This window comes from Myiozetetes cayanensis, unplaced genomic scaffold, assembly GCF_022539395.1.
Source record: "Myiozetetes cayanensis isolate MyiCay16 unplaced genomic scaffold, myiCay2020 scf6-25, whole genome shotgun sequence".
In the NCBI taxonomy this organism is placed as follows: Eukaryota; Metazoa; Chordata; class Aves; order Passeriformes; family Tyrannidae; genus Myiozetetes; species Myiozetetes cayanensis.
In genome coordinates, this window is record NW_026087853.1 from 60,509,327 (window position 1) to 60,618,166 (window position 108,840).

Consider the following 108,840-nt stretch of genomic DNA (forward strand, 5'->3'; position numbering starts at 1 on the left):
TGCATGGCATGCACCCACACCTTGGAGATGCCACTGCCACAGGCAGCCAGCACCCTGCTGTCCCCTCCCAGCCCAGGGCCTGAGAAGACCCAACACCGAAAATGAGCATGTTTTTGATCTGGAGGAGAGCCAAAGCTTGGCCCCTGTGGGAGGAGGAGGAGGAGGATGGGCTACCCAGACCATCTGCAGCAGGCTGGCTGTGCCAGGTGGGTGCTGTGCTGTGTCAAACCCCATGGGAACACATTTGCCTTGGAGTCCACACTGCTCAACAGCTACTGCAGGTCTGCCTTCAGGCACAGAGATTTTCGATACTGACTTCCTAAAATCTTATGTCATCAAACCCATACAAACCATCCTGAGCCCAGAAAATGTGCATGGGGAGCCTCTGTGAGCTGAATGGGTGCAGAGCTACACCAGCATCACACACCTTGGTGATGGGGTGGCACCTGCCCATGTCAGGCTGGCATAGATGTCCTGTGCCTTGTCCCAGTCCACCCCAAAAGCCATGACCCCAGAGACGTCCATCTAACCATGAAATTTTAACTCTTTGTCTCCCATCCCACCTTTGCACACCAAGAGGTAACTCCCCTAATGCTCTGCATCCTCAGCATCACAACAAACCCTGTGCTGCAGGGTGGGGTGCCTGCACATCTGGCTTTGTAGGAAGTGTTCAAAAATGTGTAGATTTGGGAACTGGGGACATGGTGTCACTCCTGGGGATCGTCCTGTGCAGGGTTTAGGGTTGGACTCAATGATCCTTGTGTGTCCCTTCCAACTCAGCATATTCTGTAATGGTTTAGTGGTGGACCTGGCAATGTTAGGTTAGTGGTCTCTATGATCATCTCTAATGATCTTAAAGGTCTTTTCCAACATTAACAATTCTATAATTCATCCCATTGTTCAGCTGTTGGGACTGAGAGCCCAGGAAGCAGCCCTGCAAATCTAGTAAATCTGTGTCATGGTGGAAGTTTTAATTGTCTGTCCTTCTGAAGTCTCGGGGGGGGGAAAATTCATAATGATGTTTTGGAGAACTTCTTCCATTCTAGTGGCTACCAAATGTTTTGAAGCCCTCTGTGGCTTGGCTTCCCTACAGAAACAGATTTCTGTGAGTTTAGATAAGCATTGCTGGGGTGTCTGCCCATGTGGATGGAAATGGACTCTGCTGACCGTGAATATTTGAAAACAAACCAACACAAAACAAAACACGAACAGAAAATATTTCCTGCCAAAGCTGTGATTGCTGTGAGTAGTAAACTGGGGAATTACAAGAACTTGTATTCAAAACACAAAGTTTGAGCGGAAGAGATGAAACTCTGCCTCCTCACACAGCAGGAACACTGATCTGTCTTCTGGGTCAGATTGGTCTATAAGGCACCAAACCCAGTGTTATTCCTTATCAGATCTATTCTATTAAAAAGAGGGAGAAGAATTTGGGCCAATGAGACCATTTGGGTTGGGAAGTATAACAGGATTTGACTAAACATCAATTTGATTAGGAAAATTATTTCTTTCAGCAGCTATCCCCATACTTCTGATCTAAAGCTTGCTTTCTTTTGAGATGTGAAATACACATGGAGCCAAAAACTTTTTTAAATTTTGAGAGACGTATTTATGAAGACTTCAGCACGTCACAGGATGCAAAAACTCTATCCTTTTTTACAAATACGTATTGCAAAATACCTGTCCATTGATGTTACAATATCTACAATGCAAATATTTGCTAATTTAAAGATAACTTTACATTTAATAACTAAACGAGGCCCTTGACAGGCTGTGTGAGTCACTAGTGCAGATAAATGCTGTATTGATTGCCGATGCAAAGGTTCACACTGTAGGCTGATTTTATTTATCAGAATACACGCACCACTCCAAAACTGGAAATACTCCTACCCGCAAAGTATTTAAAGGATGTTCAAAATAAAATCCCCCTCTGCAAGCACAAAACTCTGTCAAAGACTTCAGACTCCTCAAGTACACTTGATGTTCAAACGATGGAAAATATGGGCTCCAGACTTTTTTTTTTTTTTTTTGTCCTGGCAAGCAAATGTTGTGACATCTCTGGTTGAGGTCCCTGGATCAATCCCGCCTCTGCACAGAGCCAGGCACACACAGCAAGGCAGCTCTTGCACTTGGTGTTTGGACAGGTCCAGCTCAGCCAGGATCCACCACTTTCTGTGCTCACTTCCCACAGATACTCTAATCCAAAGCACAGGAGGGTCCAGGTGTCTGACTCTCATCAGCCTAGGTAACTGGGAAAAATACGAGGAGTTGGTGTTAGCTGTCTAAAAACCCCTATGGATAATTAACTGCTGCTTCTTTGTGAAAAACACCATCACTGGTCTCATTCCTTTGGTCCTGCTTCCCTTCTGTTGACTGTCTGACTCCACAGCCAGGGCCACCCCATAAACCTGCTCCCAGGGATGGACCATCTCAGGGCAAAGCCACTCTCCTTCCACAAGAAACCCCTGGAGAACCTGTCCCCATGGACAAAGCAGCTGTGGGACAGCTCACAGGACATTTGGGGGAGGCGAGGGGCTTGTGCAGGTCTGTACTCCACCAAGGGAGTGAGACTGGTTAACAGATTCCCACGAATTAAAAAAGGGGACAAATCCATTTCTGGCAGAGGGTTTGGCCACAGGGTATGTATGCCCCAGGAAGGAGCAACAGGAAAACTGGATGGGAAATAGTGTTCCTGGCTTTTTACAGCCTTGGGAAGAAAAGGCTGAGATGCAGCTTGTGGAGGCAACTGGAAAGAAAAGACGGAGAAAAATGCTGGTACCTGAGTGGGTGTGTTTGCAGCAAGGAGAAAAAGAAACGTGAGCAATGCAGGCAGCCGTGGGGGGGAAATCCCCTCAAAACTGACCTGCAGACCAGGGGCCACTGAAGAGCAGTGAGTTAGCGAGAGGCTGGAGGGTCAGGGTGGCCAAACACTGAGGCTTGACGTGGGGGTTTAGATGAGGGAGCAGCCTCCACTCGGGGCTTGTCGGTGCTTGCGTGCTCTCGGCGTCTGAAACGGAGCAGCCTGGCTGATGAGCAGATGTTCTCTTCTTGTGGCTGTTACGACATCCGCCGGGGTTCCTGCCGGAGATGTGTAACCAGCCCCTCCCCACCCACGCCCCAGCTCTGACTGCAAGCTGCAATGCACAGTTGTGCAAAGGCATTTGCTTCGTGCCGCCCCTGGCAGCCCAAGGTACGCGCAGAAAGCGGAGCTTTAAAAACCAAAATAATCCCGCTGCCGCAATCTGCCTTACCCAGGAACTCAAATTCGGGGTTCCCAAGTGCCAGCCACCCGTGCCGCTGGCTTTGCAGTCGGACCTGGCTCTGGAGCTGCTTTGTAACCTCTCCCTGCTTCATACCTGAGGTGAGAAGAGGACACGTGGGGTGCTGGAGCTGCAGTCCCACCTGTCCCCTCCAAACTGGCCAGCGTTCAGCATCACACTCCAGGCAGCTCTGCCGAGGGGATGCAAAGGGTGTAAAAAAACCCACTGGGTTAATGTAGAGTAATAACCAAAATGTTACTCGCGTCGGCCACGAGCACTTGCTGCTTCCCTCAGTGCTGTAATGAGATAGCAAAAACTTTTCAGAGGGAACCCCCAGCCACCTGCATGCACCTAATCAATGCAGTGATCAATTAAACCACTGGCAGAGATGTACAAAGGACGTTGTTCATGCTGCATCCAGCTGTAAAGCAAAAACCCAAGCCATGTGAGTTTTAGATAGTACAGACCGTAATTTCTGGTGTAATTAAAGCATAACTGAGGCATACGTTCAATCTCTTCTGTTTTTCTGGAAAAGTCTCATTTGGTTTATCATTTATAACCCGAGAATTAATGTCTCACATAGACACCAAGGAAGGTGGAAGAATAAGGATCTCTTTGGGGCTAAAAACATTTTCATGAAAATGGAATTAAATAATAACAATAAGTGTTTCTTTGTTTTTCCTAGTGGAGTAGCAGGCCTTTTAAGAAAGATTCCTTTCCTTTACTAACCTTATCTTATTTGAATATGCAGTCGTGTGCTTCTCATCTTTCTCTCCGTGTTTGATCAGTATTTCTGAACCTCCCTAATTGCTGCCATCATTTGTGCCTGAGCAGGGATGGGTGAGGAGGAAAATTCTGCTTTGATTTAGGCAGGTGTGTTTGCATATTGCCTAGGTTACCCATTTGCATGGAAGGCAAAGAGATCACAACTGCGGCATCCTCTGTCTTTCCTGGATGAACCGTGGTCTGGGGAAAATATTGAGACGTTAAATGCCAAAGAAATCATCACTAAATCACAATGCTCTGCCCTGTTTGAGCAGTTTACCCTGGAGAACTTGAAATTGCAGTTATTCCTGGAATACCACTGTGAGGCCTGCATGTGTCTCATGGTTGGGTAAACTCAGCACAGAGTGTTTAAGGGATTCACTAGAGATCTCACAGCAAAGTAATGGCAGAATCACCACGTCCCCTTTCTTCACCAAACTGGCCCATCATCTTTCATTTGAAAGAAAATGGGAAAATCCTTGTGCCTCCCTTCCCTGCCCCGCAGTGAGGAAACAGAGCGTTTTCAAGGTTTTGAATGAGGAGGCACCTGGCTTTGTGGTTGGGAACAGCTGACAGCAGTGCCAGCAGGCTGAGGCTGAGCCCTCTGGGCCAGCGCTGCAGGAGACAGGACACAGCTGGCACTGTCCAGGGACCTGTGGTAGCCCAAGGGCTGCCAGTGGCCACCCACCTTTTCTTCTAGTCCAGCACTGCAGGGACATGTGGAAACTGGCCCTTGTGCTGCACCCTTGCATCTGCACCCTCCATCTCTACTTACAGCTCTGCCTCAGTTTTCCGACATTCACGGTGTGCCTGCAGGATCCAGTTCTTGTCTTTGCCCCCTTTGAAAGCCCCTGTGGCCGCTGGCAGGGGAGAGGACAGCCTTGGGATGTGGGAGGCACCGGGAAGGACCAGCAGGTAACGGCAGAGCTGACGCTGGGGCAGCTCCCGGGATGCTTTCGTAGTCGCCTCTCTCCCGGTGCCAGCTCACGGTTGTCACACAAAACGTTCAGCAAAGATTATCCTTTATGCAAAGCAACAGCATCCTGTTTGCCAAGCTTGCCTTCGCTGGGGTTGCTGTTGGTGTTACCTTTTGAGGAGCTAAAGTTCAAATGAGAAACAAACCGGTTTGGAACTGGGATGGGGGAGGACCAAGGCTCAGCGAGGCGGTGATAAATGGTGGCTGTGAGGGTGCAGAGGGAAGCCAGAATCTTCTAGCAAGGTTACAGTCCTGTCTGAAACATTGGGATTAAAAGCTTATCAGGTGCACAAATATGACTGTTGGAATTAAATTCATCTTGGTTCAGTGGAGCTGAATCCCTCCCACAGGCTTCAGCAGCGCTGATGAATGGATGTCAAGGCCTGGATATGTAATGGTACCTGGAAAAGGGTTATTCCCAGGTTCAGGCAGGGATCCCAAAGGACAGCTGCTCAGGTGAAGGGGGAGGTGCCTGAATCATTTTCCTGCACTCTGTATACAGTGTGTTTTCCCACACAGTTACACTGCCTGTAACTCTCACAGTTATAGAGCTGAAACTCTGTTACTTTTTTTTTAGCCATAGATGCTTAAGTTCTTCTTACTTGCTTTAGCAGCCTTTGGAATCAACATTTTCTCAGTAGCTGTCAGGAAACCTTTATTCCTCTATTAAATAAAGTTGAGACTTCCACATAATAACATGATTTGGGTAACCAGAGCTTGAAGAAAAAAGTCAGATAACGTGGCACTTGCAATGAAAGCTCAAGATTTGACAAAGCCATATTTAGTGCATTTCCCAGCTGAATGGGGAATTGCCATTATGCATTCAGTTTAAAGAACACTTACATTTATTCCAGGAAAGCTCTAATGCAACCTTTTCCTACTAGCTAAATAAAAGATTAAGTTAATGCTGCCACATATTTTAAAATTTACTGGAATAATTATCACGGGGAAAAAGAAAAGCCAAGAGTTTTGAGATGAGTTGTAATGTTGGTAAATCTTTGCTCAGCACCATTCATTGATATTCACAGTCAGTTTCACTAATTACAGTCTGGAGCAATCTTCCTCCTTCCATTTGTTACCTTTTCCGTCATTTCACAGAATTTCTGGTGTTGTTTTGGTGTCAGCATGCACGAGCCTGTCTCCTGGAAAGAAAGGGCAGGAGAAGGAGTTGTAGGGTATGTACAGTCCAGAAAGCAAAGGTTTTGAATGGGGATGTCAGCAAGTGGGTGCTGTTGGCCTTCATCATGCTGGGGAGTTGATATGGGACAGGGCTCCTGTGGAAATTGAGTGTCCTCCCTCTTTTCATGTGGAAAAATTGCTTGGCATGGGACACTTGGCATCAGCTTTTATCCTTCCAGCAGTTCCAGCATGAGCACATAAAAAGTGTGACTACAAATAACAAGAATATAAGTTTGAGCAAGGAGCTTACCTTTTCTTTCCAGCATGGTCCAGCTCAGATTAGAAGATTTTTTTCCTTACTTTCTAGTGGATGGCAGGTTTTGTGTCCAAAGCACAGGGGGTTTGGACAGAAGACACAGGGGTTAAAATGACTGAAAAATTGTATTATTTTATTTTTATTTTAGCTAAACCATGTCCTTCGGCCCAAGAGACTTTGCAAGGAGACCTGAAACTCTTTCTTTAATGAAAAGGATTCCACCACACACTTTCTTCTTTTTTTTTTTTTTTTTTTTAGAAAAGCGGAGAAACGTGTAAAAAACAGTCAAAGATGCGCAAATATTATTCAATATTGTAAATGGGAACACGAAACAATTTATGGTCAAATTTCTTGTTTCAGGAAGGGTATTTTATTCCATTTTCCTTAATTTCACTCCCCTAAACCCAAGGTTTGATTGTTTTTCACACACCCGTGCTTGCTTCTTACCAGCAGCACCGATGTATAATGTGATTTCCCATATTCCCACCACTGTTTACTAAAATGTTTTTAAATTATTGAATCCGGTCCTGCACCGGCCTTTCACCACAGACCTCACTGCACAGGCATAGTGTGGGATCTGCTTCGGAGCCTGCTCCTTCCTTTTCGCCTGTTAATTAATCACGTCGTGCCACTGATTGGCTTTTGCCGGCTAAAGGCTGTTTTCCTGTGTTCTGCAAACACCAAGGAAGTGTTGCTGTAAAGGTCTGGCGTTCGGGTAAGGAGCGATTCCCGGCTCCAGCGAGCGTCTAGAGTAGAGTAGCATCTACTGGAAATTAAATGAAATGACAGCTCGGGAATGAAAAGCACAATAAAACCTTGGCAATCCAGAGGAGGCGGCTGCTTCAGCTCCTCGGGGACAAGCTTTCCTCAGCCCGTGGGACAGCACGATCAGATGACCTGTCTGGATAAACCCACACAGCTGAGCTGTTTGGAATATTCCTCAGGTAGGTTTTATCAAGGCTCTTAAATGGAAGAGAAGCCCTCACAGAGGACACATCTGGTCCCAGCTGCATTACCTCTCCCATCCTCTCTCCACAGGTTTGCAGGGATCGGTGTCCCAAGAGGATCAGTGGGAGGGGAAGGGATGCTGGGCAGAGCTCCCACACTCTCCCACACCGCTGCCAGCCGGTCCCTCCGCTCTTCTACATCTGGCAACCGGCATCCTCCTCTCCTGGGACAAGGTTTTACTTAAAAATCCTCCGCAGGAAAGGAGGAGGCGTTTTCCAGAGTTCAAAAGAAACCCTTCAGCTTTTTGACCCCGAGTTTCTGTAGGAGGCTTTCCCCCCGAGGTGACACACAGCCGGCACCACTCTGTCAGCGCCGCTCTGCGTAGGTAGCTCAAACCCTGCATCTGGAAGGTACTTCCACTAAGTGGGCTGCCATTGATTTTCAGATGTTCGTAGGTATTAGAGAGGAAAAAGACCTATTAAATCATCTAGTCGGTATAATCAGGGCAGAACTACTCCCTGCTGGACATTTACTGGTGGTTTGTCAACTCTAGTTCAGGAAATTGAGTTGTAGTGTTCAATATAATGGATCCTGAATTTCCATTTAATATCAGTTTTCTTTGGTTTCTGCTCTTATATTAATGCATTCATGCGCTTCACATTGATTGACTTTTCTTAGTGTAATGAGAACAAAATGCCACTTATCATTTAAGTCACTTAACTCAAACTAGCAAGCTCTCAAGCTAGCTCCTCCCAGGGGAAAACCATAACGACCAGAGCAGACAGCCACGTCCATACAGAAGTGTTGGTCAGACAGACAATCTTACAAACTTTTAAATTTATTTCAAAACAATAGTAGAGAGTTACACAGCTGAATATACCACCAAATTCTTCAAACTCACATGAAGTGAAGCAAACAGAGCATTAACCCTTGAGCCAAATCCCTGCTTGGTTATGTCCACTAAACTACCAGAGATCTGCTTGAGAAGGACTAAAGGAAGAAGAGTAAACTCATTTTGCTTTCCCTCCCCTCAGCTAATAAACCTGATGCTGCTGTAGTGGGTTATTCATAGATTTCCACGTAGCAGCAGACCCAGCATGAGAATAGATGACAGAGGAAGGTTTTGATCTTTATAAATAGGCTGTGGAAGAAATGCTGTGATTACTGTCATATACCCCTCTAGTACCAGGCTCTTAGAAACATGTTCTGAGTTTTAACACACCAACTGTTTCACAAATGCTGCCAAACTGTTTGCTGCTGGAAGAGAGCTCCAGGATTCAACATCTGTAGAGTGAAGATGCAGCGTAGGGTGAAGTGTAATCTAAAACTGCCGGAAAGCAATTAAAATCTTACCATTCTTAGTAACACATCACTGGGATTATTTAGAGCATTAATTCTGAATATTGTGTAGCAGCCTGCCCTATAAATTGGGTGAGAAATGATCAGACTGAAGATGTTGTACTCCTGTCATGCATTCTTTGTGCCAGATTTAATAACTTTGGGGTAAAGAAATAAGGCAGATGATACAAAATTTTCTCTTTGTAGAATGATGCAGTTGAATTATGAATTCATAGGAAGATACGATGAGGAAAAAAGCACCTAGTTCCTTTTTTCTCTTGCTTCTGTTTTCTATTATCATATTTACTGTATTGCAGTAAAGGTCTACACCTTCTCCAGAGCATAAAATTACTGTCAGGAGTTCAGTTTTCACACAGCATTTCCCTGAGGTGCTCCAATCCAGGCTGAAAATGCAAACCCCTTAATGAATACTTCCGACTGTCAGGAGATCTGTTCTCACTCTCTACCAAAAAAAAAAAAAAAAAAACCCAAAAAAAGTTAATTACAAATGAATTATTTCAAGAGAATCTGAAGTACACTTAGACGAAGCAGACTGCTGTCAGCAATTCTCTGCAGGAGGTGAAGAATCAGAAAATTTCCCATGACTTCAGGCTGTTTTCCTGGAAAGGTATCAAAGACTGAACGGAGGAGAAGGTGGTTGGGACTTTAGCTAAGTCACACTCCTTGTTTCCAGAACCAATTACACTATTTACATATGGCTGCTCTCCAAAGAAAACAAATCTATCCATGTTTTTTCCATCCATCTTCACTCATTCTAGAAGCTGCTTTTGAGTCATCCTCCACAATCTTATTAACAAAGTCGGAAGGCAGCATAAGGGTAGCAGGGATGAAGGTCCCTACAGTCCAGTAGCCTGAATGGTGCTAATAATGTCAAGATCACACGTTCAACCCCTGCACAGGCCATTCACTTAGCAGTTGGAATGGGTGATCCTTGTGGGTCCCTTCCAACTCAGCATATTCTGTGAATTCTGTGAGAAACATCCATTGTTTTCCCGGTGTCCACATTTACCACGGCAAGCAAGGTTTGTGCTGCGTTCTTGTCCCACAGGTGAGCCCTCCACCACCACCACAGTGAGCTGTGCTGGCTCACTGCTTCCTCCAAGGCCAGGTTTTACAATTTAGGTATTTACTGCCACTTTATGCCAAACACAGCCTGTTTGGTACTGGGACAAATTTGTTGCTTCACATGGCTGCTTGGTCAAACAGCATTTCTTATCCTGTACGGATATCCTGCTCTCCATGAAGCAACCTCTTAGCACAACCACAGATGTGCCTTGCCTAAAACACAGGTGAAGGCTGGTGGAACATGATGGGGAAACTACACAGAGATGACTTTCAAGCTAAAAACCACCTGAGAAAAATCCAGTAAGTTTATGCTCATTCCTTTTAAGCGCCTCAATCCGCTTGTTTTAAGGCCAGGACTGGTACAGGCGTCTCCAAACCTGAGCCTTTACTGAGATGCCAGTTAACCTTCTCCTGGGGCTGTGGGAGTTCCCTGATAAGATCCCAAATAACGTGCTGGAGAATGATGTGGGGCAGGCTCATTCCCCAGCCATTAAATTGAATTAGTGGCAGTTTCACAGCGTACAAGATAATTGGGAAAATATGGCAGTGGGTGTCGGGGAACAGTGTTGAGTCACTGGATATTGAGCAACGCAGAACAAGGATTACAGGCTCTTTTGGGGATGCCATGTCAAGGAACCATCTGGAGGCAAGTGGGAGCCCTCTCCTGACACGCAGGCACAGGCATCTGCCACCACAGCCACGCTCTGGCCCAGGGCAGGGGGGTAAGAAGGGAGAGATCCTGAAAGCCAGCGTGGCTAAATGGATCTCAGCTGGGTGTTGTTACTCACCTAGGGAAGGCAAAAGGAAAAGGCCAGAAAGCTGTCTCAAAGCAGAGCTAGAAGTGCAGCTGCTGATTACAACAAATCCCGATTTTTTAAAAGAGTTTTTATTGGGCTTTCTCAAATGAAGATATACGTCTTTTATTTAGTAAAATTAATATCACCCTGGTGTCCACCAGTGTGGAAATTTTTATCTGTATTTTCTAAACCTGATAATGAATACTTGCTAATTTCTAAACTTGACAATGGATAACGGATACAATAGATAATTGCTAAATTTCAGCTCAAATATTTAATCACAATTTTTAGTCCATGCTCAGCTACATATTTTATTTTTCTGTATTCTCTTCTGAAACACAAACAGATTGAGGCATGAGCAGAGGGCAGCCTTAGGTGTCCTCATCACAAAACATTAAATGCTAAAGGTATGTGGTAATTAACTTGTGCTTAGAGAACTTCCTGTGAAGCTGTTGCATAAATCCAAAACCATAGCAGACAGAATTATTTCAGAGTTTATTTCACTACATAAATATGCATCACCAGATCCTGACTTTTTACTCCTGTAGTCAGAAATGGCCAGTTTTAGCTAATATTTGTTACCTGTGGTTTTGGAATACCATAATGCTATGGATGCTGGAAACAGAAGAGGATCCTTATTTCCCACAGAATCCACACAGCAAAGAGTCTTGGGGGAAAAAAAAAAAGAGATATTCTGAGAAACTGTAAGTGCAAAATCCTTTTTCATTTCTTGCTAAACAGATATGGCAGGGTGTGGAGAAGAGGCAGTGTGTTTGCACCCCAGAGGATGAGAGCTGGCTGTACTCCCTGTGAACCTCCATAAATCACCAGGAGCACAGGGAAGAGATGAAAGCTACCTGTAGTCCTCCCTGCATAGTAGAGACATGGTTGTGTTGTATTTTATTTTTTTTATTATTTTATTTTATGTGTTTTATTTTAATATGGAGACCCAGATTTGTCATCATAAAAACTTGCTACTCTTAAGTAGAGAGGATAAAGCTTTTATCTCAGTAGGGTTTCTCCATGTATATTTGATAACACAGTCTTAGGGGTGTCTTTGGGTCTCAGATCCATTTGGGGTTCCAGGAAAGGTTCCTCTCCTGATTTCTTCTCATTTTTAGATTCCTTTGTGTTTTTTAAATGAAAGCATTTTGCTATTAATTGTGCCCTTACTTTCGAGTTTACTCAATATACAAAACCTTTATAGGTATTTTCATAAAGTTTGTTTTCTACCTGTGTGAGCCAAACCCAGACAATATGGCAAGTTAGAAAGATAAATCCACACAGATCTTTCTGAAGAGTAAAAACTCTTTTATTTCAAGATCACCTTAAAAAGAAGAGAGATAAAAGACTACTTTAAAAAAAAAAAAGGTGGGGGGTATTTATATCATATTGGCTTCTACTGATGAGATTACATGGAGAAACATGAATTGCCAAAACATTTAATATGACACATAGAATTTGCCATTGATGGTTACACTGTGGAGTGTTATAGATAGGAGCAGGTAAATGTACAACAGCGGAGTGTAAATTCTTTCCTCTTTGATGAAAAGGGCAAGACTGAATGGTTTTGTGTCCATTCTCTTGCAGATGTCCCTGCCATGATGGATGTTTCCATTCATGTTCTGCCACACTTTTTGAGGTAGCAAAGCCCAGCCACTTGCAGGTGAAGGTAGGAAAGCTGTTGGAAAGCTCCTGGAACAGCTTCTTGAAAGAAGTGATGAAAACTTGCTTGGGGACACGGGGACTGAAAGTTGTCACGGCAGCACATGAGGCCCTGAAATCATAAAAAGCAGAGATAAAATGCAAATGCCAGTCCAGATGAGGGTCCACCTGATATACCAAGTTGAATTTGGTTTCCCAGAATTGTGGTGAAGATGAAGGAAGCAAAGCATGTGATTTGTCATTACTGATGCCTTCTGCTCTGCTGATAAGGCAGGGGAAGGACTGTCACTAGTGACAGTGGGATTGCAGCTTTGGAGAGTCCAGCTGTTCTACTGTGCTACATGCAGGGGATAAAGGGGGGCAAAAAATGATGCAAAACTCAGCAGCCTTAAAAAGGCACAGTGGTCATGCATCTGGACCAGGAAATTCAGCCTCTCCGTGTTTCAGATCCACGTCATCACCCCTTTTAGAAACAAACTGATCTTCCTTCCAAAGGCATATTTGGGGTGTTTTTTGCCTGTTTTGGCTGCAAAGGTTCTTCAGAATCAGCTATCATCAATGGCAGGCAGCTGTTGATAATTCCTGACTTTACTACTGGCTGACCTCTATTTATTTATTTGTTGTCATCATCTATGTCTGTTGCCCCCCTTCAATCCCCAGCATATATTCTCCAGTGTGCTCTTCTCCCCCTTCCTTGTAAGTTAGTCTCTCCCTTCACCTAATCATCTGAGCAGCCTTTCTTCCCATCTGTTGCAAATCACTGGCTTTCATATGTTTGGCAGAAGCAAGAGAAAATAAATTTTTTTTCTTTTTATTTTTTTTAACAAAGGTCGGAGGAATCTATTTATTTTCCTTGCTCTTACAGGTACTTGCATCTCAAATTCTGGTGTTAGGGTCCAATTCTGAAGCCTTCTCGTGATGGCATTCTTGAAATGGGTGTTCCTCAGCAGGCCAGGGAAGTCATGCAGAAATGCAAGGCTAAAATCTGTGGGGTGTGCGTCACTGAAACCACAGAACAAACAGGACCTGGGGAACACAATCCCAGTCTGTAAACACTCATGCATTGTTCAGATTAAAGTATTTACGTTTTATACAGTATTATACAAGATGCATAAACTTATATTAGAACATTTCAGAAGTGCCTGAGTTGCCAAATCTCACTGTCTCGCAGCTGGACTTCGGTTCTTCCACCATTTACTCGCTTTTTGGTATTACCTGAAGTTCTAAATTTCATGAAATTACAAGCTGCCATGGAAATTCACTTTGCCATAGACTGAAAATAAGTAGCATTTGCATGTACTTTTATTGCCTTTATACACAAACTTAATTTCACTCCTTTGACTGAAACTTAAAACACAACACAAACTTATGTTTTTCAAATGTGCAAATGCAAACAAATTAATAAGTTTCAAATTTCATCTTATACTGATCACCAAAGTATGGATTGACAAATCATATTACAAATCAAATTGCTTCCTCTACCTTTTAGCAAAACCAAAAGAAGTCAAATTAGTTACAATCCTTCATTCTTTTAGCACAGAAAAGGTTTTTATCACCAAAATATCAAATATTTTCCCATGTGCATCGTGCTCCCCATATGTGTAACTACAAAACAGATCATAAGGAAGCAGGGGGAAAAAACAGATGACAAAGACTTATTTATCCCTTTAAAATACAATCCTAAAGGCAGCATCTGTAATAATCAGCAGCCTTTTACACTGAGAAACAATTTTAATATAAATGAGAACGTAACCTGGGGTCCAGGCCCGCAAGCATTAAAGAATATGAGGTTATTCTATGTATATGACTAATTTCTCCTCAGAATATTTGCAAGATTAGAAACCAGAGGAATGTATTGAAATGGTATGGAAAGAGATAGTTAGACACCAGTTAGATACCATGAATGTAGTCTATTTAATATTAGTCAAACTCACTCAAAAAACGCAGGCAATGCCTTTGGAACTCATGTGTCTTTCTGCATGAGAGGACCTTGTTATTTGGAGATGGAGAATCTGTTGGGGAACCCTAGGTGGTGGACGTGTTTTTGAAAGCATAAACAGTTTGACAGTAATTTCACTTTAATGTTACATTAGCAGTTTGTATCCATTTTGTTACAACCAGACCTCTGAGCTACAGTATATATATAAATCATTTTTGGCCAGAGATACTGGAGGAAAAAGAAAAAAAGAAAAGTCTCTTTACAAAGCCAGAAATGTGTAGCCTATCATACAGCCAAGTCCATCTGCTGCACAGTCCTAAATCCTAAATATATAACTTAATTGGATTGAAATTTTCTCACTTGCATCAGAGGAGTGCAAGAACCACTCTACTGAACTTGGATGGTCTCCTGTGGTTTAGTCCAAGTCCTGCTTGGGTCAACAGCATAAATTTAATAACTTAAGAAAAGCTTCCACAGGGTGTGGCAGACCATGAGATTCACCCTGGACTAGGCCAGGGAATCAAAGCATTGCTGAAACTGGAAATACTAATGCAACCTGTCAAAGATTTAAAGAAATTCGATTCAGTGGTATTAAAGCAATAAAATTCTACCGAGATCGTAGTCCTGAGGCAAAGAGATGTCTTAATAACCTAAAAATAGAATTGGCACTCCCTTCTCTGCCCTGAATCATAAATAAAAGTCCTATGGTGGTTAATTCAGCCTTTCAGGTTTCCCAGGCAGACACTGTTCTTCTTTAGGGACAGCAGAAATTTCTCTGCAATTTTTGTAAGCATATATTCTGATACCCTTTACTAGCCAATTTTTTTTTTTTCTTCATATTGGTGTACTGGGTTACAAGATTGCAGTTTCCTCCTTAAAGGTAACTGGACACATATATACCTTCTACAGCTGTTAGCTAGGTAATTATTTAAATAAAAATCTTTTTAGTAAAGGAATTAGTTAAGCAATAATATAAGTAAAATTCATTTTGGACTTGACATTTGCCTAAAAATGTTGAGAGCACTTCGAGATCGTTCTCGACCATATACATGTGAAAACATATACATAAATAAATGCTGCAGGTGTGCAATTTGTCTCATCCGTGTATTAAAATAGACTTGTGACTTTACACAGGGGCTATTTCTTTGATTTGAATAAATTTTCCTTTTTGAAGACAAAACGCACACTAAAATACCTCTGCCACAGAAATACCCGGCTTTGTAACTTAAGAGACCACTGTAAAAACCAGGCAGTCCTGCAAAAACAAGTTAGGGAAGCCAAATTTTATTGTGTTTTGGGGTTTTGTTTGTGTGTTTGTTTGTTTTCTTCAGGTATAAAAGAGTGCAAATTCCTGGAGCGATATGGCTTAAGCTGGACAGTGATATGAAGTAGACAGTGGAAACACGACATAAAATTTTACTTTTCAGATTTTCTTACACTTGTAATGTCATTGTCCCGTTCACTGGGTCTACAGGAAATTTAAAGCAGCTGCTCTAACTTCTGAGTCTTTAGCCTTTACTGAAGTCAGAATAATGGTACTTTAAAGATATGTTTAAACATATATTCTTATCACACGTCTTTTGGAAAAGTCTTAAGATTTATGAAATATTGCTGAACACTCATTTTTCTCCACAGGCTCATCTGTCCGAAGCCTGAGCAGGCTATTTAAAATTTCAGTCACTTCTAATAGATTGGTAGTTCCTGCACCACTGTGGCAGGAACATCTGGATTTTATTCCAGAAGCATTCTACAGTTCTGGCTGCTAAAACACTTATTCTCGCTGGAAACCAGTCTGTGTGGATTTAATTTTATTCACCTGAAAATTCCATTTGTCTGACCTTTTCATTGAAATGCACATGCAGCATCCTTCAAACTGAGGGGAGCTGATATTAAAATAAATCACAGAAGGGAGCGAGTACATCACTGTCACATTAGAGGATGCTTTGAGACCTGTTGAGAACTATTCTCTTTCAAAGGAAAAAAATACAAAATGCAGACAAAATCAAAGCCAAACATGAAGAGTTATACCCTCAGAATAAATTTAGAGCATATAAATACATGTTCTGAAGTAGTCTCTTCCTCTTTTACAGAAGAAACTCACACAGTATGTCATGCTTGTACTTACAGTGATTTAATACAGTCAATACATTAGCCCCACAAAGAGATGAAAGTGGTGCCAAACCAGAAATGTAAAGCATGTCTCACATTTCACACAGGCAGAACAACATTTATATATGTGTGTATGTGTATGTATATATATAGAAAAATGTCTCTATTATAAATACATATAAACAATTTATTATATATTATATATATTTATTTTTACTATTATTTGATTGGTTTTATTGTGTATTTTTATATATTTAGCTATATGTTAGTATATATTATTATATAATAAGATCTTATATAACACGGAATATATAGTATAATAATCACAGAATCACAGAATAGTTAGGGTTGGAAGAGACCTCTGGAGATCATTCTGTCTGAGTCCCTGCCAAGGCAGGGTCACCTAGAGAAGGTGACAGAGGAACTTGCCCAGGCGGGGTTTGAAAGTCTCCAGAGAGCGAGACCCCACGACCTCCCTGGGCAGCCTCTTCCAGTGCTCTGCCACCCTCAATGGACAGAAGTTCTTCCTCATGTTGAGCTGGAACTTCCTGTGATTTAGTTTATGGCCATTGCTCCTTGTCCTGTCTCCAGGCAGCACTGAAAAGAGTCTGGAACCATCCTCTTGACATCTGTCTTTGGGATATTTGTACATGTTGATGAGATCCCCTCAGGCCCAGGTCTCACAGTCTCTCCTCGCAAGAGAGATGCTTCGGACTCTTCATCCTCTTCACGGCATCTTCTGGATCCTCTCCAGTAGCTCCTTGTTTTTCTTGAACTGCGGACACCAGAACTGGACACAACACTCCAGATGTGGCCTCACTAGGGCCAAGCAGAGGGGGAGGATCCCCTCCCTCAGCCTGCTGGCCACGCTCTTCCCACTGCACCCCGGACACCATCGGCCCTCCTGGCCACCAGGGCACTCTGCCAGCTCACAGCCAGCTTGTCACCCACAAAATCCCAGGGCCTTCTCAGCAGAGCTGCTCTCAGCTGGCTCAGCCCCCAACCCGTACTGGTGCTTGGGGTTATTCCTCCCCAGGTGCGCGACCCTACACCTGCCTTGGTTGAACCTCATCAGGCTTTCCTCTGCCCAACTCTCCAGCCTGTCAAGGTCCCCCCAAAAACAAGCACAGCATTCAGGTGTATAAGCCACTCCCCCGGTTTTGTACCATCAGCAAACTTGCTCAGGGTGCATTCTGTCCCTTCATCCAGGCCCTGACCAAGACTGGACCCAGGACTGATCCCTGGGGATCACCCCTGACCGCAGCCCTGCGGCTGGATCCTCCTCCACGGATCACGGCCCTCTGAGCTCTGCCATTCAGCCAGTTCCTGGTCCACCTGCCCATTCTCCTAAAATCCAAATTCACCCTGAGCTGACCTCCTAAAATCCAAATTCACCCTGAGCTGAACCTCCAAGGAGGTTTCGGGAGACGGCATCAAAAGCCTTGCTGAAGTCCCAAGTAGGCAACACCCAGTGCTCTCCCTTTGCAAACCCCTAGTAGATGTATTATGTATGTGTATATATAATACATATATAGTATGTGTGTGTGTGTGTGCGAGTACATGTATGTAAATATACACATTTTTTCCACAGATATGAATACACAACACATATACACTCCATCCCCAGGGGGCACTCCCCGCACAGAAAGACGCGCCCTCCCCGTGCAGCGCTGCGTCCCCGGCCACTTCCAGGGATGAGGGAGGGAAAAACGGGGGAGAGGGAATTTCCCTGCAGGAATCTCCGCCGGGCCCACAGCGCGGGGCAGGCCCGGGCTCGGCCCGCCCTTCCGGCAGCGCCGCGTCCCTTCCGGCAGGGCCGGGCGGGCGGGGGCCATGGCGGCGCTGGGCGAGCCGGTGCGGCTGGAGCGAGGTGAGCCCTGACCGTGTCCCTGCCCTGTCCCTGCCCCTGCCCAGCTCGGCCCCTGCTCTGTCCCTGAGCCCCTGGGCCGGCCCGCGGCGGGAGCGGCGGCGATGGCCGAGCCTCTCCCGCTCCTCTGCCCTCCGCTCCCCTGCCCTCCTCTCCTCCTCCTCCTCGCCTCTCCCCTTCCCCCCTGGCTCTCTCATCGTGCCGGTGGGACTGGCCTCTCCGGGGGCTCGCTTGGCTTTACGCGGCCCCCGGAGGGTTTTTGCTGGCCGTGTTTCCAGGGCCGGGGCCTTGTGCAGCCGGCTGTGCCGAGCCCTGGCTGGTGCCGCCGGCGCTCGCCCGGCCTGTGCCGTCCCTTTGTTCCTGCTCCTCTCGTGGGAGAACTCCGTCCTGCGCTCAGCAGGGTTACTAGCTCTAAGTTCAATGCGTTGGCTGTTTGCTTTGGTTTTCCTAGTTTACTGGTTTTTGGTTTGTTTTTTTTGGTGGAAGACAACTGGCCCGTCTGCGCTTGTTGCCGGTGCTGCTGAGCTCGGCTGCGCTCTCTCGGTAGTGTGTCCGCCCCGTTTTTCCTGTGTACGGTCGTAATTTGTGACACATGGCGGTGTGTAACCGGAATTAGGAGCGAAATAGATAAAATATAAAGCTTAGGTGAGGTGTTTGTCTGTGGTGTGCCTGTGGCGTTAACCCAGGGGGCTTTTAAGGAACTGCGGTAAATTACCTTCGGTGTGATTCTTCAGCCCGCAGTAGCTCAGTGAGCACATGCTTCTACAACAACGTACGGGACGTGTTTATCGGGGTGTATTTAGGACAGATAGGGATTGGAAGATGGAATTTAAATGGGGCGATATTGCTGATAATTAGAAGTCGTGTTTCTGAAAAGGAAAACAAGTGGATGGAGTGTAGGTGATTGAACGGACTGACTGTTTTCCCACTGCGACCACCACCCTTGCTCATGCTGGTGGATGCTTTTTTGTAGGCATGTAACGTGCTGTACATACCCACTTTATTTTGTTTGGTACCATCACGTCACCAGAGAGCTCGGTTTTTCTGTTTTCGCTGGCTCTGCTTCCCGTTCCACAAGTGAACTACTTGTTATGTGTTAGAGTGGTCTGTAAATAGTGACTTATGTAAGCTCTTTGCTTCCCACTGTGCAGCTCATCTACCCTCTCTACTCCAAAGCTCGTTAATTAGGGCAGCTGCTTTGGCAGTGGATTAGTTGATCTTGAAAGGTCCACGGAGTTAAACCTCAGGCCCCATCCTTCTTCACCTCATTACCCTGCCACTACGCTCTGTCCATGAAAACAAACAAATCTGCAGAGTTACTTGGGGATCAGTGGAACAAAGGAGGTGTTTGGTCTTCTGGCATATTGGTCTTTTTATGAGAAAAGAAGAGAAATGCATATGCTTGCATTGCTTGGAGTGGTGACTTGTTGCTGTCTTTTCTTTCCCACATTCTTTTAGTTTAAATGTGTGTTTTTTCTCAGATTCCGATTTTATATGCCATGATCACAAAAAAATGATTTGTGAAGAACAGGCAACTGGTATGAAAAGGATGAAAATACTAAAAGAAAATTGATTTTTTTTTAGTTATGTATGGATTCCATTTTATAGTTGTTTGTTTGTTTGTTTGTTTGTTTTAATTTTCTACCTCTGGAGTTATTTCTACATCGATGGATCCTTGCTGAAATCCAAACACTTCTATACTGTTCATTTTGGTCTCTGGTGCTGAGAAGCTGGCTAAGCTATAGTGTTAATATTGTGAGGAAGACAGCTTCCAGCTGGTCATGTCCAGAGCAGTAACCCAGGAGGAAGCAAATTACATCAGCACAGCAGTCAGCAATCTTTTCCTGCAAAATGTGTGTTTTGCCACTTGTCCCCATCCAAACTAGTTCCTTCCCAAAGTGGTATTGTTGGGATAGATTGAACCTCTAGCTTTTAACTGGTAGTGCCTCATGCAGTTCAGCAGAAGAAAGTTATGCTCAGCTGCACTTTCAGGCTGCTATAATGGGATCCTCTAAACAAGTCAGAGCAAAACAAAGTTGGGAACAAAGTGTCCTGCCAGTGGGATCCATTGCTTGCATCTACCTGAGCGAGAAGTGTGGTGTGATAAAACATTTACTGAGTGCTGAGGATCCAACTTTCATGCTGTGTTTGACTGCTCTATAAATAAATAATTTATTTGCAAAATATGACTGTCAAAAGAGAAATTATCCCATGTAGTTCTGGAGTCTTCATTTCTACAGCGACCCCTTGGATCAGTAGATTGCTGTCACCATTTAAAGTTTCTTGCAGTATCCTAAACAAACTGATAACAGCTCCATACACCTTACAGCTTAACGTGGTTCAGGGTCTCAAGAATGTCTGTGTAGAGCTGTGCTCTTTGTGTGCATGAGATAATCACTCGTCTGCAAACATCTGCATGCATTTAGATGATAGCTGTGTTGTAGTTTATATACTTGCCAGACTTCTTGCATGAATATATGGAGTGTTGTAAGATTGGAAGTGCTGCTATTGCCACTCGATCGTTCTACTTCAAGCTGTTCAGTGGGAGACTTCACGAAATTAGGATAATTTGCACTGCTGTTGCTGAACACAGGGATTACTAAGAATGTTAGTGATTTTGCATCGTCTAGAATGTCTCTGATTTCACCAACTATTTTGGATTTAAAATGAAATACAAAATATGTGTTAGGAAATTAAAAGCTTTAGAGGCATTTAGTTTCATTTTGTCATTGTGTAAGCTGCAAATATGCATGTCTGTGTGAAATGTCTCTGTAGAACACGGAATTAGTAATTTAGCTTTTGATATTGCTTTGCTGTAGATAACTGCTGCTTGCAGAGCTTGAAAACACTTGCCAGAAAACACCAAGTTCTCATGGCACATAGCAACCTGAACTCTCATCTGAAATCATTTGAGTCTCGTGGCTGTAGTGATGATATTTGAGCGTTTTTCCGTGAAGGGAAGAAGTTTCAATTCCATGGATGGCCAGACTGTGAGGTTAAATTATACCTTGTTGAATCGACTGTACCGCCTGATCTCGGTGTAGCAGTCTGTGAGGTGTGTCTGATAGTTCATAATGGGGCAGAACATCGCTGTGGGCTGTGTCTTGCCAGTGTACTTCACCCTAATTTCAGAACATGCACCCCACTGCCTTTTCATCCTGTTATGGAAGTTCTCTCTTTTCACACTTGTTTTTTTGGGAGAAGTTCATGGCTATTGCACGTCCTCTGTGCTGATGTGATGCCACTGAGTAGACATGCATTGACATGAAAAATGAGTACCTAAAGGTTAATTACAGGAAAAAAAGAAAGTAATGCATTTGGGACTAGCTGTGTCCCAGACTTCATCCTTCTCTAAAATAATTTGTGCATTATTTATACAGTAGATTATTCACTGCTTCTTGACCTTTGTGATAATGAAGGCAATCCTTTCTGTCTGCTTTTCTGAGAGACTGTTCTACTTCTGTTCAAGAACTCGTGTGTTTCAGACTCATCACTAATGTTGCACTTCGGAAATAACAAGTGAGGGATGTGAATGTATCCAGCTATTGTAGGGCTGCCAGGAGAATGTCACATTGCATTTGATGCCTGTCCTGAGTCATAACTGGCCTGGAATGAAATCCTTCATGGAGTTCACTTTCACAAAGCAGCGTTTATGAGGATATGGACAGCATGAACTCTTAGGAACAAGTTTCAAGGAACTGAAACAAAGAGGTTTGGGCTTCGGGATTCTAGACTGCAGAGATATTGTCTCTCAGCTGAGGGTATCAAAAGGAGTTTTGTTGTTTTTATAAGCACTTCAGGGGGGAAAAAGAATAGGCCAGATAGTTCATAGCCCTCTAGTAGGGAAAGCACTGAGTTCAACTAAGTTTTGAATACAAAAGGATTGTTGGACAGAATGTTTGACAATATTCTAGCTGGTGTTAAAAAAATGCTATTGGTGCAGTAGATGAAATGCACTACCAACATATCATATCAGTGAAATATTTCAGTCCAATTCAAGCTCTGAGGGAAAATCAGATTTTCTTTGTAATACGCCTGTGGCAGTGATAGCTCCAGATATGTTACAGGGTTGGGTTGCTGTGGTTGACTTAAAATAGTCTGGAAGTACAGTATTTTGTAGCATTTTGTAAATACATAGTTTTACAGGCAGTGAAACTAATGTGTAGCTGTAAAATGTAAACAAGTGCATGCAGACAGACTACTGCATTAACTTAATTTAAAAAAAATAAACAACAAACATACCTTGAATTTCCTCAGGCATTCCTCATTACTATTGCCTTTTTTTTTTTTTTCCCAGACATCTGCAGAGCAATTGAATTGCTGGAAAAATTACAGAGAAGTGGAGAAGTGCCACCACAAAAGCTACAGGCACTGCAAAGGGTCCTTCAAAGTGAATTCTGCAATGCTGTAAGAGAGGTAAGTTAACATGAGCTATTATCTTCAGTTGAAGACCTTTTTGTGCTCAGTGCAGTAAGCTGATTTTTTGTACTTTTTAAAAGCTGAATTTGATTTACAGAGCTTAATAGATCAAGACTTATTTATTAATAAGTTCGAAAGAAAATAATTTGGGACAGCACAGGTGTATAAAATAATGGCTCAGGAGCACATCACTTCTTAAAGGTTCTTTTGAAAGTCTGTCCTTAGTGGCAGCTAACAGACTGTTATCCTATTGGAATGTGAGAACAGACAAGGTACCAATTGCCCACTTTACTTTTAAGCCAAATCCACATCATCTTTAGGTGGGGCCTCGGGCCACCTCATCTTCATTCCAGGTACTCTTTTGGAGACTTTTAGGTGTTTGAATATGCCTTGCTATTGCTGTTGGTGATGATAACACCTGGAATGACTTTAAAAAATCTGTTTGTAGACACAGATGTCGTCTTAGTGTTTGTGTTGGTTGGGAGTGCAAGTGGTTGGCAGGCAGATGTGAGGATGTGGGTTAACCTTCAGTGCAAGGGCTCCTTGTCATTAGTATTCTCATTGCCTCTGTGTTTTTGCTTCTGTCTTTTCCTGGAGTTACTCAATTATTTGCCACTGAAACTGTTTTGTCTCTAAAGGTGTATGAACACGTGTATGAAACTGTGGATATCAGCAGTAGCCCAGAAGTTAGAGCTAATGCAACAGCAAAGGTAAAAGCCAAACTATAACATGCATGAAATACACTAGTTCATTCCTTTAGAAGCAGAAGAAGACTATATAAAATTCAGAAGGATATTATCAAGATGTCTGATAAAATGGACAAGCTTGATGGGTTATTAAAAGGGTATGACAAGATCTGTTATTTTTAAATTTCTTCTCTTTTAATTTTATTCTCGGAGTTCTGAATTTTTCATGCTAGTGTTGGTATGTAGGGGATTAATCTCATTTGTCCTAACACTGAAGTACTTTGAGATAAAATACATTTCCAGCCTGCTCACTGTGTCTGGCTAAAGGGACTGTTTGTGTCTCACAGGCCACGGTGGCTGCTTTTGCTGCCAGCGAAGGTCACTCCCATCCCAGAGTGGTTGAACTACCCAAAACCGAAGAAGGTCTCGGGTTCAACATTATGGGAGGCAAAGAACAAAACTCTCCAATCTACATTTCTCGGATCATCCCTGGAGGCATAGCTGACAGGCACGGAGGCCTGAAGCGTGGAGACCAGCTGCTCTCTGTGAACGGAGTGGTAGGAGCTGCTTTTCTCTTCGTGTTGTAGCAGTAACTGCTTGTTTCCACTTGAGGGCACACGGGGAATACACATGGCACAAGCCCATTGTCTCTTGATATCATCAGAATAGTTTCTTTTTGTCCTCACAAATACGACTTGTTTAGGTTTCCATAGAGGTGTGTGCACTGAGAGTTTTAGGATTATGCTCTGGTTACCTGTCTCAGCTAGGAACTGTGCTATGTATTTCAGCATTTCAGAATCTGAGGGGTTGTATAAATGTATAAATGTAACTGGAAGTATTTTGTGAAATACAAGCTGCTATTATGGCTTCCTCTTTCATCCAAGTTTCATGATGCAGATTTTTATTAATATAGTATTTTTCCACCTTCTAAGGTAAGTAGTGCATTATGTTTTGTCGCATTAGACTGACCAGATTCTTGTTTTTCCCAATAAAAATGCTACTGCATGACGAAAGCTGTAATGAGATGGAACTACAAGGTGATGTTATCTTGTGTGGTATTTTTTTCCCTTCCACTTAAGTGTACTGATTTCAAAAGCAGGCTTTTTACTGTATTTAAGGAATATAGGAATTTTTTATTATATGTATCCTTTTCCAAAGAGCTACAAAAAGTGAAACAGGGAGGGTTGGAAAGAGGAGGTTACAGACAGGCTTTTCCTTGAGGCAGCTTTCAGTCAAATGCAAGGAAATATCTGTCTTTCAGGTGAGAGACCTTGAGTGTACTGTGAAATTTTAGGTGTTTTGATACAATTAAACATAGAACTTTACCATCTTTTTTATTACCGGTCTTAAACAGAACAGCCTACACATCCACTTGAATAACAAAAATGAAAACATTCAAATGTATGTGTTGTCTTAAGTCTGATAGAAGAGAGATAACTTGGTGGTTTTTTTAACTTTTGTCTTTCTTTCTGTAAGTAACTTTATAGTAACGGGGAAACCCTCCAATCAACAGGTACATCAGCTGCCTTCTAGCTTCTAGTAGCACCAGTGGGAGGTAGGCTTGGAGCAGTCCTGTCATTGTGTTTAATAGGTTTGGGAGAAATAAGCTTTACTGATAAAATATGTGCTGTCAAGGGAATGTATGTTTGGGTGCAGTTTTTGCGAACTCTTGCTTAAAAATCGTACTTAGATGAATCTAATACAACCCTAAGAAATCCTGAGACTTGTTTTAGGGAAAGTATTTTTATTCTGGTCTTTCTGAGTTGGGTTAGGCTGTTCCTAATCAGTTTAGGGGAAATTACCTGGAATATCTCACGTTTTGCTGAGGGATGTGGGGCTCACTGAGATAAGCACCACCCTGCATGTCGGCTGCTCCGCTGCAGGCACCCGCTGTTCTGCCTCGTCGTAGCACAGGGGGACATCAGGAAGGCAGCATCATCTTGCAGGTTGTCTGTGGCAACTCACTAAGCAAACTGAGGATTTGCCACTGAATTTAAAATGCATGCCAAAAGAAGGAAAACAGTGCTGAATTTTAAGTAAGCATTGTTGATTTCTTAAGTGTGATTTCATCACTGACTAGCGTTATCCTTGAAGAATTTAATTCTTCAGCACAAACCTAACCGAAATTTTTGCACTGTTCTTCTGTTAATGCTAATGAGTATATTTATCATCATCTCATCGGTTTGCTGCAGCATAAATCCTGAACTTGTGTGACGTGGTCCTTGTGCAGTCTTGAAACTAGAATACATATAAATAAATACATAAGTATATTTGCTTACATGAAAGTTGTACAAAAAAAGAAAAAAAATCTGTTTTCAGTGTGTCTTTACTAATAACTCTGCTTAATGGTTTATGCTTTACAGAGTGTTGAAGGAGAACACCACGAAAAGGCTGTAGAACTGCTGAAGGCAGCTCAAGGGAAGGTTAAATTAGTCGTGCGATACACGCCGAAAGTCCTGGAAGAAATGGAGTCGAGATTTGAAAAAATGAGATCGGCAAAACGCAGGCAGCAAAACTGACGTTGTATGCAATAACTTACAGAGAAAATATACTCCTTTTACATGTTATTATGGTTTCTTTGTGACTCAGTTGATCCAATGCCTGGGCTACAAAAAACCCTGTCCTTTTCATAGAATCACGGAACGATTGAGGTTGGAGGGACTCCTGGAGATCTAATCCACCACCCCCCCAGCTCAGAGGAGGGCCAGCTAGAGCAGGTTGCTCAGGACTGTGACAGGCTGGGTTTTTAAGCATCTCTAAGGATGGAGACTCCAGAAGATCTCTGGGCAGCCTGTTCTAGTGCTTTGCTCTCCCTTACGCTATGAAGGTCCATTCTTAGTTTAAACAGAGCTTCCAGTATTTCCACTTGTGCCCATTTCCTCTTGTCCAGTCACTGGATTCTACTGAGAAGAGTTTGGCTCTTTATTTACTCCTCCCTTTCAGGCATTTACACAGGTTGGTAAGATCACCCCTGAGCCTTCTCTTCTCCAGGCAAGGACAATCCCAGTTCTCTCAACCTCTCCTTGTCCGTAAGATGCTCCAATCACTTAATCACCTTTGTGGCCCTTCGTGGAACTCGCTCTTGTACACCCATTTCTGTATTGAACTGGGTAGCCCAAAACTGGACCCAGCACTTGTGTCTCACCCAGGCTGAGCAGAGAGGGAGGAATCCCTCCCTCAGCCTGCTGGCAGTGCTTTTCCCAGTGCAGACCAGGAGACTGCCGGGCTTCTTTGCCGCAGGTGGCTCACGGCTGACTGCTGCTCTCTGCAAGGCTGCTCTGCAGCTGCTCAGTCCCCCGGTCTGCACTGCTGCATGGGCTTATTTCCCCCACACCAGGTGTAGGACTTTGCACTTCGCTGAACTTCACGGGGTTCTGAGAGCGTGATCTGTCCCATCACCCCGGCTGATCGTGAAAACAGACAGCGGTGTGGACAGTACAGGCCCTGGGGTGCAGCAGCAGTGACTGACACCTGGCAGGACATTGTGCCACTGATCACAAACCCTCAGCAGTTTTAGAATGTTTTCAGTCTCCTTGCGTTTCACAGTTTAAGAGGAATGTGTACTTTCACAATGGCCTAAAATACCCTTAAAAAACATATATGGTGACACTTCTATTGATTTTTTTTTTTCTTTTTAATCTTGTGTCAGGCCTTTAAGCAAGAAAGTGAATTTACAGATTTTTCAGAGGCATTTAATAAGACATAGTGGTACAATCGGCATCCCTTTTTTCCTGTTTTCTTTTGGCATTACTTAACGTAGAATCTGCAGGGGTTTTTGCTGAATGACTTTTGGAAAAAAAAAATTCTTATGTAGCAGTATTTTGGCACTTTTCTTAAGAATATGTTGTATATCGACTGTAAAACCTAATCACAATCTACTGTGTAGCTGATAACGATACCAGATTTTGTAATGTTTTGGTGAATACATTGTTTTTACACTTCTGCTAAATTGTAATTCGTTACTCTGGAAATTGTATTACCTCTCCTGTAAATAATTTACAGTTGGTGTTCTCACATAATGATTTTGTAATAGCCAACATTTACAAATTTGCAACAATCATTCCTGTAACTTATATTATTTTGTACTAATTTTAAAGCAGTTAAGGGGAAAAAATGTGATTGTTGTATGCAGTTCTGCATTAACTCTCTCTCTCTAGATGTATTTTTATATTGAGAAACAGAAGATATATTAATGCAGTGCAGAAGAAATCCAGATGTTTCCCTGACTTTCTGCTGTTTAAAAGAATTACTCATCTTAATTGTCATACCTCTCTTGTCTTTTTCGTGTCTTCTATTGTAGTCTTTATCTACACGCTGAATGTATTGGTCCTGCAGTAGTTAGTACCTAAATTACTGATTGTTGTGTTTATAAGAGCAAAATGTTCTGAGTCTTACATGCCAGGTTACTGTGACACGTGAACTTGTCTGGGGTTTTATTACTGACTGCTTCTGGCTTGGAGGATTCCTGTTTGTGCTACAGAAGTACTGCATCACCCCTGCTGAGTGAGGAAATGTCCCTCTGTAAGCAGCTGATGTCTTATCCCGTGGTGGCACGGGGTTTGTGTGCCCTCCTGGAGCGAATTTCTGGGCAGAGATCCACTTTTTTTGGAATCTCCCAGGTTTGATGCTGTACTTGTGTAGTTTAGGTTTGGAGTTTTGGATTTGGTTTGGTTTGGGTTTTTATTTGAGCTTCACCTTTTGGTATATATATCTAGGATTAACTTCATTGTCTACTGGGTGTCTGTTCACTTGTATGGCAGCTATGAGTGCTTCCTGTTAGTAATTTGATTTTTAGAGGCTTAAACTGCAAAAAGTGCAGCTCTTGCTGTGTGTGGCTAATCCCTAGCCTTATTTCACATGGGGCAGTATGTGAAAGAAAGGAAAAAAGCCGGTGATCTGAAAACGGCAGCATGAAGCTTGTGCTCTTGTCAGGTGAGCTATTCGAAAATAAATTAAAAAAAAAAAAAAAAAGTGATTGCTACAGGCAAGTGAGGAATGTGATTGCTTTCTGCATGTTTGTAAGCATGGTAAGCCTGCAAAAAGAAATTTCGAAGATGCTGGTAATTTGAAAATTCAGTATGAGTATTTATCAGTTAGATGGCATTGAGCACTGAATTGCATGGTTCGTTATGTGTCATAGGCCCCTTTCAAAAAAGGCCTCATGTTACTGATACAACCATGTTGTTGAACTGTATATTTTTATGGAAACAACTAATGTTTAAAGTATTGAGACCAAAATCATTAGTTAGATCAGTCGTGGACGTGTTTTAATTTAATTGTAAATTAGCAGAAGTTTGTTTTAGAGCCATATATAAATATATATATAATATAGAAAGCTATGGATACAAGATAGAAATGTGCATTTTACGACCTGTATCCCTTGTGGTACTGAACAAAGAGGTGTGTTTTGTTACTCTGATGAAATACTTACTCTAGTGCAGCTAGAGCTGCGAAGTGCAGTAGCATTTTCATTCTGAATTGTGAATTGAATCCAAATGTGTAGCATTTGGGTACAGTTTGTCAACTACTACAAAACATGGGGAGGTGTGTCTGGGTGTATAAATAGTACATGTAGAATTTGATAAATTTTTTTTTTTTTTTAAAATTGCAATAACAAAAATTAATAACAGACTAATTAATAACTGTCGTCTTTTAATACTATGAAAACCCTCTAGTAATAAGGAAAGGGTGGATTAAAATAAGCCAAGAAACTTGATCTCTGTTACTACTGAGCAGTGCCTGTACTGTGTTAATATGCAGTCCCTACACACTTGGCATACTTGGGTATGCAAACAGATTAGGAAGAGGTGTCATTTCTGCAAGTAACTTCTGCATCTGTTGCTGCTGTGAGGGATCTTTGGTTTTATCAACAGAAAAATAAAAGTTAAATCTCACATGCGTTGTGATTGTGTGTTTTTCTTCCAGCTTTCCTTTCTGAGCGCAGGTTTCAGACTCCTGTAACCTCCAGGGCATAACATGAGCACCCTGCAGAAACTTCAAATCTGTGGTAGTTTGTTCTCCCAGTTGTTTGTGGATCTTCCTTTTCCTACCCCAGTGTTTTTGTGATTTGCTGGAGAAAATCAGAATGCTCTGAAGTATGTATAGTAACTTGGACTTTCTGCTTTTTTGAGACCTCCTTAGTCTCAGCTACATAAACTCGTTATTCTCAATCATATATTATCTTTTAATTGTTTGGAGCGAGTATCTGGAGTAACGAGATGCTGAATTTCCGTAAGTCCTTGTTTAAAGAACTTGTAAGACTGTTAGAAAAATGTGCCTGGAGTTAAGAACTGAGATAAAGGTAGGAGAAAATGCTTCAGTTCTGAATGTTAAATAACAGGGAGGTGTGGGCTGGTTTTTTTTTGTTGTGGGGTGTTTTTTGATTGTTTTTGTTTTTTTAATGTAAGTAGGCGGGACTGTGAAATGAAAATATATGCAGAAATATTTATGTTAATATTTGATGTAGAGGATTAGTAACAGTTGAAACGGAAATAGAAAAAAAAAAAAAAAAACCACAACATTTTTATTTTAAAATCAAATAATTTCCATGACCTGGCTTGTGCCACTGATGTCTGTCAAAAAATAAAGTGCATTGTCAAAGGAATTGCAGTGGTGCAAGGAAAGAGTGAGACTATAGTTGGTAAACATTGGAATTACAGGGAATTCCAAGATACAGAGCAGTGTGGGTTTCTGTGATTCTTTGTCTTCTAAAAGCCTGATGAGAAGTTGATTTCAGAGCAGAGTCTGGGTTGCAGTGCTCACTCTTACAGGGAAGTTGTCCTTTTCTGGGAGAGTCTTGAGAGGGCACACTCAACTCAAGACGTCTGAAATTCAGAAGTGTGCCTCAGGATAAAATTGGCAGCTAGTTCTAGTGATAAAAAACCAACCAACCAACCAACCAACGAAAAAACCAAGAAACCTACAACAAAAGTTCTAGGGAAGCCTTTTAAAATTAAGTTAGAAACAATTTGAAGTTTTGATATGCTACTGTTTCTTCTTGCTTTAGACACAGGTTTAGAGTGACAAAATCATGAAAAATGAAACAAGCTTGCATCTCTCATCTTTGTTGGCTTTTGTTTTGTGGTTCTTTGGATGGTTGGTTGGTTGGTTTAGGGGGTTTTTTGGTGTGGGGGAGATGAGTAAATTGGGTACTTTGTTGTTAGGTTTTAAATAAAATCTGCTCTGACACATGCTAATCATTTCCCCACTCCTCAAAAAAAAAAAAAAAAAAAAAAAAGAAAAAAAAGGAGCCTTGTCACACATTGCAGGGCTTAAGAAACTGGATCTATTAATTCCAAACTGAGCAGTCCTCATATCTCTGTATCAGTTTTGTATCTGTTTAGTTGTATCATTTGCTATATTGATAACTCTTGTCCATATAAAGAATGCCTCCTGTTAGTATAAAGGCTGGAGTAAGATGGATACATTCCAGGACTACTGGGCATTTGTGTTTGGTCTTTTAAAACCTTATATGGAAATTGTGTCCTGTTGAGAAACAGTGATATTTAAACAGTCGTTTTCTCCTTCTGGAGTAAGTTTCCATGTCCCCTTCCCCCCTTTTTTTTTCTAAATAGAATATTTTTCTGTCTGGTTAATCTTGTTTGGTAGTATAGAAGGCAAACACAGCTCTAAAAGTTACTCAGGGTTTTGCATGAAGTTACTCATTTTTTTTTCCCATCACATCATCTGTTTTAGACACTCAAGACATAACTTCTTTCGTGTTTCTGATTTCTCCTTGCTTTCTAGAAAATAGGTTGGGGGAGGTGGGGGAGGGAAGGGGGAAAGCCCGTGGAAACAAGCACTGCCCTCCCAACCCGACCAAAAAACTTCCAAAGGTAGGTACAGCCACCTGCACCTGGCTCTTATCTAATCACAGCTCTGCTGCTCTGCCTGAGCAGCACAGTAGCATTGTCTGAATAAAATCTAATCGTTGGTGGAGACTGGATGGCTAACAGCAGGAGAAATAAGTCATGGGGCCTTTCACCTACTTCAGGTGGCTGTGAGTGATTTATTGTGTTCCTGGCATTGCAGCAGCACCCAGAAGTTCTAGGTTTGAGTCGAGGTTTGAAAGTGGCCGCTGTTTTCTGATTGTGTGTTGCTTTCCACTCTTGTAAATAGGAGTGAAATACAGTGGCCTGCTTTGCCTTCCCTTGCTGTTACAAAAAATATAGGAAATAAAGAGCAGAGCAGCTGAGCAGTGTCAGAAAGAGGAGTTAAAATAGTAGTTAAAATACACATTTATGAAGGACCTTGAGAGACATCCGGGGCTCGGATGGTTTTAGAGTTTTAGAGACTTTTTTTTCCTTATTGCAGGATGCAAAATCAGATTGTTGTGGACAGGCACTGTGCGCCTTAGGCTCTGGTCATCCCACATAGTTAGACATACAGTGAAACTAAAGCAAATTTTAATTTTTATGAATATTGGAGAATTTTTCTCCAAAATCTTTGCAGAGGGTTTTTAGAACAGTCCACAGCCTCCTCCAATCCTCTAAGAATCGGGATTGCATTGTATTTTACAGTGTACAAAGACAGGACAAATGCTTTGGCTCCAAGAGCCCTCAATCTGTTGCTGCGAAATCGTAGTTTTTGTGGCTGGCATTGTAAGATAAATGCTTCTGAGAGGTGGAAAAAAATTACAGTAGAAGAAAATTAAGAGTTTTTGCAGTTTCCTATGTGATGTTATTTGAGGCAATTTGTAAATTTTTCTTTTTTTTCCTCTGAGGACTACAGAAGTAAGCATGAATAAACAGGTTGAGATGCAAAACTCTTGGTACATTTATTAAAACTTGTTATTTTTTTTTTTTTTTCAGGCTGCTGACTGTAACCTTGCTGAAGCTGAGAGCAATTTAAAGTCAATCCTACCAAAACTATGGCACCCACAGATTAGTTATGTTTATACCACTTCAAAATATGGGTAAAAATAATACATTTTTGTTCCACTGTAGTATTTGAGTGAAAGACAAAGAACAACATAAAATGTTGGGCAATTATGAGGAACTGTGTGCTGTAGGAAAGCAAACCCAACGCTGTACTTCCATGTACAGGAAGAAATCAGTGACCTGGTAATTTCAGAGAATGTGCCAAAGGTATCTGGCATTTGTGCAGCATGATTTAAATCAATGCATTGATTGACATAATTTGTAATTATTACATAATTTATATAAATAAACAATATATAAAAATATATACAAATAAATTATATTTATAAATAAAATACTCATAGAAAATTCAAGTCAAAACTTATGGAGTGTGTAACCCCTCAGTCTTCATCACAATATTAAAAAGAAATAATTTGTTAGCACTGCACTGAAAAGTGTTTCAATACCAAATGATGACATTATGATTAATTGTTCCCTTATAAGACCCCCGGCATTTCTCCCCATGTATTTCTTTTTCCAGATTGTTTGGGTTATTCTGTGATGATGGTAGTTAATGCACCAAATCAAGTTTTCTTTGATAAAGGACTTGAACAAAAAGATTTTGTTCACTTTTACATAGGAGCTTTAATAATATTTAACATCCTAAACATTTTAGGATCATGGGCTTGTGCTGGGAGTAATTTATCACTGAAGATAAGTTTATTCCTTTACATTACTTGGGCTCTACTCTAATTCTTCAAAATAGTGTTTAAATAGGTTTACAGCTCCATAATCCTTAAGCTGGTCCTCTGCAGGGGCAGATTTCCCCCTTAGAGCACTGCTTTGTTTAGGTTTTTAAATTCCTGCTATAATGTCTTGCCTTCAATTTTATACTGGTCAGCACTTCAGTGGCTTATAAAAAAAAAAAGTTAATAATACGTTGTCTGACTTTAAAAAATGTGATTCTTATTGTTTCCTATGGAGGATCTCAGAGAAAGGGTATGGGCAGGATGGGAGCTGCTCCTGGGTGGCTAAACCCACACCAGATGCTGCCTGAGAGCCCCTGCCTGCCTCTGCCCACCCCTCATCCAAAGTGCTCTCCCTGCTGCTTCTCAGTTGGCCACATGTGGTGAGTTGTGCCAGAATGCACGGAATACATATTGGTGGGTATGGGCATTATTGCCTTTTTTGCCTCTGGTCTTAATCTGCATGCTCTTCCACACCAACCTCCCATCAAATCCAAATGGATTCGTGTCTTTGAAGGGGGATTTTTGCCAGAAGCGGTTAACGCTGCTGGAGAGTTCTGTGGCAATAGAAGAAAAAACTCCACGTCCACACTTCTTGTTTTTTTCCCTTTGTCTCTCAAGATTTCCCAATGTCTTTCCAGCAAATGTCTGACAAAAGTTTCACAAACACCTGCCTGTACATCGGGCTCTAAATCCTGAAGAACTTACGCTGCGATACATCAGTTTATGGTGCTTTCCAGTTTCCCCAAAGAACAGGGGGTAGTTTCTCCACAGCTCAGCTAAACTGAAACTTTCATCTGTTTTTTAATTGACTGGATCCTTAGATCCTCATGTCCCTCACCTGGTTTAAAGCACGCCTTGGGATTTTTCTCTCCTTTGCAGTTATTTTTTTTTTTATTAAATAAGCTAATTGCTGCCTTGTGCTGTATTTTGAGAGGTGCTTCTTGGAATTTGTGACATTAAGGACTAGATTTTTAAACCATGATAATTTCAAAGTCCTTGGGTACAATTTTTATTTAAGTAGGCCATTTAAGTAAAATGAGCCCTTTTTTCCCTAGCTAAAAACACCTTGCAGGGTTTTGTTACATAAATAAGCCAGCTTTGCAAAAAATATTAGAGTTTTCCTTATAAAGGAGACTAAAACAAATAAATGCCTGCAAACAGGTGTCTGCAGAAGAAGAAAGCGAGAGAATTGTGGGTTGTTGATGGAGAGAGCAGTGCTCTGAGAGCACTAAGCCAGGAAGAGGCAGAGGTTGAAAAACTAAGGAAAGTACTAATTTGGCAGGATGAGTTATGGACTAACTGTAAGCAGCAAAGCAGAATTGACTGAATGGCAAGATCAAAGGGATTGCTCCTAGGACAGGAGTTTTGAATATGGAGACTTGAGAGAGCTGCACTCTGAAAGTACACCTGAAGAGATGCTGAGAAAAGAAACGGAAAGATTGAAATCAGGTAAGGATTTGAGAGTAAAATCTAAACTATTCCAGTGTTTCAAAGCATGAAGAGGAAAAAAACCAAAACAAAACAACTTTGCTATTCTGCTCTTACTAAAGATCTTTTGTCCTTTCTTTTCCAGAAAAGAAGTTCTGTTTCTGTGGGCACTGCTGGCTGCCACTGCTGCAGTACAAAGTAAGCTCCGTGCTACGATTCGTCTTCCAAACGCCAAGCAGGCACTGAGGGCCATTTCTGCTCCCATTATCTTTGCTTAGCGAAGTGAGACTGTTTGCAGAGGGAGTGTAAGTGCTTTGTTATTTTTTTCTTTGCCAATTGTAGAAGAAAAAGGTCGCTTCTTCTTATGTGGATTGGTTTGAATTTGTTTTGTCAAAGTATGTCAAGATAACTCCTCTTAGTTTTTTTTTTTTCCCCTACAATTCTGGTTGCTGCTGCTCCATCACCGTCCCTGAGCATAGGCACAGAGGGTGACACGAATGCAGTCTTTGACCCTGACATTTCTTAGAACAACATGGCTTTGATGATGCATTTCCCTGCCAAGATCAACCCAGGGAGAAGGAGAAGAGATAAACATATGTGTCTATATTTGTATGGCAAAACTTTAGCATAGATTGGTAGATTCAACTTTGAGAGCTTCATATTTCTCACAAGGTACACAGAACAAGCACATGACCTGTTATTAAAACGACCTTACTTTTGCTCTGATGATGTTCACACAAAATCAGTGTGTCAGGAACAGGATTCCCAAATGGAAGAGGATAACATTTTTAGTGACTAGGTAAAATAGTGTTAGCACTCTTAGAAGAGAGTTAGGAGCTGAAAAAACTTGAGGCCAAATGTAGGAGGTGGAGGTGGTGGTTGGAGAATCTTATATTTTTAGGGTCCTCACTGTCCTCTACTTTTTTGGGTACAGGTGATTTTAACTCTTCAGGTCTCCACTATTTACATGCTTGGCTCTTAATTTTCACAACCACTTTTAAACCAAGACTTTTCCCTTTTTCCCCCACCTCAGTCAGTGCAAGGAAGGCCATCATCAGCCCAAACATCAGCCCGGCATGGGGTGTCCTCTGGCACCTCAATGTTGATACCAGCAGTCCTTGAGAAGGTGAAGTATAAGGGATGGGTGTGAGGAACTTGACTCTTTTAATTACCTTATTCTATCTCTCTCTTTCTTTCTCTCTTTCCCCTTACACATTTTCTTAGGTGATACCTTTATGCTTTTACGTTGCATAGAAAGCATTAGAAAAAAAAAAACTTGGTTGAAGAGAAAAGCAGCACACAGAGGGTGATGAAGGGCACTAATAGTAAGGATAGATGGGTTTTCAGTTCTGTTTAGCTCCATTTCCAAGGCAGTGAGGAGAAGAGGACCCAGACTGGCACAGGTTTGGTTAGATGTACAGGTGGTATAAAAAGCCAGGTAGCACGGCGGTGCTTCGTGAAGGGAAGCAAACAGCTCTTTAAAAGCAAACCAGTTTGGAGAAGAGCTCGGGCTGCTTTGGGAACAGGAGTGTGAAATGCTTTATGTGCCGGAGGCAGAAGCACGGCATAGCCCCCTGTCCTCGCCTCCAAGGGATGGATGGGCCGTGCCAGCTGGGATCCTCTGGCACCGGACCCTGTGGGACGAGGCCCGGGGGGTCCCGGGGTATCCCAGGGTGTCCCGAAGTATCCCGGGGGATCCCGGGGTATCCCGGGGGGTCCCGTCGGTCCCGGCACCGCCCGGGCAGCGGCCCCGGGGCTCGGTAGGCGGGGCTTCCCCGCCGCCGGCCCCGCCCACCGCGCCCATTGGCTGCGGCCGAGCCCTGCTTTGCATGTCGCCGGCCCCGCCCCCGCCCCGCGCCAATGGCGGCTCGGGGGGCGTGGCCTCATTAGCATGCGCACCCCTGCGCTGGGTGCGGGGCGCCGCGGGACCGAGGTGCGGGAGGGGCGGGGGCGCCGAGCGGAGCCGCGGCCGCCGAGGGGCCGGGACCGGCCCGGGACCGCCACGGCCACGGCCGCCCCCGCGGGGCTGGGATGAGCGGCGGCGCTGCGGGCTGGGCGCGGGGCGGGCGGCGAAGGAGGGCTGGCTTCCCGCTGAGGCAGCCCTAGAGCCGCGCCGGACGGAGGAGGCGCCTCTTTATTTTCAATTTTTTTGTTTGTTTGTTGATTTTTTTTGGTCTTTTTAATTTTTATTATTTTTTCCCACGTTTTCTTTTTTTTTTTTTTTTTTATTTTGCGGCGGCCGGCGGGGCTCGGTGCGCGGAGGGCGGCGCGGAGAGCGGCGGGCCGAGCCGAGCCGGGCCGGGGCAGGGCAGGGCAGGGCAGGCTGCGCGGCCGGAGGGGCCGGCGGGGCCGGCGATGCGGTGCCTCGCTCTGCTTGGCCTCGTCGCCTGGGGCCTGGGGAGCTGGGCCGGACCCAGCGGCGGAGCGTCCCCCCCTCCCTGCCCGGCCTCCTGCAGCTGCGACGGCGACCGCGGCGTGGACTGCTCCGGGCGGGGGCTGGCGGCCGTGCCCGCGGGACTCAGCGCCTTCACACACGCCCTGTGAGTCGGGGAGGGGGCCGGGCACAGCGTGGCTGTGTGTCTGTTTCTCTGTCTGTTTCTCTGTCTGTTTCTCTGTCTGTTTCTCTGTCTGTTTCTCTGTCTGTTTCTCTGTGTGTGTGTGTGGTTGTTGTCGCCGCTGCGGGTCCGACGCGGCCGCCTCTCCGGGCCGCACGCAGGGCCCGGCCCCGCCGGGGCAGGTGAGGGCTGCGGGGGACACGGGCGGCTCCCCCGGGCCCCGGCGGGCCGGACCGAGCCGGACAAGCCTCCAGGGGGAGAGGGGAGGTCCCGGGGGGTTCGCCGTCCTGAGCCGGGGGGAGCTGCTGCCCGCACATGTGTGTGTGTGTGTGCGCAGCGTGAGGTCCTCGCCCCGAATCGCCTCTCTCCTCCTCAGTTTTCTCCAAGAACAATTTCCCTAGACAGCTTTCTCCCAGGGCGTTTTCAGTCCGAAGCATGGATAAGTCTACTTAAATAAGGTGCCTTCTCTCTTACAAAATCTCTCGCTACGGTGAAGGACAGGGGGGACCTTGAAAACAAACAAACAAACAAACAACCCAGCATAAACAAGCTTCGGAGGTTTGTCGAGTTTTTTGCTTGCAGGTGGAGAAAAATATAAACTCTTAAAACACTTTCTCCCATATTCTATGATAATATTGTAAAGCAGGCGCAGACTGGTAGATCTTGTGCTGAGTTTTGGTAACTTTATTATTAAAATTTTAATTGAGGAATGAACACTCTGTTCTGTAGAGACATGACCGAGGAGGGATTTTTCAGCTTTCAGTATGGTAGCTTTGCTAATCCACAAACTTGTTAAGTTTCACAATAAAACCTGTCAGTCTTGCCCCACTTCTCGGCGCAGATTTCGCAGGGTGGAGCGAGGTCTCGCATGGGCCAGTGGTCAAGTCTGGTATTACTAAAGCTTCGCTGCGTTTACAACACGTAACACAGCACACTACGGCAAACGATGGCGTGTGGTTTCGGATTGGTACTGAGCTGCTGTTTTGTCAGAATACAAGAGCGGTGTATGCTTTCGAAAATTGCGCTTTTTTTTTTTTCCCCTTTCTCTTTGTTTGCTTACACTTAATATGCAAAGGGAGTCTGATTCTTAGTTACTGGAGGTTTTGTTTGCTGCGGAGGTTTCCAATTTCTCCTACCTATTAGGATTGTTTCTTTCTTTTAATTGTTCAGGCTGGGTGGAGAAAGATTACTAGGCCTTTTCCTTGTGTGGCATTTGATGAATGGCAGAAGTTAGAGGTCTCTGTTTTTGCGTGTGCTTAAATATCTTGGTCCCTTTTTTGTGCTCATATGGTGTTATTGGGACTCCGCTTTGTGGTGGGTTTCTTTTCTGTCAGAAATTGTGGTTTGTGAGCGTTTTGGGGTAGGGAGCCAGGAGCTGCCATTGTGAAGCCTTGGACTTGCTGGGAAATTGTCTTTCCTCCGCAGGTAAAACAGGGAAGTTACCCAAATTCATAAAGTGTTTGAAGCTTCTTTGGTAAAAGCTGCGTTTAAGCTCAAGGTTTTATGGCTACTATGTTGTCTTGTCTTGTGAAATGGGCTCGGTAAAGACTCTCAGTTTATAAGTTCCCCTTTACTGTGCAGGTAAATTTCCCAAAGCCAACGGCAAAAATGAGAGGAGACCTCCATAGCTTCAGTGTGCTTCGGGATGAGGTTGTGGAGCTGTTGGATTGATGTTCTTTAAACTCTAAGAGAGACTTTGTAGCTAACTCATTCCATGGCGGTGAAGGGTACTCTTGATCCCCATTTGTGTTTAGTTCCTGTTTCCTTATTTACAGAGGGAAACAAAAAAGTGACTTCTTGGCACTTCAGGGCTTGATTAGTCTGTCTTGTCGCAAGGCCACTAGAAGTTTAGGATACGTAGAAGACAGTTTTGGAGGCAATAAAAGCCCCATTTCCTACCTACTAGGACGGGGCAGTGTATGGTTTTCCCAGAGATGCTGAGTTGGTTTGTGTGGAGAAAAAACACATGAAAATAAAATCACTCCCCCCAGCTGATGTGTTGGTGTCATGGCAAAGCTCCTTAGCTACATGAAGAGAAGAAAGATTTTCTATGCTCTGTGTCAGGCACCATAACGATGCCAGGAAATCCCCTTAGCATTGCTATGGTTTTGGTTTGGTTTTTTTTTTTATTATAGCCATGGCAGCAGAGAGCCCGTAACATAGAGATGGTTGCACGAGTGTCACAAGTGATGTTCTGTGATGCTAAAGCAAAGCTGTGCCTGGATTTTTGCCAGGAGAGAGCAACTGAAGAAAAGTTGCTCACAATTAAAGTTGGCAGCGAATGAGTTTTCAGACCAGTTGAGAACCATGGAAGGGGGTTGGTATTTAATTTTTACTATGTTGGTTTTCCTGCAGTCCTAATTTCTTTGTATTAGTTCTAATAATTTAACCCAGCCTCAAGGTGCTGCTGCCATGAATGGTTGGGCAGGGGGTTATGTAGAGTCTTAAAGAGTTTCAGAATCCTTTCAGATTCCCCTCCACTTTCCTCATTTCTGTTTACTCAGCCTGACTTCGCTCCCTTGGGGATTCCTTGCTTACTGTGGTGGTTGGAAAGCAGGGAGAGAGGGGCTGGGGTGATAGCAGGGGGTTATATGGGTACCAAAGTACTGACAGGTCACATGAGGGTAGTTGCATCAGACCCAGCAGCCTGGAAAGACAGAATACCTGCTCATTACTTTTGAGTCACTGGGGCACTTCAAGAGGTGGAATTTGAATAAAGAGAGTGTGAGTATGTCGTCCCAACCACAGTTACCCGGGTAAAGAGGTTTCTGGGAGACATACAAGTGCTCAGAAAGGAGAGGTGACAGCACCAGAGCCAAGCTCTCTTAAGGGGCTGGATGGGAGGGGAGGGGATGGGATGGATGGGGAGGAACACAGAGGGAATCAGGAGGACGTAACCAGAGGTAGTTGCTTGATGCTTTTACTGTAGGCAACCATTTGTTCTGTATAATTTAGGTAGGTGTTTATGTAACTCTTAATTACCATCTACCCATTTTTCTGTTTACGAAGGTTGATTTTGCTTTGTTGCAGAGTAACTGTTGTCTGTGCAAGTGATGCCTGTGCTGGAGCGTGAAAACGTTGTTTGTTTGTGTTTTTCAGTGCAGCGTGCTCCTGACCTTTGCTATCATGTTTCACGTGCCATATTCTAGAAAGCATTCCTGCTAGTGAAAGAAAGCTGTGGTAGGGTATATGTATGCTGGTATTTCTCATGATGTCAGTTCGAGAACTCAGATTCCAGTTTGGGATGTTTAATACATGTGTGAGTCTTGTTCAGGAGACGAAAAGCAGATAATTCTACATAATTACTTTGGAGACATCTTCCATGGGCCTGGCTGCTCTAGGGTCTTGCCAGACAACCATGAGGAATGTAGGCCTGTCTGAGTGCACTTGAAATAAGAAAACTGTACAGATCATGGTCTTAAGCTCTGCCAGGGGAGGTTTAGGTTATATATTAGGAAGAAATTCTTCACAGGGAGGGTAATCAGGCATTGGAATGGGCTGTCCAGGGAAGTGGTGGATTCTCTGTCCCTGGGGGTTTTTAAGGTGAGACTGGATGTGGCAGCAGTGCCATGGTCTGGTAACCACGGTGGTGTTGGATCAAGGGTTGGACTTGATGATCTTGGAGGTCCTTTCCAACCCGGCTGATTCTGTGATTCTATGATTTTCATTCTAGCTCTTGCTTGTATTTTCAGGGAATGGCAGGGTCCCCTGCTTTAATTTTACTTTCTTGGAGTTTGGAAAGGCAGGCTTGTGAGCTCTTGCTGCCCTAGACTAGAGGACAGACCTTCAGTCATCTTGGCCTTTTGGGTTTTATTACTTCCTTAACCTAACAGTGCTGTCTTTCTGTGTGCTGTGTTATGTACTAGCTTTATAAGATCAAGATATGACAGTTGAGAAGGTCCTTTTTTTCACTTATTTCATACTGCAGGTTGTTTCAGCAGTCACAGGGTCCTTTGGTATGAATGCAGTCCTCCTGAGATAGGACTTACCTAATTAGAGGCTTGAAGGTTTTTCAATTAAACCATTTAGGTTTTCACTTGCCTGTGCCACACACACACTGGTGATGAGATCACAAGTAATAATTCCATACTTCTTTTGGAAAGACACAATTGTTTCAATATGAATATTCCTGTGATTCAGCAAATGTTGGTACGTTTGTACAGGCCCCTGAAATCCCACGGGTGGGAGAAGGGCTTGAGTTTGGTGCAGCACCCAGTGGCTCCAGCAGCAGTCTCTCCAGCCGATATCACACAAGGATTGGAGTCTTTATGATTCATTTTAGACTGGCTGTTCATCTGTCAGTCTTGTAAAAAAGTAGATGCTCTTAGGTAGTGCACACAAAACTGAAGCTGTTGTTTCAGAGTTTATTAAATATTTTTACCTTTTTTATGTTCCTGTTGGTAGCAAATTTGGTGTTTTCCTCTTTTCCTTTTATCCCTCCCCTCAAAAACCCCAGTGCTCTGCCATAGCATGTAATTTCTCAGGTATTTGGCACTTATTTTTTACGTTGAGCTCATTTGTATCAGCAATATGTAATTTCTTGTTTGATGCTTACTGCCAGAGGCTTGTAAGTATGACTTTGGAGAGTAAATACTAAGATAAAGTCTACAGCATGGAAAAAAGTTGGACTTTAGTGTAAGCAAGTTTATGCTAGTAAATAATTACCTTTTCAGTTCTTGAGAGGAATTCACTAGTAACTATCTGCTTGGGAGGGGAAAATATGGAAGCTGTAATATAAGGACTGAGAAAAAAAAAAAAACCGAAACCCAAAGAAACCTCCTCTGCAGGGATCTATCTTTGTTTTGTATTCTACATCTAAGCCAGCAATTTTTGTAGAACACAAGCTCTTATTTACCCAGAGAAAATTACTGGCCTAGATTTTAGAAGGGCTGAGCACCCATATCACGCTTTAGAGAGCATGGGAGCTGTGGTGCTCCAGGAGTGTCTCTGGATGTCAGAGATCCTCTCAGCCACCCTTGTGCTTTTCCTAAAACCTTGTTCCTAAAGATGAGCCTCTTACTGGGAATGGGCAGGGAGCTGATGCTGTGTTTATGTTCTGGAGGATTTGCCAACAAACCAGGTTTGCCTGCTCCTTTTTTTTTGCAAACAAGCAAGGGTTTGAAATGGATGGGGCTCTTCAGCTGCAGCATGGCTACATGAACTTCATGGCCAGCAGTTATTCTGTTAAGAGATGAATGTGTTTCAGGTTTGGGGCTCTTTACAGAAGAAGCAGAAAGTCAAAAGTATCTTGAGGAAGAATTAGAGAGATCTGTATGACCCTAGAAATAGGAGACAAAGGTTGGAGAGGGCACATAAGAGATGAGGAGAAGCAGCCATTCCTATTTGAAGAAACCTCTAAATTGAAGCAGCAGAGATTTAAATGCTACAAGACCTTTGCTAACAGAGGTATAAACAGCATTTCATGGGTTAGAGGTCCCTGACCATCCTCTCCACGTGGTAGGACTCACCATCCGCTTCAGCAGTGACTCTGGGGTTTTGCTGCAGGAAGTGCTCTTCTGCAGTCTTTCATACCTGCTGCAGTTTTCTGATAAGATGTTCTCAAGCTTCGGTCTCAAAAGAGATTTCTGGTCGCATGATATTGGTTCTTAGTGCTCTCCCATGACCAGCTTGCCCTGCTCAACCCTTTTGGAAAACCCTTTTGCTGATGGATGGGCAACCGGTCTGGTGATGCAGAATTGCAGCAATGGGTGTCACAGGAGCTCACAGAGGGGAGAGGAAGATCTTGCTGTTACTATATAAATACTGTCCTTGCTGTAAATATGTGTGAAAGCTCTTGTTTCGGAAATGTGTAGCAGTGCCTGGAAAGTGTAATTAAATAATGAAAAAATGCACTGTGATCTACCTGGCAAAACAACTGACCTTTTTACCTTTTTATCCTTTTTTTTTTTTTTTAAAGTTCTGAGTTATTGTACCTGTCAGTGAGTTTCACTGAAGTTGAAATTTGCCAGTATTTTCAAATCGTGTGTCATTTGTTTTAAAATACATAGCTGAAATAGCAGAATCCATTTTATTTTACTGTTGAGTGATTTAACTGTTACAGGATTGTGACAAGGTCAGAACTTTTCCACTTCCCAGAAAACATATTAATGTTGCTGAAAGATCAGGGCTTCACCATGAATTTTCTATCTGCTGTTTATACTTCTTATACTATACCTTTTTTATACTATTTATACTGAGTTAGAGGAAAGTCACGTTTTTGTTTGGTGTCCTGTTTTGGAGTTAGTAAAACTTTGGCTAAGCTTTGGACATTCATTTTTTAAAAACCTATTTAAAAGCATATTATTAAATATATCTTGTTTAATTTGATGTCTTCTCAAAGGAAGAATGATCTCCATAGCATGGCAGAAATAAAGGAGTTAATTCCTTAGGTTTCCCTTTTGGTTTTTTTGCATTTCTATCTGATGAGTAAATTTCAGTAAGGACACCTGTGAAGTAATGAGTGTATGGAAGATAAGAGTGATACATTTTTTTACAATTGAAAAAAGTTTCTTGTGTTTCTCAAGTCACAGCATTTTTAAATGTATTCAGAGGTTTGTTGGTATAATGTGAGATAAATATAAAACATCTAAGGTCTGTTGCTGAAATCTGTTTTTTTGTTGATGTTGTTCAACTCTAATATTGATAAACACAAATGTAATTAAAAATCTTGCTTTATAACTTGGTTACCTGTTGGTAATTCAGACAATGGCTGGTGAGTTTTGACAACTCAGCCTCAAGATTTTGGCACAATAAAGATATAATTGAAGTAATTTCTGGGTCTGAATTTTGTTTGTTTTGTTTTTGATCTGAAAATCAAAATTAAAGTTAAAAATTATGAAAGTTATTTTTTTTTTTCTTTAGGGCTAGGGAAACTATTACAGAAATCAAAAATACTATCACTGTTTTTGGGGTTTTTTTAATGCAGTAACTCATTACTAACTCCTGTAAGCTTTTCATTAAAAATGAAGGAGGAGCCTCTAATCATTATGGTCTGGAAGATGGGATTGAATTTCCACAGAAGGTGCTGTCTTTGGGGCAGAAAAAGAGATCTTCTTTCCAGGAGAGCACGTGCTGATTATTTACCTTGAAGAAAAGGTGAAGAAGAATCCAAAGTCAGGTGAAGTTGTTGAGAGGACTCTGGAGAGCACCCTCAGAAGTCAGGCCCTCAGAAAGTAAACAGATGTCTTTGCAGCTCTCAGTTGGGCATTTTCTTACTAAAATATGAAGACCTTTTTTTTTTTTTTTCCTTTTAAAGTGGTGTACCTCCTCCTTTCTTTCTCTCTCTCTCCAGCCAGTCGTAGTTGAATGCTGGGTCTCCAGAGGACTTTTTTTTTTTTTTTCACCCTTAAAACTTTTTTTTTTTTTTTTAAGCAAATGCGTCTGGACTTTTTAAACGGCAAACGATTAGCAGTGAATCACAAATGAATGTGCAATTTCAGAGGTATGCAGGGGAGGCCTAAACCTGTTTAATTTGGCTTAACGAGGCTGCGAATGCAGTTGTGCGTTTTATAAGGCCGCTCTGCGAAGCATCTATTTATTTATTTATTTATTTATTTATTTACTTTATTTATTTATATTTGGGAGCTTTCCCATTACCTTCCTGCCATCTGCACGGCTGCAGATGAATAGGCTGACCCTGCGCCCCCAGCGGGGAGAGCGGCGTGGCCGGGGCTTTCAATAGGCGTGTCGCTGACAAAGGCAACATATGGAATATTTCATTCCCATCTTTTGCGAGCCACGTATGGGGGCTGGGAGGGGGTGGGGAACTTCCCAGCTCCACGGTGTGTGTGATGCCGAGCAGTGGTTTTTTTTCTCAGCCATTCGGGGCACTGTGGTGGTGGTATTTGGTGTTGGGGAGGTGTGAAAGGTGTGAGCGCAGATTTGGGGCTCCCTCTGGGATGTGCCTGGGGATCAGCCTCCTCCCGTGCCCCTTCCAGAGCCCAGAGTGAGACCTGCTGTTCCCTGCCACCCGAACAGGACAAGGCAGTGTAGTTAGCTTGTAAAGCGAGTTTGTTTTTCCTGCAATCGGGACTTTGGGGTTTTGGCAGGACAGTAGGACGGTTTGCTCCTGTTGCGAGTCAGGAAAGGACATTTGGGCAACCTTGTTGCTCCATGTCAGAAGGACTTGATGGTGTCTAACTTCAATCCTTTCCTTTTTACTAGAATTCAATGAAAGGGATGTCCTGACTGTCCTTTTTAAACCTTTGTCTTGTGTTATTTTAAAAATAACTGTTACTCCAGAGGTTTCTTTCACGTTTTTCTAAATGCTGATGCAGAACAGTAGCTGATGTAGTGGGTTCATCTGGAAAAGTGTGTAAAGACTGTAAACCCTGTGACTTTGGAGGGCAGGCCTCTCTGGGGCAGAGGGTTCTTTCTGTGTGGAAATGTGTCTGGTGTTCTTCTCGTGGAGGAACTGGTGGATCTGCTCTTCACTCCCTTCGTGCACATAAAAGCTGTAAAGAGGCTGTCGTCTTTTTCAGGTGCAATGGTTGGAGACCCTAGAAATGTGCTGGGTTTTTTTTAACTAGGGCAAAGCCTTTCCCAAACTGGGGTACATGCCTGTAGTGCTCTGTAGCAGCAGTTCTCTGAGCTGCTCCTGCAAATTAGGAGCCCTTGAAGCTGCTGAAGGGAGCTGTTTGAAGGTTTTGATGCCAGACTTATACATTCTTAAAGGGAATTTTGCAAAGCCACTGCCAGCAGCGGTGTGTTCGTCTCTTTTTAGTTGCAGTTTCGTTCAGAGCAGCTGCTCTCTTGAGGCATTAAATGCTCCCTGTGCTGGGGGGTCTTGGTGGCCTTCATGGAATTAGATAGGGAAAGCTGAGTTGGGGAGAGAAAAGGATATATAGTCCTGTGTAAGGAGTCCTACTCTGAGAATGCAGTTACTGATGGTTTGGGCCTACACAGGCTTTTGGTAATTTTCTATTGCTGTTGGTTTTAACACTTGGGTTAAAAAAAAAGGAAAGAAAAAAAGAAAAAAAAGTTGATGTGCCAATGTTGACCAAACTGTTAATATTTTACAGAACTAGTGTGTGTCTTGCTAGGTGTAGAAAATCCATGTCTTTTCCAAGGGCAAACCTCTGACTCTGTGCTAAGTGCTTACTAGAGGCATTATATCTCTTCAATATCCAGGTCAATCATTTATTTAGAATTGACTTGCTCTTGCTTGACATTTTTAAAAAAAATTTCAACTAGTTTGTTTATGTGTTGAGTTTTTTTGACGTGCTTACTGCAAAGACAGGTCTCTAGTTTCCAGACTAAAAACCTACAATATTTTGATGTTTAGGAGCCTTAAGAGGAATTTAATTTGTTTTTAAGATAATAAATGGCAGTTGTTTGTTTCTTCAGCAGAATCCTTTGCAATTGTGCACCAAGACCAGTTTTTCCTCCTTAAAGTTCTTCAACTCTCTTAAGTAACTGTGCCAGTAAAATAAATCTACACATTCAAAAAAGGCAAAACAATAATGTATCAGTAAATCCTGTTTAAGAGTAGGACTGCTTGCACTGTCACTGTATCTTCACTTATATAAGATAATTTTTTTTCCCTAGTAACTCACTGCATCAATGGGAGAAATTTTGTAGCATACATCAGATAAATATCCAAATACCCTGGATATTTTCTTGCTAAACACATTCCCTGTGTCCTTCAGGCAAAGTCCATCAACCAGTCTCAGTTGATTCATGGATAGAGAATAGTGGAATAATAATAATTTTTTGCCAAAGGGGTTAAGAGGCGAGTTACAAAATTTTAAAGTTTGGTGAAGGAGGCAGAAGGGTTCTTGCAGCAGAACACTGCTAGCAGATGCTTCTTTTGAGTCTGATAGCAGATCTCTTAACAGTTCATATCTGCAAAATTATTGGGAAAGCCATAAGGTCTGTCAGTGTTACAAAATGTTGCTTATCTCCTTTTGGAGCTCAAACATGCAAGTGCAGCCTTAAATAGGATTGTTTCTTAACCTGTTGTTATGAAATTTTGTCTTTGGTTTAGGGACTCCCTGAAGTGCTTAGGGTGGTAGAAATACAGAATATTGCTCCATGTTTGCTTTGTGTCCTAAAAATAGTTAACACACGGTATAATTTCAAAGAATATATACAGATCATCCAAGAAGCTTCAGCAGATAACCACCAAAAGCATGTGCAGTTAAACACACAAACCACCCCTGTTCTGCTGCCATCATGTCAGCAGCGGCAGGGAACTGCTGATCTCTTGGAAAGACTTTTCCCCAGGTATGCAACTCGGAAGGAGGAGATTCTGTTACAGCTTTTCTTCACCAGTGTTTCAGTGCAAATGACTTTCATTTAAGTTTTCACACAATAGCCCAAGGCTTTTGAGGGAGGACTGGGCTAGAAACTCATCACACATTGCCATGTGTTACAGGCATTTAGAAAAGGCCGATTCCAAAGCACCGTGGTGAATGAAATACAAGAGGACACCTCAAACACTGAAAAATCTTGGTCATACTTTAAGCATTTTTAAGTGTGAAAAAGATGAATATCTGTGGAGAGAATAATGAGCAGTAAGTAACCTCTGTTGGATCCCTACTTGCAGAATGCAGTTTAACTGCTTTGGGTTTCAGCACACTCACGTAATTACTGGGTTGCTGAAGGTTTTCTCTGCTGCAAGGGAATGTGTGTGTGTGTGTGTAGGGGAAACATGAACGTTTATACAAAGAATGTGAATGAAGTTCGGGGAGTCTGCCTTCATGTTGCCAAAACAATCCCATTTTAGATTGCCCCTACCTTAACTTCCTTCCCAGAAAATCGTAGAGAGGTCTTGCTAACACACTCGAATATTTCGGTGTTCACTTCCCCTATGTGATTTAACATGCACAAGCTTAATTATTCTTTTTTTTTGGCCTAGGAAGAGATTTCCTTCCAATAATTACCTTCACTGCCCTTTACCCTTCTGCACATTAGTTTGTTTGGAGAAACATAGTTGCTCGGTAAGCAATTCCAAACAAGGCAGTGCCCGGAGCTGTCTTGGAAATGTAAATTATACCTTTTAAATAGCATGTTAAGCTTCAGTTTGCAGAAACTCAACTACTAGATGTACTGAATTAGCAAGCTCTGAACATTTCTCCCTTAACTAAAGGCCCCTATGGCTTCAGCAGGAAAGCACCAGTTTACATTGCACTTCAATACTGTAGGGGGGCAATACAGGTAATAAGGAAAAGACAGTCAGGTTAGCAAACAACATCCATTTATTCAACCATTTCTTCCTACGAGCAGCTATTTAGTCATACAGTATTTAAATGTCAAAAGAAAATGACTCCTTATGAGATGAATGTGATGCAACGCTGCCAGACTGATTGCTCCTGTGATAGCGAAGAAATTGAATTTTAATCTTTTTAATCTTTTTTATCCTGTGGAAATTTCTCGGGGATCACATCCTTCTGTTTGCCTCCCATGCTGTCCTTCCTAATACATGGTATGGATGAAAGAGAAGAAGATACAAATAGTAAAGACCAACGGCAATAAAGTACACACATTCTTTGTTAAAACCCTTTTTATTTGAAGTCAGGGGTAGTTAGAAGAGGTATGACTGATCACTTCTTGAAACAGGATTAGTTCTAAAAGCTTTTTCTTTTGAAACTTTTATTAATCTATAAGAATTTATAAAGTACAATCTGATATGTCAAAAGGGATGGGATGCTTCCCTCTGTCATGTTTACTGTAAATAGTCCTTAGATCATTTTAGCTATTTTTGTGGTAAATATAAAGAAAAGTAGCAAAAGGTTCCATTTGTCTTGGACCTTTGAATATTTAGTGCTGTTATTAAGATGGAATAATTATATAACTGTAGTTTAATGACAGAGTGTTTGTAAAATTGACTGTCTTCATGTACATAGAAAAAATAGACTGTTTTGAACTTGAGAAAGCTATCTGTGTTTTTAAATTACACTGCCTTCTTCATTATATCCTGGTGCTTGTTCAAAAACAGCATAAAAGTGATCATATTTTACATATTTTCTCACTTTTTTTTTTCTTTAAGGTAGTCTCTTAAAGTTCTAATCTGATCTCTTGGGGGATTACCAGTCCCTCAGCTAAAGGTTAAAATAAACCACTGCGTCTGGTTTATACCTTTCAGATTTGGTAGCGAACGTAAGATGCGTTGTTATTTATTGTGGAATCTGACACCATAACTGCAGAGCACTGCTTCATTGCTGGGACCTTAAATATTGACATTAGTAGGTGTGTTGTATACTAAAAATGAAAAGAGGTTACGGATTGCCAGTTCCAGGAAAAACCTTTTCCCCCTCTTAACTTTCAGGGCGTTAATTTTTTTTTTTCATAATAATTTTGCTGGTGATAAATTGGAAAAACTGGTGTGTTAATGGTAGTAAATGATTAAATTGGTAATGAGGAAACAGGGTGTCAATAGCACTGAGTTGTCTGGATGAGGAGCAGGTTTCAAGCTGTATGGCAAGTTTTACTGGCCCCAGTTTACTGATTCAGTAAAACTCCGTAGTCTTTCAAGGCAGAAGAAACCAGACTTCTTTGAAATAAGCAAGAACAAGACAAACCAGATCTTTTTATTAATGGAGCCTGGGAAGGATATGTTTTGTCCACCTTGCTTCCATTAGAGTTGTCTTAATGTCGATTTATGTTGATCAGTGGCCTTTAGTAAGACCTACAGTGTATTTCCTTACTCTGATGAAGTCAAAATATGCCCACTTTTGTCATGTGGAGATAGCCACGGGGACAAGGGCTCACAGGCCAAGTTTTTGTCTTGGATTTCATGTGTAAAATGCATGTTGCTGGAAAGATGCATGTGCTATTTCTATCTATGAGCAGGTGAGAAATGCAGGCAGATTGCTTGATTGCCTTTAGATGTGTTTACATAAAAATTGATCCTGTGTACATGATTAAACTTGACAAGCCTTAATCTCTGCTGCAAGGAGTGTGGACTGGATAGTTAATGTGGTAGGTCTTTGTTTTTCATGTAAATACTTGTAATGTTCTGCTTGCATTAAGTATGCTGACTTTTTTTCTTGACAATTTAGTGATTAAAATCTGCTCAGTTTTAAATAGGTGTAGTCATTTAAGTACTGAGAACAAAGTTAAACTGAAGAGAGAACTTAACCTTTTCAAGGAAATTACTAGTAATAAGTGCTTCTTTGACCTCTTACTTACAATTGCAAGTGATGGCTATAGGTTCTTTTTGGCAGAGGGTTTCTGGAAAGATTTCATATGCTTGTATACCTTTTCCTTAAAAATCAGAAAATATACTCATTTTTAATTGGTTTATATTCTTGGGTCAGCAATGGTAAGTATTATTATTATTGTTTTTATTTATGTTAGGGCAGAATCCTGAAGTCCAGAGCTGTCCTACTAAATTTGGTTAGCACAGCTATCCAGTTTGGGGTGCAACTCCTAACTAACAAAGTCATGCTGGTGAGTGCCTCTGATGTCTGGATAGTTTTTGGGGGGTTGTCTGATTTCATGTTTTTTCACAGAATCACATCATTGTTAGGATTGGAAGGGACCTCTGGAGATCAACCCCCCTGCCAAGACAGGGTCACCCAGGGCTGATGACACAGGAACACATCCAGGTGGATTTGGAATGTCTCCAGAGGGGAGAGTCCATGACCCTCCTGGGCAGCCTGTTCCACTGCACCCTCAATGGAAAGAGGTTCCTCCTCGTGCTGAGGTGGAACTTCTCATGTTTTAGTTTATGGCCATATTTTCTTGTTTGCTTTGGTTTTGGGGTTGTGGGCTTTGTTTTGTTTTTTTTTCTAGACCCCTGCAGTTTAGACACTGAGCCCTGCAAGCAGTGAGAGGCAAAGCCTTACCCTTGTGTGGTCTTTAGGGTGCATGGACGGGCTGGGTCTTGCTTTGCTTTTTTACATTCTGTTACAGTGGCATATTTTTGCATTATATCACAGTTTTATCAGATATTCTTGCAACACTTTTATCAGCTTGATAGGAATTTGGATTGTAGCTTATGCATCGGGAGCACTTAGGAGGACATTTCATGCTTGTTTTTTTAGAATGCAAATTACTTTTCTTGCCCTTTGCTGCTAGAGAGGAGTCTCTCCTGGGCTACTGTGGTAAATAATCACAGAAATTGTCAAAAATGTAACAGAACTTGAGTGCAAACCTCTCCTTGATCAGTGTTGAACTCTGTCAAGGTCAGTGACACAAGATGTTCTGATAAAGGCTTTCCGAAAATGCATGCTTGGAGTTGGGCCTTCAAACCAAGTCATGAGACATTGCTGTGGTTTTTTTTTTCCCTCCTTATTTTTTAGTATAGTTACACCATATTTTCTTGTGGGAGGAAACAGGAACACCATGTAGGACAAGAGATAGTCATGTAATATTTGTCGGGGCCTTAATTCAGTGGTCTAAGGTAAGACTAGAACGAGATTTTGATGTATAATACCTAAGTAGGCAGTCTGATCTTTGACAAGCAAAATCACTGAGTACCATTAGATTACCATGCCTGAAAGGCAAGTTACTTCCTTCATTATGTGAAACAGAATTACAAGAAGTCGACTCTTTGGTGTAGTTTTAAAAAAATAAATAGATAAAGGTCTAAGCTGATTTATACTCAGTCGTGTTTTCATAAAATCATAGAATGGTCTGGGTTGGAAGGGACCTTAAAGATCATCTCGTTCCAACCCCCTGCCATGGGCAGGACACCTCCCACTAGCCCAGGTTACTCAGACCCCCATCTAACCTGGCTTTGAACAAGGGATCTTCCAGGGATGAGGCATCCACAGCTTCTCTGGGCTGTGTGCCTGTTCCAGTGCCTCACCACCCTCACGGTGCAGAGGATCTTCCTCATCTCCCATCTGAACCTACTGGCTTTCAGTTTGAAGCCGCCCCCCCTGCCCTGTCACTACATGCTCTTTTAAATAGTCTTCCTCCAAATCTTTTGTAGGCTTGCTCAGGTGCTGGAAGGCCAAAATTTGGTCACCCCAAAGCCTTCTTCTCTTTTCCAGGCTGAACACTCCCAGGTTTTGCCCAGATGCATGCAGTTATCTCTATAGCACGTGGCGCTTGTTAAAGAGTGCCTGCTGGACACATAGGTGGTGTAGAGAGGAGGACTTCAAACCACTGCTTTTTGTGTTCGTTCAGATTGGCGTCTGTAATAAAAACGCCTTTGTTCTGTTCTCTCCTGGTGTTTTGTGGGGTTTCTGTCAATCCCAAAAAGGCTATTCCAGTTTTCTTGCAGGGGAGAAAGCGTTTTGGAGATTACCAAAGCTTCAGCCTGTGGTTCTTCTACGTGAAAAATACCCTCTGCTAATGGTTTTGGCTGGGCTGGCTGGGCCGGTCCTGGGAGGACGCTGCCTTGTGTGCCGACTGTCACAGGACAAGGGCATTTACAACACAATGGCCCGAGGCTGCACACGCTGAAGGGCTGGCCGGCTGATGGCTCTGTTAGGTGCTGGTTGTACCTGGAGCTCCCCACCCACCCTCCCGTGCCCTTCACCACACGCACTGGATGCCCCACAAAGACCATCAGCCACGTTATCCTGCTCCTTGGAATGGTTTGGAGTGGGAAAGGATTCCCACTTCCCCCAACCAGAGCCTGCGTCCATGAGGATGATATTTCAACAGTATTTTCTTAAACCCGCTTTGTTTCCTCTTTGTGGCTCAAACATTTCAACTCTTTGTGGCGTTTCTGTTAAGCAGAGTCTGCCCGTGCTGCTGAAAAGCAGAGGTAGTCCTCAGATGTCCTTTTTAATGCACAGTCATCGGTTCGGTCCTCAGTCGTGGCGTGCAGATTGCCCTCATGCACGTCAAATGCAAGCAGATATTTAATTGCACACGAGGCCACTCACCCGTCAGGGTCTAACACCTCAGCCTTCACCAGCTCCGTTTTCAAACAATGACGATGTGTCATGTGCAGTCTCAGCACTGCCCGGTCCTTTCTCAGCTGTCTCTGCTCCGGGATGCCCAGGGATGCTTCATCAGCGTGCTTTGTTCCACTTGCCTTCGTTTTGGGAGCTGCTGTCTTGTGATGGATTTGAGCGAGCTGCTGCAGTTGGGCCAGTTTTATGCCTGCCTGTATTTATTTTTTTTTTCTTGACGTAGCAAGGGAGGTAGAGCAGAGAGCGGGAACGGTAAGCTGGAACTTCTTGTTATTGAGGATAATATTTAAAAGCTAAAACGTAACAGTATTTCAGTTGTGAATACATGGAAATTGTGTGTACTGCTTAATGTGTTTCAGAAATCCCTGTTACTTTTCTCTCTTAAATACAAGAAAACAGGCGTGTAATGCCTCATTGAAAGAAGCCTGTAGGGGTGCTTTGTGAGGGTCTTAATTAAGGGCTTTGAAAGACTAAACAAAAGGAAAAAGAAAATGCTACAGGGTTATTGTTATTCCAGCCCATTGGCTCGGAGAGCTGACCATCCATTGGTGCCTTCTGTCCTTTTGGGAGCTGAATGACACTTTTGTTCGTGGTTAACAGAGGTGAAAGAAGCCAATTATTGGCTGTCTTTTCCACAGGGCAGCTGCAGACGGATTTCACTGCAGGCAAATATGGACTCTTCTGCCACAAGGATGGTTGTGATGACAGTTATTTTTGTGGAATTGTATGAAAGAAAACAGATTTTTTTTTCCCCTTTCCAGTGACTTGTGTAGATGTTTATTGAGAACTACTGTGAATATGCTGGTATGGAATGGGAACGTGTAAGGGACTGGATTCCCCAGGCTAGCAGTACTCGGCTTTTTCGGTGGGTATGTGAGTGAGTGAGGTTTTTGGGTTTCTTTTTCTCCTCGTACTTTGTTTTTTCTTTGAAATTGCAGTTGATTTTAGCTGTAGGGTTTTTCAAACTGGTGTGCACTGTGCATTAACCCTCTTATGACTGCCAGCTCAGGCTGTGCTGGCTTCTTTGTGTGCCACAGGGATGGAGGGACAACCTGTGCAGGTTAGTGGGAAGTCCTGCAGCTGCAAAATACAGGTCTGCATGCCATTAAGGACCTCAAAAAGTGCCTCTGTGCCTGGAACTTGTCACCCCTTCTTCCCCACATCCCTATTGCTTGGTCCAGTACGTTATAAAAATCTTTTCCCAAAACTCTTTTCCCCCCAAGTTTTTTTGGTTTCAGCCTCTAGTTGTAGTTTAAATGTGTGAAGAGAGTTGATGAAGAACCAGGTTCACTGACTGTTTGGATTCTGGAGAAATCTCTTCCAATTTGGGGCAAATTTTGAGCAAGGATCCATATTTCAGTCAGAGTTGATCCATCTTTGTTTAACATTAGCAGCTCAGCAGGCCTGTCAGTGATTGGGGTAGGGTGCTTGTGGTGGCCTCTGCATTTAGGCAGAGTTCACAATAATAGTATTAAACAAAAGGGAAAAGGTGATGTTCCTCATCTGACTGTTCTGCTGCAGGTGAGAGGAGAGTCTGCCTTTTGTCCTCAGACCTTTTGGAGGTGGAAGTGCTTAAGAGTTCATTCCCCCTTCATCTCTTTTTGCATAAAGAGGAGTTTTTGTGCAGCTCTTCTCTGAGAGTGTCCTGGCAGATGGTTTGGGCAGCTTTCATTTCAATTTATGTCTAAGGTTTGCTGGAAGCTATGGTGGATGCTCAACCCATGTCTTCATATACATAAGGGACTTGGTCATCCATCTCAAATCAAAAAAAAAAAAAAAAAAAAGAGAAATGTAGCTGAAGCCAGAATAAAGGTCAGGAAGCTTGTACAAAGCTACTGAGGCTGTGTGAATTCTTGTATTCATCTACACTCCTTGCCAATGGGCAGCAACCCTGACTTTGCTGTTTGCTTAAGGCTTCCTGAGAGAAATACAAGGGTTTTATGTTGGCAAACATGAATGCTGCCATGAGAGGAACTCGAGGCAGGCTTTAATCCTTTAAATGTCCCAAAGTGGAAATTACTCCTATGTTCAAATGCTGTGCGATAAAATGATGACCAAGAATTTCCCAAACTCGAGTTTTACAGCTTATCAGAACCGCTCATGCTTCATCAGCTAATTTAAGATGCCTTGAAAATTGCTACACAGAAGCATGTTTGGTTCTAAAAAGGCCATTCCAGGTGCTGCTGTGCAGTCTTATTTTGGCACTAGGAAGCTGTACTATGTGCTTTTAGTTTTCCCACAGTGCATAGATAATTATAGTGCTTTTTTGCCAGAAATAATTTTTAGTTACATCCAAGTTACGTGTTATATATAATTGAAAAAAAAATTATTAAATGCTAAAGCTGTTGTATATAGGTTTGGACTGATTGAGACGTTTACATTTTGTCATCTGGCTTCATCATGTCAGTGACTGTGTTCATGCACCAGTTTTGTTTTGCTTTTTTGATTTTAGTCGTCTAAAAATGTAGCTCTTGCCCAAACTTTTGAGGCTCTGGTTGCTTTCTAAACGTTGGGTGGGACAGACTAGAAGACCAAAATAAACCAGAAGAAAATGAATAAAATTCAAAGTACTTAGAGTTACTAAAGTTGGCGTTTTTATGAAGCTGGATTTGTAGCTGTTTATGTTCTCTTTTTGCAACAGCAAAACCACACAGTGAAACTGCAGCAGAAGACTTTTATATGAATACGTGTGCAATGATAAGCAGTGCTTTTCTATCAGTAAACAGATTTAAGTGCAGGGCTCTGCCTTGACAGCTCACAAACACGGGCAGCATTAACCTCCTCCTTCCTCGTAGAGATGCAGAAAGATTATTCTCCTTTGAACCAGAGGTTTGGGAAAGGAAGGCAACCTGTCCAAACCCACGAAATGAGTCTCTGCTGGGGCAAGTCGCTGAACCTCACTAGGTCTTTGTCTGGAGCTGTTGTAAGGGGGAGCTTTCGGCGCAAAACGTTTGTTGTTAGTAAATACAGCGTTGCTGGGTGGAGAGAGATGTGTTCTTGGGAGTCCAAAGGGTCAGTGTGGCTCCCGATGCTCCCGTGGAGGCGGTTCAAGTTTTATGGAGCTGCCCTTGAAGCTGTTCGATGGAATGAAACGCGCCTCGTAGGTGTTGGTGGTTGTGCAGCAGAAACCCGAGACTGGAGCAGGGCGGGGGGGACCCAGATCTCATTAAACTGGTTAGATTACATACTTGGGTGATGTTCCTGGTGTTTCAGCAAGGGTTGTTCACGGAGGTTTTCGATAAGGAAAAAAATGCTTGAGAACTTCCTCAACCGTAATGAACCAAAACCTCGTCTTGATCACGTGTGAAGTGTCAGGTTTAGCAGGGAGTACTTAAATCAAAGCTCAGATTATGTGTTAAATTTGAGATTGACAACTCATTAAGGAAAATTCAAAGTTAGAGTCGTTTAAAAATGACATCGGTTAACCTTGGTGATTGATGGTTCAGTTCGATTCCATGACGGTAAGGATAGTTGATACAACTGGCAGTGCTGCCCTATTTTGACTTAGTTGCAGATATAGCCAAACTTTATTTACTTACAACATGAGAAACGTCTTTCCATAAAACGCCTTCACAAATAATCTCGAGGTTGTAGTGCGTGGTTTCAGATGCGTGTGTTTTGGGCTAAGACGATCTTGCTCTGTGTAAATGATTTTAAAAAAACTTTAAAGTCAGAGGGTAGCTGTGATGTAACCATGCCGAAAGCTTCCCTACCACGAGTGTGGGTGGTAGCAGGACATGCAGATTGGTTGCAGATCAGGGATGCTGATGATCCGAGTTCCCATTTGGTTTTGTCCGTGGAGCTCTTCGTGGTTTTGCACAGGTTATTTGCACTTTGTGATGAATACACGTAGGTATATGAATACTCAGCATAGGCTTGCCTTCAGACTGCTTGATTAGCGTGCCACGAATTGATTTTTTTGTACTCAAATTCCCTGGAATTACCGTTTTCCACAGAGTAAATAATTATGAAACTGTGAATAATAAGTAAATTTACTCTCCGCTGTAAATAACCTCTATGTAAATCTCTAGCTATGTAAAAGAAATGCTCTTGCACTGCAAGACATTTTATTTCCTCCTCCAGTTTACAATAAGCCTTTCCCTTAGCCTGTAATCTGCACCAAAAGTGTGGCTCTTAAAAATTAACTGAGAAGCGTGTTAATTCGCGCTATATTCCTATTCTGGGATGGGATCGCTTTCATAATAATGCAGTGGAATTTTTTTCTGGGTTAATTCCCCACCATGTGTCAACATAGGCCATTAACCGTATGTGTGATTGCTTAATGGCTGGCATGCCGTGACTCAAATACCAGTTCGAAATAGGGCTTTGCATACAAGTATTGTTCCCTCTAAGATCTCGATGATGGCTTGATTGGCACATGAATAGGGTACATTACAGCTAGTTACTGTGTCTGAAAGAAAGCTAAGACATCATGTTGGAAGGAAAAAAAAAAAAAAAGAAAAACCAAAACAACAAGTTGATGTGGCATGGGAAGGAGAAGGCTGGAGAAATAACTTGGAGATACGGTGGGGGAAAGAGGGGGACGTTGCTTCTGTTGCAGGAACAGACCTGTCTGAAATGTTGCAGCTTTTCTGTTGCTGTCTGTAAAAATGTTGTAGATCCTGCTTCATCAAAATGCTGAAAGCTTTACTGGAATCGACAGGATTTTTTTTTTCCTAATTAATAGTGAAAAAGGGCTCCGTGCACTACTGTTTCCTAAAACCTTAGATAATCAATATCCCCTTTAACAGCCAGGGGCGGTGGGTGATTTGAAGTTGGATTGTTTCCATGAAAAAGCAGGTTAAGTGCCTCATCCCCACGTGAGCTGCCACACACCTTCTGGTTAGAGCCACGGAGAAGTGGATGAAAACGTTGCATATAAGCGGCTTGCACAGCAGTTAGAGCTTAGTTTCTTCCTGCTGCTAGCAAACGGAGAGAGCCTGCACATCAAACAAACGAAAAATTGTCAGAACCATCTCCTGCCCTGCTTTCCTGTTAAAAAGAAAAAGCCGGGGCGGGGGGGAGAAGGGGAAGAGTACAGCGCCAGTCCCGCTGACATGCGGAGCAGGGCCCTTGGCTTCTGGTCGCAATGCAAACAGGAGATGGATGATAAGGTGCTGTGCTCATTAGCGAGATAGCTCGGGAAATGGCAAGTGTGTTTGCCGGGCGGGAACGCAACCTGTGTGTTTCTTAGCCGGTCACAGCAGATAGTGACTGAAGGCTTGAAGTATTTGGGTATTTCCTTTCGTGTAAGAGTGTTTCCTGGAAGAATTGAAAAATGAAATATGCTCATAGAAATATGCGTGTCTGATAGGGGGTCTGTTACTGCAGAATGGGCTGTGAGTACAGAACAGGTTTCTGTGCTTCTTAAGTTCTGGAGGTCTCTGTGATCATGTCAGGGACATACTTGAGATCGTTGGGGAGAGATGGAGTCACAAGGAGAAAAGGCTACATTAATGCAAAAATTGGTTTTAAATCTTCCATTTAATCGTGAACAGATTTGCCCGTGTTAAAAGGAACGAGTAGGTGAATATCAGGAGGAGAAGAACATGCTGGGATGTGGTAGTGAGGATTGGAAGTAAGGGATAGTAAATACTGCAGAGTTTTGGCTGTTGGCATGCTTGTTGGGCCCTTTCCACTGGGAGATGGGCACTGACAGTTGTGGAGACCTTGTCAGAAACTGAGAGAATGTAAATTTTAAATACAATACCAGTCTAACACTGGGACATGGGGGTCCTATTGCCACACAAATTTTAGTATAGGTTTTATCCTATTATACTATTTCCTTGCAGTAATAGATGTAGGCAGTATCTGAAAGGTAAGAAATCAGTTTCTTAGCATGTTATTTCAACTTTATTTTGAACACAAACATCAGTGTGAACTCAAGCACTTTCTGAGTGTAGGCTCCTCTGTAAACATCATCTCTGTCTGATATTTCCTTGCTTCCTGTTCATGATTTCTTGCTGTTGGGGTTGGCATGTCTGCATGTAATGCACATCCTTGGATTTTAGCTGCACTCACTGGATTCATAGTGCAGACAGTCCTAAGTTCTAAGCAGTAGTTTGTGAGATGGTGCTTCCAGAAGAGAATTGTTTGCTCCTTGTCATCAGGATAAAAAAAGCAAAACACTACCACCAAATTTCTTTCGTTGTAATTGAATGAATTGAACTAGAATTTTCTTGCTGATCCTCTAGGCTTTCTATGCTGTCATTACATACTGAATACAATTAAGACATGGGCACTGTTAATGCAAATTCATTTGCTCCATCCCTTCAGTGTTTTTATCTTCATCCTGAAGGAACTGGCTAAATGGGAAGGTGGATCTAAACGGGGGATGTAATTCAGCTCCTGCTCTCCCCTGGGACTGGCTGCTGAAGGGTGTGATTTGGATGAAAATGATGTTGGTTTTCATCAAGTGAACATGTTCCTACAAGGAGTTCGGCACTGAACGTATTCCTTTAGGACCACAGCACCGCAGTACAGCTTAAATTAGTCCAACCTCGAGTTTCCCTGATTTTGTGTCTCCCCTTTGCCCACTCTTGGCTCCAACTTCTCTGCTCTCCCTGCTGCCACAACACCAGGAAGTTCTCTTGGTTAACATAGATGGGACCTGGACCAAGTTGGAGGCACTGACCATTGCCATTCAGCTGCATGTGCTCCTGTCCCTTTCTTTTTGTGTGTTGGTTTGTTTGGTTTTTTGGGTTTTTTGGGTTTTTTTTTGATCATTGGCAAAGAACCATTGGCCTCTTATTCCAAGAAGAATATATGTTGCTTTGTCTTTATCTTCACCAATGTTAACATATTCAGGTCTCCACATATCAATGGCCCAAATGGTAATTTGGGTGGCTCATTGTTGCTGAGTATTTTCCAGTGTCATGTTAACATTCGTTTGCAGTATCCTGGCTTATTTAATGCAGTTTCTAAAAATATTAACAGCCTCAGCTTTTCCTAGTATTGCTGAAGCTGGATCATAGTTACTACCTGGGGAATTTTATATAAGATTAAGACCTATTACCTAATGGTTTTGTACAAGTAGGTAGGAGGGCTTTATTCAAATATAGATAGCTCTGCCTAAGTAATTTTCTAAGTGTTATAATTAAATAACTCAGTGGCAGAGGGCCCAGACCTTGGAAAAGACTGACTGGAGCCTACAGTATTACATGCTATTATCTATCAGCAAACAGGTTAAGCTTGCTCAGAGGCAGTATTTTATAGGATTTTAAAGGTGCCTTGTTGAAACATGATCTTCTTTACTTCAAGCAACACTCCTCTCTCTTTTTCTCTCCCTCCTTCCCTCTCCCCCATCCTTTCTAAACTTCACAGAGTCAAAAAGCCAAAAAGTAGATAGTTAATAACGAAGTGCAGGGAAGCACAGGGGTGTATGCTGATTTTATTTTTTAAACAGCCGATTTCAGTTTGGTTTTGTTGAGATAAAATTTCGCTTTGCCGTAGCTGGGCATTTCATGGTTTTTTCAGCCTAGGATCTTTAGGGTAGGATCTTTAGGGTGTATTTTAGCTCATTAGGATTTTCCAGGCCTGAGTGTGGTGGGAAGGTGCCCCCAGCTCGGTGCAGATCCGAGGGCTGAGAGGGGGCTGTGAGCCAGGATAGAAAGTGCAGCACCGGCATCTCCTGTGAGTTTTGGGAGACGTGGCAGCACACCAGAGCTGGGGAGTGAGGAGGGTTTCTTTGCCTAAAATGTGCACACCTTTGGCTAGGGAGAGGCAGTGAAGAGTGGCAGGTATTGTCATAAAAGAAAGGACTGTTGCAGCTAAATGTCCCTCGGTTCAGAGAGACTGACAATGTTTTCTTTTCAATGCCCACCAGTTATTGTGGGTCATTTGCTTTCATTCTCTGCTTACATCTTGGGCTAATTTACCTATCATTTTGTTGCCCTTTCTGTCCTGCAGGAAGTTCTGTACTTCCCATTTGGTGGTCCCTCTTTGTTGTTGCAGCTTTTCTTCTCATGCAAGAATTATTGTTCCCCTCCTCCCTTTCCATCACCTCTAGTCCATCGCTTTCTAGCCAGAATCATCCTCTGGCAATCGGTAGCAAAGCTGTTTAAGGTAAATCTAACAAGGATCAGGCCACTTTATGGTAGAAGCAGTACTTTAAAATGAGAGAGAAGGCTACCTGTGCCTGCAGGAGACACTGTGACATGCTGTGCATTGCATCTAATTCTCTTCTGTGTGAGGCCACTGATGAAAGCTGTGACTGAAGCCACTTTCGAAAGATAAGAGTTTCTATTTTTAAAACGTGAGAGAATTAGTAAGTTGCTATTCAAGAGACAAAGTGTTTCTGCTCATCCTGAATCCCGGGGAAGTTTGACTTTGGTTAGCAGTAAAATAAAGAATCCTTAAAAAAAAATAATCCAAACAATCAAAACTTCACATCAGGAACCTGAATTCTTGCGTAGAAGGAGTATAATAAAACATTTAAGTGCATTATTGCATTAAGTGCAAATATATGTATTTCCTAGTTCATGTTGCTGAAATCTCCACTGCTGGTTGATGTGGAAGTGATTAAATCTCTGGCTTTATGCAAGAGATGTGGTGCTCTGTGTCTTTTACTGTGTCCACCAAAGGTGCTTTCCTCTTCCAAGGAAAATGGACACCACAGGTTTTAAGTGGGGAAAACCCCCACCTTTTCATTTTCCTAAGGAAACAGAACTCTCATTTGATGCCTGTTTTCAACAGAGGGAGTAGCTTTTACTGTCCTTGCCAGTTAGTGTAAGTATTTTTTAAAGACTTTGAAGTGTTTCTGTGTTAAGTGAAAGCAGGTAACTTTGCTAAACTAAGCTGGAAATGAAGATTCAAGGAGTTGTCAGAATAACCTGAAGGGATATACCTGAGCAGGCTGGATACAGCAAATGACTGCTGCAGTACCACGGTTTGATTTTTCACCTTTTGCCTTTAAAAATTAGTCTCTGCAGTACCTGGGAGCTTCTGACACAGCGTGAGGAGCTTTATTCATCGTTCAAAACCGCAGCCAGGGCAGCAGTAGCGTTGCAGGACGGAGTGCAGCCGTGTTTGTTTTCTGATGTTACCTCTCTTCTGCCCGAGATGGCGAAACTAATCATAAATATAAGGCTGTGATTCATGTCATCCCCGAGATGCAGCCTCTTCTTGCTAAAGAGGTTACCACCTTCGGCAGTTCATCATTTTAGTGTCAGTGCCAGCCTCTTGCCCCATCATGTTTCCTGGGATGGGGCATCTACCACCTCTGCCTTGGTTAACGTAGGTTGGTGAGTGAAGAGTTAGCCTGGCTGCTTGGTACAGATAAACCCAGTTAATGGCTGCCTCCTGAAAGGTGCAGGTCTACCACAGCTTCTCCTTCATTTGCCTGATGAATCTACAGTGTAAAAACGTGGCATTACCCTCATCTTTTCCTCTCTTAGAGCTGTTGTGTCTGTTTTGTGCTTTCCGGGGAAAAGCTCCCAGATATAAGCGCGTGTCTGAACTTAAATTCAAGTCAGAGCAGTGGTTTGCTGGGGTGACAGCAAACTGGGGAGTTGTTGGAAGAATCTTAATATAAGCCCTTCAGATACTGAGTCTGAACATCAGTGCACCCCTAAAATTTAGGGCAGATGCAGGGAGGTTTCGGAGGTTTGTTTGTTGGGTGTTTTGTGTGTGTTTGTGTTGGGTGGCAATCGAAAGGTTTGGAGGTGTTGTGTTGTTTTTAGGGGGCTTATATCTGGATGTAATAACCCAGTCCATAGTTGGACTTAGGTTGGTCTTGCTGAAACAGGGCCTTAGGCAACTGCTGACACGATCCTTCTGTTGTGTGATAGCATCATTCCCACAGAATCATTCCCAGCTACTAGAGGCTGGGAATGTTAGTATTCATTTTGTTCATTCTTAGAACTTTATTTTATATATTAGGGCCTTAGGACAGCTTCTCAGTGGAGATGTCTTTGACATATCTGAGGCACATACTAATATTTATCTACATTAAATGGACAGCCTCCTTGATACTCTATAGACTGATTATTATTTCTTTCAAGTTTTAGGAATAGTAAAATGCCTATTTCCTTAAATCCATGTAGCAAGGGCTATTTTTGTTTTGTACTGTGGTTTTGGGGGATTATTTGTCATTATTTTGTCATTATTTTGTCATAATATATGCAGCTAGTCCATTTTTGATGCAGTTCTTCTATTAAACATGTGTTATTAAAAGTATCTTCCCAAATTAACCTGGTTAACTTCTTAGAGAGTAGTTGTTAAGCCATCTAACTTTAGTCACCCGGGTGTTCCTAATATTTGTAAATTGTTGCATTGAAGCTGTCACGTCAAAGGCAGGGGTATGCCTGACTCTTAGAGTGGAGAGATTTTGTCGACCCACAGAGATTTATTTGTCTGTTAGTGCCTCAAGGAAAACATTCCCATACGGGAACCCTTCTCCAAACAGATTCACAAGATCGGGGTAATTCAATTGCCCTTTTTTGGGGACTGCCAGGTAACAGCCTAAGGCACAACCCCTCAGCAGGGCTTCCCATGTGTTATTCAGCACTTTACAAGGGACTCACTCTAAAAGTTTACAGAACAACACTCGTTATTAATACGAATTGTGACAAGTTAATGAGGCTCCTGGTTGTCGGTGACAGGGTTTAGCTGCAAGAAGACACTTCAAGCAATCCAGTAATACTCCAAAGCAAGGCACAAGCACAAACTCTAACCCACAACAATCTGCTAATATATTATGGAGCAAAACACGAGCTCTTGTCCTTAAAGCAGTAATTAGAACATATAGCATAAGCTGCTCCCCCGATAGGTGTCCCTAAAGGCGGGGTGGGGAAAGACAGGTTCTGCCTGTCAGCCAATCCAGCAGTTTTGGTGGAAACCTCCCTCTGATATTTCCCCGTTTCCTTCCTTCCTTTTATACTATTTCTTTAGGTTTAGGTGGAGTTTGAGTGAATGCAGCCCTAAGTGCTTAATAGGGTAGCTGTCCTTGGCATGTGTCTTTGTTGGTGGACAGATATGGCAGGGTCAAAGTGTCACCGTGTTCCCCTTCCTGCAGGATGTTTGTGAAGGGAGGTCACCGTGCCTTCACATCGCTCCCCTCTCTGGTGCATCCTCTATAACAGGTGTTTAGCAGAGTTTGGGGAACCTTTGTGGGGCATTGTGACCATGTTTCATCCGAGAAGCAGCAGCTGAGTCTCCTTCTGTAGTTCTCCTCCTTTATAACTTTTAACCCTATCCATTACTCCACTCATGAAGCTCATGAGCTACTTAATATTTTATGACCAGTATATAATACTTATGAACTCATTCTCAGAAGATATTCTGTGGAGTGAAATGGGAAGAAAAAATATTTCATACCTATATCTAGATATCTCTGATATATATATATATCTGAAAAGCTGCTTTTACATAATGTTTTGAATTAAACGAAAATTGCTTTAAAACTTATATGGTGATGGTTAAGAAACTTAAAAGTTGGTGTTTTGATGTTCCCCAAAGTTTGTGAGTCAGTGCTATGAAGATTGGTTTCTTTACTGAGTAGGAGTTACTAGCATGTGTAATGAAGGTCAGTACAGAAACTTGGTAATAATTCCAGCTTTTTAGCAAGGCATTATGATAAGCAATCCCTAAAGATTCACATGCTAAATACAACCTCAATTTGTATTTGTGTCTGTTTTTGTTGTAAATTCAGCTTCACTGAAAAGAAATTTCCGTAGAATTTGAGGATATTGATGATGGCTTTCAGAGCCTCATTATTGAGGCGATCTCCTTCACGTTTAAATCCAAAGAATCTACTTCCCCATTAAAATTGTAGAGCTGACACTTGGAGCTACAGGCAAAAAAACCCATTCTTTGCTAATTTCAGATCCCAGAGAAAGCCAAAATTGCGTAGAATTTGGATGCCAGCCATGCTGTATGACTGCATGGTTTGCACTGACCTTGTTTAGGATTGCACATGACAGTTCTGAAATTGGGCATTTATTGCTCTGGACATTTCAAGACTGTTTCTTTCAGGTGGATGTGGTTTCTTTACCTCAGCTGTCCTCAAGAGCTGTTATGCAGTGCAACAAACGTGGCTGCAGCCAAAATCTTTGCCAAAGTGATGCGTAGGCATTCATAAGGTGCTTTCTGATGATGAGTTCTGTTGACTTATTTTTACTACTACCATTTAATACCACGTGGATGATGGTAGGGTTTTATGTCACCTGGACAGTCTTTTGAGAGAGTTGTGATTTTTCTTGCATAGGTTACTATTTTTTTAGGATTGGGGTCTCCACTCGCTTCTTACCCTCCTATCTTATTCGTAAATGCTTCCCAGTTGATCCTGGCAGGAGATTTGCAGCCCTGTGAGAAGGAGAGGATGAGCCTGGACGTGTGAAATGCGTGCATTTATGACAATTTGAAAAACGTCTACGGGGCTAGAGAGAACAGGAGTTGTAGTCTCCCATGGAGCAGACAGCTGACAATTCATATATCTGATACTTTTATTTACTTTTCCTGCACAAGAAGAAAAACGTCCCCCACAGCAACTGCAGCGTGGCGTGGTAACCGGGCTGCTGCTGAGACACAAAGCACCTCTTAAAGCATGTGGGCTGTAGAGTTCAGGGATAAATCATCTCCAGTTCAGCTCCTTCTGGACCTTAGTAAAGGAGCCCGTTGTGCCACAGTGGATTTTCTTGGGCTTCTCTCACAGTTGGGTTTGTTTTGTCTGTGCTGAACCTTATTTTGATCTCACTGCTCTTGAGTTAGGTTAGTATACTGTTAACAGCTGCCGAGGAGTAGCTCTTGGTTTACATTGGGAAATGAGGAAAGAAGTTTTGGACTACTATTTAATAAACATTTAGTTTAAAGAAACAGTTGCCTCTAGATTTAATGTGAGAGCACAGTGTTCACGTTGGTGGTGTCTGGTGACCTGTGCTGCACAGCTGGGGCAGCAGACCAGTTGCCAGTTACTTGTTCATGTCAAAATGAATTCACTGACATCAGCTGAATAATTTTTCTTCAGTAACTGGAAATTTTTTTTTTTTCGCAAACTGAATTCTGTTGTCAGTGTAAATAATTTTTTTTTTTTTTAAGAGTTATTTTAGACATTATGGTCTGGCAACAGGAGAAATAATGTGGGTACTCTGCAAAAAGTGGTTCAGTTAGCTACTGCAACATTTTTGGCAGGTTATATGGTACTGGACATGGCATTTGATTCATCATAGCATGAAAGAAGGCACAAATGTCCTGAGACAGTTTCCTCAGAAGCAGCACCAACCCCTCCATGTGCTCCTTGCTCCCCTTAGGGGCCTGACTCTGAACCTGCTGAGGCCAGCACAGAGTCCTCTCTGAGGGCCATGGAAGATACCCTGAGTGGGATTGGGTTTGCTGCCCTTCCAGGATAGCAGGAAAAGTCTCAACCCACCCTTCTCTACCTCGTCAGAAGCAGTGGTAATTCCAGTTGAGGCAGGCAGTGGTGGCTGTGGATGGGCTGAGAATGTCTATCCCAGCAATAGGCAGGGGTCGGTGCTTTGTTCCGAGGTCAGAGCATTTTAGGTGTCAACCAGCATCTGTTGTCCTGCATGAAGTCACTCACCAGCCCTTCAGATCTTCATGGTGGAACTTCAGTGCTACTGCTTGGCTGTCAGTGAGATGAAAGGAGTGTTTTGGCTTTGTTTGCTTTTTACCTGAATTGTGTAGAGAGGTAGCACGTAGCTGCTAGAGAACATTGTGTGGAAGACAGCAAGCAGGGAGGGCCCTAATTTGTTATTTTTGAAAAAAAAAAAAAAAAGGGCAATAACAAAGTGGAAAGTAAGAACTTGGGTTATGTCACAAATTGTTAGGCAGTTATTAGTTTAATTATCAGACTGAAATGTTTTTTGCGCTGCTTTTGTTCACATTGAGTAATAACTCGCTTCGGGACTGGATTATCTGTTATGGTTGTGTAGGTGTGAACTGAGGTGATGGCACCAAGTTTGCCACTTACTGCTCCTTTGTAAAGAAAAAAGCCGAGCAGGTCTGCATACCAATCATGTAAGCACTTGCTGCCGGCCTGGCCTGTCTCTGCTCACGGACTGAGAATGAAACCTGCTTAAAACCATTACCTCGAGGACTTTCGAAGGTTCTGTAGAAGGATAACAAAAAGCAAAAAAACAAGCAAACAAAAAACTACAGACACACGAAAATCAACCCTCCCCCCAAAACACCCCTCCAAACCAAACAAAAAAATATGTGGTAGGGCTAGGACATGTTTCTGCTATTCTTGTCAGTTGTTCCAGAAGCCATATTTGCCAGAAGCTATTTATTAAGTCCTAATGCATGTATTCTTTTTTTTTTTTTTTTTAAGACACTGTGGGATGAAAATTTGCATGCTGGGTGGTCACAATTTTTTTTTTTTTTCCCTATGCTGTGGTTTTCAAGCAGTCTTAATCATCTGAATTAAAACTGTATGCACATCTAAGTTGGTAAAAATTAGTACTGGGGATAACAGTACTGTAGAGCCTCTTGCATGCATGCCTTCCCTCCAGTTTTAAAGTATTTATTTTTGTTTGGAGGTTTTGTAAAACTTGATTTTATCAACTTCCCTTTTTGTAAGTCTGTGCTGCAACTGGATTCTCCAATTACATTGATTTGAAAGTCTAGCATGCAGATTTCTAGAAAGATATTACTGTGTGATGCTGGAATATTTTTTTTCTGTTACTATGCCATCTGATTAGGTTTTCTTCTTCTCATAATTTTCCAGGAGTGTAAAAATTCCTTAGTGGTTACTGATAAATCTGTATTTCTTCTTCTCCAGGGATATCAGCATGAATAACATCACAAGGCTACCAGAAGATGCCTTCAAGAACTTTCCCTACTTGGAAGAGCTGTAAGTATTTCACACGTGTTGAAGTTTTGCCACGACATCATATGACTGTGTGAAGTGGAAGGTGGGTGGAGAAACAGTGTTGGGTTGATCTGTGAACAGAAAAAGCAATTATACTTTAAAAATATAATCCTGTATATGTTTGGAAACCGGAACAGTAAATGCTACTTACAAGGGACTTTTTACAGTCATTATTTTAATCACGGCTAGAGTGATGACATAGAATAATTACAGTGTTATCCAAAGATAACACGAGAGGTGTGTAATTACCATTGTTTCTGAAGGAGCTACAGTAAAGCTGTTGCAAAAGTCCCATGAAATAGATGTTGCTTCACTTGGTGAGCTTCCATTGTCCTTGCAGGCTGTAGACGCAGAGCTCACAAGCCCATCTTGACCTAGATCAGAAATTCAGCTGCTGTAGTACAGGGCTTCTTGTTTTCTTAGTTTCTCTGGCAGAAATTTTTTTTCTCCGCTTCCCATCCCACTTTTTGTCCCACTCTCTTTATAGATTTGTTTTGTTTTACTTAGGTGGTACTTGGACTTCCGAATCCTTGAGTCTCGAGTCTTACCGAGATGCCTTTGCAAAGCTGAAGCAACACAGCCCTGAAAAGTAGGCTGGGTTTCAGAGTCAATAAACGGGGAGGCAGCTTTGACGTTCAATTACTACTTTAATAAGTTCTATTGTATGGCAAGGGACTTCTGTGTGCCTTAGTTTTCCTTATCTGTGAAGAGGGGGTAAGGCTGATGGTTCAACCTTTGCTAAAGAGCTTTAAGAACTTCCAGTACAAACTAATAGATAAGACAAAACTGCTGCAGTTTGCTTTGCTTCTCTTGCATTTGCAGTGATAAAGTAGCATTTCTTATATCAAAGTGCATTTAAAATGCAATAGTGACTTTGTGACTTTGGCAAGACTAGGACTATGAATGCTGTGTTGAGAGGTTTTTTTAATAAAGGCACCTTAGGGAAAGAACAGCTCATTTCCCCAAAGAGACAAACCCTTATGAGGTAGGAAGTGGTGTTCTGGCTTTACCAATGAGGAAGCAAGCAAAGAATGAATGAAAACCATTTGTAGAGGGCAAAAGGATAAATTAACCCTATAGCAAAACTGCAGATAAAGCCCTGAACCCTTTGACTCTGGTTATCTACCAGTGCAACCACTGCACCTCAGTGGAACAAAGATACTGAGACATTGATAAGAGATGGATTGCCTGCTCTGAAGAAAGGCTTGGGGTCCTGAAAGCTTTATTTTTGCACCTCAGCCTCACTGCTTGCTCTAATAAGGTGTTCTGCCTCTCCTTACAATTTTGATCTCTCTTATATCCTGGTAATGTAGCAGCTACCATTACTAATGCCCTTAAATATCTCCATTTTCCCTGGTTCTTAAGTAGTTTTGACTCAGGTCAGTACAATTCTGAAGCACAGTTGAGCTTATTTATGTCAGATGAATTGTGTGCAATATCTTATTTCATGCTTAACAGGTTCTGGTTTATTCCCTCTGATTTTTAGGTATAGTTGAGAATGCTTCATGAAGAAAAATAGGTTTTCAGATGGCGCATTTGTGTAATTGATAGGATTTGAGAAAAGCTCTGTGGTATGAGTAGTAAATTGAAAAAAAAAAGGCCTAGAAAGGCTTGGTTGGCTTCAGGATATATACTAACCAACATTCCCTATGTGCTTTATAACATGCTGCTGTGTGTCTGTATGTTTGGTTGAACTAGATTTGTAGTCCCTCTTTTTTCCTTTTTTCAAATTCTTCACAGTCACATTTCACACCAAAAGTTGAAAAAAACCCAAAGAGTTCTCTTTTCCCAACTTAGAGGACTGTGGGAGACTTAATTTTTTTTTCCCAATAAGTAATTAAGCAATAAAACCTAACTGGTGGGTGTGCATATTGTGTAACTTCCATAAACCCCAGGGTGTGTCAGGAGGTAAAGAGAAAAGGCAGAGCCTTCAGCCATCATCTGTTGTGCTTATTGCCCAAGAGCCATTTGCTACCTGTACTTCTAAATCCAGCTTTTTAGTTGGAAAAAAAAAATAGGCTAGTATTAAGCTCAGAATTATGTGTGAACACCCAGAAGCTGTAAATCATTCTTAAGATGCTTACTTGATGTGTTAAAGCAACTTCTAGGGGGGGAAAAAACTCCAACAAAAACAATACACCACTCAATAAGTCAAGTCCAGGTTCCCTTTGTTTCAGTTCATGTTCATCTTAAATGGGAATGTAATGGAGTAGATTCCAACAAAGGCAGCTTCCCTCTTTAATAGAAATGACCAGCACCAGATATGACGTGGTTTTGCTTCATTCTGCCCATTCCTTTTTCTCTGTGGGACAGGGTACAAAAATCTTTCAGTCTTTGTTTTTGCTGGTTGTGAACAGAAACAACTATTGTACTTCCCACTGTACAACCACAATTTTTCTTCTCTACTCTATGATTTTCAGACTTTCTTCCTGGATTTTATTTATAGTTGAACAGATCCAAATTCTGACTGCCAGGCATTAACGAAGTTGCTTTTTCAGTGCACAAAGCTGGATGGGAGTCTCCACCCCAAAGAAAAAGAACTTAAAGAAAAAAAGTTAAAGTGGTGTTGAGATCTATGGTAGAAGTGACTTTTCCATCAAGTTCTCCCAAGAATTACATGTCTAAAGCAAATGAAAATCCCATAAACTAATGGGAATGCAGTAAGTACCCACACCAGCATGGACTCTAGTGGGTCTCCATCGAGGAGACAGCCCTAGACACCCTTATCTTCATAAGAGGCTTTAGCCCTGCCATAGTCAAATGCTCTGGCCGATTAGCCCCTGGCAGGCTTAGTTAATTAATATTGCAAAATAGTATCACAGAATTTAATTGAATGTAAATGCCAGGCAATTAGGTGTATTATGTAGGCAACAGAATTGCACATATGGAGCAGCTGAGATTAAAAAATGCAGCAGGAGCTGCTTAAAGCGTGTGTCGCCATTTCCCTCAGTGCCATGAATTATTTGGTAGTCTGGAGAGATTCCAGAGGATCATTTTTTGAATCCTAAAAAGAACACTGGTGAAAAGAAGCAAAGTTCCAGCCTTGGCTGCTCAATTCAAAGGTGCCTTCTGCGTCACCAAGGGGGGAGCGAGTGGGGCGCTTCGACGTGTCGGTCCAGGGCTGTTTTTAGATGTGCTGGGTTATCTGAGACACCCTCCCTGCGGTGACAGGGCTGGCACAGACTGGGAACCCAGGGCTGCTGTGCATGGCAGTCGGGGCCAGGTGGAGGAAGACCTCTGAAGTGGCACCAAAGGGCTGCGTTCAGGCAGCCGACTCCCCAGAAAGGTATCCCATTTGCATGCGTAATCTGAGGGTTTGTGCCTCCGAGATAGCATCCTACCATCCTACCAGCCTTACCTGCAGGTACACGCAAGGGGATTCCAGCCTGTCCAGGGGTGGAATCCACCCACTGGGTTTTGTGGGTACCCCCCATTCACAGCCTCATCGTGCGTGTCACTGCACAGCACGCTTATCGTGTGTCTGGAGGATTCTAGCACTATTTATAAATGTTATAAAAATTCTCCGTGTCTGTGTAACTGATACCCATCTGGAAGTAATTTGCAAATTATTGAAATGGCAACGGTCAGAGCCAGCGAGGAGCAGACCACCAAGGGTTTTGCCTCAGCAGTTACTGACGTGTATTCTCCAGAAAATGCTAACGTAAATATGCTGCAGCCCTGAACATGATATGGAAGCTAAAAATCCTTGGAGAACTTGGCCATGATTTTCTAACCACACCTTGAAGTATTTATAGAAAGCTCGAAGAGGAAAATATAGCCGGATAATGCAGTGTTTTTAGAAAGCAGAAACCGTTTTCCAGGCTGTGTTATGTTTTGATGGCCTTTTAAAAGGTGTTAGTCCCTTCTAGTTGTCTGAAGTAGTCTGAAGGATTTTAACTATATGATTTTCATTCACTGTATTTGTCAATGGTCTGCCAGATCATTTACAAAAAGGCACTCTCTCATCGAGGAAGGCAAATAAAAATGTTTTTTTTTCTTGTCCAGTTTTCCAGTTTTCAGAAGTTTCTTCAGAAACCTGAACCACTTGAATAAAGCAAAAGTACCTTTGACTTAATCCCCTTTTAACCTTGTTTCGATTTCGACTCTTAACCCTTTAGTATGTCATCTTATTTGCCCTGCACTCATGGTCAAGGTTTAGATGATAAGGGAAGATCTGTTGTTTCTGTTGTGTTTGCTCCTATGTGATGTGAAACAGTCTCCCTTCTGTGGCACCAGCTTCAGACACTGGGGTGTTTGTTTTTATTTTACCAGGCAAGGGCAAAATTTTGTTATGGTTTTTATTCAATGGCTGGCTGAAAAGGGTTCAGGAAACAAAGTAATAAAAGGAAGCCTTAGATCAATGAAAGTTTTCTCTTTTCTGAAACACTAATGCCAATCTGCTTTCTGAGAGATGAATAAACAGCGAGGGAGAGACCGCACACATGCAACTGCAATTTTTGCAAGAAAAGAAAGAGTATTGCAACGGAATATTTGCTCGACTATTAAATGATATCCATGCTGATTACAGCACTTAAGAGGCCTTGCTTAAATATCTCCCTCCCTCCCCCAGCCAGCGCCTCTGATTGTGGCTTTTAATTGACAATGTGTATTTTAGGAACATAAGGATTAATTAAAATGCACACTGGCAGTGAGAATGAGGTGGGGTTTTGCCATAAGGTTGTAATCAGGAAGTATCTGCAAGGGAAATGTCTAGTTATTTTCCCTCTTGACTGCAGCTGAAGATGACCACCTGGCTGAAATGGCCCAGCTGCTTGCTTTTGTAGAATCTATTTCAGTGTGTAATTTAGATGGCACCCTTCCTTTTAATTTCTGCATCAGCACCAAGTTGCATTATCCTTGGGGGAGGAGGGGGATTATCATGTCTTTTTTATGACTTGGGCTTTATGAATAAGGCAGGTCTTGGAGCTGTGCCAAGGCTGAGCTGTTGGTTCAGGATGCCGTGTCTTTGCTCACCTGGCTGTGGAACATTTGATGGAAGGGCCTTTTTGTGTCCTTCAGTGCTCGATCTTTTAAGGCCAGGCCTTCCAAGGCAGAGTGTCGATGAGATGGTGCAATTCCCTTCTCTTTCAAAACATGGGGGTGGTCCCAAGGTTTGCAGTGAGAAGCTGGAGATGAAGGACTTCTTTTGAGTAGAAAGGGTAAGGACGAATCTTCATGAGAAATCTGTCCTGATGCCTTGCGTTAGCTGACATGTGGCAACTGAGACTGTGGTTAAACATCCTGTAAAACAGGCTGGTGTGATTGGAGACATCACCACCCCCCATCTCTGTCCGTTCAGCCCCACCAGCAGAGTGTGAAACAATGGCTGAGAGCTTTCTGCAGCTGCTTTGTTATAAAGGCAATCCGTGTAGGTACCTTCTGTAGGTCTTTCAAAAATAGCTGCCTGATGTTGTGTTGGAAACCAAGGAGCGCCCTTCATCCATCTACCAGCTCTGAATATTTGAACAGCTGGAAGATGTGATTTCCTCGGTTGCTCCAGCCTGAATTCCAAGAGGTAAAGTTTAAATGAAAAGGAAAAAATGCAAGGTGTAGGTTTCATGTGTGGTTGCAAATTAAGAGCCTAAGCTTTAACTCGACCAGCCAGCACACATCAGAAATGCGTGCTGCCTTGTGTGCACTGGAGCTTTAGAAAGTGCACTGGCATGTTGTAACTTGCACCTTCAGATTCTAGTCAAGACAGACCTTTAGGCAAAGACTCCCAAGTAGAATTAACCACAGTCAGCTAAGATATTTTTAAACATCACTTGTTTGGTCTGCACTGGATGCTAAATGATGTTTAAAAACACGTTGGCTAACTTGTGTTTAATTAGTGTTTGCTTATCTCTGCGAGTCCTAAATCAGTTTGATTCTGGGTGAGTTTTAATCATGCTGATGCGAGAATAATATTTCTGTAGTTCAGAAGGTTCTTGCTCTGTTTAACAGTTGCATATTTTTTCCTGTTTGTGAGGACAGATGTAGTAGATTGAGTAAATTCCGTTGTTTTTAGAAGATGAGGAAATTTTCTTTACAGTTTCCTTTTCTACATATTAATTTCCACAGTCAGCATGGTTGTGTATAAGGATCCTAAGACTGGTTATTCTGCTGCAAATACTTTCAGAGGACAATGGAACTTCATCTGTCCTTTTTTTCGTGCTTGTGTTCAGTTTGCATTCCCGCACACAGACAGGAGCTGGCTTAGCTGAATGGCCTGGAGGCTGAACTTGCGGTGTTATTGCACTTCCAGACCAGTCTTACGAGCCTGAATTTATTAGTATGCTGCCTGAGCTGCCAGGTTGGGGCTGTCTGAAGGTATAAACCAGATAAGAAACTTCTGGAGGCTGAGCAGCAGCCTGAGAAGCTCTCAGGCTGGGTCTCTCCAGGTAAAGTTCCCCAAACGGTGCTCATGGCATGCAGTCCTCCTCCTTTAGGTTCCAGAAATTGGGGTGTGGGACAAAACCAAATCCTATATGTGGAAAGTAAATGCCTCCTCCTCTGAAAAAGTAATTGAATGCATACTATGACATGGTATGACACTGTATGTTACCATAAAAAGACACGGTGATGTCATTCTTTTGCCTCCTTTCCTCCCTTTCTCTTGGGCATTTGTAGTTTTGTATTTTTTTTTTGTTTGTACAGAGGTACTCTTGCCTAATTAGCCTTGGCAGATCTTACCCTGGCACAGAAGTAGTAACCAGCACTCCTGTAAAGCTCTTTTCCTGCCCTTCCTATATAGAAGCGAAATTCTAGATGATTCTGTTGAAATATTTGCTCTTATTTCAGGTGGAAAAAAACTTAAATCTGAATCAAGGATTCGTACTGAAAATGACTCCCGTTTCTCTAAGGTCATTCAATGTGAAGGTGTCTACAGAACCCGGGTCTTGCATTTACCCAGTATGTATCTGAAGTGGTTAGAAAACCAGGAGCAGAAGTTAAACTGCCAAATATATGTAGATTTAATCCTAGGCCTAGGGTAGGACAGAGGAGAGTTGCCACAACGCAGTGCAAGATGTGCAAAAGGCAGGTGGGGAGAAGAGGAAGTATTTTATAAAACGTATTCTGCAATCTGCTTTGGAAGTGAGGGGAATCAAGGTTGCTTGCAGCAACAACTCGGTATCACTGCTGTAACCAGTAACCAGCTGTTAACCAGTTTGCAAGACAACACAGTATAGTTTCTTCTGTTAAAGACATACTTGTCCATGTTCAAAAATTTATGCAAACTTCTGGTTTGTTTTTTTTTTTACTGAACTACAAAGGCAGCTTGCTTGAACAGCTCATCCTAATAATTGTTTTAGGTTATATGATTGCCTTCAGTGCACATGTGTTGTAGCCTGTGGGGCCTGCTTCAGGAAGGTCTTGCCCAAGACAGTACTGCTTGAAAATGGAACGATAGAGCATATTTTGCATGGTTGGGGATGCTTGTTTTCTTCATAATCCATAATAATTTATTTTCCTGTTAACAAAAACAACAAACAACTCTGATAGTCCATGAAAAGCAATATCATAGAACCTTATTTTGTCTTGCTGACTCTTGCTACAATTTAACCATGGAATTATGGATAGCTTTAGACTTTTTTTTAACCAGCCAGTTTAGCTTACTTGGATATTTTAGCTTTTTAGACCAGAGGTGCATTTTGAAAACCAGCAACTACCTTAAAGTTCAGTATAACTTTGAGAAAGCTGTAAATGCTGGAAAGGGAAGGTTCAGGACAAGAACCACTGGATGGACTTCATTGCTGGTTGTAGTCACAGTTGTCTTTTTTTCAGTCATGATGTGTAAGAATTGTATAAGTAATGGCTGAGGTTGTATAATACTGAAGCTACTGCAAGAAAAGGAGATAAATGTATTTTCCCATAGCAGCAGCAGCAGAATAAAGTCCCCATTTAGTTTTGTGTGATGGGTGTGGAGGAATTTGGAGTAATCTGTGGATTATTGATTGGTTTCCGGCACTGCAGCTGACAAAGCCTCTCCTGTAGAGCTTTAAACCCTGATGAGTAAATTGTAGCACGTTAACTACGCGCCATCTGTTAAGAAAAACAGAATTCCGTTCCAAAATGACTGCTGTTCTGGGATAGGTGGGAATTGAAGCTCTTTTCTTAGGTTTGGGAAAACTTAATCCATGTTGCCCAGCAGGTGTTACCTGTGAGGCATTTTCAGAGGTTACTTCTGTTGTGGGAGAACTGGAAGGAAAACTCAAATTTGTGTGGGAAGCGCAGAGAACCCTGACAAAGTGGATGTTAGGGGCAGGCATGTAAGGATGGCAAAATAGTTTGATGCAAGACAGCAAAAAAAGTAAAGAGATTGCAAAAATACAAGTGGGGAAGCGGTAGAATATTTTCCAATGGGATGAAAATAGGTAGGTAAAAGTCAGAGAGCTAAAAGGAGAGGTTGGGTGGGCAGAGAGACGATGATGGATGGTCTGTGATGGATATGGAAGGTTCAGTCTTGACTATACCTTAAAATAGGAGTCTTGGGTCTTACCAGAAAGCAGCTAATGTAGAAATAATAAATCAGGTGCTTTTTTTTAATTATGACATGACATGATTGCAGTCTGTGTCCCTATTGGAATTTTCAGTGGGAAGTAAAATTACAGTTGATCCTTGGAAAAAGCAGCCATTGTATTGTTATCAGATACAAGATTGACAGATAAGGTTATTAGGATCACAGAATACAACCAAGATGACAAAAAAAAAAAAAAAGAAAAGAAATCCAAGATCCACAGCAAAAAACATTTTCTGTGTGAGCACAAGACCTTCAGAAGGACAGAAGGAGGCGAAACTCTTTGCTCAGATATCCTGAGGTTCGCTACCATCTGGGATGCAAGACAAGCAGAAAGGCTTCCAACAAGTTTGTGTTTGCATCCTGCCATAATAAGAGTGGTTTTAATTGTTACAGACAAAAACGTATCCCTGGGACATCTTCCCTTATTTTTGGAGTGACACCAGTGATTAACTTGGCTTGGTTAACATGCAGCCGGGTTGCCAGGCTCGTAATTGCAGAAGTTTTAATTTCCCAAAAGAGGGAAAACAGTCTTAGCTGCAGTTTCAGTGCAAGAAGCTAAGCTTGCTGTGTCCCCTGGGAATGAGATACCATGGAAGGTTAGTCCTTGGCCAGATTGTATCCTGATGTCTGTAATAACAACAAGGTGTCCGCTACATCTGGAGGTCATTTACTGTGTCACTTAAAATAATGATTAGAGGGTCTTGCTCACCACTGTATGACAGGCTAGCAGAACTATTTTTTCCTCTGTTATGTCCTACTCTGTTATCCTGCTATGCTGAAATTGATTCTGTAAATTTGAGTTGGCCCGAATTTGCAGAAATTTTGTCCCTTTGAAACATTCAATTTTTACTTTTTAAAGTAAAAATAGAGGACTACAAAATTCAATGCTAAGCAGTTGCAAGATTGCCCACCTAAAAGAAAGGTACCTGCTGTGGTCATACATGACAGCAGAAGGCTCCAAGGTGTAACTCAGGTGCACTAATTCAGGATACCTGCAGTCCTTGGCAGTCCCCAAACAAGGGGAGTCAGGACTGAGCTAGCAGGAAAGCTCTTGGTTGGTGGGATGCACATTTACATCCCACTTTGGATGATGCCTGATGCTGTGTCTCTATGCCTTGAAAAGTTACAGACCAGCAAATAAAGTTTTTGTGGCCTTATAGCATGCTAGGATACCTTACAATGGTTTTTTTTTAATTAAGTCTTTACTGCCTTTGTGTCTCTGCTTGGCTCAGTAGCAAGAGAGAGACTTTCAGACCAGGTCTCTACCCATTTCCACTCAAAATGGAGGGAAGGAAGGGTGCTTGGCTCTTGACAGTGTAAATGCAGGGCTGCTTCATGGCAGTGTGAAGCTGTCCCACCACAGAGCAGAAATTTCCAGGGCTGTTCCCAAGCAGGTTATTGAGTGTTGCTACAAGGAGAAGGTTGTCTGCTAAGAGCTTTGCCCTTGGTAAAGCTGTGATTACCCTTAGCCCATTTACTCTGTGTGTGTGTGTGTGTGAGAGAGAGAGGTGCTTTCAAAATATTTAATAATACATATTTTGAAAACTTGCTGAAAGGAGGGAACATGGAAAACCTGACTGGATGATTTCGGTGACATCTCAATTTAAAGCGCCGTATGCGCGCTATTCTACATGCTGTTAATTTTTCGGTTCTCTCCTTAAAATGAGCCTGGTTATGTAAAGAGAAGCCTTTCCATCCTCCCAGTTGCTGCATGTTGCTGCAGAGGGGAGCATGTCGAGAGCAGCGTGTGATATGCTGGTCTCTGCCTGCTTTCTCCAGAGCTGCAGTTGGAACCTCCTGGCGAGCAGCTCCCCAAGGCCAGGATGTGAATGATAAATGTATCTTTGGCAAACTGATTAGTAGAGCCTTTGCACACTTCCTGGGAAGCTGCCAGATATAGAGGAGAAACGGAAATGTAATGGATTTGCAAGGGTTGGCTTTTTTTTTTTGTTTCTGTTGGTTGGTTGCAAAAAGGCTGAATAAACAGGAGTTGCCTTGAGGTAGGCGAAGTCTCGCTGTCTGAAGTCACGCAAGCCCTGCTTCCTAGGCTCTTGTTCCTGACACTCAGTGGGGTTGGGGGAGGCTATTCAACTGTGTTTAGTTTAGTTTAGGTGGTTTTTTTTTTTAATAATCCCCAGCCTCTCTGGGAGAGGGAGCAGATAGAGCAGATGCCTGAGAAGCCACACACCCACCGGATTAGTGGCGAACCTTGGCCGAGCTGCAGCCAGGGCTGCCTGACACACATTCACCAGGGCTGCCACTCCTTGAATTGTGTAATGTGTAATCAGCATCAGCTCGTTCTGTTGGTGTGCAAAATAATGAGGAGTTACAGCCTCGGTTAAATTTTGCTTGATTTAAGGATTTATATTTTGCTGTTTCGAGTACATTTTAAAATAACTGTGTTTTGCAGATCGCTGGTTCTCTGCTGTAGACCCAGCATGTTGCATCACTGTTTCTGTTTATGGTGAGCTTAGTAGGAAAGCGTTTAAAAGAAAGTCATGAAATATTGCAAACCTCCCTCGCCGTCACCCAAGATAAAGTTAATAAAGTTGATTTTTGGACAGCTACTGACAACAAAATGAATTTTAGGAGAATGCCACCTGGAATCTCTCATCCTCCAGTTGCCACCTGGAATCTTTCATTAATGTGAAAAATTCAAAGTATTTGAAAAATCACATCCCAGCTCTGAAATTCTGAGGTCGTTTGCAGACTGGAAATTTAAAAAATTAAGTATACATAGTTTTTTTTTATATATATATTTTTCTTCTGGTTTCAGAGCTGTTTGGTTATACACAAGCCATGCAGAGAAACTTCTCAGCAGTCAGCACGTGGGGTTTTTTTAAGCATGCTTGTAATGATGTCAGAGCCATAGCTATGGCAATTGGGGTGGGGGGTGTGAAAATACCAGGACTAAATACTAAGGTCTACCTTAACAAGCCAGAGTAACACAGTTTTCTAAAAACAAGTAGTATCTGCTGCTGTCACCTTCCTGTACATGAGAAACCATCCTCTTCTCCCTTGATTTATAAATAAAACCATCATCTACCATTGAGAAACAGATTTGATAAACATAGCTAGCACCCTCTCTATCAGGCAGCATTTTATGAAGTAATTAATTCTGTTGCAAGAAGATTTATGTAGGCATTAAATGCTTTGGGTAATCTCTTTTATGTAGTTAGAGACTAAGATAAAAATGTAATAACGTTGCTATGTTCTGGCAAGCTGATGCTTTAAATGTTGCTCTCATTATTTCCTTCATTTGCCTCTTTGAAATAATATTTTCCCCTCAGTGTTCTGGCTTGCTTGCAGCGCCCTGCAACAGCAGAGGCGGGTTTTGATATTCTGTAACCTTTGTTAAAGCACATTGATTGCTTTTTAATTATTAACACTTATTGGACCGTGCATGGTATTTCCACGGGTGATTTCATTGCACAACCTTGTCCAACACTGCTTTTGCTTAGTCTTGGATGTGAAACCAAGTCTGAAAGCAAATACTTTGGCTGAAATTATAGCATCTTTTGGCAGTTATGGGTTTCCAGGTGTTTTGCATTATTGTCTTTACCCTTCATAAAATACAGCTATTAGCAGCTCAACAAAGGCTGGACCACACAGGGTCTGCTGGTCAGGGGAGAGGTAAAAAGGTTGAAGGGAAAAGAAAGTGTGGGGGAAGGAGGAATGGGCTGTTTGGAAGCAGCTGTTTTGGCTGCTGTTTCTGCTTTCCTGCTTTGTATTCTGCAGCATCTCCTGTATTTATTACTTTTAATATCACAGTGGTTTTCACAATTTACTTTGTGTTAGTGTCTAGCAGTCCAAGTTTGAAAACAGCTGTATCTCGAGAGAGAGTGAGTACAGATGAGAATCCTGGTCCCTTTCTCCCTCCCCCAAAGCAGTTTCCTTTCCTGAAAAGTTCCTCCGGACAACTGACCGAAAAATTGAAATACTACCAAGATGATATCTTGGTCACATCAACAAGTGTCCTGTCAACTGTCAGCACCGTGAAACTTCCAATCTGCTTGTGAACGTCGTTGTCACATTTGGGATTGTCACAAGGACTCCTCCTGCTTTGCTGCAGCATCTAGCTATTTTTACCTAACTTCATGCTTTCTTTAGAAACTGCTGCATAGATTAAAAACACGTTGGGGGTACCAGAGCTTGTGTTTTGGCAGAGCAATGCTGAAAGCACCAGAGGATCATGTTGGTAAATGCACTTTTCAAGCCTAATACCGTAAGAAGGTTCTTTATCATTCTGAGGTGTGGTTTTTCTTGCACATCTGCAGAAGAGTATCCACGAGGCTGAGTAACACATTCTCGTTGTCAAAAATGTGCAAGGACAAAAAGAAGTGTCAAAAACCTGGAAGACCGTGCATGCAGCGTAATTGAATGCAAAATGTGTAATAGCTGCGAGGTTTGGTGTATCAGGGCTTTTCCTTGTTAGGTGGTTGCAGAAGTACTGTATTTTGTGACTGAAATTATTATTGCAATTTTTTTCCAGGCGACTGGCTGGCAATGACCTTTCTTTTATCCATCCGAAGGCCCTGTCTGGTTTGAAAGAACTCAAAGTTCTGTAAGTAATTGGGGTTTAGAGCTTCATAGCTAGCTGTATGCTTTCCTAGTGCAGAGCAGCCAGACTGTTTACTGGTAGGCTGGAGGAAATTTTTTTGCCCCCCTTCCCACTAAATTATAGTCCTACTTTTTTTTTTTTTTAAATAATTTTTTAACAAAGCCTGCTGTAAGTGGTTAAGGTGAGCCATGGTGAGCTTGACTAAACTGTAATTATTGCATTTAATTAGAACACTTACTTGCTTCTGAAGTATATCTTGTAGCAGAAGAATTGGAGGAAAAGTCTTAAAAAGGATATGTAAAGTTTTTGTTGTTTCCTACCCCTTCAGATTAGTCTGTCAGGTGCCCTGACATTGTCAGATAGTACTAGTGCTTAGAGCTTTAATGCATTGTTTGACCTTTGACTTATTCTCTACTGGTGATAGAAATAATTTCTATAGTTTGAGGCTTCTTTAGGTGAAAATGGGTTACTAATAAAAAAAATGTTTATTTTTCTTTCTGAGATAAGAATTTTCATGTCAACTTTTTTTGCCCATAGCTAAGGATAAAAAGAGCTTTCTGTCGTTTGGGGTTTTAAAAGCCTTTATTCATAAATTGTAGCATTTCTGATGATGTAAATATTTTCAAAAGCTAGCAGGGTAATAGGTAGTTAATTAAACAGACATTTTTAAAAATAGTGGACTCTGAGGTTGTAGAGGAAAATAAAGCATAAACACACACTCTGAGGTTGTAGAGGAAAAAAAAAGCATAAACACACCCTAAGCAGGGTACAGATTAGGGAACTGCCCATCTGCAATACTACTTAATATGATATTTTGTAAGATGAGTGCAGTGTCAAATCTCTAGGGGATACATCCATTGTGATACCCAACACTGGAGGTGCCTGAAATTGTAGCAATTCTTGAAAAATTTGGGACGTGGATCTTAATTAACAACTTACTTGCCCACTTGCATTTTACACCAGTATGCACCAAAACCTAGTAAGATTTATTAAGATGTGAGATGTCTGTTATTTACATTCTCCTTATAAAAGATTTCATTGTCCCATAAGAGAATTGTTAAAAAAACCCAATAGTATAGCTTAATTCAGCTTGGCCCAAAGGTGCTTTGTTGTGAACACACTTTGTAAATCAGATTGTTAATGTATTGTGTATGGATGTGACTTCAGGAAAACATAGAGGTTTGTGTGTTTTGTAGCATGTATAGGATTATTCCACAAGAAATCAAGAAAACACCATCTATTGTAGCAAATTTGCACTGGTGTTAAGTTGTTCAACTTCAGAGAGTTCCCAAGGGAATTTCAGCCTATTATGTCAGAGGCTTGTTCTCTGCAGATTAATACTGTTAATTAATGAGATTATTGGATTGAAAATAAAAATAAAACTGAAATAGACCATTTTCTTGTTTCATTGTTGCCTTTGGGTATCTGGTCTTGATAATTTGAAATGCTTTTATGCACACTGGAAATCTGTGAAAAATAACAGGACCGTGGGCTTTTCTGTCACCTCAACTGTTGATAAAGATGATTTTCCAATTCTAGTTTATTAATACAGTGGATTTTTACAGAACCCTACAGAACAACCAGCTGAAGACTGTACCTAATGAGGCCATCAGAGGATTAAGCGGTTTGCAGTCCTTGTAAGTTTTTGTACTTTGCTTTTGTGTTGGGATCGTTCTCCAAGTTCCAGTCCCTCTTTGTACGCCTCAGCTTCATTCTGTAGAGCTGTGAAGTATAATCATCTGTGTGTAATAATGCACCTGGAGTTCCTGATAGTAAACCAGAGCAAGGTTTCACAAGTAAAATTCACAAGGAATTTTGTTTGTCATCTTTGGTTGGGGCGACCCAAATGCAAACCCTTTCAAAACGCAAACGCCGGTGCGTAAATGCAGTGGTGCTGTGGTTAAACCATCGCCCTCCTCGCGTGTCCTGAGGTGTTTAAGCAATTTTGAAATGACTGATGCCCAAGTCTTTTGTATCCAGGGGAGGGAAAGGGGTTTCTGGGAAGGAGGATTGCTTGAGACACACGCACAGTATTGGTTTTACGGGAAGGTGTCGAAATCTCACAGACAGTTATGAATGCCTGGGCCATTATTGCCAGTTGCTCATAAGGTATTTCATACATGTTTATACTATCTTGTGGCTTATTATGTTTTATAAAGCATTTTAATCAGACCTTAATAGTTAGTTACAGCTCTCTAGGTGGTAGATGCTTATCACCGTGATGAGGAGGCGGAGGTGGGAAGGGCCTCAAAATTTTTCCTCGTTTCTGCCTACCTACAGAGAGAGAGAGAGAGAGCGTAGATTCTCTCTTCCCCCTGTGCCAAAATTCAGGTTTCTGGTTTAAGATCTTGTTTCTTTTGGTGTTGCATCAGATTATGGATTTCTTTGGGGGGGAGGGAATTAGTTTTGAAAAATAGCTTTCCAGACTATTGCACAACTTCTGCAAAGGTGCTTTCTGCTCTCACTAAGCTTGAATCTTGGCCACTGCCTTCTCGTGGCTGCTTGGATATTCCTGCCTTTTGCACCTGAAAAAAAGCACAGTAAGCAGCAAATTTAACGTCCACATTACCCTCTTGTTTTAGCATGTGTGTAGAAGAAACAATAACTTGGTCTTGGTGCAAATATTATGCATTATAATAAAAATCCTTCAAATTGCGTGATGTGAGCAACCCTTTAGTAATTATTAAAAAAAAAAAAAAGGAACCAAAAGCAAAAAACTCCTTCCTTACTTCCAGCATTTTTGTGATGCCAAAAAGAGGAACTACTTTAGTAAATGTTTGTCTACAAATCATCCATTTGATTTTCAGTGAACATTCTTTTTTCTCTTCTTATTTACAGTAATGTTTGTTCTCTAATTAAAGTTTAAAATAGTAAATCTCCATTTGCTGGTTTGATGATAATTTTATGTGCAAAAGGGAACGGACAAAATTAGGGGAAAATAATGTATAAATTAGGTAATCATATATATTTTTAAAAAATTCATATATTTTTAATATTGCTATTAAAATATTTTTAAAAATATTATTACAAGAGAAAATTGTTACAGCCATTTAACAAAATCAGACATTTTAGCTGTTGAAAAAATAATTATATGATTACGTAATATTGTATAATGCAATCAGGATAATCTCTTGACCAAAAACATCCTTACAATTAAAATATAATGGTAACAATTTAAAGTGTGGTGAAGTTTCCTCTTCATGGGAGCTTCACTGTTTAAGGGCACATGCTATATCAATTTTATATCAATTTTAGGATGGTGAAAAAGGAGAAAATTGGGTTAATAAGTAGTAGCAAGCTTATTAATACTTCTATTTCTGAGGAAAACCAAACTGAGATTTCCTGATAGCTGCTAGAAATGTGGTGGGCAAATCCAGCCTGGAAGTCACTGGTGTCAGAATCACAGAATATTCTGAGGTGGAAGGGACCCACAAGGATCATCCAGTCCAACTCTGAAGTGAATGACCCATACAGGGATCAAACCCATGACCTTGGTGTTATTAGCACCATGTCCTAACCAACTGAGCTAATCTGAAGCTCACAAAGATTTTATTATGGGGTTTTTTTCCATCCACTGATGTGGATCAGGCTTTGGTTTGCTTCTTTCTCTGTTCCTGTCTGTATTGCAAGACCACCATAATTTGTTAGAATGGGCAGGAATTTGAGAATAAATTGTTTTTTTTGAGACAAGTGTAGTAAGAAATGTTGTAAAGCATTTTTTTCTGTGCAATGTTTACCTCAACAGAATGAAATTCTGTGATTTTAACAAATTCCAGAAAAACTTTTTTTTATTGCATTACTCATGCATAATTACACTAATTATGCATATCCCCTAGTGATGCAGGTAGCATCTTCTGGCAGAGGAATGTAGGACTGGTCTTCTAAATTTTGTGCCTGAGCATGGAAACATAAATATCAGCATTCTGCCTTTTTTTATTATTATTATTTATTCCCCTCCCAGGAATTTGTGTGGATCCAAAACTCCCAAGTTTTGTGACCTTCTTTTAAAACAAATTGCAGAATATATTTTAGGAAACCTGCTTCTGCCCTTTTAATAAATAATCTCCATCCCAAACCTGCAAGTTTAAACATTACCAAACTGACTCTCTTTTTGGCAGTTTTCCATTTTACTCTGAAGTAGGGTTTGGGGGATTTTTTTTCTTGGTGAAGACACAGATTGTTTGCTCATAAAACTTTATATTGAGTATTGATAGTCATTTGGTTTGAAACTCTTTTAGAACTCTCTGTTTTCTCCCTTAATGTGCTCCAGTTTTTAGCTCCATAGGAAGACAGTTGCCATACTGTTTGTATGAACAAGTTCAGTAAACATACCTGGTGGAAAGAAGGAATATGATTATAGGACCTTCATTTCATGATCTCTAATATTTATATTTATATATTTATATTTAATATATACATTTTATATGTATATTATATATATATATTTATATTTAAATGCCTTAGCATATGTGACTGCAGTGGTTTCTTTGGTTACACTGCTTGTTCTGAGCTTTGACCCAGAATCTGGGGATTTGTAAAGCGGGTCTGTAAAACTGCAGCAACTTTTAGGGTTGCTCTGACTCTCCCCAGAAAATCCAGCTACACAGGAATTTTTAGTCATAACACAGAATATTCTGGTTCAATCCATAGTGTGTGACAAATAGTGGAACTATGCTATTTAAACAAAGATGCTTTGGAAAGGAAAACTGTATTCCTCTTGAATTAAAAAAAAAAAAAAAAAAAAAAGAAAAAACCACCCTAATTGCCACCGTGCATTTGCTGTCAGTCCAGGAGTCATTTTTGAATGCTGGGACAGTAACTTGGTCATTCCTGAACTGCAATTATAATAAAATCGTCCCCAATAGGTTAGCAGGCTTTCTTGCTGTGTGGGTGTTCCCCTGAGCTGCAAGGGTGAGTGTCTTGGTGCGTGTGGTCAGCAGTCCTTTGGGGCTGTACCTGGTGGCAGTTCTGGCTCCCTGAGCAGAGAGGTGTTTGGTCTTTTTTATTAAAAACAACCAAACACAAAACAACCAAACAAACACAAATCTAGAAACATTCTGCTGGTAATGAAACGGCACACTTTTGGGCCGTAGTTCACATTGGTGACAATTTCAGGAATGTAAACCCATAAGCATGTTGAAATGTATCAGAAGGGAAGGTCCCGTGAGTTTGGAGAGGGCAATGCAAACGTGGTCTCTACACCAAAAATACACAATTCTGCTGTTTTCTTGAAGAATGTTTTATGGCTTTAGTGATTCTGGATTGTAGGGCTGGGAAGGACGAGGGGTATCTGTAAGGACAGTCCTGTCTGGGAGGCTGTGGAAGGTGTTCATCAGCAGCAACGACCAGATGAAGTTAAGCATTTAATGTTTTGTACTTTAACAGTGGCAGGTGGTTTTCCAACTAAGCAACTTTTAATGGGATGTCTCCAGAGGTTTTCTGGTTTCTCTCTTTGCTGTTCTTAAAGGGTTAAAGGGGATCACTCCTCAGGTTGAGTCTGTCTCAAGCTATGGAATTAATCTGAATGGGAAACAAAAGAAGTTCACACGTTTTCTTTTTAATCTGCAAACCCAATACAAACCTAAATTTGCTGGATTTTTTTGATTTTTTTTTTTTTTACTTTGGATGTTTAAAGTACATATAAGAGCTCTCCTGAACATGTTTGATTGTGCTGAAAAATCTTTAAATATGCAGCAGTTTAAATATAATGCTTCATACACTTCACGTAGTTGCTGATTGACAAGAGTCTTATTTTTCTGTGCCATGTTCTAACCTTTAGAAGCTGTTATGGTTTACTTGAAACTGAGGTATGGGTGTTTCTTGTGAGCTTCAGGAATTTCTGGGATTCTTGTAGCTTATTTTTTTTAACTGTCTGGGCCTGCTTAAGGAATTGCTGATGTTTAAATAAAAGCAGGGAATTATTTAGAAATGGAATGGTCATAAAATTAATTGAGATGGTGGAAATTAAAACAGCATGCAGGCAAAGATCAGCTGAATCCTCTGTGGGTAATTTGCAGCAAACCTCATGGTCTCTGACTGGTACCACCTTAAACATTCAGGTGGAAGAAACAGATGTGCTGGCACATCAGGACTGGTGATTGAGATGGCTTTGGCAGGGATCATTAGATTCTGAGAGCTGCTGTAAATTTGTCTCTGAATAAAGCAAATCCTTGTATTGATGTTCTCAACACCTAATGCACAGAGAGCTTGATAGAGTGAGCAAGCTCTGAGTGTTTTGAAGTGCCTCTGTTAACATGGGGGGTTATTGCCTCCCATTGTAGCAGGACTTCCCAGGTACCAGGCTTATCAGTACTCGACTTCAAAACTTAGAAATCTACTCCACTTTGAGTGATTTCTTTGTGGTTTTTGAAGGAGCACTTTAGAGTTCTTTAATAATCACCGCTGAGCAGAAGTGGCTCAGCACAAGAGTTGGGAGTGATTTGTCTTTTATCGACATCAGCAGTAAACTCCTGCTATTAGTCCGAGGCTGTTAAAATGTCCCAGTCAGTGAAGCCTGGGAGACTGCCGTGGCCACAGGTGAGAGCCAGCACAGCTGGTCCTGGAAGGTCTCACAGGGGCTGCAGGCTGTAGGGCACTTGCCCTAAGCAGTGTGTGAGTGTGTGTGTGTATGTAAAATTTCATTTACATGTGTGTGTTAGACCTGGAACTCTTACTCATTTGAATTGAGGTAGGAGTTCATAATAGTCCTAGTTTCCTTAAAGCAGAGAGAATTGTTTGAAGACCTGTCAGTTGTGATGTCCTTGTTTTAATGATATATCAAATCCTGATGTAAGGAATGTGTAGGTTTCCATCATTCTTCTGCTCTTGTCTTCTTGTGGAGTTGGTATTTGTGTGAGGAGGGAACCTGAAAGGTAATGGAAGTGAAGATGACAGCTCCCCAGGTGAACTCTGAATTTACAGAGTAAAATGTAAAGGTCTCTCACAAGCCAGGGCCTATAGGGAAGCTGGAATAGCTTTTGAAAGATTAAGGAACTAAGTACATGCTGCAAGCTCTGATTTAAAGAACAGTCTTATCTTAAACACTGCAATGGAAGAACACAGTCTTTGTACAAAGTTCAGTCCAAGCAAAGAATATTACTTGTGCTTTGTTAGTTATCGTTGCTGGGGAATATTCCCTTATTCACCTTAAAGAAAAGGTGGGGTCCTTAATTGTTAATATTTTGTGAAAGTTGTCAAATATTTTAGATTTGCTTTTCAGTTGTTTCACCAAGTGCTTCCTTATGTGCATTTCACACTAAATAGAAGCACTTCAGCTGTGTTTTGTGCATTCAGCATCATGTGGGTAAGTTTTGAGTGTTTGGAAAAGAAAAACAGCACATTAAGCTTACACTAAGGGACATGAAGGAACACAAAAAACCACACAATTGGGGGGGGGCAGGACAGTGAGAAATTAGAAGACTCGGATATGTTTATTCCACTGGGAAATAATTCTTTTGATCTCCAGGGAGCTGTATGAATTTAGGAGAGAAGAATGACAGGTAATTTCTAGTTACCTTTTTTTTTTTTTTTCTGAAGCAGAGCCGCAGGTTTTTTTCCTCTCCCCCCCCTTTTTTTTTTTTTTTTTTTTGCCTTTATTATCATCAGACTTTAATTTCTCTGAAATGATCTAGTGTCAGTGGAGCCTAAGAACATTCAAACAGAATATCATACACACCTGTCAGACCATGGGGCAAGTGATAAGGGGATGCCAGTATAAGAACCATAGGAATTAGTTCTTTGATGTACAGTTTTAGAGCTAATGGCACCTCACTCATCTTAAGACAGAGCTTTGACTGCAGACAGTTTTGTAAGTCCCCACTTGTATTAGTATATTTGCTGCTTAATTTGATGTATTTTTTTACTTTTTATTAAATGGAAATTCAGCTGCTGACTTTTGTCCCTAATAACTTGAAATATGTAAACCAAGTGCATCACAGCAAACTGTTTCAAGGAAACAGATTAAGTGTGCTAATTCATGATCAAGCTTGTCTTCTGCATTAATTCTTTATCCTGCTCCCCTTCTCCCTTTGAATTCTGCATGTCCTTAAAGTGTTGGGATCCAGAACCACTTTCAGTACTGTGACTGTGCCTGGGGACAAGCACAGCATAGTCACTTGGTCCACGCTGCCTGCCCAGAGAGGGATGGGATGAGTGGCTGGAGGCAAAGACTTCAGAAACTTCCAGCTAGACTCTCAAGAGCATGTCTGATCATGGCTCTAGAAACACAGCGAATGATTAATGTAACTCCAAACCTGTGCTGATTTGTATCATAATCAGCATCAATGCTAGTGGAGGAGGGTGTATCTGCTCTGCCTTTCCAGACTGCAGCACTCTGCCGTGGCTGGTACGGCAGTCGTTTCAGAACAGTTGTGCAAGGTGTGTTCTTCTGTGTGTGCAGTGAAGTCACTGTGTGTGCAGCCAAGTGCTAGGCTGTGTGCTGGCCTAGAGAAGGCAGCCTCTAGGTCAGAGGACAGTCAAGAGTTGCTTGGTGCTCTCAGATCCATTGCAGTCCATTTTTATAATCTCACGGGTTATCGCTGCTTTATAAAAGTTTTTCTTCTTCCTGGCTCATCCCTTTCTTCTTCTCATTCCTGGGGCTTCCACGTGCTTAAATCCAAGCTCAGGCTTTTAGTAGGGTGATTTTACATGGCTTAGAACAGACAAATCTGAATTGTTCTCTGTCTGTGTCCTTTGCCCGCCCTGGTTGCCGGTGGTGCTGCCCAAGCAACTGCACTGCTAGATGAAAAACAAAACAAATTGGTTCAGAGGAGATGGAAAAAAACCAAATTGGTGCACGAGGAAAGAGCACGTGCCATTTTGCACGAGAGTTTCAGCTGTCACTGCCGAAGCCTGGCCGAGTTGCAGTGTCAGGTCTGTCACTTGTCACGGATCAGGGTTCTGGTCTGACGGTAACACCCGTGCCTCCCGTCAACGAGGGCTTCGCATCTGGAGCGTTTTGGCTTTCCAGGTGTGCAGTTCTTTTTGTTTGATGCTCTGAAATGTGAAGCAGAGGTGAAACCCCGCAGCATAGGTAAGCTGGTAACTGTAGCAGTTACACTTGGTTGGATTTTTCTCTGTGAAAGATAGATAAGTCACCTTCCCTGTGTGTTGCTGTTGTGGTTCAAGAATGGTATTCTTCCAGCACAGTGCTCCCACTGAAACCACACCTTACTCACTCGCTCCTCCCCTTGCCCCCTTCCCCTGCAATGGGCTGGAGAGGCACAAAAGGTAAAGAGAACAGGTTGAAAGCAGAACAATTTACTGGAAACTACTGTGAGATAATAAACCAAACGGAAAAAACAACAACATTATTAATGACAGAGGGTACAAGAATGTTTCACACAGAAACAGCAATACCCAACGCTGTGTGGACCTGGCAGGGACCCCTCCTTCCCAGAAGAGACTCCTTTCCCCTGGGCCCAGCAATGGCATCAGGTGGCATAGAGTAACCTCCAAGTGATTTCAGTAAAACTTAAATAAGCTTGGGGGGGTGGGGGAGAGAGTGATAGGACTTCAGCTGATACTTCTGCTGACCTGTAGTCTGTGAGTTTTTGCTGCAGGAATTCTTTCTGCTTCAATGCAGGCGTTTGGATGCCAACCACATCACTGCCATACCAGAGGACAGCTTTGAGGGCCTGGTGCAGCTGCGTCACCTCTGGCTGGACGACAACAGCCTGACAGAAGTTCCCATCTACCCGCTCAGCAATCTGCCCTCTCTGCAGGCGTTAACGCTGGCTCTCAACAAGATAACGCACGTTCCTGACTATGCATTTACAAACCTTTCCAGTCTTGTCGTCCTGTGAGTGTTTGTATTTCATGGGTCGCTTTGCTTTTCTCCTCGGCTACGGTTTTCATTAAACAGAAAGTCAGATGGGCTATGGGTGGTGAAATTGATTTATATATTCCCGATATCTCGTCATAGGAGTGAATATTTCAAACCAGTGGTTGACAGGGAAAGCTTTCAGATATATTAAAAGGAGGAAAAAATTTGTTTTATCTGAGACCTGTTTCTGTGTAGTCTTGAAAATCTCCAAGAAATAATATGTAAACCTAGTTTGATATATATGTTTAAATCATATTTTTATCACACTTCTGGATAGTGAATAAAGAATTAAAATAGCTTGACTGCAGGCAATCTATTCTGTTCCCATATGAGGATGATATATTTCTGTCTGGAAATGCAAGACATCCTTTTACAAAATCTACCCCTGCAATATTTTTTTCCAAATCATTTAACTCTCTTGAGTTCATAGAAATATCTGCTAATACGTTCACTTATAGGAAATAATTCCCTCTGTTTTGGTTTTTCTTTTTAGACATCTTCATAATAATAAAATAAAAACAATAGGAAAGCACTGTTTTGATGGATTAGACAACCTGGAAACCTTGTAAGTATATTTCTTAAAATAATTTCTTGTTCAGTGTTTGTCTCGTTCTCAGCTTTAATCAAGGTTACGATCCTGGTATGATGAAGGTTTTGCAGATCAGGCACTGTGCAACACATGCCACTAACACACTTAGGTCCAGCTCAGGTTTTGGAACTGAAGGCTGGTATCGGTGCAGTGCTCCACCAAAACTAATTAACTGTGTTGAGAAGCAGGTAAATATTAGCCTGGGTGAAATGTCACGCTGGAGGATGTGGCTCTAATGTTCTTAGCCCTGATCTAGCCTGGTGTATCTTTGCATAGCACTCCACTGAGCCAGGTGGATACATCACAAGTGTTTGAGTGGCCCCAGGGGTGATAAGGGACAAATATTTGTTTCTCAGATTTGCTGTAGGATTAAACATATCTTAAGATATGTTGCCAAAACTGTTGTGTGACAGCGGGAGGTTTCCGAGGGGGCCCCAGTGAGCTGTTTCTCCACTGCTCCTCCTCCTCAGGCTCCAGAGTGCCTCGTGGGCAAGGAATGGCTTTCAGCTGCTTGGGCTGCATTTCCCATTTCCCTTCAGCTCACTCAGTGAATATCTAATAAGCAATATCTCCCTCAGCAGCGCGTTTTGTTACGCTTAGGAGAACGTTAAATAAATAAAACTAATGAAGGAGGGCAGGGGCAAGGCAGTGCCAGCCTCTGTTAACAGGAGGAATTTGGATGAGTCCAGAAACGCTGCTTACTCCACCTTGTTGTTCTCTTAGAACCTCAGTTAAGTAATGAGATTGTGTAAATATGCACAGCTGATGTAAGACTGAAAAGGGGGGTTGCTGCTTATAAAGGAATCCCTTTTGCAGATAAAAAAGACTGTGACAGGTCCTGACATCACTGCTGGAACAGTGACATGTTAGCTGAGAATTCCACAGATCCCTGTCGCTGACGTGTATTGATTCAGTGTCATGAGATTTCTCTGTGCTTCTAATTTATTTTATTTGTAATTGCTTTTGCTGTGAGGTCTGCTGTTAGCTAATGGCTTATTTACTCTTTGTTTTATAAAACCTGGGCGAAAAGTGTTTTTAGTAAGCTAATAAAGAGTAATCATTTGTACTAGGGTTTTTTTTCTGTTTGTTCTTCTTTTTTTTTTTAAATAATCTTTGAAATCATAGTTCATTTCCATGTAAATTCTGTTGAAGAAAAATCTGTGAGGTATTGGAAAATACTGAGCTTTGCCGTAAGGAAATAATATTTGACTTAATATGAATAATCCTCTGGATAATATTAAACATCTCACCTAAGTTATTAGCTGGTTTATAAAGCATGTAAAACATCAGAAGACTAAATCTAAGTTGAAGTTATTCTATGATCTAGTTAAAGGTGTTCTGAGAACTTTTTACTTTCATTGGACTGTCTTAAACAAAAAACTGTTTTTGATAATTCATGACTACTGTTAAAATATTTTAATGTTCTTGCTTTGTTTCTTCTAGGGATTTAAATTATAATAACATGGTAGAGTTCCCTGAAGCCATAAAAGCACTCCCAAGTCTAAAGGAGTTGTGAGTATTACTTATTCTCCCTTTTTACTGGTTTTCTTTCTCCTTTCCATAAATAAAAAAAAAAAAGAAAAGAAAATCCTGGATTTAAGAGTGTTTGTCTCATTATGCAGCAGCCTAAATCAGTTTAAGTTATGCTAAGTGAAGCTATAATTAAAGGAAAATATAATCATCATCTGGAGAGGGAATGTGTTGAAAATTATTTTGGAGTTACATAAGCAAACAATTTATTCAGGGGAACCATTAGCATAGATCTTAATCACAGGCTGGTTTTGGCCTCCAGTAGCAGAGTTAAGTATTCATTGATCACACATGTTTTCCTTGTCCCCTCCTTAACAGAGGAGTAAGAAAGGTGAAAGTACAGCGTCAGGTTTGGGCAGAATAATTTCTTTCTAATGAAATATTTTCAGTTTAGCTGATGTGCAGTGGACAGAAATCAGACCTTTAAAGTTATCCCTACAGTTTAACATATTCCTGTTTCATTGCAGTCTTGGTTTTGGCAGGATTGGGAATTGAGTAGATGTGAAGAAAATGGCTCTTGGTTGAATCTGCTGGCAGTGTATTTTTAAATGTTGATTTTCTTCTTTGTTAATAAATATCTCTAGGGGATTTCACAGTAACTACATTTCCATAATTCCTGATGGTGCATTTGCAGGAAACCCCCTTCTAAGAACGATGTAAGTAATTTTCACGCATCTATTTTTAGCTGTTAGCAGACAGTGACTCTAAGAACAACCATTGAAACATGTTTTTCATTTCCCAGACATTTGTATGATAATCCTTTGTCTTTTGTGGGGAACTCAGCATTTCAGAATCTGTCAGATCTGCATTCCCTGTAAGTACTCTCTTGACAATACAGTACAATAAATGGGTATGAAATGTGGTGCCTAAGAACTCAAAATAAATAGATTTTCTGACTCCCTCTTACCTTATAATTTTGTTGCAGTAAGTCTTAACAACATTGTTATTGTTGGGAATACCAGTTTCTTAAGAAGCTTTAGTAAATATGCTCTGCAACCTTTTTTTTTTTTTTTTATTACCTTTCATAAGACACATAACCCCAGGCCAAATGCTCAGGTTCTTACTTAAACAAACTGCAATATGTCCTCAGTGGTTTTTTGAGCAGGGATGTACATTGTGAGAATGTTTTGCAGGTTAGCACATGCACGGCCTCAGAAGGTATCAGTTCTGGGGGTGACAAATAAGCAAAGTGGAGTAAAACTTTGAACTGCAAACTAAACTTTTCGAATGTGGTATTGACATCACTCTTTCCAGTGTGATGAATTCCAGTTGTTTGCTCATGGAGGAGTAATTTATCAAGCAAAGAAGTAGTATAAAAAGCAGTGGAAAGACCATCTTTCACAGACTATTCAAGTGTAAAATTTAAATAAAAGCAGTGAGAGTGTTAGAATGTCTCCTTAGTGCAAATATCTACCTGATAATAAGCTTGAATGTCACAATTCAATTTCACAACAGTTTACAGCTGATTTTCATGGGGATTTTTTTTTTAGGGTCATTCGTGGTGCCAGCATGGTGCAGTGGTTTCCTAATTTGACAGGAACCATAAACCTGGAGAGCTTGTAAGTATCTTCTGCAGAAATAAATTCCAGTAATTTCTTGGGTGTGCCTCTTGTGAAGTAATTGAAATACAGTAAGTGGATCTGGAGAGCAACTGCCTATAGTTCCCTTCCTGTCAATAGATGTAATGATACAGCTTTTCTCACGTCATACCTGGGTGCCTCTTGATATTTTTATTTTTTTTTTTTTTAGTAGGGTAAGCTGATAAAAGCCTGTGAAAAGGCCATTGGTACTAACTCCCTCTCACAGAAATGAAAAGCAGAAAAGTTGTCCTCTTCCAAAAAAAAATATATATTTGGTGGGTGAATCTAGCACCCTGATAGCTGAGACACCATCCTTATCCTGCTCTTATATATGCTTGTTATGCCATCTGCCATCAACAATACAAGCATTTAGATAGGTGGCTTTGTTGATGTTTGTTTGTTTGTTTTGCTTTTTCCACAGAACTCTAACAGGGACCAAGATAAACAGCATTCCTGTTAATTTATGCCAGGAGCAAAAGGTGCTTCGAACTCTGTGAGTAGCCTCTCTTTTCCATCTGCATCAGAATGCTTTGAAAGAAACTTAAGTCTAACCTAAAGCAAAAGCATTGCTTTGAATCCTAATAGTTCTGTCCAAGTTGGAAATTCTGGTTTCTTGATTCTTCATGTCAAGACAGTAGTCATCTACATTCAGAGGTTAAGGAAGAGTTTAGTTATAGTGCTTTGACTTTTTGTGTCCAGGAACACAGGAGAGAGCACCAGGAACTTAAAAGAAATGGAGATGAGGATGAGGAAGGAAATTGCAGTACAAAGTTCAGACAGAAAAAGCAGTAAGGATGTGTTAAAATTAATGGAAAAAAACCCCAAATGCTAACTGAAGCCATCAGGACAGTAGGGACAAACCATGTTTGCGAAGGATACGTGTAGGAAAATGTGGAACAAAAGCAAATCCTGAAAAAGGGAGGAGAAAAAGTAGGCTCTGTTTTATCGAACTAAAAAATGGGGAGAAGGAATGATAGAGTGGGATTTATTTTCAAGTGGCAGTTTAACTTTTGCATAGAAATTTTAAGATTATTAGCTTGTTTCTGGTTTCCTGTTTTCATTTTGCTGCATAGTTGCAGAGTACATTCTGAGCTTTCCTAGCTCGCTTAGGGAGGTACCAGCACACTACATCAAAACTGGCACCAAATTCCTGCATTACATGCAAGTTATCCAGCTTATTCTGAAAAAGCAGGTTATCAATAAGCTTTTTTGTATTACAGCTCTCAGAATTCAGGGAACTTGTACAGTATGCTTTTAGGGTATTAATGTACTCAGATAGATACCCACTTGGGGTTCCCTCTGTGATTTTCTTTAAGCTGCCCTTAGTTTTTCCACAGAATGTTACAAACAGGAAGATTTTTCTGTCTGTCTGTGTAATAGTTCCCAGTGATTGGATGTTTCGAGTAGAAAGGAAATTTTCTATTTTCTGTTTTGAAGGGACTTGTCTTATAACAATATAAAGGACCTCCCAAGTTTTAAGGGCTGCCGCTCCTTGGAAGAAATGTAAGTAGAAATAAGTGTTGTTTATTAACTCCTTAATATGCTGAGTCCACGTCCCTGGAAGCTTTTTTGCTTCATGTTTGATGGTTAAGTTTCTAAAATTAGGGAGAGGGATAGATATGACCACCTCCTGTGAGGAGTGGAGTGTGCTGGACAGAGAATTCAACCACCTGTGTTTTCCTCAACTTGTGAATGTTTATTTATTATTCCCATGGCACAGAAGAAATGAAAGGCGCACCTCAATCCTGTGTTTCAGGGCAGTATTGCTGTGCACATGAATGGAATGAGCATTTATGTCTTTCCTTCCTGCCTGTTCTCTCCCACTCTTCAGTTCCCTCCAGCCATCATCAACTCATGCTTGTGTAAAATGAGTTTTGATTTCTAGTCCTTGTAAGACGCATTTAAAGCCCGTCTTTGTTTTTCCTTACTTCATTGCTTTAAATCTACTAAAGCTGAATTGGCAGACCTGACACAATTTTTCCACCTGTTCTTACTTTTTCCTCTTACTTCTCCTTCTACCTCTCAAGTTTCTTCCCCCTTAGTCAGAGTGGGGCTAGCAGGCCTACGGACCTTTGTTATCCTGTTGACATCTCCAGACTCATTGTTCATTTTAAAGGGAGCTAGTGAACTGGAATTAAAATTTTCCCACTAGCTCTTGAGGCATTTATCAGTATTTTCCTTTCATAAATCTGCATTTTGGGAAATGGAAGTGTACCTGTGGTTAAAATATGCCTAAAGACTTCCTGCAGAACGGAGTAGAGTTGTTTTAACTCTTTGTGTGACTCTCCAGCATTCACAAAGTGTAATTTTCAGCTTGTAAGTAATTCAGTCCACACTTAACAGTCCTTTCTGAATTCAGTGAGTTGTGCATTGGGCAGAGGTGCCACGAAAGTGCTTCATGGTTGTATTAATGTAGCTAATGCAAAATACTTAAGCAGTCTGACCACAAGGGGAAATGAGAAAAATTCCTGCCATTGATAAGACTAAATGCATGTATTAGCAGGTACCAAACTCTGCCTTGGTTTGAAGTCAGCCCTGTTAGCTAATAAAGTTCTGTTTCTGCTTCTTGCCTTTGCAGTTCCTTACAACATAATCAAATACATGAAATTGCTGAGGACACCTTTCAAGGCCTGTCCTCCCTTCGTGTCCTGTAAGTGTACCCAGCTGCAGTGCTGAGCAAAACAAGCTCATGGTTTTGATTCCCATGTAAACTGATGTCAGGGTTTGGTGCTAATAAATTTGATTGATGGCAAAAGGCCAGGTATGCTGGATCCTAAGGTAAAGTAAACCAAATACAGAAGGTACTAGCAGCAGTTGGTTTCAGCCCCATCCCTTCTACTATCTATTTTTTTCTAGCCTATAAAGGTATTTTTTTATATATGGAGACTGAAAATGAGGGATTTTTTTTCCAGGACTCCACAGTTTTGCATTTATAACTATATTATTCCATTCTATAGTATTTATTGGAGAGATCCTATCTGTTTTCCTCAGGAGGAGCAGATCAGTAAACAAATGATACTCTCCCCTTACATCTCTAGGTATATGAAGATTACATGAGAAACATTCTAAATTATCAGGAAAAAAAAATCCACAAATTGACAGGTATTTTAAAAAAGAATAAGTCGTGGTGGCCCAGCAGAAGCTGGAGCTGGATTTTGACTTCCAAAAAAGCAGATGCTCTTCTGCCTGTTCTTTTGTAGCCTTCCCCCACCTCTGCCAGTGTGCCCTGCTAGAGGTGCAGTTGTCACCAAAGTGGTCATCCTGGCACCTTCGTGCTGGAATAGGTGGTGCCAGAGCCAGGCTCTGCCTTGGCAGCACAGGCTGTGCTCCTGGCAGCAGAAAGGAAGGGAAAGGGAGCAGGAGTGGGAGATGGATTCTACTTTGGGGAGGAGGAGAAGCAGGATACAGCTGCCTTACCAAGGGATTTGGCTGCTACTGCACCTGGCTGACTGGGAAGAGAGGGGAAATGATCTGCTGTTTTGACAAAGGCATGATGTATTTGTCACCTTAGCTTTTTTTTTTTTCCAGTACAGTGGATGTTACAAAGATCTGGTGAAACTGCTAAAATAATCTCCTTTGGCATTCATTGCAGGGACCTGAGTAGAAATCGGATTCGTCAGATCCACAAGGAAGCTTTTATCTCTGTTGGAGCTCTTGTTAACCTGTAAGTAGGCCATTTGTGCAGTCACTTCCTCTCTCTATTTTATAAAACTGCCAAGATAATAAATACTTTTAGCTTAAAACTGATATATGCCCATCATTTAATATCTGTAAAAGTCCTTCCTACTTCAATGAAGTGTATACTATAGGATCTTCAAACTTACTGTGTTTGTAACACTATCTTAATATTCACGTTCCAGAGACCTAAGTTTCAATGAACTCACTTCAATTCCAACTGAAGGACTGAGTGGACTGAACCAGCTCAAACTCACAGGCAATTCTGAGCTGAAGGAAGCTTTGGCAGCAAAGAACTTCGCAAAGCTCCGGTAGGTTGGTAAATAACACCACAGAGTGCCTCGTTTGTTTTTACAGCAGCAAGCAATGGGACAGTAACTGAAGCCAGTTTAGACAGTACTCATGACAGATGATCAGACCCTTTGCTGAGCCCTGTAGTGCCTCAGTGTTGGTGTATATGAAAGGGCTTCTGACTCTTCTGGTTCAAGAAGCCATTTGCAGACAATTTTCTCAGTACCTTTTCTGCTTTTCCTCCACCACTTTTCCAGGGGGACACCGTCTCACCTGGGAGGAGTGGTTTGGGTGGATTTCCATTTGTTATTGAGCTGAGCACATCTGTCTTTTACTGTGAAACATGGGAGCAGATGCACAGGTGTCTCATTCCATAATTGCCATGCTTTATATATACACTATTTATTCTTGGAGGAAAATGATAAGAGTAAAAATAATCGCTCAAATGGAAACTTGTAACTGATTTCTGTGGGAGGTGAACCAGACAGCAGTGAACTGCTTTCCATTTTCAAAGATCTTTCTGCACATTAAGAAGAAGCAGTTAAAAATTATTTCCCACACTGTCCGATGGAAAAAGTGGAGATGAAGCTGCTGTTAATTTGTAAAAGGCCAGCAAAGGAATCCATGTCACTTTTAGACTCAGGCTTCAGCAGTACTGTGGAAACAGCAGATTGTGTTTTAGGTTTTGATCTGTGTTTGAGAATTGTTGCTTTCTGGGATTCTTTAGACTGACATTCCTCCTAAATGTTTGCAAGAAGAGAATTCAGGAACAATACTGCAGATAGTCGATAATGAGTCAGAAAAATTAGCTTCTGGTCTACCATTACTTCATTGCTTATGTAGATTTTTTACTCTGTGTAAAAACCCTGTGTGCAGGTGTATTTCTCTGCCAGAATAATAGTATGAACCATTTCTGCCAAACATATAAAAAACATGTAAAAGAAATTAGAAATCTTATTTCAGTACCACAAATGAAGAGTGAGACGGAAAGTTGTAACTTAAAAGCTTGTAGTCATCTGGGAATTAACTTTCTTACAAAACAGTTACTCTTTAATTAGCGTGCTTAATTAGTTTTTAGTTTAATTTGTACAGCAATGCCACAAACACTGATCAGAATTTGGTTTGTATACCAAATAGAATGAATAGTAGAGAGCTAAACCTTAGTAACATTTTCTCTGTGCTTCTCACAGCAGGCAAGACTTATATACATCACCTGTCCTTTATCTCAGTGCCAGAGTTGCTCAGAAATGGTTACTCCTGCTCCAAACTGAAGTAGTTTTTTATTAGCACCTGTGACAAAAAGAAGCTTTAAGTTTAGCAGTAAAGCGTGCTCTCTAAATATTTTTAATAGACAGTAATCTTAACTTTGGTTACAATGCTTACCAGCCTTTGCTGTTCTGCCTGTATTTCAGGTCACTCTCTGTACCATATGCTTACCAGTGCTGTGCATTTTGGGGTTGTGATTCTTACTTAAACTCCAACGCTGAAGATCCCAGTCACCAAGATCAAGGTGCCTCGGTGGATCGTGAGAAGGGTAAATGTTTCACTGTAATTAACCAGCAGTGTATGTTTTGTGCTGGACTCAAATAACAGTGCATGTTGTCCTTGAATAAGGGAGCATGAAAAATGTCAATCTTTATAGGGCTACAAAAGCTGAAAGTGCTTAGCAATTGCTTGCAAATCAGCAGTGCCGTGTTCCTTCTAAATACGTGGAAAGGTGTTTGTCAGACACGCTACTCGCAGGTTGAATTTGTCATGGTTTTATCATTCTCAGTATTGCAACCTTCCTATTCAGACAGGGCTTGTCCCTTCCACTGCCTGTTTCAGAGTCCTGGTGATCAAAGATGTTGCTTTGTTAAAAAGCATTGTGAGTGCCTGGGTCAGGCTGTGGTAACTCAAACTGCTGCAGCCTTTTCTTCACTGAGCTTTCGACCTGATGTGGTAAACCAGAGCAACTCCACTTGTTAAAGGCTGGAGTGCTGGTGAACTGTTAGGTCTTTGATCCCTCGAAAGATTATTACTCCCATCCTAGGCAGCTTCACTGCATTTCACTTTTATTTTCTTTCCACGACTAACGTGTTTTTCACTTTCACAGCTGATGTTCTGAGGAATGAGGAAAGTGAGGAACTGGGACAGACGATTATTCACTGTACACCAGCAACAGGTAAATCCTGTAATGTGCTTTAGCCACACTGAGAACTTTAGGCATGGTGTGAAGCAAAGAGCTGGCTGCAGAATTACATGTTTTTATTGCTGGTAATGGTTCTGTACACAGAAGATTAATTTATACAATGCTTTGGGTGAAACGTCACTTGATGTCAGTTTTGGATGAGCAATCACAAAGATTTGACTGAGCTTTAGACACGTAGCACTTTACTGGAGAACTATGCTGGGAAAAATACTGGAGTTTCTTTCCGTAAGCAGAACAATCAAGACTGTAATACTTTTATTTGGAGTCTGCTGTATTTAATGCACTGTGCCCCCTAACTCTGCTTTATTTTTGCCAAGGAGATGTCTGTGGAGCAGACTGTATGAATGCTTACCTGTTTCAGTGACAGTTCAGCCCGTCAAGCTCTCAAAGCTTGACTCAGACTGCTGTCGGTGGTGGCTTTAATGAAGCTTGATGTCTTCGCAGGAGAGTGGATGAGGAACACTCACATGATCTGTCCCCAGCCCTGCTGTAGCTGCATTAAGTGAGAGCAGAGGGCTGTTACAAGTAGTTGGAGTAGACAGTAGCATCTTAAACTGCTAGAGACACTTAAGCAATGAACAGTCTTACTGGCATACCAGAACTACCAATTCAGGCTTGAACAGTCCACGAGTGTTGAAAGTCTTTGATTTTGCAATGAATATTTCCATTCCAGGCAGCTTTTTTTCTGCCCTTCTGCTTCTCTCTCTCTCTCTCTCTCTCAAACTGCAAATTTCCATACATGGTTCCACTCAGCTCCTAAAGCGATTACGGGTGATGCTTCCTTGCCTTGGCCACAGCCTCTCCAGAGGATTCCTTCCATGCATCTTGTATGCTCTTTTTTGCACAGAAAGGAACACATAGATTGGGGGGAAACAGTGTGCTTCCAGTAAAGTTACTTCTGGATGAGCAGGAGTTATCCAAGGCTTATTTCATTCTTTTCTCTTAGCTGGTGTTTTACATTATGAAAATCTGTTCGTTCTCCATCTTTTGGGCTAGCTCCAGCTTAGTATCCAGAGTATCACAAGGATTTCTTGATCACAGCCAAAGAGAACTGTGGTCAGACAGTCCGATATATTATTAATGTAATTGTACATAATCTGAGAGTTAATTTGCTAATGCTGCTTATTTGCTTTTGATCTCCTGTTCACAGAATGAGAATTCAGATGGTGTGTTACATGGGTTAAATCTTTGAAGTCTTCAGCTCTTTCTTTTTTGCCCATGCCAGAAATGCTGTAGTAGATCTAAAAGGAACGAAGAGCTTGTTTTACAAGTTCAAAATTTGCCTTGTTTTTCACCAGTCCCTCCCATACTAACAAGTTTCTGTGCCGTGTTGTCATCTGGTCATAAGTAAGATACTCCACCCACCGTGTAAGTTCTGAATCACTGCTCAACTCGTAGATCCACCTTTCACTTTGCCTAATGGCAGGAATGGATTGCTGAACAGTGGTGTTCAGGTAGCTCAGATTCTCTGAAAGATGTGAAACTCATCCTTCCAAGCATGTATTTTTCCCTTCCTCCCACATGGGCTGGAAAGGTTCAACTCTTCTGTTACTTAAAATCAGTAGGATTTCCCTAGGAAATAATTAGAAGGGTAAGCAACAGTAGAGACCTTTTTTCCTTGTCTTGCCTCCTATTATTTTGCTTGTTGGGCCTTTTTTACTGTTTAAGCATTTATAATAAGAAGAAAAAATCGTTTTCCCATATGGCTTTCCAAGCTCACAGTGATTTCAGTGACAAGGATAGAGGACAGGGCTTGTGGTAAATTCCTGTTTTTATTGAAGCTGATTAAATTGAACTTGTCGGCTGTTTTACAGATGTTTCCTTGTGACCAAAAGTTACTCCTGAAGGCATGTTTGTAAATCACTTTTTGAGAGAACATGTGCCTTCTAAAAAATTCCTTCCCCTTAACAAGTGGGTTGTGAACATTTGCTTTTACACTTTTTGCCAACCTTTTTTTATGACATATAAAATCTAAATAAAATGAAGTATTTAGGTGGCACTAATAAAAGCTATTTTGAGTAGCTAAAAGGTAATTAAGTTTGTTTGGCTAACTTGTTTATACAAAGTGTTCTCAAGTGACCATTCACTGTGGTAGTTATTATTTCAGGCATAATTAATTAGTAAATAGCTTCAGCAGAATAGTTTACTTTCAGCTGACCTATTTAGCAGTTCAGCTCTGTACTCTATTCATGAATTAATGAGTACTCGTGTAATACCTTTTCAAAATCTTGCTTGTTAAGGCAGAATTTTTTCCTAAATTGGTTGTCCTTCTCTTTGTTTTGTGTTTTCTTCTAGGTGCCTTTAAGCCTTGTGAATATTTATTGGGCAGCTGGATGATTCGACTTACTGTCTGGTTTATTTTTTTGGTTGCTTTGTTCTTCAACCTGCTTGTCATGTTAACAATATTTGCATCCTGTACTACATTGCCATCTTCCAAGCTCTTTATAAGCCTGATTTCTGTCTCTAACTTATTCATGGGAGTCTATACTGGTATTTTAACTTTCTTGGATGCTGTCTCTTGGGGAAGATTTGCTGAATTTGGCATATGGTGGGAGACTGGCAGTGGCTGCAGAGTTGCTGGGTTTCTTGCAGTCTTTTCGTCAGAAAGTGCCATTTTTTTCCTGATGTTGGCAGCTGTTGAACGGAGCTTCTCTGCAAAGGAGTTCATTAAAAAGGGGAAAAGCAATCGCCAAAAACAATTTCAAATTGCAGCAGTTTTTGCTTTCCTGTGTGCCGTGGTGGCAGGATGCTTACCACTTTTTTATAAAGCCGAGTACTCAGCGTCCCCCCTTTGCTTGCCCTTCCCCACCGGAGAAACGCCCTCACTGGGTTTCACGGTAACCTTAGTGCTCCTGAACTCGTTAGCGTTTTTGCTAATGGCCGTTATCTACACTAAACTGTACTGCAACCTGGAAAAAGAGGATCTCTCCGAGAACTCCCAGTCCAGCACGATTAAGCATGTCGCCTGGCTGATCTTCACGAACTGCATCTTCTTCTGCCCCGTTGCGTTCTTCTCGTTCGCGCCGCTGATCACCGCGATCTCCATCAGCCCCGAAATCATGAAGTCGGTTACTTTGATATTTTTCCCGCTGCCTGCTTGCCTGAACCCAGTCCTGTACGTGTTCTTCAACCCAAAGTTCAAGGAAGACTGGAAGCTGCTCAGGCGCCGCCTGAGCAGGAAGAGCGGGGCGGTGGCGATCGCCGTCAACGCCCAGGGGGGCTGCGCGACGCAGGACTTTTACTACGACTGCGGCGTTTACACCCACCTGCAGGGCAACCTCGCCGTGTGCGAGTGCTGCGAGTCGCTCCTCTTATCCAAGCCCGCGCCCTGTAAACACTTAATCAAGTCCCAGAGCTGCCCCACGCTGGCGGTGGTGCCTTGCCAGAGGCCGGACGGCTACTGGTCGGACTGCGGCACCCAGTCGGCCCACTCCGACTACGCGGACGAGGACGACTCCTTCGTGTCGGACAGCTCGGACCAAGTGCAGGCCTGTGGCCGCGCGTGTTTCTACCAAAGCCGGGGCTTCCCTTTGGTCCGGTACGCCTACAACACACCGAGAATCAAAGACTGAGAAAGGCTTTCTGCCGTCAGCCCTTCCAGCGAAGAGGTGTAACGCGTCGCAGACTGTCGCCTGCTTTCGACCTTTCGAGCAGGAAGCACTTTTTGTAACCCTTGTTTAGTGTCGTTTGTAAAGAAGGGAAGCGGGCGGTAACTTTCTTGAGCCATACGTTTAAAAAAAAAAAAAAATTTTAAACGAATAAATCCATTGCCCCGACTGTAAATAATTGGTGAACCAAATTTGTTACCCGATATTTTTACTCTTTCCACGCAACAGTGGTTTCTTTTATACGGTTTTTACATGCTAATGGTGTGTTTCCACGTTGTACTCCAGTTGTACTTTGCTTCTGCTGTTGGCGAGGTAAGTTCTGTTGATTTCCCTCCCACTCCCCCACCAAAGCACAATATAAAGGACAGCTGTTTGATATTATAGAAATTATTTTTAAATGTAACTTTTCTATGATTAAGCAAAAAAAAAAAATCTCTTGCTAGCTTTGTATAGTGTATTCAGCATTGAATCTCAGGATGAATTTTATTGCAGGGCCAAAAAAGGGATTAATTCTCCCATACGTAACTGTGACAGCAATATAGGAATACTATGTTTGTTTTGTATTTTAAGCCAATATTCAATTAAAAACAAAGAGGGGGCTGTTGCAGTAAAGCACTTGTAATCCACGATATTCTGTAGACTAGGGGAATAAGAATTTTAAGTTGTCAGGAATAGTAGGGTTGAACACATTTTTCCAGTGATGATGCATTATTACTTCAGGTGAACCACAGCGAGCTTCTTCAGTATTATGCAGTCAGGTCATCCCATTGGAAGGAATGTTGATGTATCAGGGGGTGTTAGCAGTGCTGTCAGTGTACACGGCTCATGTCTTTGCAGCCTGTTGAATGTTACAGCACTCCAGGGATACTTATGGATAGACTGAGCAAATGGAGGGAAAATGCAAAGCAATTTGGCAATGAAGAAAGGCATTTTTCCAATTATTTTACTGAGGGTGAATTACACTCTGTGAAGTCACTGATTTTTCATATAAATCAGTGCAGTCTTTTTAAACCATTAAAAGTCCTGAGACCCAAATGATTTAAGTACAATCGGTGATCCATTTTTTTCTATATTTAGTTTGAAATCTGATGGATATAAAGTTATGAATGCATGATTAAGTATTTATGTATGTTTCTTGAACAATCCGCTAAATCAAGAGCAAATCCACTGCCGTCCCAGTCAATCTGGAGACATTCTCGTTAAGAATTAAAGCTAGATTGCTGTTTTGAGAATTAAACTGTATATACTGTTCATACAATGAATTTTTATCTTTGTATTGTAAGTTATTTGATAGAACCCATGATGGAAAATGTGGCTTCAGTTTCATTTTGTTAATTAAAGCTACCTCCTAAACAATAGTGGCTGCCAGTAGCAGAGTGTTTAAAATGTGGTTTATATACTTTTTGCATTGTAAATAGATGTGGTTGTATATTGTCACTGTAATAAAAACAGAATCCTTGTATATCAAAATCATGTAGTTTGTACAAAGTATGGGAGGATTATTTACTGTATGCTGTTAATTTTGTAAGCCAAAATATTCACGTGTAAAAAGGGAAGAAAACCAACCCAGAGTTGTTAATTCTTATATTTACACTCATGAATATTACATCTGCAGTTAGCATGGAATGTTACACTGAAAGCTAATAAAGGGTACATGAATATTGATTGTTATTTATCTCTGTTTTTCTAAAGTCAATGCTGAAAATGGTGCACATGTAGAATTACTGAGCATAAATAATGTCATCTGCTCTCAGCTGCATGTGGTGAATTCACGAAAGAACTGCCAGAAAAATAAGAAAGTTGCCAATTTACACGTGGATTTATGATCTCTGACTAATGCTGAGTCTTGGCATTCAAAAGATTAAAACCTTCAGCGAGAAGTTTACTCTCTCTTACAAAGCCATCTCTTGATTAAAGATGTTATGTATCATGTTTGAGTTAAAATGTTTTTAGTATGGCTTGGATAATCATACAGATTATAATTTTCATATTGGTAATTTTTTTTTATGTTGAGAGTTGGGGTTTTTTTTTTAAGCTGTCATTTTGTAAGAGTCACAGTCTGTCCCACATTGCCCCTGTTGGCCAACCTGTCAAAGGTGACAAGAATGCTTCTCAAAAAGGACTATAAATGTCAGCTGCCATTTATAATCAGGAGAGCAGGAAATCCAAGCACCAGGCTTCTAGAAAGCCAGTTGTATTTTCAAACAACGCTCTTGAGAATGGATTTATTTCCTCTGTGTTTTACAAATGACTCTTCACTGAAATGCTATTAAAAAAGGTCAGATGTGATCCATTCGAAGCTCCAGTACTTCATTTTACATCAGTGTGTTTTTGGGGTTCAGTTATGCTGGTGGTTAACCCTTTACTGCAGTCAGCCCAGTGTCTTCCAGCACACACAGGTTCTGTGACAGAATACAGGCAGCAGCCACTAAAAGCAGCCCAGCAAGAAGCAGTGCTGCGAAACTTGCCTCCCTCGACATGACCACGTGCCTGAACCACCCGTGGATGATCACATAAGGAGAATCTGGACAAATCCAGCTGCGCCAGGTACCTTTGTTGTGTCTTTGCTGGTCAAGCTGATCTGGGGCTAGGGCACAACGGAATGTTCAGGTGTTCACATCCACCTAGAACTCGCTCCCGCTCCAAAAGCAGTGTCAAATACATGGAAAACTTGCCTTGGAGCAGTGTTGTGTTGGCAACGTGTGGGATTTTTGATGACCTGTGTGCCAGGGGCTTTTTGAGCTGTCATCCCCCCAGCAGCCTCCTCTTCAGCTAGGCAAGGCTTCCTAATTTCAGGTTTGAGGCTCAAATAAGTGAAACCTCACCTTACACCCTTCTGGAGGTCCGCAGGGAATAAATCCTCCAATTTTCTAGAGTCTAAAGCTTGCTGAAACTGCCCTTACAGTGGCAGTGTCACATACCTTGCTTCCAGACCTCTCTAAACAAACTAAACTGTCCTACCGAACTCCAGTGCTGGATTTAGCAGTCAAAAAGGATTTGCTGTTGACTTTAAATGAAAAAAATAGGGCAAGGAGAGACCTTTTTTTTTAATTGTTGTTTTTCTCCCTCATCTGCTGTTGTGAGGAAGCGGCTTTTTGCAGGGAGACAGTCGCAAATACTATTGCCAGAGGTATTCCCATACCTTTCCCCCATGCAGAGTAATTCCTTACAGATGGCTGTTAGCCTGCTCTGTGGCAGGACGCTGGGGAGATGGAGTATTTTCATTCTCTCGCAAAAATAATGCATCTGCTTTGCAGCTTTTTTGTCTAGATGCCTTTTGCCCCTCTTTTCATTTCTTTCCAGTGGAATTTCCTGTGTTTATTCATAAATTTACTCAGAGATTTCAAACTTACACAAAAGATACCTCATTAATTCTTTTCACTTTGACTACTATTTTTAAACCTTCAGTTTTAATTTACAGGGTAATATTTTTTAATTAAAAGCTCGATGCAGAGTTTGTTTCATGCGTACTCTCAATAAGTTTTAGTTACATAAATGCTTTTCATCTTGTACTGCTAGCATAAGTTTTTTAGGAGGAGACTTTTTTAATATTATCTTTCGCATACTGTGCTGTAGAGTCTGATTTAGTGCTAAATGTCAGCTGAAGATGATTCTATAAATAAGGAAATTAAACCTGAAATGAGGTAATTCATCACAAATTGCTGATTTCTGTACTGTTGTGTCCTCTAAGGACTTGGAGGGTGAAAGGACTTATATGTTACATTGATGGCACTACAGTAATATAAAATATCATTGTTTAGGTTTTACTTCAGGAATACTAGTTAGTGGTCACTATGGTGTCTGATATAGGGAAATTATTTTGATTTGAGGGAAACAAAATATGAAGCGCTCTCACCGGTAACAAAAGCATAACCTGTGTCTTGAAAATTTCAACCCAAAAATGAGCAAGTTAACCTGTTACTATCTGATGCTTTAAAAGAAAGACTTTATGCAGAAGAATAAACTCACATAAACCAGCTGGGCTGAGTGCGATTCCTCCTGGTGATTTAAAAAGGTGTGATTTTAAAATGACGAGAGAAAAACTCTGATCTCAAGGCCCTGCTCCACCGTCTGCAGTCAGCAGAGCCTGGGCTGGCACTGGTGGTGTGTGCAGGGCAGTGCAGCGAGGAGAATACACCGTGCTGTGAAAAGGGAAGTGAAGCAATCCAGGACCTCTCGGGTTTCACAGCCTCCAATCGAGCAGAACTGCACATTCAGGCACAAAAATAGCCAGTAGGCAAGTATAGGCAGTGCTTGTTCAGCTCTGACACGGAGCGTGAGCCAAGTTTCTCCCTCGCTCCTGTGTCTGCTACGCTATTTTTTTGTCCCACTGGAAAACCCGAAGACTTGGGAAAACTTCTTAAATTCGTCTATATTTGGTTCAAATTTTCTACTCTTTTTAAGGTTGCAAGTAAAATTAAGATCTATGTTCTTTTCTTCAAGCTGAAGGCGTGTTGTCTAAGCCTCTGTTTCTGTCTAAATTTAGTAATTTTTTTTTTCCATAGGATTATTTTTATGCTTCTATGTTCCTGAATACAAGTGTGGAACTAGACATTACATCTGATCTGATTATTTTCATTAAATCTGGGTAGTAGTCATCAAGTTGAACTGAGAAGCTTCCTTCTGCTGGCCCTCGTGTTTTCAAAGATTGTTTATCATATTACAGTTGAATTTCTAAGACTGAAGTATTTCATAAAGAGTAGGCAGATCAAGGTACTTAGTGATTCAGACTAGTTGATTTGTGCCTAGAGTTTAATTCATTTCTATGTCTGTTACCTGTAAAGTTGCTTTCTTGATATTTTCTGTGTAAAAGGTTTTCTCGAATATTGTGGATGGCAGTTAGGGAGTATTTGAAATTGTCTTCTTCTTGTAACTTTAACTGGCAGGAAATTTAGATTCTATTGGTATTCTGTTGTCTCCAATACTTAAATCATCAGCTTAAATTATTTTGGGTTTTTTAAATTTATTTT

The 108,840-nt window shown here is 41.7% G+C and overlaps 2 protein-coding genes across 4 annotated transcripts; both read left to right on the forward strand.

The window, feature by feature from the left end:
- Positions 1–18,036: 18,036 nt before the first annotated feature.
- Positions 18,037–29,184, forward strand: LIN7C (lin-7 homolog C, crumbs cell polarity complex component). 2 transcript variants are annotated; one of them, XM_050335256.1, is made up of 5 exons: positions 18,037–18,188; positions 22,483–22,601; positions 23,243–23,314; positions 23,638–23,847; positions 25,654–29,184. In XM_050335256.1, exons 1-5 carry the CDS (start codon positions 18,152–18,154, stop codon positions 25,807–25,809), a joined length of 594 nt encoding a protein of 197 aa, XP_050191213.1. In that variant the 5' UTR covers positions 18,037–18,151; the 3' UTR covers positions 25,810–29,184. The 2 variants fall into 2 exon arrangements, with proteins under 2 accessions (XP_050191213.1, XP_050191215.1); XM_050335258.1 differs by lacking the exon at positions 18,037–18,188 and adding an exon at positions 22,229–22,253.
- A 7,126-nt stretch (positions 29,185–36,310) lies between these two features.
- Positions 36,311–105,533, forward strand: LGR4 (leucine rich repeat containing G protein-coupled receptor 4). Of its 2 annotated transcripts, none has more exons than XM_050335204.1 (18): positions 36,311–36,865; positions 67,433–67,504; positions 80,515–80,586; positions 82,149–82,220; positions 90,167–90,382; positions 90,900–90,971; positions 92,439–92,507; positions 93,110–93,181; positions 93,268–93,339; positions 94,016–94,084; positions 94,527–94,598; positions 95,543–95,608; positions 96,684–96,755; positions 97,698–97,769; positions 97,966–98,091; positions 99,484–99,605; positions 100,167–100,235; positions 102,558–105,533. In XM_050335204.1, the coding sequence occupies exons 1-18, from the start codon at positions 36,681–36,683 to the stop codon at positions 103,832–103,834; spliced, it is 2,847 nt and encodes a 948-aa protein (XP_050191161.1). In that variant the 5' UTR covers positions 36,311–36,680; the 3' UTR covers positions 103,835–105,533. The 2 variants fall into 2 exon arrangements, with proteins under 2 accessions (XP_050191161.1, XP_050191163.1); XM_050335206.1 differs by lacking the exon at positions 36,311–36,865 and adding an exon at positions 37,844–37,884.
- The last annotated feature ends 3,307 nt before the right edge of the window (positions 105,534–108,840 follow it).

Coding starts and splice junctions, on each gene's coding strand:
- LIN7C (XM_050335256.1), top strand. CDS start 18,152: ATGGCGGCGCTGGGCGAGCCGGTGCGGCTGGAGCGAG. Junction 23,315..23,637: donor GAGCTAATGCAACAGCAAAG/GTAAAAGCCAAA, acceptor TGTGTCTCACAG/GCCACGGTGGCTGCTTTTGC. Junction 23,848..25,653: donor TGCTCTCTGTGAACGGAGTG/GTAGGAGCTGCT, acceptor TATGCTTTACAG/AGTGTTGAAGGAGAACACCA.
- LGR4 (XM_050335204.1), top strand. CDS start 36,681: ATGCGGTGCCTCGCTCTGCTTGGCCTCGTCGCCTGGGGCCTGGGGAGC. Junction 36,866..67,432: donor AGCGCCTTCACACACGCCCT/GTGAGTCGGGGA, acceptor CTTCTTCTCCAG/GGATATCAGCATGAATAACA. Junction 96,756..97,697: donor CTGTCCTCCCTTCGTGTCCT/GTAAGTGTACCC, acceptor CATTCATTGCAG/GGACCTGAGTAGAAATCGGA.